This window comes from Anopheles maculipalpis, chromosome 2RL, assembly GCF_943734695.1.
Source record: "Anopheles maculipalpis chromosome 2RL, idAnoMacuDA_375_x, whole genome shotgun sequence".
Lineage (NCBI taxonomy): Eukaryota > Metazoa > Arthropoda > Insecta > Diptera > Culicidae > Anopheles > Anopheles maculipalpis.
The window spans coordinates 48245537-48353265 of NC_064871.1; the positions used below are offsets into that span (position 1 = coordinate 48245537).

Sequence of the window (107729 nt, forward strand, 5' to 3'; positions counted from 1 at the left end):
CCAATGGTTTTCATATTTTATAAGTGAACTGAAAAGTGCGCACCGGGGTACCTTATTGACACCTTTATACAGACGGCGGTAGGGCACTGGCACAGTCGATAATGTGTTTTATATGCGTAAATGCAAAGTGATCAACAGATCAGCACACTGAGTGGCTTACTGCTAAGAGCGATCTCGATTTCATGCCGAATATTTATTATGGGTATCCTCCTCGGTGAATCATCGATACATAAAATGATTGAATCATATTGAAACTTTTACAAAAATATTAACAAATTGGAAGAAACGATTATTTGTCACATTTCTTGGATATCCTGGTTGATTAGTTTCAATTTTTTACAAGAGTTATATGATACTTAAAGACGATACTGGACAATGAAATGCTTTGCTCGCCCATGTGTTCAACCACATTCGCGCAAATGAACCTGCTTAACCTGATCTTCATACACATCATGCAGTGCAGGTGGAACATTTTCTTCCATATTTCTACCATGCTTTAAACCACTTTTTATTAACGCGGTGGAATATGTTTTCTATCAGACAACTTTCTCCCAGGTTGCAAGTGTTTGCGGTAAGTGTTGTATACATTGTTGCTACGGTGGACACTGTTGGGTCATTTTTCAGACCCATCATCTCCATGCCACGGTAATCTATGTTAGGATGATTTAAGATCCAAAGCATAGATATACAATTTTTTTAAAGATTTGAACTTCACACACCATGATCACACATAAGTTAGACAAATTCTGTACAAAATGGATCGACAATATTGTTGGAACAAAATACTACCACACCACACGGTGCTAGTTTACCAGACTTCAATTAGTAACTCCATTAGGAAAAGAGATTGCCCACGCTTTTAAACAGGTTCACAGCAGCTTATTTATTTATTTATTTTTAAGTGTAAAAAAAACTCTGTTAGGTGTATTGGAGCATACTGCTCAAACGATGTTAGAGCATCAAAGAAAAAGAACAGATAATTCTCCACGGGTGGGAATAGAATTTCGAGATAGAACTATTTCTCCAAAACCAGGGAACTTCAAACAATTTGTGAATTTGTTCCACTATATTCTTCTTCTAGGCCTAACGACCGTAAGCTCACGCCGGCTATCAAATGGCTTACTAGACTTGCTGGTATCACGAAATTGGATAGTCAAACCTCCAGAGCTTAAAGACCGGCACTACTATTTCCGGAAAGTAAGGTGATATTCGATGTCAATTTTCGCGCGCCAAAAGAAGGTCCTTGTTTTTATTTTTTCTTTGTCAATATGAATATTTTTGACAGTTCTGCCACGTTTCAACCCACAACATCAACCCGGGTAGGAGTGACTATTTGTTTTCGGAGCTGCGCGAAGTGTTTTTGTCCATATTGACCATGTCCAAGTTTGTGGAACAGCGCGCATGTATCAAATTTTGTTTGCGCAATGAAATAAACGCTGCGGAAACAAATGCGGATGTTACAAAAAGCATTCGATTAAGAATTTATGTCGAAGAAAAATGTGTACGAATGGTACAGTGAAATCAAGAATGGCCGTGAGAAGGTCGAAGACGAGGACTGTCCTGGGGGACCATCCTCTTCGACCGACGACGTAACGTCGAGACCTTTCGGAAAGTGTTGGGATTTCCAAAGCCGTATTTGTGGAAAAACAACAACTGGTATTTGCACCACGATCATGCGCCCTCCCATACGGCCATCATTTTGAGGGAGTTTATCGCAACAACTAGCACTCAGATTGTTCCGTAACCGCCGTATTCGCCAGATTTGGCACCAGCCATCTTCTGGCTGTTCAACAAGCTAAAACGGCCGCTCCGTCGGGGAGACCGTTTTGACACTATCGAGGAGATAGCAGTCCGTAGCGACGGCGGAACTAAAGGACATCCCAACATCCGCGTTTTCCACCAGTTTCGAGGAGTGGGAGAAGGGGTGGACTTTTCCACCAAATGAATTACATCGGAAGGGGATTACTTCGAAGGTGATGAGCTTCATTTGGCCTTATAAAAAAAATATTTAAGAAAAAAAAACGCAGTTACTTTATTTTTCGGTCACAGTAGTATGTCGTCTATACCACCGAGCCCCGCCCCACTATATTCTTTATTTAAAAAATGTAATTCAATTGAAATGTATTAATGTATTAATTGAGAAAATTAGTTAAGCACAGCAATCTTTAAAAAAAACTGGCAACTTTTATATTAAACCTTAAGAGTAGCGGCAACCTACTATACATCTAAATTAATTTTAATTGCCATTTTTCTTCGAACTCCATTTGTGGGAATACATTTCTTGCAAGATTTTGAGATCTTGATAAATAACAAAATTAAAATAAAAAGTTGATGACTTACAAATGTGTTTGTTTGAAATTAACTTTATGTCACAGCATCAAAATCATCAACAACATATTTGCTCAGAAATGTCTCAGAACACACTTGCCGATCCCTGGTCACTTCGAATCTTTGGAATATCAGAGCCAGATTCATTCCATTTGCTTCACAATTTTTGGTGCTCGGTAGCCTCTTTCCGGCCACTATCAATTTACGGACAGCATGGAACTCCTTTCTTGAATCTGCTCCAAATATGGAAACAAGACTACACATTTTCGTTCCCCGACTGACAGTAAGGGAGGCTGTTTGTGTTTATATTTGGAAATTCTATCTCTCCCACGCAAGTTCTCCTCCGCGTGCTACACTGCGCACACGAGCAGAAGTTGACACTACGGGCAAGTGTGTGTGTGTGTAGGCTTGAGGCGTGATCCGATGAAGAAACACTTCAGACACACGGGTTCGGGCACAAGTTACTGAAATTCAAATTAACAACCAAACCGCGATCGGTGCGATCGATGAGAGTGTTTGGTTGGTGCGTCGTCACTTGATTAGTGGGTTTACCGTCTGCCAGCTACCGGGACACCATCCGGGTGTACTGGTGGTGGCGCGTGAAAGCAGTTAAGCACATGCGAAGCTGTTGGAGATCTTTCCCTTTCACTTCACGTCAGAAGGGAATGCCGCATTGGCATTGCGTAACTGGTAGCCAATGCAAAGTTTTGGGGATTTTACCAGTGCCTTTCGAACGTAAGAATACGTTGAGGTTATACAAGCTTGATTTGGAACTCGTTTCATAGAACGCAAATTATTTACTTTGCAGATGTGTGACAAATTTTTATTCCAAATTTGCCACATTTTTTTCTGTCTTCCTCAATGTTTTCCCTTGGGGCGCCTTTCTCGCTCTCTTTCTTTCTCCACAGCGGAAACCATTCATATTGTGGTTATGTATTTATCATCTGCAAAACAGAACAACTATATCTTGGTAGCTAGTTCACGCTATCCAGAAGCTGCGGGGAGGGAATGTCGTAAGATATGGCCGGGCGTATGTGTCGCATATGTCTTCTTCCAGGAGTGTGACAACCGTACGACAACTGGAAATGATCGTATTATGTGAAGTGATCGCTACCAATCATTGCGAGATCAAACATACTTTGGATGACTTGTCGAGTTGAGGTGAGGACTCTATTGCCCACAATTCTGACCCTTGAAGGCGTACGACTTCCGTCTTTTCCATCTAGGGAAAGACAACACTATTCTGTGATCTGGGAATTTCCTTGTGCCGCTGTTAATCCTACATCAGTGTACGTGGATTAGTGAGAAGATTAGTTTGAAGTTTCGAGCGTAGAGGTGATCTGTTTGGCGAAGCAATGGTAAACTAAAACTAGTTACTATTTAAATTTTAGCTTTTGAGACCATTACAGTAATCCAGTACTCTGACTTTGATACATTTCCTGCACCACCACATCTCGACGCGCGCCATTAGGAAGTGCTGGCGTTCATACCAATTTGGAAGAAAATATACCCAAGCAATCAATCTACAAACGATCGTTAGCACAGAGGACCATTTCAGGCCTCAAATCTTACGTGTTTAAAACCTTGATCTCATCTTCGTAACGTAATTTAACATCAGAGCAACTCTAATACGATGCAATATGTCAGACTGCAGAACGAAGGTTTGAAAGATTCGACGTGGAAGGGACTACATTTAGACCACAAAACGGTACTTCCAAAATTCGTCCTCTGTAGTTAGATTTTAAACACATTTATGGTTCTTTACCTAAACGAAAAAAAAATGTAAGAAAAACAGCAAAAACTACTGATCACACATCGATTGTGTTCTAAACGCTCGACGATCATCACATGCCGAATAACGGACACACCGTTAAGAACTATTCAGCCCAGAAGACCAGAGAGTGGAAAAAACAAATGGGAGTGTGTGATTACGCATTGCTCACATTATCTCGTAATAATCGTGCCGCGAATAAAATGGCTGGATGGTATTTTCGATGGTCGATTATTTGTACAGCGCTTACCGGTGTACGCTTGTCCCTCCGCATCAGTAATACGTGCCATTCCTGGAGCTGGAGGAAGTCAAGAGCGCGCAATAGTCTCCCAAATGAAGCAGGGTACACCGGGTTTACCAATGAAAACCGTCAATAATTGCAGGTCACTGTAAAACTGGCTATTTTTATTACTTTCTTAGACCAAGGAAGGATCTAACGAGTGTGTGTCCGCCAGCGCTAGAAGGTACCGCAGAATGGAAGAGGCAAACGTTTCGTTCGGTTTACTCATTTCAGTTTAATGCTGTTGAACTTTTGCCTGGAACCGCTAGGTACGACGACTCACACTACAGTCGCTACCCCTTTTAGGTTTGTTGGTTAGAGTGGGGCAGTTCAGTGTTTTAGCGATCGAAGGTGAAGCTTTTGCGCCGGGTTAGATTTCTATGATCGTGCAGATAATTCTGCTGCTGCATTTCATTTGCCGCATGAAAGCATTTGGCCAAAGAAACGGGAACCTTACGACGCGTTCTAGGGGAGATAATGCGGTAGAAGGCCTTGGGTTTTTAGCGATCCGTATCTTGGTGAGGAGCTTGTGAGTAAGCAGTGTTAGCTTTAGGGAGATTCTTCAACTTCGATAAATTTGATGTACTGTTACAGCGCAGCGATCCCGAGAATGTTTACAGCTTGCGCCGAAGTACGAAACATAAGCTGGAGCTCTGCCACTTCAACTTCAAAAACATAAATCAATTTTTCTCAATTATCTCATCACATTACACAAAAGAAAGCTTTAACAAAACGCACATAATCGACATGAATGTCGAATGGCTGGATATTTAAATTTTCTCCATTATTTTCCACTCCCTCGACAACTTCTACTACAAAATCTCTATTTCTTGTGACGTGCCGTGTCTGACTGGCTGTCATCGCTTTAGTGCTTTGTTCGTCATTGCGGTTCCGTTGCTGCACAGGCACGGAGTTGTTTATGACGCTTGTTTTGCTTCAACCCGTTGTTTGACCGTGAGCCAGCATCACGAAACAAGCCGCATTTGTTTGTCCGCTGTTACGGAACATCAGCGACATCGGCGGTACGAAAACAATACCCTCTCACTGGGAAATTAAGGTGGTACCTGCTGGTGCACCTTCTGCAACTGCATCAACTGCACACCCGAAGACGGGTGAAAAATGTTAATGCACGTGTATATTAATGTATTTCTTGGGAACTTTCTTCATGTGCGAGGCAGTGTACACATTTAAATGAAATGGAATGGAACCACGTCGACGAATGCGTCAACAGTACACAACCGTACGAAGCTGATGTGGTGCGAGGGGTAAATACATCTTTTTTTTTTTTTTTAATTTTTTAAAAACTCATAAAGAAGTTCAAGATGAAGCCTGGCAAGATTTTATGCATTTGTGGAATTACAATGTTTTCCCATCATCATGATTGGTAGTGTGATGATTCAAATCACACTTATTGGGACCGAATTTCGGCTATCTTATTTTCTCCTCCATCAAATCGGGAATTGATGTTGGATGCAAACACTTCCAAAAAGGGATCAAATGCGTCAGCTGAAACAACGCATCAACGCCAGTGCCAACAGCCTGCGAGGCCGTGCTTAATATATATGCGCTGCCTGTTCTATTCCGTTGTCCACCGGAAGTAATGCCTATGGGAGTTCCTGCAGACATTACCCGTACGTTATGCTTGACTTCTCAATAGGAGAGAATGAGTAGCAGAAGTGCAAAAGTGCAATTAAAAAGAAAAAGACAAGAAGGAAGTCTTCAAGCACACCATCATGGCGAAAGAACGTGGAACGATCGTCTCTCAAAAGCAAATATGCAATTGGATTTATTTTCTGTACAATTTGCTATCGCTATTTGCGTTTATTGATTATAGCCAAACGGGTAGACGCACGGGTTAAGACGTTGGGTGGCCTTGATTAATTGGATATTTATACGCGTGGTTGCAGCAAGTTCCATGTGTTTTATTTCTCATTCAAAGAAACAGACATCTCTGCAACAAATATCTTAATTCCATGGACAAAGAATAATGTCGTAGTGTAGTTCTGGTTGTTCGGTGTCGTATTGATAACATAAACGAGGTACAGTGGAAATCATACTTATTAAAATAAATCTAGTATGTGAAAAAATGATTCTCCTTAGTTTCAAGGTTTCTAAGAATCTCTTCTTTATGTTAAAGTATAATTCGTCCCACAATTAAAGCAGTTTGAAATAGTTTTAGATAGTTTTACTTACCCTCAAAAGTGAGTTCAATTTTTTACACAATATTTTCGTTTACGGCTTCAATCCCAATTGCTTTCAATTGGATTTAGTAATCACTGTTCGAATTTTCTCACTATTTCAAAAGTGTACTTCAACATATTTTGCATTAAATAACCCTAAATGAGAAAATAAACAAATTATAGGCACTTATTTGCAGATGACGTTTTAAACGTTACAAAACTTTTGATTGATGCACCGAACCAAGAGTTTCACTTCATAAAAAAAACTTATTTTTCACTGGCTATATGCATTCCCCGCATTTTCATTCGGCTCGATGTTTGTGGCAGCAGGATTCATGTTGAATCGCTTTCCCTGCGGCAATTTCATGCCAACGCGTACTGGGACAGTGTAAGCGAATTCGTCAGATTTTATGTGCCATTGTTTGGTCACCGACAAGATCGCCATTCGGAAGACGATAGCCATCCACCACCCTTGCCGGATGATTAATGCTGCGCCAGTTCTGTCTCCAAGGTGCACCTACCGCCGCCTACTCACATACACATACACATTTAGATGCCGTGAAGTACTTCTGCTCCCGGAGGTTTTACACCGATGGCTGGTCCTTGAAGACACACACCAGTCTCCAGGTTCGAACTTTTCTTTTGTGCCGTTGCTACTGCCGAGTGGGGTCACTGGGCATTTTTGACTATGAGACCCGGACCGATCCACGCTTCCCCGGGATGAAACGGGGTAGGCAAGTATGGCTGACCCTTTAGCCCAGCGTCCCCAAGGGAAGATCGGATTGGAACCGGTTCTGCTTATGTTTTGCTCCACCGTTCAGGCACCATCACCTTCGACATAGACTTCGAAGGCCCTAAAAGAAAAAAAACCTGTCTGCTTCCCCCTCTTTTCGATCGACACACATACACGCACACGTAGCCAGACACAACTTTCAGCACGATCGCGGATGTGGCGCTTGTAATGAAGGAGGCAAATATTTTGTTTTTCGTGATCTTGCTTTGAGTAGTGTGACGAGCTGGTTGTAAGAATTATAAATAAAAACACTTTAATATGCACAACAGACGGGAGTGATACAGTGATAAAAATAATGCACGCGCGATGGCTTATTACTAAATTACGATACAACTGCTAGCGATAACACTACGCTCGCTTCAACTGATCTAGCTTTCTGGGATGGTTCACAGTTGTACAAATAAATGTATTGCCAACATGATCTTGCCCCGAGATCCTATCACTATTTGGATGCAGGATCTTTGCCGACAATGTAGCATTGTAGCGAACACGACAAAACAACACAAAATCCCGACAACACTTTCCCTTTTTTCACCAACAACTCACAAACACGGACCAACAGAAACGTTTCAGAGGAAAGATCACATCGATCATTTTTAGAAAAAATGGAGCTAGTTTTAACACAAAATTCGTTTTACGACCATTGATTTCACCCAGATCGGTAAGGAAACGATTCAATGCGAGGGAAACTATAACTTTACCGTGAAATACAGCGCGGAACACACCGATGGCATGGGATGCAGAAGCAACAGCCAAAACACGACCCGACTCGACTCGCAGACGAAAGAAATTTAAATGAAAAAGAAACTGTGTGGAATGAAAGAGGTTTGGAAGTTGGTTGGAACACAAGAAACAGTGCATAGCACCAACACAAGTATAGCAGTTTGTTACAGGGCTCGTAAGTAGCTGTCCTACTACGAATGGTGAATGTAAATATTAGGCCAATATTTGTTACTTCATTTGCAACTGTTTTTGAATGTCTCAATTTCAAAAGTATTATTTTCCAAAAAAAAAGACTAACATATATTAAATAAATTCGTTAATTATATGGTAAACCAAATCAGCCAATACAAACACGGCAGGCACTGTACACCTCTCCGACAAATGTCAAAATCACACCGTGCTAAACTGACAGCTGCTTTCCGACAGCGCAGTTGTTATTGTTTGGGGTGGATTGTTTACATGAGCACGATAAAACTGTTTCCTCGCGTTAATTTTATAAATTTTCTTGTTTTTCTTGTGTAGTTTAGCGTAACCTTACACTAGATCCAGCGTAGGTTAGTAAAGGTGGAAAGATAACGCCATCGAACGTACAGTCTAAACTTTACAGCGATTTGATAATTCCACTCTTTCCAGGTAGCTTGTAGGCAAAAAAAAAACGAGAAATTGCTTATCAACCGGTGAACACCGTTTTGAAGCACGTTTCGCGTCCCGGACACTGTTTGATTGCGAGTGCTGGTTTTGTCCTCCCTCCCCCCCCCCCCCTCACCCCACTTAACACCACCGTACAAAAAATGGACGTGATATCGAACGAAAAGTATCTTATAGCGCGTGCAAAAGAATCCACCGATCCGTACAAAGCGAAGGCGTGGATAATAGCGGCCAAAACGCTATTCCCAAACGACTTCGGTGTGCAGGTTAGTGTGATAGTGAAACGCTTTATGGGGCTTTTTCCTCGTTTTTTTTACAACTTATTTAATTTCACATTTACAGTTTGAGGCGTACGAAATCGAAAAGAATGCAAACAACTTTGAGGAAGCGGCGAAATGTCTTAGTTACATGTAAGTCACAGGGTTATCTCATCTAATGTGTAATCATGCCGCTAATATCTCACTGTGACTGCATCCTTTTTTATAGTGTAATGACCTTCCATGGGGCTCATCAAACGCCGACCAATTTGCTTAACGAGATATCGCTTATGACGAATGCGTTACGCATCCCCGAAGGATGCACGACACCAGAGCAAGAGTTTTACGTGAAAATGTTCCAATACATCTCGTACGAGGTGCAGCATCAGATACTGCTCCTGACGGCGGCCCACTCTAACAACAATCTGGACCATTGTCGATTGATAATGCTATTGTTGAAACGCTTTCCTCAGGCAATTTCTACGCATGCGGTAATATGAGCGGGGCTCCGGGATTATGGAATCTCCATTGCATAAGCTAATTCGTATTTTCTTATACGCATGTTTCAGCCCCGTTTGCTGGAAACGTTGATACAGAATGTGACCATGCCAAGCTTCAAGGAAATGCTGTTTAACGAAGCAATACCGCTGGTGTACAATCGTGCACCGGAACTGGCTCCCAAGCTCGTGCATCGATTGATGGCGGTCTGTTTCGAGTACTATCTGAATCAAATGCTAAACGATACCGAGGACCGAGCACGCTCGTCCGCCGATTGTTGGAAGAAAATTTTCGAAATATTGGACTTTTGTGGCAAAATTCTCAAATGGGAACCGTTCGTGCTGTACAAGAAAAGTTGGAGTAAGGACGTATACTGCCAAAAAATCATTCACATCTACAATCTAGATCCGTTCCGGTCGACGGAAAGCAAACAGATACTGTTCTGTGCTACTATTGTGTTCGTACTGGCACTGCAAGACTACATCGGGTATTCGAAACTCCGCTCGAAAGACGGTATAACCGAGACCGAGGTAATACTGGTCGAAGCATTGAAAGAAGTGACGCCGGAGGTGAAACGGCGCACCCACGAAGGTGTGCTCGAAATTCCACACATTCTGGTTAATGCTCCGGTTAGTCCGGATGCGCCCAATTGTCTGCTCGCCTGCCAAAGCTGCTGGCAGCTGCTGCACTCGAACGACGTTATGAAAGCCGATTTTGCGCAGCTAATTCTTTGCATACCGCAACTTTCGGGTTGGGTGCAGAAGTTCCTGATCGATTTGTATGTGTGCGCTGGACAGCATGAAGAAACAGCCACACTACTGCAGGCATCGACTGGAACCACGATGACACAACTGGAAAAATCCGTACGCCAGTTTGCGCTCACGCTCGTACAAGGTCCACCAACGGTCCATCTGTTCGAGCAAATGGGAACGATTCTGAAGCATTTGCCGCACGCACCATCTCGTGGGTACTATTTGGAGAACGTTGCGCTTGGTCAAACGGCCAGAGTACTAATGCTAATGCCGTTGACCAAACGCGCGATTCTGCACTATCTTGTGCAAACGCTTATCGTACTGCTTAAACCGAAACTGATCGACATGGAGTGTAGCAGCTCACTGTTGGGGAATCTGTTAGTACTGTCGCAACTTAACTGGCCGCACGAATCAACCACGGTCGAAATCGTTTTCGAAATCATCAAAACTCGCCGTCTGTTTGCGTATCTACACTTTACGAACTATGTCATCCAGGCGGAAATTATCGAAGAATTTATGCATCTGTGGACTCATTCGCCGGACGTGAAGCTGGAGCTGGCGATGCCCCAGCAAAGTCTTGCAACCGGTGCCCGGCGTATTGGAACACGTGGAGCGGACAAGGGTGTAAAGGAAGATTTTAAGCAGATCATTCGACAGCAGGTCGCACGCAGCAATGATGATATCGACGAACTGTTACTACAATTCCTACAGCAGCAACAGGTAACGCTAGTGCAGAATGTGTTTGATAAATGAAATTTTGACGCAATAAACCATGCTCCATTGCAATTTTCCATAATTCAAATTGAACTTTACAAATACTCAATGATTTATAATTATAGCCATACCCGCCCATTGCGTTGGGCGGTGGGGAGAATTTTATTTAATTTATTTACAAAGATTTCTACATCCTATCTCAACGCGCGCAGACAAAGACCCTTCCGGTCAGTAAAGTGGTGATGAAGAACAATTTTGAATGTAACGTTGACTGTCTTTTGGCTGACGTTGTTGATTATATTGGCTTCCGTTTCGTTTCTACGGATGAGTATTATGCAGACAGGCAGCAAGTTAACAATCCTTACGTCTCCGGCTCGAACTGGTAACCCTTAATGTTGAGCGTAATGGAAATGATTTCCTTTGCCGGTTCTCCGTCCAAATCGTTCAGTAGACTGCTATCACGCTTCGTTCTTACCGCACCGGTCAGTGAAGATGAATCAGCATTACGCCCTTCCACCTCAGACACCACCGTACTGACAGCATCCGAGGCAACGTCGGTTGAATCAGCCAGCGCGTTAATGTCATTCAATGTTTCGGGACTAAGATGCCTTGCCGAGCGGACGCCCGATTCTGCAGGGAACGGTGGCAAATAAGTAGCAGGAGGATTAGTGCTGCTTGGTCGGTAAGGTTGCGGGCAGTTGGGATCGGGTGAGCCTGGATAGCAGGCGGACGGTGTGGTTGGAACAAATGGTCTCGGGCAAGCGGGATCTGGTGAACCAGGATAGCACGGCTGCCGGGTCGTTGGAACCGGGCGCGGAGTAGTTTGAGGACAACGTAGATCGGTCGATCCAGGGAAGCATCTAGGTGCAGGTGTTGTGGTTGGTACTGGGCGGGGAGTGGTTTGCGGACAGCGAGGATCAGTTGATCCTGGGTAGCACCGCAGAGGTGGCTGAGTAGTTGGTGTTGGTCGAGGAGTGGTTGGGCATCGAGGATCATTGGATCCAGGGTAGCATCGCGGCGATGGTGTGGTTGTTGGCACTGGACGAGTAGTAGTTTGTGGGCAACGAGGATCGGTTGATCCTGGATAGCAAACAGGAGCTGGTGTAGTCGTAGGCACTGGACGAGGAGTAGTTTGCGGGCAACGAAGATCTGTCGATCCTGGGAAACAACGTAGTGGTGGCTGCGTAGTAGGTCTTGGAGTAGTGGGGCATCGAGGATCATTGGATCCAGGATAGCATCGAGGAGCTGCGGTAGTTGTTGGCACTGGACGAGGAGTAGTTTGTGGGCAACGAAGATCAGTTGATCCCGGATAGCAACGGAGTGGTGGCTGTGTAGTTGTCGTTGGTCGAGGAGTAGTGGGGCATCGAGGATCATTGGATCCCGGATAGCATCGTAGAGGTGCTGTTGTTGTTGGCACCGGACGAGAAGTAGTTTGTGGGCAACGAGGATCGGTTGATCCTGGATAGCAACGGAGTGGTTGCTGAGTAGTTGGTGTTGGTCGAGGAGTGGTTGGACATCGAGGATCATTGGATCCAGGGTAGCATCGCGGCGCTGGTGTGGTTGTTGGCACTGGACGAGTAGTAGTTTGAAGGCAGCGAGGATCGGTTGATCCTGGATAGCAAACAGGAGCTGGTGTAGTCGTAGGAACTGGGCGAGGCGTAGTTTGTGGGCAACGAAGATCTGTCGATCCTGGGTAACAACGTAGTGGTGGCTGCGTAGTAGGTCTTGGAGTAGTGGGGCATCGAGGATCATTGGATCCAGGATAGCATCGAGGAGCTGCGGTAGTTGTTGGCACTGGACGAGGAGTAGTTTGTGGGCAACGAGGATCGGTTGATCCTGGATAGCAACGGAGTGGTGGCTGTGTAGTTGGTGTTGGTCGAGGAGTTGTTGGGCATCGAGGATCATTGGAGCCAGGGTAGCATCGTGGCGCTGGTGTGGTTGTTGGCACTGGACGAGTAGTAGTTTGAGGGCAGCGAGGATCGGTTGATCCTGGATAGCACCGTAGCGGAGGTTGGGTCGTTTGTGGTGGTTTTGGGCAACGAGGATCTGTCGAACCGGGATAGCAAACTGGTGCAGGTGTGATTGTTGGTACTGGTCGGGGAGTGGTTTGCGGACACCGAGGATCGGTCGATCCCGGGAAGCAGCGTAGAGGTGGCTGAGTAGTTGTCGTTGGTCTTGGGGTAGTTGGGCATCGAGGATCATTGGATCCAGGATAGCATCGTGGAGCTGGTGTAGTTGTTGGCACTGGTCGAGGAGTTGTTTGAGGACACCGAGGATCAGTGGATCCTAAAAAACAATCAAAAGATGATTGATGAATACAGTATTTTTCACACATAAATGAAGAAACCTTCTATGCTAACCTGGATAACATGCTGGACGCTGCGTTGTAGTAGGTTTTGGTACTTCCACTGGAGGCAAATATGTTTCCGAATCCTGCTTGTCAGAGCACTGGGGGTCAAGCGAACCTAAAATGCAAATATAAAAATTAATAGTGTTTTTATGTCCATTTCGTCGCCATGAGTCATCCATTTCGTGTACATAGATGGTACTAACCTGGATAACACTTTGAACTAGCACGTGTAGTTGTCTGGGGACAGCGAGGATCGGTCGAGCCAGGATAACAACGTGGAGCTGAAGTAGTCGTAGGTATAGGCCGCGTGGTAGTTTGAGGACACCGAGGATCAGTCGATCCAGGATAACAGACGGGTGCACGAGTCGTTGTAGGGATAGGACGTGGTGTTGTTGTGGAAACAGGACGAGGCGTTGTCTGTGGGCAACGAGAATCTGTCGATCCTGGGTAGCACCGCAGTGGGGGTTGAGTCGTTGGTGGTGGTTTTGGACAACGAGGATCTGTTGAACCCGGATAACAAACTGGTGCTTGTGTGGTTGTTGGTACTGGTGTAGTTTGCGGGCATCGAGGATCGGTTGATCCTGGATAGCAGCGTAGCGGAGGTTGAGTCGTTGTAGTTGGTTTTGGACAACGTGGATCTGTCGAACCTGGATAGCAAACCGGTGCTGTTGTAGTAGTGGGCACTGGGCGGGGTGTAGTTTGTGGGCAACGAGGATCGGTTGATCCTGGATAGCAACGGAGTGGTGGCTGTGTAGTTGCTGTTGGTCGAGGAGTGGTTGGACATCGAGGATCATTGGATCCAGGGTAGCATCGCGGCGCTGATGTGGTTGTTGGTACTGGACGAGGAGTAGTTTGTGGGCAACGAGGATCGGTTGATCCTGGAAAGCAAACAGAAGCTGGTGTAGTCGTAGGCACTGGGCGAGGCGTAGTTTGAGGGCAGCGTGAATCGGTCGATCCTGGGTAACAACGTAGTGGTGCTGGTGTGGTTGTTGCTGTTGGTCGAGGAGTCGTTGGGCATCGAGGATCATTGGATCCAGGGTAGCATCGCGGCGCTGATGTGGTTGTTGGCACTGGACGAGGAGTAGTTTGTGGGCAACGAGGATCGGTTGATCCTGGGTAGCAAACAGGAGCTGGTGTGGTTGTGGGCACAGGGCGAGTTGTTGTTTGTGGACAACGCAGATCAGTTGATCCTGGATAGCACCGTAGAGGAGGTTGGGTCGTTGGTGGTGGTTTTGGGCAACGGGGATCTGTCGAACCTGGATAGCAAACTGGTGCAGGTGTGGTTGTTGGTACTGGTCGGGGAGTGGTTTGCGGACACCGAGGATCGGTCGATCCCGGGAAGCAGCGTAGAGGTGGCTGAGTAGTTGTCGTTGGTTGTGGAGTAGTTGGGCATCGAGGATCATTGGATCCCGGATAGCATCGTGGAGCTGCTGTAGTTGTTGGCACTGGTCGAGGAGTTGTTTGAGGACACCGAGGATCAGTTGATCCGGGGTAACAACGCAACGGCGGTTGAGTGGTAGGTGTCGGACGCACGGTTGTCGGACAACGAGGATCACTTGATCCTGGATAACAGTTAGGTTTATCCACTGGCGGTAAGTATGTAGCAGTTTCTTTCGGCTCTTGTGGGCGAACGAATCCTGGACAACGAGGGTCGGTCGTTCCCGGTGGACAGCGAAGCACAGGCGTTCTACAACGTGGATCGTTCGATCCCGGGAAACAGTTCAAAGCTGTACTGGGCGTTACTGATGGTACAGTGGGTACTACCGGTGATTTCGTAGTAACCTGCTCTCGTGGAATAACCGGCAAGAAGATTGATACTTCTTCACAGCGCGGGTCATTGGATCGTAGCAGGCAGTTTGGTACACTGTCATCTTCTTCTTCGGTAGTGGTAGAGAAGCGTGGCGTTGTCGGCGAAGGAAGTGGCCTTGTTGGGCGTACTGATGGACGGAATGTGGTCGGGCAGCGAGGATCCGTTGAGCCGGGGAAACATCGGAGCGGGGCAGGCGTCGTTTCGGTGGTGGTTGGTGTCGGTCGTGTACCACGAGACCGACAACGTGGATCGCGAGATCCGCGAGAACAGTCTGGACGCTGAGTGACGATCACATCATTACAACGATCATCTGTTGAACCAGGCAGACAAGTAAACTGTGTCGTTGACACCACTGTAGGGGCCCGTGTGTTAGGTGGACGTGTGCGCCGTGGTGGAGCTGTCGCTGGAGTTGTTTCTACCGGACGCGGTGGTCGTGTACCTCTTCTGGGAGGTTGTGTTACCGGGACCGTATATTCCGGTTGAGCTGGTGCCGGCGTTACCGGTGGTCGACGGCCACGTGTTGGAACAGCCGGAGCAAGCGATGTCGTAGGAGTAGGACGCCCGCGCGTCGGCGATGGACGTCTGGTAGATGTCTCGACTGTGCTGATAAGATTCTCCTCCGCGCATACCTGCGGTCCACAGCCTCCGCGACAGATCTCGATGTCACACTTAAGGAACACCTGCATGCGATCGGGGAACTTGAATGCTTTGATGCTGTTGTGCACGACCAATGTAGCGCCTGAGCTGCCCGTCTGTGTCGTCTTTTGCCACAGCCCGAATAGTTTTTTCTTGCGTGAGCAACCATTCTTGTCCGACAGCTGAAGGCGAGCGGTTGTTGATGCATCGTAATCAGGGCTATCAAATGCATAACAATCCTTCACCGACACGTCATATTCGCCTTTTGGATCGCGCAAGTACACCAGCACACTGAGCGCCTCTCCGATTTTGATGATGCTCGGAATGGGCGAAATGCTCGGATAAGTACCACGCTGGATGTCCATCCAACACTCGACACCGCCAGTTGAGGTAGGCACATTAACCACCTCCAGCTGATCAACCACAAACGGCTTGAATATGATCGTGTTCTGTTGCTGCTCACTCTGGCTACAGGAGATACGTCGGGCAGTATCCCAGGCCTCCTGTACTTCCTCGTCCGTCTGTATGACGAGCACATTATCGACCGAGGCGCACACGGCACAGGACGGCTTACTGCCGCACCGGTCGTACGGTACGGTGAAGGTAAACTGCTTTCCACCCTGGTTCGCCTGTACATACCGGCACTTGGGATCATTGTGATAGCCCTGGCTGTAGATAACACCACGGAAATCGTCCTCGAATTGCACTGTGACGAGCATACCGTTACGTTGATCACATTTTACATCGATCGTCTCGATGTGGGTGTGATCGTGGCTGCCGGTTCCATCACCTTGACGAAGCACGTTTCGGTTATTGCCTACCGGTGCGAGTGCATTCTGGCTGTCTCCAAACAGCTGCGCAAAGGTACAGCCGGCCTGAAAATAAAGAAAGAACGGAATGCAAGGGATCAGAATGTATCACACAACTTCAAGGAGACATGTGTAATATTCAAATTCACTCGGCAACAGTCAAAGAGCATTTACATGCGTGACGTTGACACTAGAAAAGGATATATGGCATCGATGGTCACAGCAAAAAAAAAAGGAAAGGATTCCAAAAATTTCGTTCCCTGCACGCTTGTCACTCAGCACCATTCCAGCCTCTGAGACGTACAGACAATTGTTAGAAAATTATGTGGACCGACAGGTTGTGACATGCATACGAATGTCGGTTCGGTCTTTGTTGGCAGTTTTATCGTCCGTAATGGTTATCGAAACCATCCGCAAGGGGTTGAGGGATGCTAGTTTTGGGGGTGGAGGTGTTGAATCGTTTTGGAATGTCAAATTAAATTCACCGCATCGCTCAAACAGGCAAGTGAAGACATTCTCGGAAACAATCAGGTTAGCTGGAATGCCGTCGCGAAATTTGAATACTTGTCAACGGAACTTCAAAGTACATCAGAAGACGGACACGGTCTTACCAGCACTAATAGTCCTTTCGGGGTATTAGTAAGAAACATCACCACGCCCAGCAATTTGCTAGCCCATCCAGATGAAATGATTTCTGCTAATGTGCCGCAACAAAAACATTTCCCGGAAAGAAGACCACCATAGCACAGTGCGTGCATGTTGGCTAGCCCGAAAACAAATCGTACGACCATTTGTTGTGACACAAACAAAGAATCAAATCAGAACCACCAGTTTTCTCCCGCCATCATTTTGTATTGAAATTGAGGTATTACTCGTCTCGCTCCCGGGGAAAGATGGCTCGTTCGTGGTAAGGCCAATTTTTCAAGGGTTCCATTTCGTTCGAACTCGTTTGCGATGTTGTGCATAGTCAAATTGAATCGCACCGCAATGTGGCCCACTTGTTAGGGGGAACAAAAGAATCGACAAAATGGTGGAAAAATGGAACCAAAAGGATTATTTCGCCTTCGAACATTTTCCTTGTAGAAATGCGGATGGACTACTGCTACTACGAACCGGACCGATAATTGGACCGATTGCTGATGTGTGGTTGGACCAACTTCGTTTCCATTTGGGCGAATTCACTGGCTCGTCTCTTGAAGCATCTGTTTGCGTTTTATTCACGCTGTTTACCGTTGCCAGTGATTGAAACAGGCCCGGAACATTCTCTCGACAGTACTGTCGACTAGCATGCGGCGTCACTGTGTGTAGGAAGCAGTAGTATACTATAGTACTTCATGGAAAATCATATACATTTGTAGCCCTCGTTCATCTACGCTGCGTGAAGAACCGAGTTCAATTAGGAGTTGCCTTATTCAATGCGATAGATGATGTATTGGGCATTGCGTTACTTCACGACTCCCCGGCTACAACGTCTGCGGACGTGTCGTAAAGTTTGAAATTACCTTTGGGCCAACACCTGCTACACGGCAAAGAAGGTCTGTTTGTTCGGCTGCAAAAGTTTAGCTATCTCTCTAGCGAACCGGACCATCCGGACCAGCAGAGAACCCTTGGTAAAGTCTAGGTAGTTCATAAAAAAAGCTGCGTGTAGCGGAAAACGGAACACAACGCACGTCGCGATACGGTAGGTTTGCGATGAAACTTCCGCTCCGATAGGTAACCAGAATGAAGTGTTTTCCTGCTTTATGCTGTACAGCTTCTTATCAGTGCCCGAGAATCGCTGGAACTTAGTTATCCGTTGCGAAGCTGGGAAGGGGGAAATAAATTACATTCCTTGCGTGAATTCTACAGTCAACGTTCGTCTTTCTCTAAGGCCCTTTTGTGCATTTTCTCCCTGTACAAGAGGATTGATTTGTTGTGTGATTTTTCCTCTTCTTTTTTTTTTGAGCATTAAAATTGGCCGACTTTTGACGTGCGGAAAAGGTATCCTTTTCGTTGGGGCTTACTTTATTGCTACCCAGTACGGTGTTTCGTTCGACGCCAAATGTTCCAAACCCTTCCTGCGCTTGAAAGCATGTTAGTTCTCCAATGTTTTGATGTTGATGTTGCTGCGTTTGCTCGATGCTTTTGTTGGTGCTTTCTGGTGCTAAGGGCAAGCTGATTGTTGGTAGCAAAGGTCCTCTTAACGCTTCACTGATGTACCGGTATCCGGAATGGCGTGTGTGTGTGTGCGTGTTATTGGCATTATTGGTTCTCGGATGGATCCGAGCACTTTACTGGGTGCGTTTATGTGATGGATGTCACCATGAGATATCGGTGACCATGTATCTTGTTTCAAGAGCGAGCATGATTTATGATTATGAAAGCCAGCATATTGCGACGTGATAGAACAAACAGGCAGCGCACTGGATTGTACAGATATCAGGATCAACTATGAAATTGTTGAAATTGCCGAACATTCTGAACCCGGGTTTATTTTAGCATCATCTGTGAATAATAACCAATAGAAAGGGAAATGCAAATCCATTCAGCCATTTCACAAAAAGGGGTTAAAGATAATAAATCACCAATTCTTTGTATAAAAACAAAACACACTCAATTACAAGGCGCATTTTCCATTGCTTACCCGATTCGTCTAGGAACGTGGTAATTACTTCAAATTAATTCAGAATACGGGCAAAAAATAGTACTTTTATCCTTCCGTTTTCCTAGCAGGTTAAGAGAACGAAAGTATTGCAAGTACGTCCACCGGCAGAACCCGGTTGATCAATAAATTACTTTCCACCTTTCTTCACGGGAAAGGTAATGTAATGGTTTTCTTAAAACTTTTTTGTTGTTGCACTGCTGTTTGGTGTACATTTGTTGCTTTGGCTGTGTAAACGAATCCTTCTGAGTAATTTCGTTCATTGCACAAAGTCAAAGTCAATAAAGGAGGTTTCGGCAGGAGAGTTTCTTTGATTGAGCTTTATGCTATTTTCTTTTTTTTTTTTATTCTAGCGAGAAAATAAAGAAAGTTTTGCAGAAAGAAGGTAGAAATCAAGAGTACACAGCTTAAAAAAGATGGCACTGAATCGTGGCGGGTTCGGGTGCGCTATCCCACCAGTATGCTGCAGTACGGATGATGCTTGGGTTTTGCATCACCGCTGAAATAATAGACAAATAATGGCCACGCTTGACTTCGGTTGGCAAAGGGATGGAAAATTAAATTTCACTTAATTTCCGCTTCCAACCGACCGGTCGACCGGTGTGTAGTAGCAAAAAGAAAATGGTTCTCCACCGAACCATCGTGCGTCCGTATGGTCAAGGAAGTGAGTTGCCTTATTACGAACGACCGGTTGGACGACCCACTTCACTGTTACACGCTGTACAATTTGTTGCACTAAGCATTGCTGCATTGTGGAAAGGAGTTTCTGTTTTGTTGTAATTTCCTTTCGCCCCATCTGCGGAAGGGGAAAAAGTTCTCGCTGTAACTTTGGAGGTTCGGAAAGGGTTCGGAAAGTATCTCCTTTGTTATATCGGTTGGGACAACCAGATTTGGTAATGCTTTTGGTTACGCCTAACCTGGTGTAAGGGTTTAATTTGCGCCGACGTATAAAATGTTTCCCGCGTTACAATCTTTGAAGCATTGTGTTTTTTTGTTGTTGTTGCTGTGAGAATTTTAATAATGACATTGATCTTTGATATGGGATAGAAGGTGATAAATTGGGAATTTTAATTACATCGACAGGTAACAGAGTCTGTATTTATACCGTAATGAATGATTTAAGCGCTAATGAGAAACATCGTGTAGATGATTTTTTACTGGTGCGATTTGGTGCGATTCAGCTTTGCATAAAACTTAGTTTTAGTGCTTTGTGGATAAAGAATCTGGATAAAGAACTTTAAGAGGCCATGAGCTCTTTTGAGATTCTGACCAAACTGATCAGGCTTGTTAGAATGTACAAGATCAACGTCACATGCCAGGTGAAGGTGGATGGAAAACTCTCAGGGTCCTTTGCTGCCACCAAAAGGCCTGCGTCCGGGAGATGGGCACGCCTGTCTCCTATTCAATTAGGCGCTAGAGAGGGCTATCCATGACTCGGAGGTGGAGACTTCGGGAACTATCTTCTACAAGTCAACCCAGATCCTGGCATACGCTGATTATTTAGAAATCATTGGTCTGCGGCTCTCACAGGTAGCAGAGGCCTACCAAAGGATCGAGCAGGCGGCAGAAAACCTCGGGTTGCAGATTACCGAAGCAAAGACCAAATTGATGGTGGCACCATAAGCGGACCTAGCAGGTCCGGAACTACATGAGGGTGATGTATGGATAGGTCGTCCAAAACTCCACCTATCTCGGGTCAAAAGTCAGCAACGAAAACGGCATAGAGACGGAGTTACACGCTAGGATGCTGGAGGCCAGCCGGTCATTGTACAGCCTGAGGAAACATCTCACCTCAAAAAATCGGTTGCGACGGTCGAAGCTGGGACTGCATCGTACCTTTATAGTCCCAGTACTCACATATGCCTCTGAGACATGGACGCTGTCTAAAACAGACGAAAACCTCTTAGTCGCGTTCGGGAGGAAGATGCTCAGAAGGATCGTTAGACCTGTATGTGTGGAAAGACAATGGAGGAGCCGCAGGAACGACGAGCTGTACGAACTGTATGACGACCTCACCGTCGTGCAGCGAATTAGGCTCGCCAGGCTCTGATGGGCAGGCCATGTTATACGCATGGCACCAGGCGACCCAGATCAGAAAGTCCTTTTAGGCCGTCCACACGGACAGAGGAGGTGTGGTAGGCCCAGATTGAGGTGGGAGGATGGCGTGGAATCATCCGCCATCAAGGCCGGGATAACAGATTGACGGACAACAGTGTGGGACCGTGAGCGGTTCCGGATTCTGCCGCGGCATTTCAAGACCGCAAAGCGGTTGTAGCGCCTGATAAGTAAGTAAGTAAGTAAGTAAGTAAGGATAAAGAATTCTTAATTTTTATTGAAAGCTCTAGAGCGTAAGCTTTTATTTCTTTTCAGTAGGCCCCTAACACGTATGAGACGCTTTTCCCCATATGCGGGGCACCGGTAACTAGATCACTTGTACTCAGCAGCTACCGGAGCACTCGGCGACGGCTTACTCTGCCCACCGCTATTGGACAGAGAGGATTAGAGAAATCGCAGTAAACACGCTTCAAAACTCCAAGCGTTTTACGAGCTCTGATAACAAGGGGTTCGATACTGTTTAAGAAGGTGAGACCAGCATCCAGCCAGACACCGAGGACCTTTACGATAGAGACTCGGTTGACAGAGATCTGGTTGATGGTATAGGGCTAAATATTAAGAGAACGGGAGTAAATGAGATAAATTTACATTTAATAGGACTCAGAACAAGCATATAAGAAACGATCAAAGGATGTTTTGATGGATAGAAAGGGGTAGAATCGTTCGTAGAATTAGATCAGATATGCAGACGAGGAACTGGAATTGAGGTTAAGTACGTAGTAAAAGTGTTTTCGGAGGCCGAAGAAAATGGAAATAATTAGATGTGTTCTTACTACCGGGTTAATAGGAAGTCTTTATACTGAGTCAACAAAAAAAAAAAGTTGAAGATGAAGTTGAATAGTAACAAATACCATGACTGATTCATTATTAAGGACACTTAAAAAGCCGCAAGAAAAACTTTATATAGATAAAAATTGCAAAGGATTACCACAATGTTTCTTCATAACGCTTCAATTATTGATTACTCTGACTCTGTTGGCTGTCGATGTAATTAAAATACCCAATTTATCATCTTTGATCATCATCGGATTTATGGTCTTATAATTTACTTCACTTCAATTTATTTGACTGCTCTACAAGGAATAGTCACATAAAGCATTTTGAAAGGTTCCAACAATGTGAAGTATTGTCCATTATTGTAACATAAGCTGATAGTAAACAGGATAGTGTGCATAAAGCATCGTTGCAACTAAGCTTTTTGGTAATATACCACTATTGCATGTCTTTATTATAAAATTATCCCGCAATAAAAAACACGGTGAATATGACATCTATCAGTTGCAGTCTTTGACGAATAAGTTTTATGTCTCAAATCTACATAATCAGTATGATTATCGATTTTTTTACAGGCTCCTCTAACATCTGCAAGATGTTTTATTCAGTTGGTAGTCAGTTGGCTGCCATAAAAGAGGAATGATAAGAAATGGCGCAACTTGCTTCAATCTTAAGGAGAGGTTAAAATACTCATTCTTCTGCACTAAGACTTTGATTGACGATTTATTAACCTTTCTATATTTTCATAACTATCATACTTTTTATGAATCGTTATCATTCTTGATGAACTACCAACAAAATTGTTAAAATATGTTAAAAATTAAATAGCACTTTATGAGGTGTAACATACCATTCAGAACATAAAATACGGATACATCAGAACAGCACAACCTATCAGAAACGGGTGTGAGTAATAACAAGCAAAGCCTCAACCCGTCCATCATCGCCAAAAGTCCACTGGTACTGCGTTTAATTACCACAAACAGTGCGAGTGTGCTTCACACATTTTCAATTAAATTTTAACGTCTCGCTATTTTACGAAACACCCATCCCCAAAAAGGAACTTCCACCACTGTGCCAGTCGTCGAAAACTTTAAACTTTTTCCCAAAAGTTCTGCTACGCGAGTTGCAGCAGCACTGCAATAATGCATGATGAGATCCGGGAAATGTCTGATTCGGGAGGAAACGATTTAATTAAATTGGAACCCACAAACAAACTGTACGCATCCGACGCGGACGTACGATGGAACCAACGAGAGTTTTCGGGCTTTGCAATCGTATGACGCCCGCAAACTTGACGGCAAATTAATTTTGGGTCTCCACATATTACGTACACCGCAATGTGGAATTGAAACCAGCTAATGGTCGCAGAGGATAATCGAGTATATACTTCGGTATTTGACTAGCCTCCAATATCCAGGTTGTTCCCTACAGAAGGTGATAATTTGCTCAAGTTGACTATTTTTAGGCTATAATTTTAATGCACTGCTAACCTCACTGAGCCAACGTCCCGCGATGTACGCACACAGGAAGCATCAATCCGTCGTAGCGTAAAAGTGTGATCCGAAATTTTCACTCTAACTGTCGTGTTTCGTCTCGTGTCAAAGCTATCTGAACATGTCTGACTAAATTTTGCTCTCAGCCAAATAAACGGTTTCCACTGCTACCGTTGTGCGTTGATTTACGATTAATGCGAGATTTGCATACAACCGGCATCACATTTCGCGGCATCGCGGCAAGTAAAAACAACACTGTGCGGCTGGCACTCGGAAGCTGCTGAAGTGCTGCCTGACAAGCGAATTAATGATCCATCTTTCGCGTTTCCTTTTTCTTCGTTTGTACGCAGTGTTTTGGGTTCTGTTTATTCTAGCACACAGGTTATACAGGGCACCATTTGCCATTCGGGATCGTCATGCACTGCACGTGCCGGGAGTAGCTAAGGATGGATTAGAAATTAGTTCATTTTTTTGTTCGGATGCGTGTTTTGTAATGTGGCTCGTTTTATGGTTGCTTAAGCATCGTCTTTGATTAAGGAAAGAACGATGCAGAACAGAATGGAAGAGAAAATATTCTGAATCAATGGCACAACATTCCAAACACGTCATGCATTTACTCATGCATTTGATCTGCATATAAAATTGGATAATAAACAATGATAAATTGGAAGCTTTGCGTTTCCGTATCGAAACCTTGATCAAACATTGTTATCTGTAGTTATGCAAAAAAATAAATAAATATGAATTTTGTAGTTAATTTAAGCAAACATAAACCTGTGGGAGAACCTGAGCACTCTGGTAGTTATAGAATTGTTCAAAAAATAGTAATATTTCTTTCGATTGATCATTTTGCCGATGAAGCATTTGACGGCACTTTTAACATGCTAAGATATTACATTCGGCGCATATTGTTTTCAGAGTTCTATGAATATAAAAAGGCAATTAATTTGATCATTAATATTTTTAGAGCAATCAGTCATAGTTTTTTTTATTCATAAGGACCGTATTGCTATCTGTCAAAAATCATTCAATAGAATTTTCCATACATCTTTACACATTTTGGATGGGCAACGAAACCTGGGGTCGTAGGGTAACGCAGCATGTGGGTTCACTTATTTTATTTACAATTGATTATGACGGTCCAATGCCGTATTGTCATCACTTATTTTATAAATAATTATATCAAACTTTATTAATTTTTTTTATTTTTTTCACTCTTTTGGCCCATTACATGAAATAAGAATGCATGAGATTCCAGTTGATAAGGCAATGTGTTGCCAGATTTGTTTGATTAAACATCTGCTGCCGTTGCCATAAAAGTAGTTCCTTTGCCTTATTAATTGAATTGGGTTGTATCGGAAATAGGTAGTCTACATAAAGTGTTCAATGTTATTGTTATGTAATACTCTTACTTAGAGAAAAATTAAACCAAAGAAGCCATAAAAGACAGATTGAGCTCACTTAAGCCGACGAAAAAGAAGGATTTCAATTGACAAAAAAAAAAAACAGTTGTTTGCTGTGTTAAAGTCTATAAACCTTCGAGATACAGTTATTTAAGTATAAAACTTGACAACCGGAAGCACCGACGATATCTGAATGTTTTCAATAACAGTATTACTTCCGTGCAATTTGTGATGATTGCTTCGTTACCCATGGGTACTGGCATTCGCGTTGCATTTATGTTTACTCGCTTTTTGTGTTGAACAATATTTACTTATGACGAGAAACAGGCAAACAAAACCAACCAACGTTTACCAATGGCGTCATGAAACGCGCCATGATATAAAAAGACAGGCTTTTACTTTTCGTAGACTATAATTCGTTTTCGATCACCGAAGCACTAACCCCTTACTGGGTTCGCATTAATGATCTTACGTTCATTCATTGCTTCAGAGACGGATTATGTTGATAAACGTGTTTGGTAGGATGGTACGATCAACCCTGATCAATTTTGGGGAAACACACGCTAAAATTGGGGTGCGTTCGTAGGGTTAAGTCTATTTTGAGCGGGGATTATGCAAATTGGTCGAGGTTTGCACAGGGACGATGGCATACCACTGTCTAGCCGGCAAAGCTTCATCATCACCAACTCATACAACCGTGAGACGTATCGCTGCTTGATTTGTGAATTTTTACAACGAATTAACAAAAGGCTTTGAGGGTCGCTTGAAGATACCATGTGATGTTTTGGTGGCTCAAGAGATCATGTGAGTCAAGATTTCAAGGCCAAGTGCCTCGTCAGAAGTGGCGGAAATCGCTTGCGAAACGCTTATGAATTAATTATAACTATGCCGGGATGATAAATAAAGTTCTTAAAGAGATGATGTATTTTTAGGAAATAGTCGGAACAAAAATAAACTAAATCGAATGAAAGCATATTAGTTAGCGTATCAAGTGAGGAGGGAAGAAAAAATATTATCTGCTTATTTTTTTAACCAGATTTTACTTTCGATTGTAACCGCGCGAATCAACACCCAAATGCTCCCGTATTAAAATCCCCCACAAAATAAGCTTCATTTCATATTTTCTCACGCCCGTTTTGCATTATGATTGCATCCGATGTCATTAGCGTGGTAAAAACGAACAGGCCAGACCACAACTAATGTGGTCACGCAATGTTGCGATGTTTAGCGATCCCTACAATCGGACCGAATGCTACCAAAAACCGATTTGTCAAATGTGAGCACCTTATTCACCCTTAAATCACACCGTACAATCTCACGTCTGCCCCGGCTTTGATGGGTCAACGCAACCGCGATGATAGTTGGTGGTGATGGATAAAAATCTGTTCACCACATCCATCCCTGCTGCGAGAGATCGGTGAAAAGTGTTCCAGAGGCGTTCGTTCCCGTGCATGCAAAATGGGAAGTGCCAACGAGCACCGCCAGCAGTAGGTCAGCATGCATAGAGTAGCGCGTTACACAACGTTTGACCCCTTGCAACGGATGGGAAACTGCGAACGGTTCAGATCGGCTAAGAGATGTAAATGAAGATTATCTTCACCCGATCAAGACGCGTCATCGTCAAGATGGCTTTGGGCGAGGAGCTTATTCATCGGAACAGCTCGTCTGGATGTAGACGAGGCATAGCATTGCGTACGCAAATCACGGACAGTGGGCGCCAATGTACACATGGAAGAGAGTAGCCTGGTAGTCGTTTTTCGTGTTCTTCACATTGTCTCCAAACTCGTGGTGCACGGGATGTAATTTGGAAAAGCACTGGTTTCGGTTAGACTTATTTGAGGTTTGACATTTGCGAGAAGCATCTGGCAGAAAGTGAGACAACAACCCCTCTCGTGAAGCACTAGAAATAGCGGTGTCTTCTTAGCTGCTGCCGGTTTTTTTTTCTCAATCCTCTACCATATATTGTATCCTGTCATTAGCTAATAGAAAAGGCCATTGTCTGTAGCTTTGATGCCCGCAGGCATTGACCTCCGCAAAAAAAAGATGACTCGTGTAGGTTCTCATCTCAGATAAAGTCACTTGGTTGGTGTAATGCTTCAAGCGGTGCATTCATGGAGCAGCTGCATATGGTTGTGTCCTCCTCGACCTAAGCAGCAGTGCAAAGGTGTCAATTCGCGCGTTTCGTGGCTTACTCGTCCATCAAAAATGTATCTCGACGATGCCATGTACGAAAGTACCATGAAACAGCAAGTTAAATAAAGGCGGATCGTCACCATGCTGATCCTCTTGTCCAGATGCCTTAATCGTCGGGGTGCGTGGTAATATTGGCGTTGAGCGCCGCCGTCGAGTGGAAAGGTCAGAACGATCTCAATGATCATGCTGACAAGTGCCACTTCAAGTACCGATACGGTGGATTCGTGGCAAATGTGAACATGGCATATTTTTTGAGTATATTTGAGATTTTTTTTTTACTGGTACTGCTTCTATGTAACGTTACGTAGTGACGGTTACGTGCAGAATATATACGGCCAAAGCATGGATTTTGTTTGTCTAGATCCGATGGTCAATGTATTAAATATTTGATTATGGCTCTTTAAATGGCATTCGTTTCCTTGTGCATGGGAGCAAATCTCTGGCATGTTGAGCTGTTGTGTTTCGTCGAGTTTAGAAGTTTTATAAGTTGACTACGATGTTGTATGCATTTTTCATCTTGTAAACCTCTTCAAATCACAAGTAAACTTGTATAAAAGTGATAAGCAAAGTATAATTAAGCTTCTGAACGATAAAAAGCTTATTTGAAGCTAGAATCAACGTCATCTTGCCGTAATATAGGTAGTTTTGCTTAATTTAAACTAATGTTTAAGTATTTTGATAACTTTTATACAAATAAAAGTTACTGTAATTCTCCTTGTAAGTAATGCAAATTGTGAATAACCTGTTTGCGGTGAACCATTATGTCATCTTTGCACTTGCGAATGAAAATGCAAGGTTAAGGAAAACATAACTCATACTTCATATGGTCAACTCTGTCAGCCTTGTCGAGCCTTATAAAATGACACCATATGACGTGAAGTTCCGTTTGACATGCAATCAATAATCAATCTTTCCAAACAAACTTCTTGCCGTGACTCTCAAGTACTCGGATCGACTACTCCATCGATCGACTACTTATATTTTTGTAAAATAAATGCTCATCCCAAAAGGCGTAAAGTAACGGCGTAACGTTTTGCGAAACGAGAAGGGCATTTGCTGACAAAAAAAAAAAACAACCTACCCCAATCAATGATTGTCTCTTCGCCCGCAGCACTATTGTGGACGTTTGAGGTAGATTCGAAACGTTCAACAGGTTCCCACCTTAACACCGGCATCATCCGACCAACTAGCTTGATGTTCAAAATACATGGAACACATCGGCATGTTGGGTCATGTTTTAACGACGCACTTTTTTGCGCTTTTGGTGCGTTTTTTTGCTCTCAACAAACTGCAACTATAAGCACGAGTTAGAGATTGTGGCGTTTTTCACAACTTCTCTTTAGTTCTTCGATTGCATTGAACCGACTCAACGAGGATGGCACTTTTGAGCGTTCTTTCTTTCCATCCGCATGATGAATGGGTAGCGTGCACGCGAACACAGGGCACGACATCTTTCCAAAGCCAAAGGTCCAAGAAAGCTGACCTCCACCGGCGAACTGTTGCGCAATTGGCGCTGGCTTCACATAGGAATTTTCTCTTTCCTTTTCTATCATTCCATCAGTACTTTTTTATGGTGAAGATGTTGTAAATTTTCTGCAGTATAAGCTTCAAAAATCATATGCCATTCATCGACAGCTGGAGATGTTCGTGCGTCTTTATTTACTTGCCTCCCCGGAGGTAATTACCCGGGATTAGCTGTGTTGGAGTTTTTCGCCGCAGAGTTGTGATGCTTGTTTTAAAATTAATCGGTACAACCATCCTCGAGGGATACAGTAATTGGCATGTAATACCGCAGACTTTGCGTTTACTGGGATGCCACCCAAAGGATTTTATTGTTCATTAAACAGACGACCAGTAGCTCAGTTCTAAGGTTTAGATGTAAACCCATTGTTAATGACAGCTTTCATAAAAAAAAAAAAAAACATTCGGTTTGGACTCTTTTGGTGGTAATTTTTCTTCAGATTAATATGCAGTAAAAATAGAATACATTTGAGAATAATGAACTAAGTTCGTTTATGCTAAGCGATTTGAAGACAAAGGACCATCTTTCAATTTTTATTCCATAGCATTGAAGGTTAAACATGTTTTAAAAATAGTTTGCCTATCTCTGATCCATTATTTAGTAATCAAATCAGTTTCAAGATTTCATAAAGCTAGTACTAAAGCTACGAAAACATATCTATAATTAGAAAATTAATAACGGATTATCGTGCTGGATGGATTAGTGGCGCGACATGTTATAATTTCGGATTTTTCCGATGTTCCATTCTCTGCTTAAAGCCTGATGTTAACGAGCGATGTCCTAATGATTGTCTGAAGGTAGGTTTAAGTGTCGACCTTGACTGTACTGCCCTTTCACCTTCGCATGTAGCGAGCGCTTAATCTTGTGCTTAATTTAGCTTTGCCGCTGCCAATGTGTGCATATTGTCTGTGCACACATTGATGGATGGGAAAGCGAAACAAATTGAAGCCACCGGAGTCGATCGATACATTTTACCGAACGGTACGGTTGGGGCTTTTTTTTCTTGGTCAATAAATCATCTTCATGTCGATGAACTGTAACGTGCCAGTCGCACGTCGCGGATATATCTGACGCCTTCTCTGACACGTTTGGTGAAGCTTAATATTGCGTAAAGTAGCACATGCAACACCCCAAGCAAACGGGATTGAATACTGTCTGGGTTCGATCAATCAGGATTGAGTGCGTTAAGAGCTGATCGTGGTCTCATCTGGGGCGGTTGGTTTTGTGGAGACCTTTGCAGAAACGCATCCCTTCCCGCATCCTGCCCGACACAGGTGGTTAAGGCTATCGATGAATCAGTGGGACTAAATTTATAGTCCATTGTGTACAGGTCCGTCTAGATCTCTTAGGATCCCGTTGACCATAATACCCAGTGCTCCGTCTGTACCTGTGCGAACCTTGTCACCGAGTTGTTGCCGATGTCTATCGACGGCTTTACTTTGATTGACTTATTGAGATGAATATGGCGCACAGACAGATGTGAAGTGTCTTCAGTGTTTGCTGCAAAAGGTTACGCATTACGTCCACGTTGCGCGAAACGGATCGACGAGCAGTTTGGAAGCTAAACAGCACGCATCATAATTACCGCATTTGGGTAATGGAGCTCCGATTTGTATTTATACCTTCCAAAATGTCGACTTTGGCGGTACGGTTTACTCTCAGAACAAACGAATTGCCGTACATACAGTAAATGTCAATCTGTCGTGGAGTCTGTTTGTGGCGAGATCATCCTCTCGGCAGTGTGTTGTCATCCAAAACACATATCCTCCGTTTCTTGAAGCTTTTTTATTTTTGTATGGTATATTCGTGCCTGTGTGTGTGTGTGTGTCATTTTGATGGTGGGTTGTGAACGATACCTTAAGCGCAAATTACCGTTCTCGATCGGTGTTTTTCGATCATAAAAGCATACTGCAAATGATACTCACGCACGCCCATAATAGCGGCAGAGATTATGGAAGTGATGAAAGGCCTACTAACTGGTAACTGGTAAACAGTGACATTAAATTTGATTCCGTAATTGAATCATGCATGCAAATGAGCGTACTTAGCGTACAAGAATGTGAAGAAGAATAGATTGGATAATGGTTATTTAATCAAACAGAGGGAGAGAAGAAAACTCCAGGCACAGGGAGGCGTTTTGGTTTTTTTTTATGGAACAACATGAAAGGAAGGATGTTTTTTGTTGTTATTTACAGTATTAAAAATAAACTGTGGTACGCACGGCATGACGCGAGAGATGCTTTACATAATGCGCTTTAATATTTTTTATTCGTTTCAGGCAAGCGTCAACGTCGAAACGTGAAGTTCAGCAAACTAATGCAGCCGCGGAGAGCAAAAAACAGGATAATAAAAAAGAAACATTCCTGGATATTACGAGTACATGTACGAATCCTTCCATTTGAAGCGTATTGTAATGCTAATTGCGGGCATATGTTAACCAGACGTATGCTTGGAACACACCTTGGCATCCGTGGTAGGATTAAGGCGAGATTTGTGTATCATTCGTTATTCAGTGTGTATTGTCTAGTGGCGTAATAGCGAGTGACATGAGCTGGGATGATTTTAAGCCTCCAGAAAAATAGTGTTATATAAATTGTCCGATTGAATCTATCTTCCAGCTCAGATTGATTCAGGATTTATAATGGGTAAAAAAATAGTCTTTTTTTTGTAAATGCTGGACTTATCTGCAGTGATTTGATTAACTTAACAATAAATGAGCAAAAGATGCGAGAAAAATTGAATGCATTTAAAAAATAAAAATAAAAAAAGTAACAATATTTTGTATAAGTAAACTTTATCTTCACCAGCAGACAATTGCAATAAGAAAAGTTCACACGTGTCTTGAGACATTAACACATCACAGCCTTTCCAGATGGTTCCGTTATTTTGTCATATTCCTTTCTACCAATAAAAGATAATTCATTATCCTCATTCCATCATTGGATTTTTCTCCAGTTTTCTCCAACTCGATGCTACCGCATTTGCAAAACTGCTTCTCGTATCAAGCCATTACACCATCCTTTCTAGGGCCTGGTATCATCCAATCATTCGATTCTCTCTAACGAAGCAGCGTAATTAATCAAGCCATAACCCATCGTGTCACACTGCCAGACGGGCCCAATGGGAATCGGTTGGCTTTGACCTTTTGGTATTTTCTAAGAATAGCGAAAGAGACGCGTGCGAATTGATTGATGAACCATCTTTTCGGCCGATTGAGCCGTGATTAGGTAGTGTCAAAAATATGGTTTTATTAATAGCTTCTAGGAGACGGAGATGGACAGGAGAACCGGGCCAGGATTTGGTTGACCATTACCGGTGCACCATTATCAAAAAAAAAAGTCCTTGATGGGTCTCTAAGCTTTATGGTACCGTCAAGATGCTTCAAACATTGCTTCGCGTAGCTTTAGTGTGTCATCACTTAGTGCATCATGTCGCTGTTGCGTGAGTATTTGATTATCCCAAACGTCACGCGTCCTCCAACGTTTGCCAACTGCATCACCGGTCGGGCGTTGATTGATTGTAATTTGGCTTACGGGTGATTTGATTTGCATAAAACCAGGCGTAGCTAACTGGGGACGTGCGAAGGACACAACACCATCACGCCGATAAGCTGACGATCGGCGTAATACGTGAGGATGTAGTTCTTTGTGCACCAAAGGGGGGGTTTGTGTGCCATTTGTCTTTAGGTGCGTATGCAATTAGACAACACATTTTAGTGCAGAGCGTTTGCACAAAGACACGTTACGGTAGAAGTGAAATGTTGGAAGAAGATTTGCATAAAGCTAATTACGAGTATATATTCTCGAAGTAATGAAGAATGGTGAGTTATTCTGCATACGATGCAAATGTTTCGCAACGAATCCCGCTTGCTGTACAGTTACTTTGTGAGCTAGTGTTGCTTTCATCTGTGAGTCATACTGTGGAAGTCTAATTGGAAGTGGAAGTGTTACTTAAAATTTTTAAATGATATAATTGTTATAACAAGTTTTCTGCCTCGAACAAGTTTAATTTGTAGCTTTACCTCGAAGAATATAAATTTTTTCTTCAGATGTGGTAAGAGATATCCGACGCTGATATAATGTTTCATCAATGATGACATATCCAATTCCGAACACCGGTCACGGAGTGCTTATCAGGAAATACGTCAACATCGATAATATATTTCAAAATTCGTGCAGGGCAGAGGGAACCGTGCAAGTTGGTCCATCGGTCTTCTTTGTTTTCTAGATTTTGAGGACAAACTTTCTTTCGTCACTCGAGGCGTCGTAACGTCTGCTACGCACCTGGCCATCCCGGTCAGATGCATCCCGAACTCTTAGATAATAGCGATAACAGCCTCTCTTCGCATTCGGTCTCAAGGGCACCGAGGGACACACACACACGTTCATACACGGGTTCCCCCGAACTTTGAACACCTTTTGGGAGCAGTATCTGGGTCCCTTGTTAGATAACAGCGTTCGAGGTTTTGGGAAACAGGGTTGCAAGGAAAACAACATCCATCCAAAACCGATCGTTGTGAAGATATTAATGCAGAGTATGGGATTGGGCTTGGGTTCAATAGATAGATAGTTGAGGACTTATAAAAAATATGCAAAACAAACTCCACCATCCTGTAAGACACGCACATGAGTCAACCTGTTGTGTCAAGGTGCGTAGGATGGAACTGGTGTCTTCTCTTTTTTTGGCCCCGCTGCTGGGTCCGGCACTCTTCGATGTGGAGTTTTTGGGTGCTTTTTTACCTTTTTTTGGGTGGAGTCACACGTGTGCGTGTGCATTAGCATAAAAATGTGCGGCTCGTAAAGCTGTTTCAAGGTGAACCAACCGAAACGATCGGTCTGAAGATGCCATCCACCTCGAATCTATAGACGAGAGGCTGCAGCAGCAGCAGCGGAGGTCTCTAATTCGTCTACCGGTTCGCAGCGATGCCCGGGCTCATTGTTTTTCTCCCTGCCTGCCCTTCTCGCCACCATGTATACTACGCGTATGCTGTTTCTTGTTTTATTGGCACTTTTTGTTCACGGCGTGCCTCGTTGGTGATGGAAAAAGTTTGGCTAGACCCTTAGGCCGGGTACGTGGGGAGTTTGAGCAACGACGGATCCCTCGTGCGGTGTGGTATTTTTAGAGAATTTACAACTGGCTTCCAACTTTAGACCGGTCAGGTCCGGTTGACCTTTTACTGATGGACCTGACGCATCAAGCGGCGTTTCGCGACGACGCTTGGCAGTACGCGCCAGCCTAAAGGCCCTTGCCTTTGCAGCAGGACCGTCCTTGTAATCTTTGGCGACAAATTAAATTCGATGGTTTGGAAAGTATTTTGATTTGTTTTTATTTTACTCGACAGCCAGCAACAGTCAGAAAGATGGTGAGTGATGGTTTCGGAGTAAGTTTGCAAAATGGAGACGAAAAAAAGCTAACTAACTTTTTGTTATGGCATTGCGGTATTTGCGTGGAAGAATTAGCTACCCAATTAGTACCTTTTCAGTCGAATACTTTTTGCCACGGTTTTTGTGTTGTGAAGGTTTGATTGTGATAAATTGCTCTTGTGAATTTTATAATCATGACAATAACATTAGCGAATGATAAACGGGTACTCCACGGGGGTTAAAGAATAGATGTTCGTTTTTTTCTTTATTATAATTTATATGTTTATTTGTTTGACTCGAAATCAATCAAATTCTTATGTGGGTTTTTATCTGTAGTTATTATCGCCATGTGTAATTTGATTTTTGTTTAAGCATGTTTGCTGGTGTCGTAAGTCACGAGGAATCTACATAGAATAATGTAAAATGTAAAACTTTAGTTTAAACAATGAATTCTAATGCTTGTTCAATAAAATATTCTGAAAAGGTTGTTCTGATTTTTTTATATCAATTACGTTCCTTACAACAGATGAGTTTGAGCTTTTTTGTTAAGTCATTTGACATAATTTTATTTTCCTGAAAAATTATGATTTTTCTGCGTATTTTAATTACACATTTGAGAATTTTAACATAAATTTTAGGTGTTTTGTTCTACGTTTCTCACCAAACCTGTGTGGTTAATAGGTGAAGCGATCCTATTAGAAGACAGTGTCAAACAATCGACTTATCGTGTCAATAAGCATAATTTTACGACACTTTGTCGGTGATAACACTACACTACACACCAAAGCTTAATCGATTAACTCACACTGAGTGCTTTATGGTGGATAAATTGAATTACAAACACCTATTTACCTAAAGCTAGCATGCCTTATCATATAAATCAAACGAGAGCTTTACCATTCGCGGTTCACGAGTTCATGCAAAGTGACTCTCGCACAAATCCGCTTTGATCCGTCTTATACTCGTGTATCGCTTCGAAACGCCATCATACTAATGCTACGCACAGTAATCGTTGGCTGGATTGAGGCAGTAAACTTAACGATGGTGGAACACTTCAACAGCGTGAACCAAAATGACAATAAAAAAACCAGTAAATAAAAAAAAAAAACACCAGCAAATCTCTCCAACAATTCAAAGCGAAGAGCAAGCAAACAAAAAATACCAGGAATATCTTGTCCGGCAGAGCCCATGATGCCAAGGGCGTATATAAAAATGAAAAATAAAATCAACCTGCTGCCCCGGTGACCCAATGGTTGATTCACAAGCAGACGATCCATACCACCATGGTTTTGGGTCCAGCATTTTAGGCCCTTCCTGTGTGTTTTTTTTTTATTTCGTTCGGTTTCGAAGACGCATTTCAAAGCTTATGCAATGCGCGATTTTTATTATCATGATTTACGGTGGTATTATTTAGTTGCCTTTGAGTCTTTTTGCTATCGAACGATTGAAGATGTTCCGTTTTTTGTGTTGATGTTGATGTTTCGAATAATGACAGGCTTCGGTCAGCTGGCAAACGGAAGGGATCGAACAAGTAAAGAAGCGAGGCACAAAAGTGACGAGGCAGACGAACATTCGACGGGATATTTTTTAATCATTGCAAGTGTTTCCCGATGCGGAATCGGTGATTTTTATAATCGTTTTAATGTTTCGCGTGCGTCCATAAAATATTGACTCTTACTTTTTAGTACGATTTGCAGTGTTGAATTTTTACTGAGCTCAGTAATATTGATAAAATTTATTAACTAGGTTTCTACCGCGAATTACGTACGCAGACGTAGAGACAAATTTCATCCGCTCCTTTGAATTGGTTTCGGTCTCATCGTAAAAACTACACACCCCTATACACACACATACATTTTGTAGCACCCCTCCTGACCCCGATTGAATGCCCGGCGGGAACACGTATCCTCACACGTATCGCCAACTTGCGGTCGATCGAAAAATAACAATCAATTACATTCACCCATGCAGCATCGGGAGCGGGAGAAGATGCGCCAACCGGCCAAACCGTGATGTGATGCAATCTGCCCGTCAGTACTATGGGGTGTTTCGGTGACTTTCGCCCTGCTTGGGTCGGTCGGTCGTTTCGTATTTACATGCAATCGATTACTTGTGGGGAGGGCCTGGACCGAAGATGCACGCCGGTACGTACAAACAAGTTTATTCGTACGCAGTGCGCAGCCCAATGGTACGTCTGGTCGGAGTGTTAAGTGCAGAAGGAAGATGAGACGAGCTTTCTTCTCTGTAACGAGTGACTTCACCTGAAGCAGCACGGGCACCGTTGATTCGGTAATTCACCAATTATGGTGAAGGTGACAAAACAGGTTGGTGTGGAGGTCATTTTACGAGTGGGCAACCAAGAGGCAGTTAAGAAGGTAAAACATATTTTAAACTCCGCATGGTTTGACTTTTGAGGTACACACATGTTTGTGTCGACATTTTGGTGTTTTGGTAATTCAACTTTGGTAAACATTGACTGTATGCAGGTGTAGAACGAATACACAAGATGCATCAGCGATAGCTTAAAGACGATCGTTGAAGGCTGTTTATTATTACTATTAATGATAGTTCTTTACGTATGGTCTCCATTTGGTGGATGCACAATAGTTTAAGTAATCTTGAATCGTCGTTTGTCGAATAAAATGCAAGGAGCGTAATGAGACGTAATCCAAGGTAGTAGAGTTTTTGGCCTTCAGAAGGCAGGATAGACTATCGAATCCCATTCGAAGCGCTTCGCGTAAAGTAGGACTGACTAGTCAGCTACAAGTAAAATCAAGTCAAATAATGTCATAAATGTCAGAACTTTAGAGGTTGTTGATTGATACTAGCGATTTTAGATCTGGACAATCACTAACGGCATACATATAATTGATTTGAGATTCATGTATCAAAAGATGATGGAAAATCTCAGCTTGATCACCAGATCAGACTGGTAATAAGCTTTAAGAATCGGTTGCTAACAATAATCGTGCAAATGAAATTCCAGGCAATGAGAAGACAGACTATCTGGCCAAAACAGGCGTCTAAAAAGGCGCTTTTTACGACCGACCTATCTTGGCCCAGGAGTTCCTTCGTTTTCCACAGCAACTTTTCCTGTCTCGCTGGCAGAGCATGTGGGAGGCGGAACTCGGGCGTTTCCTTGGCCTCTCTGTAGACCGGGCGTTCATACGAATTATGTCTCGGTTGATGTCGAATCATTTTGTGTTGAATGCTCATCTACAGCTTATTACTCTGGCTCAGACAAAAGTGTGTGGCTGCGGTGACAGATTCCACGATGTGGATCACCTTCTGTGGTCCTGCGTGGAATTTGAAACCGCAAGACCCTCCTTGTTGAGCGCAGTCGAGAATGTCAGCAGACGACCGGGTACAGAAATCAGAGAAATGTTGGCTACCAGGGACCTCCTCTACATGAGGATCATTTACCGATTCGCCAGAGACAACGGTCTTGTCCTATGATTCCGGATTCCCATCATCCCTCTTAACTGACAATCCTTTTCATTTACATGTTGTGTTGTCTTTGTTTTATGTGTTTTTTGTAGTGTCACGGGTGATGCGTTGACGGCTCAACAGTACTCGAGGATGGTTACAACTCTACCGAAAAAACACTAAAAAGGAGGCAGGCGTTGTTCACAGTACAGTGTTCTCTAGTCCAGTCCAGCTTTGACACAACGAGTTTCCCAGCGTTGGCGTTGGGTTCAGGGTGTTTGGCGGGTTCATTCTCAAGTCGCTCTAGCTGTTGCAGGATGGAACTTGTCGATCACTCTTAGATTGGCCGCTAACAAGAGCGAGCTTAGAGTGTCATTGCTGAACTGCACTGGAGAACACTGTACGGAGGCGAATCCATGTTTGTGCTGTTCAAATAACTCTGCTTGTTTTGTTACAGTCCAGACCCGAACATCATAAGCTCACCAAAAATAGCCACAACACACCACAATAGCCAAACTGAAAACACTCAATCATGATCAATAGAACAGCCGCACCAAAACAACCGAATCAACGAAGACATCTATCAACAACAACCAAAATAGACCAGGACATCAAACACCCACTCAACACTCACCTACAATCGAGCATGCCCAGGATGAGGTAAAAACAGGTAGAGAATGCCCTAATAATCTTGTTTATATACAGTCATACCATCATACTCAAAATAAATAAATAAAAATAATCGTGAAAAATAAATCTCCGACGGTGAGTCCGCCGTTGATAGCAAAATACTCCAAGTTGTCATAAACAGCGATCAATAGCTCCAGTCAGGGACCTTTTTGTAATAGTTCTGTACAACTGAGTGAACTTTAAAGATGTGAACATTTTATTAGGATAGTAGTTTAATCAAATTTTACATTTTTCACGACAACCAAGCGCAGTATTTTTGATGCACTTGTTGTTACTAAAGGTAGCATATTACGATTTGTATTGACGTATGCGGACATTGATTGAACAGCCTCGTGAGTGCTCCACACCGACCGTTTACCACTTCTATGATAATGCCACATCAAAGTAGAATCGAAGAAAACGACCCTTTTTTATTGTATTTTTCAATTCAAGGTGTGTGTCTTCAGACTTGATGAAAACCGTTCAACCAAGTGATTTAGACTATCTTGACTACAAAACTGGTTTTGAGGTACGAATTGAGGGGCATATAAAATATAGCTTCCTGTTTGGCATATAAAATGTAGCAGATGATTTGTTTGTCCCCAAAAATCTACCAAAGATTTAGTTAGAATGAAAAATTCAGCAGATTTTATTTTCATATTAATGTGAATGCTCAGAAGTATACCCTATCGGATAAAAAATCGAAGCATAATATCTAATCATTTTTCCTTCGGCATCGTGTACCGGGTGGTAGAAGGAAAGAAATTAGTAAATCGGCCAGCTTAAAAGAGGTCTTAACCGTACCGAAACGAAGCGTACCTTTTAGGGGACAGTCTTTCGATTTTCAAATCCTACCCAAATCGATCGCTGGCAAACGAATTTGCATACCGGAATAGATTTACATAAACGGGAAGCAAAATGACGATGACGGTGATGAAAATTCTGAGCAATGAACAGATGATAAAACATTGTTCACACCTACAAGCCGCGCTTTTGATAACTTTCTAGGATACAAATATGCATGGATTGGGGATTTTAGGTGTGGCCAGTCTTTGAGGTAGGCTTGCTAATAACAGAGGCTAAGGATACTATTTTATCCGATGCTAATGTGTATGATAATGATGTTCCACCATGTCACCCGTACGTTGGGGGAATTTGTCAAACATTGAAGCAATTTTGAAATGTAGTTTTTTTTTAATCCTTAAAATTCCGGAATACAGCTGTTTCAATGGCTTACCTGAAAAAGTAGCAGGATTCTGACCGCTCGGAATCCTAACATTTTGAGCAAGTGAAAAACACTCAATTTCTGGATAGTAGTAGAGATGTGCTGCGAGGTTCTTTGGATCTCTGAAACAAAAATAAATAAAACTAAAATTATTCTAGAGGAAAAAATCAAAAGCAGCATGTTGAGAGTTGAGAGCACATCAAGACGAAAGGCCATTTCACATCTGACTGTACTCATGCAGAAAGGTCATGTCCGGGAATCCAAAGCACCGGCTTATTAATATCGCTACGTTCATGCTAACTTCATTGCGATGATGAATTTCTATCCACCGTTAACACTCGTAGACAGCTGTCGCCCTTTTGAGCGGGAGATGACGAAAAAATAAAAATAAAATAACTGGTCTTAGCGTAACAACGAATCTCTTTGCCGTTCATTAGCGTTCGATCGAGTAGCGCCGTGATGTACGGGCAAGACTCGCCACCAACTCAGCTTAGCTGTCTATTAATTGTTGCCATTATTTGTTTGACATTTAGACCGTGGCTTGCAGCTACACCTTAACGGTCAGATTGCAGTCCTCGAGTCACCACGCTTGAGCGGTAAGGTGGACGGAACACGAAAGAAGATGATCCGGTATCCGTCCACTGTGGCTTGCATGGTTAAGGCATGCAATACCTAGGATGGTACCTTCTAGAGCGGACACTGATTGGATGAGGAATGGAGAGGAGTGGTACGGAGTCGTGAGTTATGCATTTTGATCGGCGTTAAATCGGCGCCTTTTAATCGCGACCTCCTGGCCCGAAGGTGGCCTTACCGTTACGAGGATGGTTAGGACTGGTCTTGGTGACGGTGGTCGAGGTATTTGATGGTTGGTATTAGATTAATTTTCCTCTTTGCCGGTGGCTCATTCCACCACAGTAGGATCTCTCTTTTACTCTAGTCAAGTAGTAGTGAAGTGCATATGCAATTGGGTAAGGAGAGGTCAAGATTGGTAACCTCGATGGATAATCGAATTTTGACTGATCGCTTGAATTCATCGCGATAAATGGTTGAAAGTGTTATTTAAAGATTCTTTGATTAAAGATGTCCAGTACGACTACCAGCAAGACTAAAAGATAAAGTAGAAAAGGATTTTGAATCCTGTTATCAGCGGATGATGTCCTTATAAACACCACAGAAAAAAATGTAAAAGAATAAGATTGTCTATGCATCACAGCTTCGGAATTTCAATCACATTCTTCGATTGTTACTTTGGAAAAGTAGTGTAAATTTTCAAAACAATAACGCCATATTGTCATCTATTTAAACCCTAACATTTTTACACCTTAAACCATTAAATGGTTGCAACTATTTGGCTAACGTTAGCTACATATTACATCACACTTTCTAGTCCCAGGTTCTTGTGTCTCTTATGATTAAGGGTATTTATTAACAAAAAATCTCAAGGAATATGAGGACTCACTATTCAATTACAGTTTTAGAGGTCCTTAGTACAGATCATCATTCCTCCAAGAAAAACAAGAAGAAGAAGAAATATAAAACAGAAGAAGTATAAACAGTATGAAACTGATATTTCATGGTTATAGTTTTCCTCCGCTTCTATGTTAAACACCGATAGCCTAAGTACGATAATATAAATGTCTGATCGGGGAGTTCCATAGTACAATTTTAATTGTGCATTGGAGTAGCTGTTTATACAGACAGAATCTTCTTCTTATTGGCTTAACGACCTCTAAGGTCATGCCAGCCATAGAAATGGCTTTCTAGACTTGTTAATACCACGTAGTTGGATTAGTCAGTCCTCACTACGGGGGGACGGTCCGGATGGGATTTGAACCCCGGTCCTGCCGTTTGAAGACCGGCGTCGCTGTCGCCTACACCACCGGGCCGCCCCCAGAACAGGCAGAATGGTCGGTGTAAATTTTGCGGTGTTTCTAACATTTTTTGTAGTTATCGTCATAATTTTGTTTGAAAACTTTAAATAAACCATCTATTTACGCTTAACATGACATTTGCCATCTGCTTTTTTTTTGCAATATCTGAATTCTTTTCTTTTTTTCATTTCACGTTGACATTCGTTGCCATTTTTAGATTTAAATCTGAAGGTTTATTTTTAGCACGCCGCCACAACAAACACAACGCGCAAAGCCGAAGAGATTCTGCAATGTCCATGAGAACTAATCTTCTCAAGAGGCTCCGATTATGGAGCGTGCATGACCAGCAGGGAGGTATTTTCATCTCTTCTAAAATTTTATTGCAATTTTTTTATCGCAAAAAATATTCTCCTTTTATCCTCCTGTGTTTGTTGGCGGTTGCTTTCATGGATGTGACAAAGCTCATCGATTGACGTATCCACCCGGAAGAAAAGATGAGAGGGTGTGATGTATCGTCGCGGATCATTGATTACTTCTTCTTCGGCCGCGGGTGCTGATGATGTGTCGGGTAGTCAGTGCTACATGGTTCGCTACAAGTTGACGAAGGAAAACTGTGGAATGTTTGAAGCTTCAGCCTTGCGTTCGCTCACTCATGTTCATCGTCTTTTGTGCGGTAGATTATAAAACTGGAAGCATAAGTGCAGTCGTAAAGATATCGTACATAAAATTTGTGCACTGTTGTAAAAAAAGGGAAGCATATGATACGGCGTACAGTGGGTTGATGTTGAAGGGTGCGATGAAAAGCGTGCTTCTAGAAAGCACAAGTATTTCGCCATAGTTGGGAGGAATAAAAGATTTATTGCTATTTTATTGTTCATTAATATAGAGAGATATAATTAGCTTGTTGAGTCTATGCTGCTAGAAACGTATGTCGAAGAGATAACTACCCTAAGCATTGGCGATATTGCACCATTCAATCGTTAAAGCTTCTATTCTACGCTTAATCGAATGGATAAAGCAGAGCCCAACATTGTTGCAACGCAATGTCCTTCAGAACTTGTTCACTGTACACGATGATGACTAATCAAGTCACTCGGAACGACCCCTTGTAGCACCTGCGACACACCACATACTCATCTTAGGACTATCTTAAACTCATCTTTCCACTGCCTACAAGATCAGTACGCATGTTTTAATTGTGATGAACTTTGCCTTTTTACAATACCTTCGTTCGGATAAGCTCGTCCTATGCATGTGAGACACCTTCTTCCATTGTGCTGATGGGCTTGCTTTTTACGTCCACTTGACAACTATCGCCGTCTTTGCTGTGCTCGGTTGCACCTGTGCCGGCTGAGGCTATCGTCAGTCAGCAGTGCACTGTGCAATCCACTGTATTTGAAGTTACACATCAAGACGGTTCTGTACGGTCGCAACGCTCGCGACAGCCAGAGCTGTTCATCTTGACATCGACAGGTTAGTAGGTCCATAGGACTTTCCGATAGATGGTGGGGTTTAAAAGACGACATCCATAAGGCAATGAATAATGTACCATCGTTCGTCCATCTTTAATAGACGACGAGATTCCAAGATTCCAGTTTGAGGCAGTGGACATGAGCCTAGGGTAGATCAGAAATAGAAAGGTAATCACCTCGATACTCTAATACGTATAGAAACTGGTAGCTTTAGTATCGTGCTGAGTAAATTTTTATTTATTTACTTAATCTTTCCTCACTATTTGTGTAGTTAGAGAATTTCGTTGGAGCAGTGTATCTCCCAAAATACATTCTTAACGACGGCATCCTGTTAACTTCTCGTCACGTTGACCTACAACCGTAAACAAGTCAATGAATACGGCGCGTGTGTGGTTGGGCATATTTCTACGGACTAATTCCATCCCACGAATACTTCCCAGAATCCATACCCAGCATCCTTGAGAAATAGGAGCTCTGGTATTCGCTTTCTGCCCTTTCTGAGCTTACATATGGTATGATATTCATTTTCCCATCTACGTTCTTTAGCAATTGAATCTTTGCTAATCCATTTTACCTCTAAAAAGCGTCCACCCAGGCTATGCGTTTTGCCAACGACAATGAGCACCTGTGCCTGGTTCGTCGAATCCCTTAAAAGGTGTACAAACACGCAACACGTTGGAAGGTTGTCCAAATGTGTAGATCATAGCACGGAACGGAACAGAATGGAAAGGTATCATTTCCATCTAAATATTTCATTTCTGTTTCGGGATGGAAGCGAATATTTTTTTCCCGGATGAAAGAATTCGTCCGATTTTGAGCCCGTATCTTCAGAAACACCCGGGTGGAATGTTGAATTCACAGTTTCTGAATGTGCATTATTTACGCTTACTTTCATCCAGCATTGTTGCTTGAAGCGCAAAGATATACGTACGATGGAAAAGGAAAATTCGTGTTCGCGTAGTTCATGCTTATGACTTATACGGGATACATCCATGCTACGGAGCGAAAAGCTCAAAAGTTTCCCTGTTTTCATGTTGGAACTGTTCAACACTGTGACTAAATCTAAAATATGGACAGTATTAAGAGCTTGATTAACCGAAGATATAAGTCCTCGGCAGGCTACTGTGAAAAATATTGGTCTACACTATGCTTGCATGGGAAAAGAATAAGTAAGGAATAGATAAGTCAGCTGCTAGACAATCAAGAAAGCGCCATCTGTTGTATATGACCAAAAAAATAACCGATAACTGTGTTTTCCTATCTATTTTGACATTTGTTTAGCAAACAATTATTCTCAACCAGAAACATTGCTCCACATTATTTGAAGCGTGTAACTCAATGAAGAGCAAACAAAAAATTACATAGAGAAAGCAATTCATCAATCACAGCTTGCTCCACGACACCTAAAGCCACCAGAAAAGGTTCCACCGATGAAAAATGTCACACTCATATGCTGCGGTTTCGTGCGCCATCTTCCCATAAACGAACCGCTTTCCTCCTTCTTCCGGTTACAAGTTTGCTTCTGTCAGTTAGCAGAAAGGATTACGCTCTTTTTCGCGGTATGACTACACAGCAATGTGAAATGAACAGAGTCTAAAGTAGGGAGTTTAAAAAAAAAAAAACAGCTCCAGCAGGCGAGATTCCTTGTCTGGTTTCGTAGCTAAAGTCTAGCGGTTCGCCAAAATGGGTTAAGCAGCCGACCGACTGATGCAGCGCACACATACAATGTGTATATGTTTCTGTGTTGTGCGTTGTTTCGTTAGCGTACTTTTCAAGCTTTTGCGATGGCACTTTGGTGCCGTGTTTTCGTGGTACATTTGAGGTTATTCGTGGAAAGTTTATGTCACACAGGTTGAGGGCTCACTTCGGTTTACGTGAGTTGGTTTTTTTTCTTTGCTTTAATATATTTTTTTTTTTTTTGAAGCTATGTTGTTTTGCCGGTTGGGCTTTTTGTGCTTATAATTTTGAAGCATTTATTCCCGCTAGAGGCATGCGTGTGACTGCGGATGACAGAAAGAATCTCGTCGAGGATAAGGAGCGTGGATGCTTCTCAAAAAATGGAAGTTAAATGGCACATTAATCATAACGTCTAGCAATTACGGAATTTGTATCCACTGCTCCCTTGTTTGTCCTTTGACTTCCCGTGATAGATGAGCTCTGCAACCCACAAAGACATAGGCGAAAGGGATGGTCTATTTGCAGAGATTCACCTGCGAGTGTATTAATCCAGGACCAAAATTTGGAGATTGTTACAACCGTGTGTTGTTGTGTGGAAGGACGAATGGGAATTATTTTCTGCAGCAAAATTCCTTAAACGGTACTCCCGACCCATCTCAATCTTCACTTGCTTGAATGGAGGCGCAAAAAAATCCATCCTCCAGGTGGCACATTTTCTACACTGCTTCCCAATCGCAGGCTGGATGAGATTGTGCCCAATTTATGGTTCGTATTAAAGTGAGCGAAAAACTGTCAGCACGGTACCGTGCTTTACGACCGCTGAGCACTGAGAAAATGCGACCATGTAATGTGTTGAAGGAGAAAAGGGATCTATTATGCAAGCGAACTGGCAAGGCAAGTAGACGGATTTCTTCGCGTAATTCACATCAACACCGTTCCTTTGCTTTCCTCCCTAGAGGAGGGAAGCGATCGTGCGTAAGACGCTCAATTAATTATGTTTTTACACCTTGTTGGTGGGTAATGTGCCCAATCTCACCCGCACCAAGTACACTGTTTCTGTGATGCTGAGGAAGCTTTTTTCCTCAGCGCCTCGAATACGGATTCGATTCGTTTTGGGAGTACCGGGTTTGTGACCTATGACAGGTGGGTTATTATTAGCACAGCAGAAACAGCACGTGCCCTCGATTGTACTCTTCGACTAGTATCGTTCCGCAGATATCAGCCACTAACACAAGGGTACGAAATATATCGTTTCCGTGTGGGTAATCGTTTGCTACTTATACGTGCTCGTGGACCATGACGACGGCCACGTTCTCAGTACAGAACGATGAAAAGTGAATCCTGTCGTTCGTCTTTTCGCAGGTTGATCGTGCATACGTATACTGATGATGGAGAAGCACTGCTATATTTGTGTGTGCGTGCGCGTGTATGGGGTGTGAATTTAATCTTCTTACCTATCATTAAGCTTAGTTGACTTTGAATTATGTTTTCCACCGTGAATGTATTAGTGAAGGACGCTTATTTTGAGGTTGGTTTTTCCGAAACCACGTACGTAGTTCATCAACGCGTCACATAATTAATATATTCAAATGGTGATATTATTCAGACGTTTTATTTGAAAATGACTTTTGGTTGAGTCTTAGACGGAGTGGTGATGAGGGATTTTGATGCGATACACGCAGGATACACGCTCGCTGCTGGTGTGTGATTTATATTTGGGTAATTTAGAGTCATAAGAAACGCGAAAGCTGATAACCTTTGACGGATGAGTTGGATATAAATGAGGAATATGATCTTTAATATTGGAGGTGTGAGAAAAAGAAGGAAGCGGTACTTATTCATTTTAAGTACATGAGAAAATATGTGTGATGAAACAAACAAAACAACAGAGGAGAAAATAATAACATAAGGGTAAACATTGTTACAAATAAACACTTTTTAAAAAAGAAAGAAACAAAAGTAGACAAAAATTGAAGAAAATCCAATTAAAGTGAATGTAAGTGCTAAAACATGAAATCCTTGTAAAAAATCGGAGGTACAAAAAAATTAGATAATAGATTATGTTAAAATGAAACTCGAAAACATATTTCCCAACACACGCAATAACGCTTTGCGTCACCTGCCAGGTCCAAATCGATGGTCAATTTCGATGGCAAATGGTTTCATTGAGCTACATTCTCTGATTAACGAGGCAGTGCGAAAAAACTTTCAAGTAACAGAGAGACTATTTTCCGAAAGAGAAGAAAGAGGATCCAAGGTTTGTTCAGGGTTACACATGGAATAGGATGAAAAAATCAAACTTGAATTAAATTAACTTTGAATAATTTCCAAAACAGCTTTTCGGACGAATCCAAAGGAGTTCTCATTACTTATCGTTGAAGAGAAGAGCAAATAGACCAGCTTGTTGTGTTAAAATACGCAAAAGGATAGCAGCGCGTTTAAGTTTGAGGGAAAGTTTGCTCAAATGTGGCGAAATTGAGCTAAAGTTTAATTAAAATTACTTTTCTTTTCGAACACTATCAACCTGGATTGGAAATTTGGAAAATTTGAAACGGACCATTAGAAGATGACTTTTGGAGTGTACGTTCTTTGCCTTGCTACCTTCTTCGAGTTTTGCAAGTTCACCGTTTTTTCGAGTAATTAATTACAATTTTGTGTACTGAACTAGCAAGATTGCCTAAACTGGACAATCTAAGAAAGTATTTTCAACAGAGTTGATGCATTGAGTTTGATCAATTACTTCAACGAAACCTCTTCCACAATATATTTCCCATTGATTTGAAACCATTACAGGGCGAAGACGTTGTACATGTTTTCTTCACGGCCACAATAATGGATTGACCGCGAATGACACGCCCGATAGCCGATGCTCGGTTGTGTAACGTTTTGTAATGTTCCACTGTTTGGACAACGTTTGGCGCTGAGCGAACGCCGGTTTTGTACCATTTCTCGTTGCAGCATCCGATCACGGGAGGTTTGCTTACTGGTTGACCTATTTTTGAGGGGGTGAGGACACCATCGTCCCGCTCTTTAGTTCAGGTGGCATCAATGATTGGTGCGAATACGGAACGCGGAATCATAAAAGCAAACACGAAGAGGCTCCATTACGATTTTTGGGCGTTTGAAAGCCGTGTATGGTAGGTCACGTTCGTGTAAAATTGACTTTTCAAGCGGGAATCTATGGATCAATGGAACGGAGTGCTTCGTGTGCGAGTATTCGAAGGGGGTATCATTTGCGGGTGGTGCTACATCAACTTTGATAATGGAATATGTACTTTGATGCAGTATTTGAAGTAGGGTGATAATTTGGTGTTCAAGACTGCATTGCAGACAGGAATAATGGGACTATTTTTACTTTAAATTATTAGCATTAGGACGTTTTCAGTGCCCAGAAATCAAAACGTACGCTTCATATCAGTTGTAGCGAGACAGAAACACGACAGAAATATCTATTGAGGCTAGCACAAGCTCTGATATTCATAAGCATAAAATATAGAATCCAAAACTGCAATATTTTCTGAAAATTGAAAAGCTTACACGGCTGCACTGAATAAATTTCGGTTTCAAGCTTTCAAATGCGCAAATATGCTTAATCGATTGCTGGTGCCATGATGATTGATTGTGAGTGTGAATTATGACAGGCACGCTTCACTTCCTTTCCCTTTCAAACGAGTCAACCCCGTCAGAAGATAGAAGAAAAACACGGACCAATGCAAACGGAAGACAGAATCAATACCAACGCTTCAATAACGAAACCATGGTTCGTCAGACGTCTAGCGCCAGGTTCTGGATGGTGCACATCTCTCTCTCTGGACGATGGCCAGCAGTACGACCCCGTCCAATGTTTATCCGCCAGCTGGGTGTTATGTTTACACGCTTCACCTCGAAGTCCGCTTATGCTTTTTGCATCATCGTCGTTGGAGAATCAACGGCCCCAAAACCGCGTGTCGTCTGACAGCGTCCGTTCGCGTTTAGTTAATAGCAGTTTCGCTTGAATTGCCTCGATGACGGTTTATCGCACCAAACCCCGGTTTCTGGCCCGTCGCTCTTGCAAACGGCAATTACTACTACCCGCCGCAAATGAAGATGGCCGAATGAGCCGAAGGGACTAACGGGGTAGTGTAGGGTCGCTGAATCGCAATCTGGTCGCTAATGGTGGGAATGTGCCGCATTCGGCAGCAGGGCAGAGTCTTCCCTGCCCGTGCACACGGAAGACATTACGGGATGGTAAAACAAACTATCGACTCACTGGACAGTATACATACGCCTTTAGACTGTGTGTATGTGTTGACGGTGCTGCTGTCATGCTTCCAACGCCGGCTGGGGATATTTAGTTTTTCAATCGTTTGTCGTTTTATCGGTGTTACATAAATCGGAAGAAGGCGAGGGTTCGAGGGAAATGGACAAGGTTTGAGAGTGCAATTATTGCTAAACGATTCTGGTGGTGCTTCTGGCTTGGTGCGGGTGAGCGGATTATCGGATCTGGCTTTTGGGCAGGTTCGATTAGTCTCGCTACCGTTACATGGACGATAAACGAAGGCTTTCAGATGTTATGTGACAACAGACCACTGAAGATGGATTGTTTTGACAGTTGTTTTGATGTTTTGGTAGAATTTAACCACAGTTTTTGAAGAATGCCTACTTAATTCCTAGAATCTTGATGCTAAACTGGCTGATAATAAATATTAATAATAATAATTCAATAGTCCTGGCAATAAAGCCAGTACTTAATGTTTCTCCGAAGATTATTCATTCATTATACAATTTCTTCCCAGGAATCGTTCTTGATCAATTTACTATAGAAATTATAGCCTGAAGGTAATGGAAGCACTTTTCAAGAAGCAAAGCATTTCACTATTCATTCTTTCTGTAAGAAAGAATTTTTTTTTTGGTTTCAAGTACAAGATTGTGATTTAGTTTTATAAAGTTATTTACTGTTTTTGTCATTTTCTGACTGTTGTTGGCTGACTTTGCCTTAAAACTATTACATCGATGTCAAAAAGTCCTTTGCATTTTTAAATGTTTAAAGAACAGTACTCGTAATTATAAATGAGGCATTTCTATCAATTCTGTGTATCATTTCGCCTTGTCAAAGTATTAGAGTGATTGGAAATAATAGAATAACTTTCAATGTCACTCTTCAATCACCAGATTTAGCTCTTCAATTGGATTGAAAGCTTCTATAACATGAAGTTAAGCCTCCAAATTTGAAAACCAATGTAAATTTTGTCGTAATTTTTCTTATTTTTTCTGTTTCAATAAGGAAAGAGAATGCGATTAAACATGAGGATGTAAGCGAACTCTGCATCCCTTATTTGGTAAAATTACTAACAAATTAATTTTTTCACGTAGATCGTTAAATTAACTCTTGAATTTATGCTTTGCGTCTCGATACATAATTTCAGATTCAGAGATGATTTTCAGATTAAATTACCCCACATAATCAAATGACTTCAAGGTAGTTTCGTAAGTTATCACCCTTAAAATGGATTTTACTGCAACAAAAAACTAAAATCCAAGCGAATAAATAAAACCGAAGCAAATAAAATCAACATGCATTACTTCTAACCGAAAACCTATCTGATTCGACCGGCTACCAAAAAAAAAAAAGTCTCATCATTCTGCCACTTCACTATGTCTTACAGGAAGGTTCGGTACGTGATGTAATTTAAGCGTTGGCTACTAAAACTAAATCTGCACAACGTTCCTTTTTTTCCTTCCATTCCTTTGGCCGACATTTGATCATCATCATGTTCGTATGCTGAGGCATGCTGTGGACCAAAATCAAATCAAATCATTCAAAGGCATAGTCTTTGCTGCTGGCTACGGGATGAGCAGCGCATACAAGCGGCGGTAGAATAGAGCGATGAGCGAGAGTTTTCAGCGTTGGGAAAATAAAAGATCCACATCATTAAGGATACTTAAGGATACTGCAGCAGCTAAGGACGCCCCATTACTAGCCGAAGGGGCAGCCAAATGCCCGCATGCGGTAAAGTGGTACAGTGTTTGTGAAGGTTAAGGGCGTGGGGAGCTAATGAAAATGTGAAGCTGTGCAAATTTTCGTCCAAGGTCGCTACAGTGTAAACTTTGCCGATTGCAAAGGTGCAAGCTTATTTTGGGCTATTTGTTTGTTGGTAAGGATAGATACATTTGGAACGATCCGTCAGCAAGGCACGTCCATTACGGTAAGCTGTTTTGTAATTCGCTGCTTCTGGTTGCTAGCACGAAAGAATATTCGCGTTTGTTGCAATTCTTTTAACGTTTTTACTTAAATCCTGAAGGTACGAGCTACACAGACTTGGAAAAACGTCTGAAGCTTAAAGTAAAGGAAATTTCCACGGGAGGTGTTAACATGTTTCAGTAATTTAACAACAAGTTGTACAAAGCTACAGTTAGTTCCATTTTGATAATAAACAGATGTTTGGAACATAAAACACATTTTTCATCTCCTGTTTTGAAAATAACATGCACAAGCACCATGAACACAGATAATGAAGATAATATCTAACACGAGCACACTAGATAACCACTTGGGAAGAAAGTGTGAGTGAGCCTTTACTAAAGACAACAATTTATTTGGATTATTTCACTTCAAATCAGCCCATTGGTAACGTAAAGCTCATTTCTTATCGTCCGAGATGGTACAGCTTTGCGGAACATTACGCTAGGATTATCCACCAACCAAGGAAGCTTGATTTGCAAGCAGGATGTAAATTGCAAGACTTTACACGCAAATGGTGCGTTTGTTTAGCAAAAGACATTCTCTTAAAGCAGTATTTGTCAGCTTTGTTCACCGATTTAAGGAGTACCATCTGCTTACAACTTCACTTTATACTCTTCGTCGCTTATCGTCGATACGCAATCTTCAGATCGAATGCGTTTGTTTTTGTTAGCGCTCATTCCTTCGTTTCAACATTGAATTGTGAGCACGAAAGCGAGCTTTTCTCGGTGCAACTTATGAAAGAAAAAGGAGATTAGTTTCGATTCTAAATGGTTAAAGATGGAAGATTGACTCCAGGTTTATTAGCATTATTTGAAGTATAAGGCAGCCCAACGAACTGAAACAAATGTGTCTGGGGTTTTCGATTTTAAACGTGTTACCTAAATTAAGAGGAAGCTTTCGATAAGTGTTTCCTGTGTCTCTCATCTGTTTGAAAATTTTTTAAAATTTTTTTGGAGTTGGTTTGGAATGGTTTTAATGGTAATTCGTTGTGTATGAATTTATTGAACTGATTTAATGAAAAAGGAGCTGCGTGAAGAAAAAAACTTCACTCATAAAACGTAAGACGTCTCCAAACACCATTTGATATTTAAAAATCCAAGCTTTGGATTATTATTCAAGCGGACGAATAATCCTTCATTTAAACTTACCTGCTTTGTATTATAACTTTTACCCTAAATTAGGCTTTCACTCGAACCACAATTTACAGTCAACACTTAGGCACGTACGCACATATAAATCTGTATTAGAGGCCGTTTATATCAAACACAAAATTTCACTATTCATGTCACAAAATCACTATGAAGTCATGCACTGCTTAAGCACTACTTTTTGCTGCAACTGATTCACATTATATCCACCACAGTCCGTTCATGAATCCTTCCACTTTACCCGGACACTTTGGGTTATCCCTCACAAAGTGGTCCCACGTCGTTCCACACGAACAGCTTCAATTGTGACGACCGACTAAGCATGCGCGTCCGTCCGGACATAGCTTAAATAGCTTACCGCGTGATCGGTCTACACTACTGGGGCTGGTGGTGGAAGCTGAATGAAGATGATGATAGTTGCTGTCACATCAGTCGCTGACACAGGGTAGCCGCCCTGTGACATTCACCTGGGATGTGATTTTGTTGCTTTCGAGGGAAGGGACCGACTGTGGGATTAACCGGGTTCCGCTGGGGAAGGGGATATATTGATGCTCATCTTTTAAGCATCTTCATGTTCTTGTCTGTGAGATGCGCGCACGTGTATGATCACTCTCGCTCTGTGCACTGAAGTTAGTCACTCTCGCTGCGGTACCAGTTTCACTTTCGTTCATATCACTCTCGCTCACGAAAGCACATCACGAAACTTTCCGTTAGCTGGAGGCGTAGCTTTTTATTGTAGGTATTGTTATGAGCGTAATTTTAGAGAATTATTGAAAAAATCAGTTTTCTTTGCTTTATTTCCCAAAAATTGATTATGTTTTATAGTAAATGGCAACGTTTATACTTATTTAATTATTTGATTGTAGAAAAATCAAGCGATATTGATCAGCTGCTGGAGCCCCTAAAACGGCACACGGTTGAGCGCTGTAATCTGCCAATCGATCATTCTTAAAGCAAATTTTATTATTCGCCATTATTGATTACTTTGTTTGTAGTTTATTTACTAATCACCAACATCTTAACTATCTTTCGTAGCAATTCGGCCAACCGTTCTATTTGAATAACAAAATAATATCCATCGTAACTTTGATCTTGTTGCAAATTTTTAGAACTGTTGCTAAGGGAAAAAATACATCTTTAAAATAATGACGTTAACGAGTGAGTTAAGGTAAAATAGTGTGAAGAGAAGATCCAAATTTAATTTTAAACTAATAGACTAAATCCACGACTACTAGCGTGCCTCGTGCAATTTAGTTTTTTATCTAAATAGCAAAAACATTCCTTTTGTGAGTCATTTTCTTAGATGAAGCAAAAACTTCTCAAGAACTTCTAAAGAACTTTATCTGTATTTTACAAATTTTAGAAGCCTAGGCTAGCATAGGTTAGAACAACAAAAACAAAAAAATTCAAAATACTTTCAATTTTATTATGTCCACCATAGAAACGCTGTGCATTTATTCGTTTCACTCACAAGCACGTGCTTCAGCTTCGTGCTTTTGGCGCGCTTCGTTCGGATCACTCACGCCGTCAGTCACTCACTGACGGTTACTGCAAGCACTCAGCTGGTTCGCTCTCGCACAAAGCCAACGGCAAATGCATGGTTGTGCATGCCGGTTTGTCCGCAGTCCTGTCTCGTAACACTATTACTAACCTACAAATTTGAATTGCCAGCCAGTAGCCGGTTTGAGGCTAGCTGTGATGATGGGAGTAGGTGAAACCGTACCAATTGTTACCGGTCAGCCCACGGGTGGATATGGGTGTGGTGCATCGATATGCATCGCATATCCAGGGACCAAGTTCAGATGCAATCAAAAGCAGTCCAAAGGAAACTGAACCCATCCAGTATGTATGTGTATGTATGCTAAGAGGGGAAAAAATACTGTCGACATCCATATGCAGATTACATCCAAAGCTGGACAATGTGTTGCAATATGACGCTTTTATTGACACATCAATCGATCGATCGGTAAAGGGATTTGTGTGAGGCGTAGCAGGAAAACAATAGGAAATCTTTTCCTCCTATGTCTATCAGATTGATATAGGGAAGTCGCATGCTACCAAGAAGATGAGTTGCATGACACACATTGTACGTGCTTTTTGTATGGTGATGATGATCCTATCTCATTCCCCTGCATAGGTTCGAAATGTTTATCTTAACGATAATATTTTTTTCTAAAACCATTGTTCTATACTTGCTTTTCTAATTTTGTTTTTTATTTCTACGATATGAAAACTGCCGAAAAAAGCAACATTAAAAGCACATTTTTCTTTGAATTCCAACCAAACGCTATTCCTACTTAAGTGTTGAGAAAAACTTACACAGCTTGTGCAACATCTTCACAACATTGTGTCTCTGCATCTGTGTTGCGAAATGCGCAATTTCCAGAGTGTTCCGAATTTTGCTCACATTATGATGTCGCATTTTCATCATCATCATTTCCGTTTTGGTCGTGTCAGCTTCGTTCCTACTTGTTCTAAGCATATAATGATGGAGCCCGTGCAGAACGTACTTGGTGCGTTTTGATGCAATGCTGAGAATACTTGCACCTGACGCTAAAATGGACAACTTTGGTCGGATTTTTTCCAGTTTGTGAACTCCACTTCGTTCAAGTCGTACTTCACCGTATCGAAGATGTTTGTCAAGAAGCAGATCTGTGTAGGACAATTTGTAAAACTACAAATCTTAAGAACCACCACCCAAACTCCTTGGTTCTCCGGAGCATACATCTTAGCAAGGACGCTTGCAGTGTAGTAAAATTCTTTCAAGCGACAAGTCGAGTGTCTGGTGGAGTTTTTTTTCCCTTAAAGGCCAAACTTCCCACAGGTCGCGTGGATTCGGAAATCCTCCAGAGAACTATGTTGTATCGTTGAAGTACAAACATAACAAATGTTAACCTTTGCTTTGGGTGGATTCTCCTGTTCGTACCGTACCGGGAGGTCTGAAAATGTAAGCGATAACATGTCGCTAGCGTCCAGGGGTTGAACAGGAAATAAATGCTTACTAAGTGCTGCTTGAAGCTGGACGGCATGAAGTGATTGTGGTAGCGAGTCTCACGAGATGTTCGCATCGGAAACATGAGCTTTTCGTTGTGTTCCCTCGGTAATGGGAGTGAGATACGGTGTGGCGTGGAAACTGATTGATTATCCGGTTATTGATGTGAAGGTTTGTGGAGAAACTTTAACCAATGGTACGTGTGCCTTGTGCCAAGTGAGTGTCTAGCAAAATTTATAGATGGCATTTTTTTCATACAGGAGTAGAAAAATCATGTAGTAAAGGTCCCTAGTAAAATTATGCAAAATGAAAATATCTATAAAACGATCAAATTTTTTACACGGTAATCAATATTTCATAGATTTTCATCTTGTGTTTGCCACCTGTTCACACCAGCAAATGTGTTTTAAAGCACTATTACCATAATCGCTGATAAGTGTGATGAGTGATTTGTGATGTGGGTATGGGAGAGTTAATATTTACTTAGCCTCTTAAGCTAATTGACTGTCAACGGATTACCGGTATTTAATGTCCGTCGGATGAATCTAACTGGGGGCAGCAATATATTCCAGCACAAGGACACAATTACACCATGTTCTACGATGAATGGCGAGAAATATGGATTGGAGAACATAAAATCGATCATTTAATCGGTGTTAACCGTCGGTGGAAGGACAAGAGATGCAACAATGTTTTAACAGTGTATTCTCAGTGTTGATTCATCCTTGTTTTGTTTTCTTTTTCAAGTTCAGAATATTCATGGCGGAGTCTTCAAAATAATTGGTACACGGAATCCTACAAAACAGGATTTCATACCACCAGAATGCTTTTGTTTCATACATCATGCAGAGAGTATGTGAAGCTATGAGAAGCTTTGATCTCTACGCCAGCGACAGAACAACCGCTGACAGGAGCCATACAATCATTTTGGCACAAAAACCGAAGCAAAAACTTTATAAAATAACTGGGACGAAGATGATATGGTGAGGAAGAAAAACAAAAATGTGCGAATGTTTGATCACCTTGGCAGTGATGAATTGAATTCAATTGTACTCGAAATTCAACTGACCGCTGTTAGTTCGTCCGCCTTAAAATACATTTTTAGGACACCTACTCAGCAGGAGCCAGGTATTATTGAATGCGATATGACTCTCTGGGTGTTAAGATACCTGTGGTGAGATGGAATCCAGGAGCCTTCAAAAATACTCCTGATGTTACAAGCAAGTTTCAACAGGGTGTTTTACAGTAATTGGGATATTTGTTTTTTAGTATTGTAATGTAACTATCCGTCCTTAGGATTAAACCTTGCCATCTTGTCTCTAAACAATTCTAGATTAATCTTAGCAGGATAAAGGTGCTTGACGTTCAATGAGAGGAGGCGGTTAGAGGTCAACGAGGAAAGGAAATCGAAGAAATGATAAAGGCTGTTGCAACGTCCCAGACAGTCAAGAAATAGGTCATTGCGATCACATATTGTGGAACGTGTTCTAACTGTCATTATAGAGCCTTTTGCTATTCTAAATCTCTATTTTTCTATCTCTTTATTCGTATCCGGACCGTCTCCCCGTAGTGAGGACTGGACTGACTATCTAACAACGTGGTATCGGAGAGTCTAGTAAGCCATTCGTTGGCTGGCGTGACCTATAGAAGGTCGTGAAGCCAAGAAGAAGAAGAATTTCTTGATTGAAAAGCTCTCCTTACTATAATTTATTGATTCATTTATGCATGTATGTATTTGTAATTTTTTATTTATTATTTATGAAAAACCTTAGTCGCTTCGACCTTAAATAACGAAACTAACAAAAGACAGCCGAAAACTAAAAGCTTAAACGAATTCAAAAACATTTATTAAATGGTTTGATCTATCTGAAACAGGAAAGATGCAGATCATGTTCAATGACAGAGGATCACGAGGGTGGAAGGGATGCTAAGGTCCCGTGACGTGAGGGTTAGGTAACAATCCCCCCCCCCCCTCCCTTGTTACCGTCCTTTGTTCAATATCGTCAAATTTTTATAGGTATAGGACATTAATATAATTAGCTTCAACATGGAGGTGCATGTTGGTAACTTGAATTTTCGTTTCTTTTTCACTGCCTTGGTCTTGTAATATGAAAATGCTAGAGTATGACTTTGTAACGCTCATCCACCGACGACCACGAGCATCCAATAATGCAATTATTGTATACATATCAGTCATAAAAAGTTTTTTTGCTTTCTATTTCATAGGAAAAAGTTATAAGAGAGTTTTCATCACGTTTTCCCTACCTTCTTTCTTGCACAACTTTTTTTCCTTTTTGTACAACTTGAACTTTTGTTTTATAAAGCTCATTCTTCTCTATTAATACAAAGGTTTAAAAAAATTATTTTAAATCAAAAAAACTTGTAATTTTCTGCAGCTTCCAAGCTTATAATTAAATTCGGTAAGATTATGAGCAAGCCCCTGCTTGATATACTTATGTTAAATAATACCTGTAGAAAATAAAAGTCAATCCCAAATTGCTCTCATTAAGTAATATTAATTGTTTTCGAAATTCTCTCTGGGTATACGGGCTCTTACCTAAACCTGCCACTTAAAGTTACATACTAGAGATAAACAGATACAAGATGTCATTTTCCTCGCTGTTATGCTAGCTTATTCATTCAATTTAACTTATTCTGACAACACATAAACATACACAAACATTTATGTGACGGCTCATCTTGTTTTCGATAACTACGCCCCGATTGAAAGTTAGACTGTAATTGTAAGTTTTAATTATGATTGAACGATTAATGAATTAACTCATGTGAGCATCCATCGTGAGCTAGAAAACAATTGCAATAGATTTTCCTCGCCCTCATTCGCCCGAGATGCGATTAATTCAGTTACCGGGGCACGTTAGAGGGATTGACCTTGCAACCAGAGTGCAACCACACTGATTCACACCATCAACGTAATGGTTTGTGTTGACTAAGGAAAACTGAAACTTGTAAACAACGTTACCACAACTCGCCACTAACGACCATTTGCCATCTCATGCAGGACACGCTCGTAATTCAATTATTTAACCGCAGCGAATGTGATTGCATTCGATAAGGGAAACATTTGCGCGCATACACCAAGAATTCCCGACCGCAAGCTCACGGAGCAAGCACTGCCATATTACCAGAACCACCATGATGCTTGTCACGAAAGGATTCGCGCTGCACCGGAAAGTGTGCCAGCGCTTTCAATCGAAGATGGTTGACGACGACCGGGATACCTTTCTGCGTGGCGTAAGACCTTGTAAGTCTGTTTCTGATCGCAGGTTTAAAACATGAGAAAATATTTTTTAACGATAAACGCATTGATTTGTTCTATTGCCTATTTTTCTTTACAGTCATCATACTCGGACAACTGTTTGGTATTTTCCCCATTTACGGTATCACAACAAACGATCCGACCCGGTTCCGGCTAAAGTGGTTTTCGCTGCGCGTCATCCTCAATCTTATCATCGTGGTAACTGCCATGCTGCAGGCGTACCTTGAGTACGGTCGGCTCAAGATGATCGGCACTAACGCGAAGAACGTTAGTGGATTGATTTTCTTTCTGGACGCTTGTCTGATTAATGTGCTGTTCCTCAATTTGGCCACCAAATGGCGTACGGTGGCGGCCAAATGGGACGAGGTGGATGAAACGTTTAACCGTGCTCCTTACCAGTTGGTGGGCTGGAGTTTGCGGAAGCGATTGTGCGTTGCTTCGTTTTCGTTGGTTTTCCTTGCCGCTGGTAAGAGCTTTCGACCGGTGATTTATCGATCCCCTTTTTACCAATAACGCTTCCCTCTTTCACGATTTTTCGTCAGTGGAGCATTGCCTATCGATAGCTAACGGTGCACATAATCAGTTTTACGAAGTACAGTACTGCAATTGGACGGTTTCGAACTACTTCCGGCATTATGCATTGCGTAGATTTGCGAATGTTTACATCAACTTCCCGTATAATCATCTGAGTGCGGCGTTCTTTACAGTAATAGGCGCCTGTAAGGTATGCAATCCGGATGTGTTGTACTAATAGCGTTTTGTCGCTTTTACAGTACGTGTCTTCCGCACTGACCATTTACTGGAATTATCAGGACATCTTTATTATTTTGATAAGCATCGGTTTGGCGACACGATTCCAGCAGATCAACAACCATCTAAAGATACTGTCCGACGGCGTCTTGATACCGGGAGAAGACTTTTGGATACGAGTTCGTACGAACTATGTGTCGGTGTGTGAGCTGCTGGATGATGTCGATCGCGTTATCTCGTGGACGATGCTGATCTCTTGCGCTACCAATCTGTACTACATTTGTCTCCAGATTTTGCACGTTTCCAAGTGAGTGTGAGGAGGACCTCTGGTGCCTAATGTAGGTGATTTGATGACTTGTGATCCCTGTTTTAGGAAGCTGGCTAACACGGTCGAGGATGCTTACTATTGGTTTTCGTTGGTATTTTTGATCGTACGCACCGTGATCGTGTTTTTGTCCGCGGCACACATACATGACTGTGCAAAGAAGCCGCTGGATATCATTATGAAAATTCCCAACGTTGGGTGGTGTGTTGAGGTAAGAAAATGTCTAACTGTTTGTTGGAAAGCAAATTACATTCTAAGGTGTTTTTGAACACTTCACATTTTTTCTAAGCTTGAACGTTTCTCGACACAATTGAAAAGCGAAAAGGTGGCTCTCTCGGGAATGGGATTTTTCAGTCTCACGCGTCAACTGCTGTTTTCGGTAAGTCACTGTGTGTCGGGATTTGTTGGAAAACTGGAAATTGGGAATGTTTTTCTTGCAGATGGCTGGAACAATTGTGACGTACGAGTTAGTGATGCTAAAGTTTGACGAAGAATCCGAAAGTAAGGGCAACATTCCGCTGTGTACCAAGTTTTCGTTTGAAAAGTTTTGAATTAATCCAATAAAATCTTACAAAACTAGCGTTAAACGTGTTTGAAAACCGCATTGATTGATTTGCTGCGCACCGTGTTCATTAGCGTCTATTGGAAGATGTGCTCGTATCAAACTTGTTTGGTTTCTGTTTCGTACCTACGCGCGATACCAGGTATGACCGGTTTCGGCAAAGACGTTCTCAAACAGTGAAGATATGATTTTTTCGCTTCTATTGGGACATACACATGAGGACACAAAAAAACGCAAACTTGCAGCAACTAGTTGCGACAAGCAAAATAGCCCACTGATACGAGTTTTTGTCGAAGTAAAGTTTTTAACTTCATTCTAACCGAACGCATCACGGGTACGACGCTCTGCTGGTGGAGTGGTACAGCAATGGAGATTCTTGAGCAACGAACCGGACCGCTTTTATACGTCGGATAACTTTTTCCTCAAAGGTGATTCAACGCCCCATGATGAGCCGACCGGTGAGCACGTACTTTGATTCGTACTTCACTCGTTAATAAATCTGCATGAAGCGCTCCCTCATTGAGGTTGGTGAGTCGGATTTCGGAGTGGCAAAGTTCAATCACTAGTGTTATTTCACGCGGATTCGAATTTGATTCCACCCGTACTCGATGACATTTGTACTGTGCAATCGATGTCGTAGACCTTGGGTTGCCGTCAAACGGTGCGGACACTTGGGTGGCGAGCGATGATTGCATTTAATGATAGACTCTGATAGTTTGCGATGGAGATGAAAAAAAAAATATTGTGATGCAGTACAGAAAAAGTTATGAATGATTTAAATCGAAAGATGCTTCAAATTTTCTGGTACTTAACGTATGTTTTATCCCTCATACGTATGTATGTTGTCGTATTTGCAAACAATTTATATCTTGTAACAATATATCCTTGACAATACGGCACTGGACCGTCATAAAAAAAGAAACAATATATCCCGGGCACTCACACGGAAGGTGTAGATATGGTATTCAATCCGAAGCATTCTCTCAAGTTTGACTACTCATATTTTTATCTACTTCTTCATATTTTTTCTGTTGCACTGCAAACTTCATCCGTTTTTTTTATTCGCGATTTCTGGTTTATATGATATAAGCGTCAATACTGAGTCAGAGTTAAATATTAAAGTTAATCAGAAGATTCAAACAACAGCTACCAGTGCAAGGAAGAGATGTAGCAAATAATCAATTTGCCTGTGAAAAAGTTCACAGGTTTTCTTGTCAGGTTGGTAGGATAGTCACTTTACAGCTACTGATACAGCGTCCATCTTATAATATAAGAAGTCACGAATTCTAATAGCTAATGATATGTAGGAAATTGTCAGGATGCAAAGGCAACACAAAAAGGTCCCATCTGCTGCATATTTTCGACAATCTTCTAATGAGTGTTATTTTTGAACTCCCGATTGCTATAGTCAACCGAGGCGCTGCTGCCTGGAGGACCATTTTTGTGCAGAAGCCTTGTTGTGTCATCTCCTCTTACTTTAAATCGTGATGTTCTGACGATAAAGTACTGGAAGTAGTATAAGTCAGTTGTACAGGTGAACAAAAGTATGTGTTCGTCAATAAATCTGAGGATTATGAAAATCCTTGAATAGAACCACATCATCTGGAGCCCCTTGCTACAGATTTCGTCGGAAGCTACCAAGCTGGATTTGTTGGAGGCAAATCGACAACAAACCAAATCTTCACTCTACGGCAGATCCTCCAAAAATGTCGGGAGCACCAGATCCCTACGCAGCACTTGTTCAATGACTTCAAGCCGATCTACGATACCATAGATCGGAGCTGGTACGGCTGCTAAAGGCCACTATGGACGGGGTGCAGTGCAAGGTGAGAGTTTCGAGCATACTGTCGGAATCGTTCGAATCTCACCGGGGTTTGAGGCAAGGAGACGGACTCTCCTGTTTGTTGTTCAACATCGCTCTTTAGGGTGTCATGCGAAGCGCGGGCTTCGACATCCGGGGCACGATTTTCACCCGATCTCTCCAATTCCTTGGAGGCCTGTGGCGGTGTGCGAGGCGTACACCCGACTGAAACGCGAGGCCAATAGAATTGGATTGAACGACGAAGACAAAATACCTGCTTGCCGGAGGCTCTGCCGGCGGGTGCCGGCGGCTGAAGACTAAGGACTATCTTTGGGGCCCGTGTTGTGGATGCCGGACTCATGCCCCACCAAGAAGGTGCTCGTCAGCGACCCGTTCGGCACGAGGCGTAGAGGAGCACAGCGAGCTCGTTGGCTGGATCAGAGTGGAGTCTAATCTGTCGGAGATCGGATACAGCCGTGGCTGGAGGGCTGCAGCCTTAGACCGAGTTTCCTGGAAACTAATTGGAGACATGGGCATGTCGACACGACTTGTTCAATCCTGAATAGGCCAAGAAGAAGAAGAAGAAGAAGAAGAACTTTTCAAATTGGACGACGTAGAGTTATTTAGCCAACAAAGTTAATTACTTAACATGATAAGAAATATAAAGAAAACCAAACTGGAAGCACAGTACGATGGAATATTGAATAAGAATTTGCAGTAAAATTGGAAAATGTAACGAAACGCATAGTTCTGAATTGTTAATTGAATTTAGTATTGAAATTACTAAAACTTTTATATAATTTTTAATCCGCTTTCCGCAATATAGTGGTACTCTACTACTATATTTTATTCAATTTTAATACGTGCTGTGCATGTCAAACGATCTATTACACAAGGTGTCTCGATTTACTTCACCACGTACACCAATAAATTCATATCGCTTCACATCATTTGCATGATGGTGAGTAAACAAATCGCAACGGATTAATTTGTATTATTGTGACTCAACTAGCTGAACTAGCCAAAACAATCTTATACACTCCGTACCCCGTATCGTGCACACTTTATGGCGTGCCGTAATACGATTAGATTATTAGGTCCTTGGCGGTACTTCAATTTTCATAACAACCTACGGTGGTCACTTTGACACCAAGTCCTTGAAAGCGTGTCGCGTCAAAAAACTGCCCAGCAGCGTGACAACCCCCTAAACGGAAGCTGATCCAGCCGAGCGTGATTTATCATTCGATCGAGTCGGCTGTACCGGTGAGCAGCTCCTGATGGCGTTCGGTGCACGATGATTGAAGTTGGTTTCGGGTTTCGTAAGCCACCGAGGCCGGTTCGCAATATCAGCAAGCAGCAGCAGAATCGTTCTAGGTGGCAGTGGTTGCGAAAGCGTGGAAATGTAACATTCGTTAGGCCCGCAGAAGAAATCGATGATCGGAAGGAACGCTTCTATCTGGCCATTGCATCTGGTATGCGTTGGTGCTCGGAGGTGTTTTATTTAACAATAAAAAATGTTTACTACATTTTCTCTTCACTAAACACGAACAGTTCTTCGCTGGGCTCGGATAATCGGCGTATTTCCGCTGTCCAACATTACGGCTCCCGATCCGGATGGGTTTCGGTTTAACTATTTTTCACCATTCATCGTTCTGAGCGTTCTGGCCATTGTTGGAGGTTTGTTCATCATGATCGCCGCCCTGATACGGCTTAGCCGCGTAGGCATAAATGCGATGAATATTGCTGAACCAATCTTTTTTGCGACGTGTACACTGCTGAATCTTCTATTCATTCGCCTAGCGAAAGTTTGGCGCAGTTTTATGCTCTTTTGGTCCCATCGGGAGGAAATGTTCTTTGCCCGTCCGTACGGTGCGATAAATCTGCGACGAAAGTTAATCCGTATGGCGTTTTGCATAATTGTTTCCGCTTTCGGTAGGCAAATAAAGTGTGTGTTTATGGAGAGTGTGGTGCAGTTAATCAATTTGTAAATGGTTTTCTATTTTCAGTGGAACATGTAATGTACGTTATCAACCAGGCATACAACGTGTATCACGAAAGTTTAGCCTGCCGATATAATGTGACCCACCCATTGAAACTGTACGGTTCTTTGACCTTCCGATCGGTGTATCTTTCCGTTCCGTACCATCATTTCACAACGGCATTTTTACTGGTAAGCAGCCGCTTGAAAACCAATCATAATCCACTAAGCTTGTGCGAATGCTCGCATTCCGAATTGCATACTTTTGGGCGTTTAGTGATAACGGTTAGGTTAAGTTACACTAGCCGAGTTTATAATTATTTATCCTGCTTAATTTAAAATTCTTCGCCTCCAGTATACAACAATTTCGCTAACATTCGTCTGGACGTTTACCGACCTCTTTCTCATGCTGATTGCCTCCGGTATATCGTGCCGGTTCGAGCAACTTAACAAGCGTATCAATGCTAATCTGCAAAACAGCACCGAAGCTTTTTGGGGTGAAATGAGAACACATTTCGTCGGTCTGATGGAGTTGGTTGAGCAAACGAACAGGATCATTGGCCCGATAGTGATCGTTTCCTGTGCCAACGATATGTACTTTCTATGTCTGCAGACGCTCAACACGATAGAGTACGTAAAGGTGGTTGACAATCCTGCACAAACGATAATAAATCATTTAATTGCAGACATAAACCGTTCCCCATCAATGAGTGGTACTTTCGATATTCGTTTACTTTTCTGATATTGCGGACCTCTGTGAAGCTGTGGTATACGGCCGCCGTAGACGAAAAGTCCACACGAACCAACAAGCTCGTGCAAAAGGTGCGCAGTGAGAATTACAATGATGAGGTGGAAATCTTGCGCATCTGTTCCGGAGCCGGTGTCTCCATCTCTGGTATGGGATTCTTTAATATCTCACGCAAAATATTTCTTACCGTAAGTATGTTAAGTATACCGTTGTTATGCTTCCTTGCGTAAGTATGGGAGATGTTTTTTTTTAATTGAAGATCGAGTTGGTGTTTTTTTTATATCAAATATCTTAACGACATCCTCAGATGGCTGGATCTATTCTAACATACGAGTTGGTGTTGATACGATTCCATCGTTCTTCGCAAGGAGCAGGACAGGAGCGGCCCTGTGCCTACATTGACTGATGATGGTGAGCTTAGTTGGCGCTGCTCTCCATCTTTGGTTCGAACAGAAATTCCTCAGTAGAACATTCTCGTACAATGCCCTGGTTGGCAGTACTTTGAGCAAAATGCAACATCACCAGCTCATACGTAATAACCGCTCCAAGCATCTGTTGGTATAAGAATCATAGATTGAAAATGAATATCTAATAAAGCTTTTTTATACATAAATTGTTCTGTAATGTTTACTGTTAACATAGTTCTCTTGGTGAGCTGGAACAATCCCATCGCGCTGACTGCTATTGAAGTTTTACGTATAAAAGTGTAAAACCTTTCCAACTGTGGAAGATTTGGGTTTAGAAATGATTTGAGAAAATGTTTGTATTAGCGCATATTTGACGGACATGACGGAGACAATTTTGTGTTCCTAAAAATATATGCAATTCGCACAAGCTATTGCTCACCTCTTCACACCATCCTTTCGTTGGGATGCGACGGCAGAGTTTGAGTGGCTTCAAGGCAACTTCATGTACAGCTGAACAGTGATGCAAAGTTAAAAACGTACGAAGTATAACGAAGCATAGTGAGTAATAGGTAAACACAGACATGATAATAAATTTTTCCGTTCTAAGGAAGAGAAGAAAGAAATTGAATTTACAAAAAAAAAAAGTTTAGTTGTGCCAACATTAAACTTACCCTACTAAATGAAACAGTTGATAGCAGATGAGGTAAAGATTAGTGCCACAAGAAACTACTAACAGTGGAGAACATATGCTCATGACGTGTTCCAACAGCTCACATACTACCACGTAGTCTGAGTGAATTTCGCTCCAAAACTTTTCTCTTGCGATTACCTGTACGTTGCTGTAGAATTGAATTCTAGCATTTATACGATTGAAGTAATCACCGATAGAATCGGTGATCATTATTAGCAATACATCCTGCACAGTCCAGGCCATCGTGAGTGCTGTGTTAGCGTACTGAATCGGAAAGAAAATGGTGGCTTAACACTCTGCAGTTACAAATGAAAAGACGCAATGTTACTTCTAAAAAGATAAACGATGGGAAGCTGTAGGGTACTCGTCGGAATAAGAACCCATAAGTACGCAACGCGTAGTACTCGGGAAGATTGCTGTACTCCCAGTTACACACGCGTCCTTCGTCAACTTTCGCGTACACAGTTTTCCCGATCGACAGCATATGCTCCACTGAGGTAACAAGTATAAAGAACAAAACATCATCGTCTTCACGCTTGGCACACTAGCTTGATTTATTTCTTCCCTTACCAAATCCCATGCTCAATAGAAGCAACGCTATGGCACGGATGCGGCGAGTGGATCGTGTATCCTGCTGACGGGCATTGTACTGCATCACTTCCATTGCTTCCACTTGGTCCCATTTAGCTACCATCGAAGGCCAATGGTGCGCTACACGCAACAAAAGCAGCATAATAATGATCACATCTGCGTAAAAGAGTGGTCCGATAATGTTGTCCGCATTGACACCGATAACTTGCAACCGATCGTACTCTACGACGCACAGGAACAGTCCAACCACCATCAGCACCAAACAGAGAACTGTTTGGAAGGAGCACCAACGAAGCTGCCACCGGGATGGTTTACGGTACAGGACACCGTAGAGCGGAAGTTGTCCAAATAGCATAAATATGACCAGTATCGGTCGGATGGTGCTGTAAAAACTCATCGCACTTTTGGCCGTTTCGGTTGCTGTCGTTGTACTGTTGAGCTGAGGACACGGTGGACATATGACACTGTTTTGTGTGCTGAAACACCAACACCGCTCGAGGGTAATTAATTGCACCCGATTTACCGTTGAGCGAATGCTGGTTCATTTCCAGCAAGCAGCATTAACGTGAGATAGGACAGATTGTGCCAAGGCAGCGTAGAGCCAGTGATTTATTGTGAAATGATGCATTATGCTAATGTTTGATTTTAGAATAGATTCAGTGTTCTCGTCAGCCATTTTTGTTGCCTAATGATAGCCGTTTTAAAAACAAAGTTAGCCGTGTCTGACTGTTTTTTTCAAAAATTGTCTTTGAATATTTTTTTCTCGTATTGCATAGTTTTGGGCGCTACAGTGTACTTCTCCTTCTAGGCTTAACGAACTTATAGGTCACGCCGGCCATCAATATGGCTTTCTAGACTGCCGATACCTCGTAGTTGCGCAGTCAGTCCTCACTACGGGGGAGAAGGTCCGGATAGGATATGAACCCGGGTCCCGCCGTTTCAAGACCGGCGCCGATGTCGCCTACACCACTGGGCCGCCCCGGTACAGTGTACTAAAATCTCCAAATTGCTAACTCTCCAAAAAAGTATGCCGTATCGGTTGAGTTACCAAACGTTTAAACTTAAAGAATAAGCAAAGTTATCTCATTGCTACAGTTCGATAAATAGTATATTCAGTAGCTGCATTTCAAGGCAAAAGATAACACCGGTTAGCGCCATGGACAAGCATAATCAATGCTGTAATCATCGTTCAATGGCAAAGTAAAGCATATCGCCTTATCGGGCCTATCGCAACAAATGTACGGCGAGAAACATTGCGGCCAATGTTGAATCGTCCGTTATCTATGACCAAACATGGTGTGTGAAGCTTTATCGTCCGCCGGTAAAAAGCGGCATGCATTTGAAATCAAGCTCTCGGCCAACCCGTAGTGCGTTCAGTCTTTCGCGACGAGTTCGAAGTTTAGACGCTGTGACCGGGAAGGATAGTGGTTCTTGGATTATTTTAAGCTGCGAAAATGCCTGCTCCGACGTTATACTACTTCCCGATGAGCCCGCCAGCACGTTCGGTGTTGCTTTTGATTAAGGAACTTGAACTGCCCGTTAATGTAAGTGTGCCTGTGTGAACGTTAAATGTGATCGATAAGTTGAGGCTCCATTCTGTTTCCAGCTGAAAGAGGTTAACCCGATGGCCGGTGAAACACGCACCGAAGAGTTCATGCGCATGAACCCGCAACATACCATTCCGACGCTGGATGATAACGGATTCTATCTGGCCGAATCACGTGCCATTCTATCATATCTGATCGACGCATACCGTCCCGGGCATACGCTCTATCCAAACATCCCCAAGGAAAAGGCACTTATCAATCGGGTGCTGCATCACGATCTCGGGTCGTTCTATCCGAAGTTTTTCGGCACCATTGGAGCATTGTTCTCCGGCACGGTTACAGAAATTTCGGAAGAGATGAAAACTAACGCCCACAAGGCGTTGGCCGATTTGGAAAACTACCTGATCCGTAATGATTACTTTGCGGGGGAAAATCCCACTATCGCCGACCTGTCACTGCTACCAACGATCGCCTCAGCTGTGGTATGAAGGGTGGCTAAATTATGTTAGTCATCTTATTTGTGTGAAACATTAATCTATCTTTACATGCCTTCTTTCTTGCAGCACTGTGGTTTGGATTTGACAAAATTCAAACGATTAAATGCTTGGTACGAAAGTTGTCAGGAGTTGAAAGGCTACCATGAAGATCAGGAAGCTGCCCGACAGGTTGGCGAGTATCTTCGCTCCAAATTTCCGGCCGGTTTGGAACCTTTGAATTAGTGCAGTTACTGACGATGAAAACCGGGTTTAATACCAAGGCGCTGCAAAATGTTCAAGATAATGAAACAGTATCGGCTAGCTCGATGACGTCTTGTGCGGTGATGAAAGGAAAGATAAGACGCGGATGTTGTTAAAGATTTGCCAGACCACATGTGTGTTACTGGCGTGATTGGTGTTAATAAAGGTGTGTTTTACAGTAGTTGTGAGATGTTGTGCAGTCACCTATCATAACCGTTTGACGACGACTATCTTCAGACTTGAAGATTAAACCGTCCACTTCTATAAGTAGACCTCTGTAGTTAAAATTAGTAGGTGTATAAAGATTTCAAGCTGAATCGATTGACCGAGATAACTTTAATGAAATGACTCTCCAATTTTTGATCCGATGAATAAACTACTCAACTAAGTTCTAAGAAAGTCTAGAGATAACTCTAACTTATTGAAATATTTCGATACATTTATTCATACGTTTTTAATATCTTAACTAGGATCTTGTGGTGCTTGTATTATGATGAAACTGTTGTTTTTTTATTTAGAGTTTAAAGTTACTTTTAAATGAACAGCTATCATAATTAGTTCTTATAATCTTGATAAGTTCTTATAATCTTGAAGATGTAGGTGACAACGCGCCGGTCTTCAAAAGGCAGGACCGAGGTTCAAGTCCCATCCTTTCTCCCGTAGTGACGACTGACTACCCATTTACGTGGCATTAGCAAGTCTAGTAAGCCATTCGATGGCCGGCGTGACTTTAGAGGTCGGTTAAGCCAAGAAGAAAAGAAGTATCTTGAAAACTTAATAACTAATATTGTATATAAATACTAAGAATGAAACACTTGTAACAATTTTCAAGGCGTAAAGAAAAAAGAAAATTATCAATATTGCTAAAACAGCTAAAAACTGCATACATACAAACAAATCTTGGAGAGTCCAGGGAAACTACGACAAACGCTGCACGCTAGTTGACTTCTAGACACTAAAACGGCGGACTTTTGACGCGCAGAGACTATTGGTAGCTCACCATAGGATCGACTCGCCGGAACTGATCACAAGACTCAACTTATACGCACCATGCTAAAATGTTATTTGACATAGACAAAGGCCGTACATGTTTTGGTTCCTCTGAACAGATCCTCGTTATGTGCCGTGATTTTAATTCCTGTTTGTGATCGTTTCGTAGGAGACGGAGGAGACGCATTTGTGCTGTACGTCTCCTACTTTTTTATTTCATAAAGGGCGCCTCCCTTCTAACATGTAAAAAAATTAATAAAGGGTGGTAACTGGCAGTCCATTGAATTTCAATAAACAAATACAAACACAATTGAAGCAACTCTAGATAACAGTGTAGCTAGAATTATTTCCTCAGTTAAAATCTCTAGGTTGGCCAGGGTGTTATAAAACTACTTAATTTCTATTTCCCATCCTCAAGTACGATGAAATCTCCGAATTGTTAGACGGATCTGCTATGTTTAACTTTTTACTTGAAACTGATTTTATGGTAGCACCTGTTTCCAGAAAAAGTTTACGAAACAACGCAACAGTTATCAATAAAGGTAGAAAGATAGATCTAGATCTTTCTCCAATTCAGGACATTTTGTATCTTCACGTATATTTATACCACATTTGTTAAGAGCTAAAGGTAAGTCCGTTATTCTGTGTGCGTGGAGAAAGTCACGGAAAAGTGTAAATCAATGCACTGGAACAGAAAACTCTGGAAAAAATGACTCCGAAAAAATGACTGACACGTGAAATATGTTTAGATCCTCCTTCTCCTTCTTTGGCTATACAATCTCCAGAGATATCGGCGCTTGAGCTCCGTAACTTGCTGCTTATCCGTAGCTACATAGCTCGTCCTAGACACGTGAAGACGAAAAAGCATACCGTGCAGAATCTAGTTTGGTGAAAATCTAATTAAAAAGACAGTCCACGACTTCTAGGTCCACATAACTTTCATATGGGATTTGAGCTCCGGTCGTGGCGTGCGAAGACCGGTGCCGCTGTCACCTAAACCACCGAGGCGCGATTACTGAAAACTATCGCTCAATAATCTCTGAATAAAGAATTCTAAGAGAAAAATGTAAGTTGTCAAGTGATACAAAGATTTTCTGTACGTCATTATCAGACAAAATTCAATGGCATATTGGCAACGGGGCAATAAATTAAGGTAGTGTCAGGTCCATTATATGTCACAGCTTCATCAACAGTCACGCATTTTCGTTATTAAGCCTTCAGCCTCCTTCAGGTGATCGTCGGTCAATAGCGAAAGGTCGTGAGAACGCAGGTGTCATTTCCCAGTTACATTTCTAGCTCGTATTTACATTCTTTGCCATTTCAGTACTAGTGTCAGTAGTAGTATCATTAGTAGTAGTAGTAGTAGTAGTTGCAGATGTAGAAAGCGGATCATTAAAAACTACCGAAAGGACTTGAGCACCAAAATGAACATCGATATCCATCAGAAGCATCGAAGCAAAAATTGGCGTGGAAATTGGAAAAGTTTTAGTCGGCAATATTCCCACGCCTCGGTTGGAACATTTCATCATGCCGTTGCACCGGGTAAATAGCAATGGTGTTATGCCAAAGAAGAAGTAGCAAAAAACTCCATTATAACGTGCATGTTTGGTTGATTTTTAAGTGCTGCTGTTAGGTCAGTGCTTCACGTTGCTCCCGGTGGTCAATATATTCAGTGCCAACTTTCGCACGGCGCGTTTCAAGCTAAGAAGCTTCCGCTGTATTTACTCGCTGCTGTATCTAGCGTTGACCGGCGTTTACTGTGTTCTCTCCATCCGGTGGTACATTAGAAAAGGATTGAACATTTCCTACTTTGGTGTGTAGCGATGCGACCGGACGCGATTGAGGTGGTAGTTTTCTCTATCCGTTGTTTTTTTTTGCTTTTCCACAGCTAACTGTATTTACATGGTGGTGGTGTATCTATCGGCCTGGCTGTTCTTTTTTATTGCGATCCAATGGCACTCGATACTGGATGCATTTGCTAGCTGTGAGCGTTCATTTTTACGCGACCACTATCGCCTGCAGACCAGGGGCACATTCAACCTGGTTTGGAAGATACGGTTTGCGGGGTTTGCCATATTTGCCCTGGCTCTGGTGGAGGATTGGTTGAATTACTACTCGGCGTATCAGAGTAACATCGTGCAGATAACTACCTGTAACCGGACCAATGTGACTGTGTGGCACAACTTCTATTTACGAGAGCATCCGCACGTGTTCCATATACTTCCCTTCAATGGCTTTACAATAGCGGTTACGGAGGTAAGTAGCTCAGGTAAGCGAAAAGCTAAAACGTAATCCTAACACTAGTGATGATAATTCCATTCCATGGTAGTGGATTAATCGCTGCATGCGATATACTTGGACGTATCTGGATATCTTCATCATATCCTTCTGCTATGGTGCCCAGTTTCGGTACGAGCAAATCTTTAGGCGTCTCGTAGCAGTCCAGGGAATAGCTTGTCCGATCAATTTTTGGCACGAGCTTCGCATGGATTATGTAGCCGTTTCGGAGTTGGTGCACGAGTTGGACTCTCGGTTTGGTCATTTAATTTTGCTGGCCTGTGCTAATGATATGTATTTTATCGCAACACAGCTCTTTAACGGGTTCCAGTAAGTAAGATGGCAGTGCTGTTTGATGTTTCGCTACTATAAAAATTGCACCTCTTGCTGCAGACGTCGACGAGCCATTGCGAACTATGTGTACTTTTGGTACTCGCTGTTGCTACTCATGTTCCGCACGATAATCATGCTGTATGTAGGATCGGGTGTGTACGTTGCATCCACTAGCCCTTTACATTTGCTGAGGAACGTTCCTTCCAAACATTGGGGAATCGATGTGAGTATACGAAGGGTGTAAAATGATATAGATGTAAAACCTATTCCAAAATTGTTCCTCCCGCCAGTTACAACGCCTTACGGATGAAGTAGCGTCCGGGGAAAATGTGCTATCCGGTAAACAGTTTTTCTTTCTCAAACGTCAGCTGATCCTTGCGGTGCGTTGCGTGCTGTAGTTAATCGTCATTTGGTGCCTGGCGCACTCTTAACACGAAGATCATTAAACGATGTTTTTGATTTCAGATGGCCGGAACGTTGGTGACATACGAGTTGGTGTTACTTGACCAGGTGAAAAAAATACCCGACTCGTCGACGGACTGTTCGTACTTTTGAACACATACACATACACAACACATAACTATCGCGTGATTCTGATTTACGAATCTTGTAAACAGCACCTGCAAGCATTCGCACGTTTACTTTCGATCGATTTATTAATCGTTTGACCCAACCTGGAAAAGCATAAAACGAGGGCTTGAATGCTTGATTGCTCAGCGAAATAGCTCATTTGACCGCAACCTTCACAGCCAGTATCGGGACGGAATCGATTCAATTGGACATTCGGAACAGGAACAGAACAAGTAACCAGAAAGTGCGTACGCAGGATGATACATGGTGGTAATTAGGGCTTGTGGATGCAAATCGACCATGGAGGCTCCAGAGATTGATGACTTCCATCGTGCGGTGCGGCCATTTCTGCTGATTTCGCAACTCTTTTCGCTGTTTCCCCTTGGGGGACTGTTTGGCCCAACGCTGCAAGACATTCGATTTCGTTGGTACGGACCGGGAACTATTTACAGTATTTACTTCTTCTTTTCGGCTCTCGTCACACTGACAGCGCACATTTATTATAGTGTTTATGTTGACACATCTTTCGGAACATCGGAAATTAGTAAGTAAAGTTATCGGACGGAAAGGGTTCATGATGGAATTGTTCTAATCTCCCTACTACATCAATTCTCTTATCCTCGATTGTCGTTACAAGGTAATATTATATACTACGTGCTGAACCTGTTCGGTGCAGTCGTGTTCCTGGCAATAGCTGCCCGCTGGAGAACGATCATGGAGAAGTGGCGCAGCCTAGAGGAACCCTTCTTACATCCACCGTACGCTGAAAGAAGATTTTGGAGTTTGAAGCGACTTATCGCGGTCATTGGCAGTACGATGTTTGTTCTCGCATTTTGTAAGGATTTTTATTTACTGAATGATATCCAGACTTATTTAACCCTTTTTTTCCTCATAGTCGAAGATTTACTGCACGTTGCTTCGGTTTACTATACGAATCTTCAGTTCTATAAACACTGCGATAATAGTACACCATTCTGGACGCTTTTCTACGAACGTGAACATCCCAAGTTCTTCCACTACCTGCCGTACAGTTTGCCGGCGGTACTGCTGCTGGAACTGACTCACAAGATATTCCTATACGTATGGACTTTTATGGATCTGTTTATAATATTCGTTGCACTTGGGCTGACCCGTCGGTACGACCAATTTTATCGTCATGCAGTCCGTTACAAGGGTCGTCATGTGACGGGTACGGTTTGGAAGCAGTTGCGGTTGGACTATGGAAAAATCTGTCGTCTGGTGTTGTACATGGAGGGTATAATGGCTCCTATCATCGTTATCACGACTGCTTCCGATTTATATTTCATTTTCTATCAGATGTTCAACTCATTTCAGTAAGTTTGCTGCAGTGCTATCGAGAAAGCGATCCAATACGTCTATATTGTTTGTTGATTACAGACTTTCTGTCTCACTCCTGTCCGAGATGTACTTTAAATTTTCACTAGCCTTTCTTATATTTCGTACACTCGCTATGCTGATGTTCGCTTCTAATATACATGTGGCATCGTTGAGACCACTCGATATTTTACGATCAACACCGATGAGTTGCTGGACAATAGATGTATGTAAATGGATAAATGATGGAACAGTTTTCGGACACTTGCTTGCTACACGTCTACTTGCAGGTGCAACGCTTTACGCAAGAACTTTTGACGAGTAGAAACTGTCTTTCGGGATATGGGTTTTTCTTCCTAAATCGTGGCGTTATACTTGCGGTTTGTATTTGATGTCAGAGGTTGCGTTGCACAAGAGAAACATTTAGCTAACTATTATCGTTTGAATTGCAACAGATGGCGGGAACGTTAATCACGTACGAGCTAGTCATGCTGAAGGAAGTCAATCCACCGACTGAAAAGGGTGATTTTTGTAAGGATGGATAACGCTTTTACTGAGCAAATACAGTTTGTTTGTGTGCATTTACCATCTGTAATTCCGTTTGGGAAAAATTTGCGCTAATAAATTTGCTAACAAGTATGCAGTTGCTTTTACTTCTAATACTGAAATAGATTCAGAAGATCGTAGATTGATGAGTAGAGGTTTATAACAAGTGAAATGGTGAAATAAGTGATTTTACGTTAGAATCAAGTAAAATGGGTTAGAAAAATAAATATATGAAAATATGTACTTCAAGAAATTATTTTACTAGTCTTATTCTAATTTTCAAATTTTGATGTACACCATTTAGTATCTGTTGTATCATGACAACATCGGTAAATAAAAAAGGCGACAAACCAAACGCGTTTAACTATTGCGGCATCACATCACTTTACGCCAACGCAAAAATTTTCGAGCTGGTCATGTACGAGCCACTTCTTACTGCTGCCTTAAACTACCTCAGCACCGCTCAGCACGGGTTTGTGCCCAAACGTTCGACTTCTACCAATCTGGTTGAGTTTATCAGTACCTGCCACAGGACTAACGATGCTGGCCTTAAAATCGTATCAACGACGTATCAACGAAGAATACTCCAGAATACTCTCAGTACGTTCCAGTCCTGGTGATATGCGTCGATAAGTGCGATTGCCGTTAAGATGCCGTACTGCTCCTTAGTTCGGTTTGTGGTGGAATACGCATCCGTGGTGTAGTGGCCCATAACGGCACGCTCGTTGACTCGCCTAGAATCCATCCAGCGTAAATTTAAACGTTTTGCCCTGCGTTGCTGGAGGTAGACTACAAAGGACGTTGCGCGTTACTTTGGCTGGAGTCGCTGAAACAGCGGAATTGTAACGCGCAGAGACTTTTTGTCACAGGTCTTCTTGACAATCGTATCGACTCGCCGGCACTGCTCTCTGCAATCAACATTTCCGTCCCGGTTAGATCACTCCGTGCTAGGTCACTTCTTGACTTAAGGGAATGTCAACTTGTTTTGGCGCCTCTGATCCGTTTCTCGTCATGTGCCGCGAATTCAACGCCGTGCGTGATCGTTTTGAACCAGACCTGTCGCGCTTTGCTTTCCTAATTGTATACGTACAGTGCGACCAATTACTCGTTCAATGTAAAACTGTAAATATTAACTATTAACTTTAATGTAAAACGTAAAAAAGTCGCTTGAAGGGGGCCACATATGGTCCGTTGAATTCAACAAAATAAAGTGACAAATAACAAAAATCACGGCCCATAACATGAGGACGTAATTACCTTCTCACAAAAGTTGGACCTACTGACAAAAAGGCGTAGAGACGTCATACTTATATACAATAATAAGTTGAATCTTCTCCCAAAATCCTATAATAAATAGTGACTGTGACTGACACAAAATGTAAGGCACAGTGAGTTAGTTAACATTGGATGAACAGTGCCAGTTGCAACGTACATGGTGGTCATAAAATTTACGGGTCATAGCATTTAAAGCTGAATAAGTCTAGCATTTTAGAGGCGGCAACGGCACCGGTCTTTACATGGCAGGACTGAGGTTCAAATTCTATTGGGAATCCCAGAATTCCAGAAAAAAATTGTTTGTAATTAAATGTTAGCTCCATGGGAATTGTTGGAAACAATGGAATGCTTCCTAATAATCAATTGTAAAAGCTTTTGAGTTTATAACTGCTATATTTTCTAACTTGTGAGGAAAGACGAGACCCAATAAAGGATAGATTTCAGTTTATCTTTAGTTTTGCTCGGTTCTTCGAGTGTCGTCCAGCCTTATTAACACACCTGAGGCTTTATCACATGGTGCCTTTGTAGTTGTAAATATCCTCGATTCGATAAGGGTTCCCCAGTTCGAACCCGCTACGAGTGTAATCAAGTCAAAGAAGCCTGAAATGGCGAGCTCCTAAGACGAGGTTCGTCGACGTTGTAGAGCCAATAAAGAATCAGAATAAGAATGTGTAAAATGGCACATAAATTGAACTTTATTTTCTATTTACTTTAGATTTGCATTACTCATCATTATGCTAACATGTGTCTAAATCCTGTCAACTAGCTAGAACGGTTCAAGCGCATTTGATCAAAATAAATAATTTACGACGATGAGTGTCACACTTTTCCTGGCCAAGCCAGTCAGTTAGTTTATTTAAATTCCGCTACTCTAAAGCATTCTTCGTCAGTGCATGTTTTCGCAAATATCATGGTGGTACAAAAAGTACATCCAGCTCTGGACCGTTCTACGGAACGAAGACTATCGACGCAAATGTTGTCGAAAACTTTGCCAATTCTTGACAGTTAGTTGAGTACAGTAAGATGAAATACTTGTGACACTAAAGATTCACGTGAGTCACGTTTCTACAGTGCGTAATGATTAAATCTTGGTTCTAGGAGACTTTTACCGTCCAAATCGTACACGTTTTATTACCGGTGGCGATTACTTCTGTCGCTCTGTAAGACCAATATTAATTGTGGCTCAAATTTTCGGCCTATTCCCCGTCGGCGGTGTGTGGAGTGGACGCTGCTGGAGTCTTCAATGGCGATTATTTTCACTGCGAACTTTGTACACGTTCTGCGTACAGCTGGGAGCATTCATAATGGCCAGTTTTTCATTCGGTACTTTCTGGCACAGTGGTGTGGAGTTTGCGAAAATAAGTGCGTCCTATGAAGTACACCAAAAGGATGCTGAATTTTGACGTTGAACTTAGTGTTTTCTTGTTGTTTTCAGTGTCGTGGTGGTTTTTTACTCTTAACTTGCTGATAACGCTCAACTTTAGTGTGTTGGCGCGCAACTGGCCTCAGCTTATGTCTCGTTGGATGCAGTTGGAGCAATTATTACCTGATCAGCCGAGACTAAGCGCTTCTTATAGAAGAAGTGCTCACCAGATCGTGCTTATTATGGTATTGTTGCTGGCCAGTGCACTGATTGAGCATGTCCTTTCGAAACCGGCTGGACTTCATCGTGCCTACCGATGTCCGATACCGAACCTGCTGGAGGCTCACTACAAACAAGCGTTCCCAGAAATGTTCTCTTTCGTTCCGTACAATCCTTACATTGGATTTTTAGCACAAACCATCACATCCCTACTTACTGTGTACTGGAACTATGTGGATTTGTTTTTGATATGCGTATCTATAGGGCTACGTACAAATCTAGCCCACGTGAACGAAGTACTCCGAAGTTCGGAAAAGATGTACCATCGGAGCAGTTTTTGGAAGGAGCAGTTTATACACTACCGTCAAGTATTAGGCTTAATACGCGACGTTAATAGCCATGTAGGAGCTTTTATCGTAATCTCCTACTCCAGTAATCTATTCTTCATCTGCGTCCAGTTAGTGAATGTTTTTCAGTAAGTTGGTGAACATTTCGCTCAAGTGTGTCCTCTGTACAGTTTCAAATGACAGTTTCATCTTTCGTTAGACAAAATTCATCACTCATCGTTACAACATACTTCTGGTACTCGCTGGCTCATCTGATTGGCCGCATTGTGGCCGTTTCATTGTATGGTTCGGCCATCCATGACGAATACTGTCGGACACGTTCCTTTTTCTACAACCTGCCGGATGGGTTCAACTGCTCTGAGGAGGTGGGTGATTTTGCATTTAATTCCCAATCCCAACAAATTATCATTACATGCTCTTAGAAGTTTTTTTGAAACCTTATACGCGTTTGGAAAAGGAAAGAGAATTCTAACACTAGGCCAAATTTATTTTTGTTGCAGGTACAACGGTTCCATCGGCAGGTCGAGCATGACTCGGTAGCATTAACCGGCTACGAGTTTTTCCATTTGACGCGAAAACTTATTCTGAAGGCATGTTCACACCAACCGAAGTGTTTTTGCCCGTTCTATTCCAATCGGTTACATTTTTCTAGATTTCGTTCCGTTTTTTTTTTTTCTTGCCACTTCCAGATCGCAGCCACCGTCGTAACGTACGAGTTGGTTTTGACGCAGGTTAACGAAGCGGAAGCCAAAAATGGTGACGATAATCCGTGCACGTGAGTAGCCTACGAAAGTGTGTCCAGTCACGGTGCAGTAAGGATTCCTTGAGGATGGTTCCGTGCGTATGGTTAAACTCGAGACTTGGAGCTTGACCCGCTGAGATGCTGGTCAACACTGAGCTAGTTGGCGCAGTTGATCACTTCGGGAATGTGTCGGGAGCAAAAAAAGAAGCATCAAAGATGTAGTTACAAGTGATGTGACAAAAATAAATAAAACTCTTCACATAGATCGGTTGTATGTTTTTGTGTGTGTGTGAAATGTGATGGCTTGGGTCATGTGTGCTGGAAAATACAAGTGAGATAATACGTGCTGACATTGGGACTAACAGAAATTCAATCGTTTTTCAGAAGTCTACTTAAGCACCAGCTTATGAATCTATTTATTTTTGGATACCACGTCTTGACGAATGTTGGAAGAGAGGAAAAAGTTGGTTAGTCCCAGCAGCGAGATTGATTGTATCATGTGAGTTTACTTTTCTACAGTAATATGAAACAGTGATTACTTCTTCATCTTCTTCACAATTAGCTCTACAATCTCGGGAGACCTGGGTCTGCTAATACTGGCTTCCCTATACTTGGTTGTATCCCTAGGCAGGACTTTTTATCCTTTTACAACTAAGCGAAGATGGAATCTCTTTTTTGCACTAACAAAGCTTTAAACGAATCTTCTTAGATTTAACATTCAAGATGGGAAACTGATACGTATATTTGGATGTTATCAAAACATGATGTATGTTATGTTAAGCAGCAATAATTTTCAAACTAATAGCAAAAAGTTTTGTCAGTATTTCGTAGTCACGAAAGGGATAACGTCAAATGTTTTGATTAATGGAACGTTGTTTATGGAGTAGATCAGTACATGTGATACAGGATTGTACACTGCCCGATCCGTAGGGTAATAATTATCGTATTATTTATGGAAATTAGCTTCAGCTTTAAAGTGTCACACGCTCAAAAGCTTGCCATGCCTGACCATTAGTAATTTGAACGTGCTTTACGCTACAAGTACAAAATGGCTCTGAAACTGCTGGAAAACAAGCTTCTACTACGACGAAATAATATAATAAGGTAGCTACTGGTACTACTGCAGGTTGTTTATAAGTTATTACTAACCCAACTCTTTTTCCCTTCTTTCAAGCCTTCAAATCGATGAGCTGGTGTGTGAGAAGCGAAAAAAGATAGGTTTTCCGGTGGGAGAAAATCATGACACAAAACCACTGATACAACCAACCTGGCACACCGTACTGAAAAGATGGTGCACTACCTGGATCCGCTGGCCAAAGGCACCAAGGCGAGCTGGGCGTGAAGATTGGATGTACAACGGCACCTTTCACGAAGCGGTGCGCGGTGTATTGATGTTGGCACAGCTCTTCTCAATCATGCCAGTGCGCGGTATCCTAGCGAAGGATCCTCGAAAGCTACGTTTCTCGTACACGAGTGGTCGTGCGTTCTATACGTACTTTTGTACCGTCGGTATCGGCTTCCTCGCCGCCATGTCGATGTACTTCTTCGCCAGCATGCGTTATCACTTTCAGAAGATGGTAACGGCCTTCTTTTACTGTTACAATCTGTACGCGATGTATCGGTTCGGTAGGCTAGCCCAAAAATGGCCAGCGTTGATGATAAAGTGGACCCGCGTTGATGACTCATTGCCGCCGCAAAAGGACCTGTTTGAGCGTGCCGTTCTGGCGTACCGGATAAAGCTGTGCTCAATCATCGTGATGACACTGTCACTCTCCGAACATTTGCTGTCGATCGTGTCAGCCGTCCACTACTCGAACAATTGCCCCGCAGTACACGATCCGTACGAAGCGTTCTTCAAATCGAACTTTGCGTTCGTGTATTATTACTTTTCCTACTCGACGTTGCGTGGTTTTTTGACAAAGTTCTTCAACGTGATATGTAATTTTATCTGGAGCTATGTGGATCTGTTTGTGATCGTTATTAGCATGGGTTTGTCGCATTCGTTTCGCCGCATTAACGAGTTTCTGTTTCTGCACAAACGCGAGGTAGGTAGTGAGAAACTAGTCTACCTTATGGGCACTGAGAGTTTTGATGCAATTTTTGTTTGAATACAGAAAAAGACGGAACAGTTTTGGGGCGAACAGCGGCAAAAGTACCGAAACGTGTGCGATCTTGTAACGACCGTGGACGACCACATCTCCGCCATCACAATGCTGTCCATCTCAAACAATCTATTTTTTATCTGTGTCCAAATTCTCAACAGCATGAAGTAAGGGCTGCTGAAGTCGAAGCCGACCTAAACCGAATCCATAATTATCGCACAACTTACTATCGTTCCAGCTCGCGACCCACCTTGGTACATACGGTGTACTTCTGGTTTAATTTGATTATCCTGATCGGACGCACGCTAGCAGTCGCCATGTTTGCGGCGGAAGTGAACGATGAGTCGAAGCGGCCGATCGAAGTCCTGCGAACGATACCACGCGATGGTTGGTGTTTGGAAGCGAAACGGTTTGCCGAGGAAGTGACGACCGATACAGTCGCCCTGACGGGGCTCAAGTTTTTCAGCATGACCCGCAAACTGGTGCTAAATGTGACCGGGGCTATCATTACGTACGAGCTGGTGCTGATACAGTTCCACAAGGACGAAGTTTCGGATGTGGATTTGTGTAAGCTTAAGCGTATGGACACGTTGTAAAGGGTTCGCACCAGATTGGATGTTCAGCGCCTGTTGTGGGTTTGGTTGCTTTATTCGTTGGATTCGTCGTTTGGTGTCGTAGTTTGTTTAGATGTCGTTCTGTACCCATTCAATGTTGAGTGTGAGTGTGACGTACCAGCTAATAACTTATGTCTAATGTTGTTTTATTTTTGTATTTCATTTTTTTTTGCAGGTTTGATCGATCCGTATGACGAAAAGTATTACTAACGTGTAAGAATATTGGTGACGAACGCCAGTGAATAACGAGTTGAAAAGAAGTTATCAACATTTTAAAGTAGTAGTCACAAAGAAGTTCTAAATATTGTGTCTCCATGTTGAAATGTTTTCGACAATATCCCATTTTTCTTGTTCTTCACTCGACTAAAAACTTGTACATGAAAGTGGATCACCGAAACACCTTTCAAAAATCAATCACTCAACACATATCCTTCCTGGAAGTGCCCTATCAAATCAACGTGCTAGAGCCGGGACGTCTAGCATCAAACCCGTTTCCGTATTATCATAAACCCGCTACGGGCAAAAAGGGCTGCAAATGTAATCGATTGTAAACGCTTCAATCGAGCATGTCAGGCTTCATTAATAAACAATCGTCAGAATCAATATTTTATACCGTCTACGCTGTCTCGCCTCGGTTTTTCTTCGCTCGGATGCAAATGCGTGCAAAAAAAAAAAAAAAAAATGAAGCAGAACTGATTATCTGAATTGTTAAGGAAAAATTCACAGCCGAAGGATGTCCATTCGTTTATGCATTTTTACCGATAACTTTATGCTAAGTTGATTCAGTTACTGAAGAAAGACACGGCTTTTAGTTCACTGACCGAAACCGATGAAAAGGAGTTGGCCAGACTTTGTACCACGAACTTTACGAACACATCACTGAGCAGCTGAGAGAATGAAATCGGAAAATTTAATTAAATGGAAATGAGCAACGGAGGGAAAGCATTTGCATTCTAGTTTAAATCAGGCATCAATTTCGTTGAAATAACTCGTCCCATCGTTCGGTTGGGAAAGATGACAGCGGTTGAAAATGAATTATTGCTGGTTTTCGGGCTAAAGCATATCTTCGTCGATCGATAATTCGCGATCCTAAATCCGGGGTAATTTGATAATAATTGACCCGATGGTTTACACGTTCAGTTTCGGAAAACGAAACCTTGGTCTGATGACGTACGCTACGGGATCGTGTTTATGAAGGGGAGCAGTTTGTTTATTTGTCCCATGCGGAATACGATCGAGTTCTGGTGAGATTAATAGTTAAAGTTTCACAAGAAAGATTCATCTGTGAGGTATTTTTTGCATATAGTGGTAAAGGTATCAGTTGAAAAAATACCATGTAATCTGTAACCTGTCTTAGTATTTGTAAATTTACTCATTCAGCTGTGTGACCTACACAGCGTGCTAGTTATCAGTTTAGCCCTCAGTGTTGAACTGCGGTCGTAAGAGAATGTATTGCTGGCTATCCCGATGCCAGTGGCTTTGTTTGGTTGCATTGGTTCTGTTTCATGTAACAACACACGGAGGACGTCGTAAGTAGCACTTCATCGAAAGGTGCCTCTACTCATAATGTTCAAAAATATCACCTCTTCTAGATTCATTTAGACAGCTATGCATCACCGAAGGACAACAACGTGGACGCTGTGTACCGGTAAGGCAGTGCGACATTGTACTGACAATGCTCCGCCAAGAGGTCCATACAAATGAAGACATCCAATATCTGTACGGTACGGAATGTGGTCGAACAGCGGACGGGAAAGCCCTCGTCTGTTGTCCCCAAAGCTCGCTTCTCCCAGTGGGTAATGTAGGAGGGCCTGATAAGGGGATTAACACAACTGTTCGAGTGAATGCCGAGGATAGACGGCCAGCTGAAACTGAACCTTCCAGAACATCTGCTACTGTGTGTGGTTTGCAATCGGAAGTGAAGCTGACTAATCATACTATTGGACATCATCCTTGGACCGGACTTCTCCATTATGGCAATAAAGGTATGATTTTTAACACATAAAAGATAAGCCTTTGGATAAAAATTAGATCCCTTTTCCATTCACACAATCGCAGCACATGACAGCAATTTCAACTGCAGTGGTACACTTATCGCAGCCCAGTACGTACTAACAGCAGCTAGTTGTGTGGATGATGTTGCAGCGTGGAAAAGGCAAGTTCTTTCTATTGCGGACACAATTTCACGAACTGACATATTCTCTGTCACTACATTCTCAGCTTAACAGTGCGCCTTGGTGAATGGGATTTGGAGTCCTCGGTCGACTGCATTCTGTCACCAGACACTGACGATCTTGTATGTGCTGAACCGTCGTACGATGTGCCAGTAGCACAAGTCATCCTCCACGAATCTTACACAGGAAGGCGAAATGATATTGCTTTGCTGAAACTTTCTCAACCTGTACAGTTTAACGATTGGGTCTTCCCGATCTGTCTACCAGAGTCACCGGTGCTTAATGAAACGACCATTTATAGCGCTTCTGGCTGGAACCAAAATGTGTGCGGTAGGTTAGCGTTGTTAGATAGTTGGCAAATATTTGTTTATTGATGGTGCTTCTTCTGTATGTTTGTCAAAATCATTAGAGACTTTGGGCAGCCGGTACAAGCTGCTCACCGATTACTTTCCACTAAATCAGACGGCCTGTCAATGGTACGTGCCGGCGGTAGCGGGAACCTCGTACAACTTTGTATGTGCCGTTTCTAGTGAGCAAACGATTGGGGATGCTGGTGGTAGTTTGACGGGGATACGTGCAACCGTACTCGATCCGAGACGACAGGTTCATGAGGTCGTTGGTGTGCTTAGCTCACTATCGAGTTGTGCGAACTTTGAAGGTGTGTCGGTTTACACCAGAGTCGGACAGTACGTGGATTGGATCGAGAGTAAACTTGAACCGTTGTCAGTGTAATTGGAGGTATGTTTGTGTAGTTAGCATTATTTTTTAGCGTAAATACGCAGAAGTGTAATTCGTCACTGTTCATGTTTAATCGGAACCGCATTCCTATGGTTCCAGATTACTAACGATCCATTCAATGTACTGATTAACTCTTGTGTACACACCTGGCACTCCCTCGAGCCCGCATCGTTTCCCGAAACTGACCACGCCGCCCAGATACAGCACCCCTTCTCCATTGCGTTGACCAACGTACATTAGCGGTCCACCGGAATCACCACGGCAAGAATCCATGTTTACTTTACCGCCAGCACACACCTGGGTCTGATCGATGTTAGCTTCCGGGTACTGCTGCCGACAAGCTTGCACCGGAACGCCCGATACTCCAACGAACAGCTTATAGCGACTTTGTTGTGCTAAAAGAATACACACGATGTGATTATCGACAAGGTAAATAGAATTGTTTCAGTGTATTGCATCGTACCTTCTTCCGTTTGACCCCAACCGGCCACGACGAACCGTTTACCATCGTAGGAAATTGATCGTTCTGCGGGCATGAGCGGCAAACAGATCGGTTGTACGAAATCGTTAAACTGTGCAATGCTGGCCAGTCGCAACAGCGCAATATCATTCTTTACTGAAGTCCTTGTGACGGTGTAGCTGGGATGCACGATCACTTTCTCGATCGCTATATCCTGGACAGGATCGGCACACAATCGTTCGCCATACGACGTACTGCAGTCGGTTTCCGATTCAAGATCCCACTCACCTAACCGAACGGCAGTACTGGAAAAAAGATTCCAACAGAGTAGCAAAGTTAGTAATTGTAGAGGGAGGAAAGATCACCGTAGCAACTAACAGAGTCCAGGATGATTTAACGCTATTAATGCAATGGGCTGCCGTCACTACGTAGCGCTCGTTGATGAGTGTTCCACCACAGTGGAACTTCAAATCCCCATCTGAAATGGTAGAAGAAAAGCACACGGTACAGGCACGGTACTTCCGTCATTACTTTTCTCACTTACTTTTACGACGATGTTGTATCAGAACGATCCATGGATATTCATCGATTTGTGCCCGTTCGCCGCCAATGATACGATCCGTATATTGGACGCCACATTCCGCGGGTAGAAGCTGTAATCGATCCTCGTACGACCATCTGCTGCCGGCGGTGGTTGGTCCGTTGGCTGGCGAAAGCGGTTGCGTTTGCTGGAATGTAGTTGCCGGCAGTCGCGTTTGCACGAACGGTGCGTTTGTGGTGGCTGGTGGTTGCGTTTGTACAGCTGGTTGGCCATTGGTCAAAGCGGTATATTCTGGAGCCTCACAACACACTAGTACTTTATTCTCGAGGATTCCGCACCGACTTGCTTCGAGGAAACGTACAACGTTTGATGTCAGCAGTGGTTGGTTTAGCAGCGCCTTGATCCGCGGACACTGGTTCACGGTTACGCAGATTCCACCTCTCTGGTCTGGCGTTCGACATTGGTTTTGATCTGGTTGAGTGCAAAGCGATGGAATCGAAACAGTTAGCAGCGATTACGCTGGATGTCCGGCGGTGTATTCCGCTGCATGTCAGCTGCTTGGGATTCCCTGCGACACGACAGTGCAAATCCAAAACACAAACCGACACACACACTTACACTGAGCAACGCTGGATTGTAACATGCACACGATGACGAAGCCAATTATCAACACCGCTACCTGTGCAGAGCCACGTTCCGAAGCCATCTCGTTCGCCGGGTCTATACGATGCTGTGCTATCTGTCCGGTGCGTTTCCACACCTGTTCACCGCACGGGACAGGTAAATTGTCGGTGCGTACGGTTCGACTGTGCAACTGAGACTAACCTTCGGCGATCGCGAACATAAACAGGTGGATGTTTCTTTTCTGGGCGCTGGGGTGATGAACCGATACGTTTAGATGTGTTTAGGGAACTCCTTTAGGTGGTGGAAACAAGTTTTATTTTATTTTTTCCGTGGGCACTGGACTACATAGTTTAAGACAACTAAGCCATTTGGCAATATAGAGGAGTTGTGTTTCATTATCAAAACTGCTAAAAAACTTTCATTTCATGAAAGAAGGCCTGGCCATATTGCTCTGCTAATAGCGTTTAAGTCGTGGGATAGGATTGTTTCATTTTTGAATATTTTTCGTATGAACGAAAATCTATGAGATCACGGATGATTTGGAAACGTTTGTCGATAATTTATTTGCATCATCACTTTAGCCAGAAACTTTGGAAACTTTCCTGCAAGATTTTATTGTTGAGTTTACATGCGTGTGACTCTAAGTAATTGGTTCTTTCCTAACTTTATTCGTCAACCCATTTTTAAGCCGTTCTTGATTAAAACATGTGATAGCTGGACTTTTCTCAACTTTAAACTTATAGCCTATCCTATAGAAAGCCGTTTCATGGCTGGCTTTTTTCAAGGAAAGCAGCAGTTGGGAATTTTAGTTTTTGTATGTTAGACCAGTAAGCCTTAAAAATAGATACAACGCTTTGGCACAAACCTGATATCTTTATTATATACACAGCTCAGAAGAAAACTGTAGAACATAAATTAATGTCTTTAGAAATTATAATCAAATAAAGAGAAACAAAAACAATCTCGCTGTACAGGACTTCTTCTGTAGCCGTAGAAAACCTGTTGAATTTATAAATAAATTAGCATATACTCTTTCGTCCATTTTGATGTTCTTTCTAAAAATAAAACATATAAAGCACCACCGGTTCGATGTATCGCCAGGGATATATTTCCTTTTCCCGGTAAGGTAACAATGCTAACACGTTGTTCATGTTCCGCTACACCATCGTCTCCAACACCCAGTCCATGTACTCGCTCATACGCGTGTAGACCCCGGGTACACCATCCGTACCGCACTGCTCCAGGCCGAAGCTAACTACACCGATCAGGTACCAGTACCTACTCGACGATCGTCCATTGCCGTACCGCATCAACGGACCACCAGAATCACCACGGCACGAATCCTTACCCTTTTCGCCCCCGGCACATATTTGGGTGGGAATAATTTCCAACTGTATCGAGCTGAACGCATCGGCACACGCTTCGTTCTCGACCACGGGCACACTCAGGTGCAGCTTTTTCGTGCTCGAAGTAGTGTTTTCCGTCTGGCCCCAGCCGGCAACGCTCGCGTATTTGCCGGTCAGATTGGCTTCACGATCGGCGGGCGTGACTGGGAGACAGATCGGTCGAATAAAGTCGGTAAATTCAATCGATTCGGAAAGCTGCAGCAGTGCGATATCGTTGTAGTCGGCCCCGTTCTGTTTGTAGTACTCGGGATGGACTACGTATGCGCTTATAAGTATGTCACGTACTGGATCAGCACAATCATCTAGTACACAGTCAATTTCTGTGGTTGTGTCAAACTCGCCAAGACGGACTTGATATCTGTAAAATAGGAAAGGTTGAGTGCTGTTGCTCATTGGTTTCTGCTTCTGAAGTTGTACACTTACACGATCCAGCTAGACGGAACACCTTCAATGCAGTGAGCTGCGGTAAGCGCGTATTGGCTGTGGATGAGGACACCTCCGCAGTGGAATCCGTACCGATTGTTACCTATAATTATCGAAAAAGATACCCGCATGTGTTAGTGTCAAATCAGTAACAACATACAATCCATCCATCTTACCTTTGTAGTACTGAATTCGCGTTAGCCAAGGATAGGCATCTAAGGAAGTTACCTCACCACCGACGATACGGTCCGATTGCATTTTTCCACACTCACCCGGTGGTGGCAGCTCGACCGGGGCGTCAAATCTTCCTGTTAGTTTGCGTACCAATGGACAGCACACTAGCACCGAACGGCCCTGCTGGCCACAGTTTGAATTGCGGACAAAGGTTCGGTCTTCCGGTGTCATTTTGTCCCTCAACAGCAATAGCTTCCGAATCGATAGGCATGATCGTATCAGCACACACGTGCCCGCATTACCGTCCGGTGTTTGACATTCATCTTGTAGGTTCACTGCAAACCATCAACAACAGCAAATGATGAATATTAATGTATTCTAATTCCAGTTTTAAACATTTTTGGGACGCCTCACTTACATGCTTCAGATGATCCGAGCACGATGCCGACGCACACCAGCACCAGCACAAACCTCCCAGTGTGGGGATACATTTCGCGGTGAAACGCACAATCCCGCCGACAGCTGGACAAGGACAATCCCGCCGACAAGCTGCGAGGCTAAGCGATGAAAACAAATACCAAAAATCCTGCAGCGTAGATCTCCCAATGGCAGCACCGCACTGATATTCTGTCTGTCTACCACAGACTCTAGTGTGTTTCGTAAGCCCGCTGGCACGGTTATGTTCGGGTTTCGTTGCAAGCGCAGTGCCGAAAGCTGTCCAACCGGTCTAGCACATCGGTGGTCCAAACGTACGTGCGGTGGGGCAGGCCCCGAGAAAATCCGAGGGATTCTCCTGATACCGATGTGCTGCAGCATCTTCTGATCAGTGTGGTGGCCAACAACGACAGGAGAAGAGATGCTAAGCGAGCAAGAATGAGAGTGAGATAGAGAGGAACCGAGTTTTTGATCACCATCTCGCGAAACGAATGCTGGAACCAATACTATTTTAGAATGATGCGTAGACTATCAGTAGTGAGGTAGAGGTCATTATCGGGGTTGAAGTATAGTGATACGATTTGGAATAGGACCCAGCTTGCATAAATGTACATCATTCCAACACTACGAAAAACCCGTTTTGGCCACGACAATGCTTTTGTTGTGTTGTGTTGTGATGTTTTACGAAATAGTTAAAGTGGCAAACAACGGATCGTATGTTATGCAGAGCTTATGAAGGTTAACCAGCAGCCTTGCGATTAGATTACCGGAAGTAATCCGACTACTGGTGGGCCTGCAGTGCATCGTTTGCACAGAAACCGGTATTGAAAAAAAAAATACAATTAGAAGCTCCTTGAAACGAAATTAAATGATAGATAGCTGTAAGATGCGGTGGTTCGCATCGAACTGTTCGGCGCAAGCCAGCACTGAAGCCACCGGTGCAGAACTTAGTGGTTGTATGACTTACAAATAAAGTGACTTGGTCAAGGGAGAATCAGAAATTCAAAAAGAATTACCAACCTTTCTACAGCAAGCAGAATTGGATTTGTAATGTTTCTGAAAAAGGACAAGATTAGCATCGATTAGCAAGAAGATAGTTCCAACAAAGGTGAGGTAAATCAGTTACATGGGAAAGTTTGAGAATCTGCAAAAAAACCCATCTCATTCCCCACAGCAAGACGAAACAAAACACACACACAACTCAGCAGGAGTGCGAGCTCGTAACAAACGTATCGGTTCGCTCAACTGTAGCCGGTTTCATCGCGCATTTTAGTAATCAACCGGTGTGGTGTTTGTGTTGGGAATTCCCCGATCATACGGACAACAAATTGATCCAGAGGCAAAAAGTGGGCACGCGTCCAGCAGCGTGGAATGCCCGAGAGAGTAGTGCATGCCTCCCAGAGCTTACGGGAAGGGCAGAGATGGAGAGCCAAATTTCAACAGGAATGGGGATAACCGTTCGCAGTTGTAAACTGTCACGGTCATCGTGGTCGTCGTGCAAGATCTGGATCCCGGCAGAACAAGTTTACGCATACGAGCCCTCCCTCCAGAGACGTCTAAACCATATGCTGATGAGTCCACGCACCGCTCCCCCATGAACCTCCATCGAGGCTTCAAGTTGCTGCAAAACAAAACCTGTTCTGAGCGGGATGAAGATGATCGCTAGTGACAAGAAGCTCGGAGGTTGGACGCGGACCATTTCAAGTGTGGGGAAGGTTCACTCGGCAAAGGGAAGGTTATCGCCGATTGAAGGTTTTTTGGCCACGATGGTTGTCTTGGTGGTAGCGAACGGTGCACGGTGGTGGAAGCTGAGATGATTACGCTGCAAAGCACACTGTGAAACCGAGAATACAGATCGTTGTGGTCGTGCGGTGGCTGTGATTGAATATACCTTAGAAAATAGACCGATGGTTCTGGCAGATACAGTCCTCCGCCAACGCTGAGGAGCAACGGTTGTGCATCAAGATAGACAGCAGTGCAGAAGGAAATTATTGTTCCAGGGAATTGGATCCCACTGTGTCTATACGTGTGAGAACAGATCAAGAGTTCAATCATCAATACTAGAGTAAATATGACCGGCAAACGAATGATGGGTTTGCTGATCGTTGCCCTCTTCGCAGTGGCAGGGCAAAGTGTTAAGGCGTTAGGTAAGATTACATTAATTTTTTTTTTGTCATCGAATGATAAGTTAATTAATGTTTTCACCGATCTAGAACTCGGTCAAGACTGTGTGAATCCTGTGGGCGAGCCTGGTAAATGTGTCCTATTTAGAGAGTGTCAACCCCTGATCACCATCTACAACAAACCGATCAATACACCGGACGATACGCAATTTCTGACGGAAAGTCGTTGTGGAGTTTACGAGCGCAAAACATTGGTGAGTTTTACCAGGAAAGATAAAAAACAGTTGTAGTGTTTGTTTTTAGCACCTATCGCTTCAGCAACTTTTTACTATATTTGATTTACCAATTGGATACCGGACCGGTTCAGTGTGGTGGCACAAGACAAAACAAAAAAATAATAAATTATCAAGCTCAGGAAATGATACCATAAACCAGTTCTAGGAGAATATATTAAGAAACTATTGAGTTAACTCCGAGTCTTTTGTTTAAATGCTTAAAAACAGGTATGTTGTGCAGGGGTGAAGGACACTGGAAAAACTTCACTGCCAGAACCGCCGAACTGCGGTATCCAGTTGTCGGATCGCGTGATTGGTGGACAGCCAACAAAAATCGACGAGTTCCCGTGGACGGCGTTGATCGAGTACCAGAAACCGGATGGACGGTTCGGTTTCCACTGTGGAGGTTCTATCATCAATGAGCGTTACATCGTTACCGCTGCCCACTGCATCAATTCGATTCCTCGAGGCTGGAAGGTGTAAGTGTGAACAGATCGCGTACCCACGATGCGTCCATGCATACTAACGCTAATGCTCTCTATCTACAGACATCGTGTACGTTTGGGCGAATGGGATCTGAACTCTTCCAACGACTGTGAGGACGACTTCTGCTCCAGCGCTCCGATCAATCTGGACATCGAGAAGATCATTGTACACACCGGGTACGATACACGGGATAAGAGCCACCACAACGATATTGCACTGATTCGCTTCACCAGGGCAATTCACTATTCCGAAACGGTTCGGCCCATTTGTTTGCCTCTGTCTGCCTCCATTCGTAACCGTAAGCACTCGGGACTCTCGAGCTATGCTGCCGGCTGGGGTAAAACGGAGACTGCCTCTGCTAGCACGAAGAAGCTAAAGGTGGAACTGAATGTTGTCGACCTGAAGGACTGTGCGCCGGTGTATCAGCGCAGTGGCATTTCCCTGGATTCGACGCAAATGTGTGCCGGTGGAGCACGGTTGAAGGACACATGCAGCGGTGATTCCGGTGGCCCACTAATGCGACAGTTCACCGGTTCGTGGTACCTGATCGGTGTGGTTAGCTTTGGACCACAGAAGTGTGGCACGGCCGGCGTACCGGGTGTGTACACTAATACGGCAGAGTATGTCGATTGGATACGGGACAATGTGTACTAGAAAGCCAAACGACCGATTGCTTTACACGCAACAAAGTGACATGTAATATGTGTGTGTAAGTGACTAATCTAAATCGTAGAAATAAAATATTCGGATGAAATAAACCTGATGTTCGCATTTCCTTGAAATACTTTCTAAACTTCTCATGAAGAGTTGAATACGGTTGAACTGTTCTGGTTGGTAACGATTTTAACACAATGTTTAAAAAAAACATGGCTTTTTTTACAACGATAAGTCTTTGATCATCAATTGAAACTTATATCACATTTAAACTTAATCAAATAAAATTACTCTCGACATGATGATAACATAGGTTCGATTTAAGATGTAAATCAATAAAATAACGATCAAAAGATATTTGTCATTTGCCAATCGAAAGCAACAAAACATAAAATAAACAAGTATGGTTTGGTTGATCGCCCCTATCGGAAAACCCTAGCAAAAATACACACTGTCAGAGGTCAAACGAATTCAAAACTGGTCCTCTAGAAACTGGTTGTTGTATACATAGCACTATGCGTAATCGCGGACATGGTGTTGAGGTAAGGAAGCTGTCGACAGTTGCTGATGTTAATGCTTTTTTTCGTTTACAATAGTCTTCGTCCATCGGTTGAACGCATCGGTGGTCAGCATCAAATCGTCGCACAATCATGTTTGGCCGTGCAGCGTTTCTTGTATGGTGGACAGTGTCAAGTGTTGCAGCACTCGGTATGAATTGGTTCTGAGTTAGTAAACATCATTTATATTTGGTTTATCTTTGCTCGTTTCGATTTGTACCAGAATTGGGTCAAAAATGTCTTACTCCTGTTGGAGAACCGGGCGAGTGTATCCCGTTCCGGGAGTGTCAACCGCTGATCGATATCTACAATAAGCCGGTGCCAACGCCGGATGATACCAGGTTCCTCACAGAGAGCCGTTGTGGAATGTTGGAGCGGAAAACGTTGGTGAGTGAGCCGAGATGGTGTTATAAGGTGAGCAAAGCGTTTGACAGCTTCAATCTTCTTGTGTGGTAACATCTGTAGGTTTGCTGTACGGTGTCGAGTAAGAAAAGTTCACTGCCAGAATCTCCACACTGTGGCTTGCAAGTGGCCGATCGTGTTATTGGTGGTCAACCAACGGAGATTGATGAATTTCCGTGGACAGCATTGATCGAATTTGAAAAGCCGGACGGAAGCTTCGGCTTTCACTGTGGAGGATCACTTATCAATGAGCGCTATATTGTCACTGCTGCACACTGCATCAAGTCGATCCCTCGTGGCTGGAAGGTGTAAGTATTCGGGTTGAAGAGTTTGACCCAGTGAAGTTTGCTTTCATTGTGAAATTCTTATCAATTCTTGGTAGCCATCGTGTGCGGCTTGGTGAGTGGGATTTGACTACCGCTAACGACTGTCAGAATGACTTCTGCTCGCATGCACCGATCGATCTGGACGTAGAGCAGATTGTCGTCCACAACAACTATGATCCGAAGGACCAGAGCAATGCCAACGATATCGCGCTGATTCGTTTCACCCGACAGGTGCGCTACTCCCAAACAGTACGCCCGATCTGTCTACCGTGGAGCGCATCGTTGCGCAGCCGCGATCACGTTGGACAGCCCAGTTGGGCAGCCGGTTGGGGTAAAACGGAAACAGCTACGGCGAGTGAGAAAAAGCTAAAGGTTGCGATGAACGTTACAAGCTTGCAAGATTGTGCTCCTGCTTATCGGCGGGGTGGAATTTTGCTAAAAGCAACCCACATGTGTGCCGGTGGTGTACGTGGTAAGGATACGTGTAGCGGGGACTCAGGAGGTCCACTGATGCGACAGATTACTGGTGCGTGGTATCTGATCGGTGTGGTTAGCTTTGGACCCCAAAAGTGTGGCACTGCTGGTATACCAGGCGTGTACACGAACGTGGCAGATTTTGTCGATTGGATACAGGACAATATATACTAGGAAAGGAGACGTGATTCGTATTTCTATGCAAACGTATGGGTGTCCTCGTACGTTTAAGTGTGAAAAGAGAAATTGAAGAAATAAAGGTTTTTTTATTATTACAAGCAAGTTGAAAAATTCTCTAGTTTGTTTAGCATTTGTGACAGGATAATGTTTATCAGTCTTGCTTTTTTATCTTATTTTTGTGCTTTATTTCTTGTATGTTTGCTGTAACAATTTGTTAAGACTTCTTCTTCTTCTTATTCTTGACTGAACAACCTTCTAAAATCACAACGGCTTTCGAATGACTAACTAGACTTTCCGATGCCACGTAGTTGTATAGTCAGTTCTCACTACGGGAGGGGACGGCCCGGATGGGATTTGAATCCCGATCCTGCTGTTTAAAGACCGGCGCCGTTGTCGCCTAAAATACCGGGCCACCCCATCTTCAGCCAATTAAGTTAATAGTAAATTCTAGTTTAATCCTCTAACTGAATCTGGATTGGATTATTATTAAGATTAAGATCCTCAAAAACAGGCCGACTGAAGATTCCAGATGAGAATCTTCCACACAGGAACTTTTCAGACATCGAGGCCTTATCGAGGATAGGAAGACTCTTGATGCAGAAAGTCGGTTTGACGATAGAGACGACTACGACGGATGTCTTCATACCTCAGGAAAAAGGTCATCCGAATCACTTCCCGATTGTGAAGAATGACTAACCAAATATTCGGGTTTTACGATGGTTTTTGCTTACATATTTATTTTTTCATCGAAATATGTTTCCAAAAGAGGTTTTCCTTTTTATTAATGCATTTTCAACAATGTTTATGTTTCTTGTTTTTGCTAATTTCTACAGTCTAGTGATAGGCACTCGGAATCGGAACTATCTTGTCTCGATGTCAATTCCCATGGAACCGATATCGAAATCAATTTCGGAACCTATCCCGAAAAAAATTTAGGAAGCCTATTTCGTTTCAGACCTGATTCCGTTTTCAATTCCTGATGATATTTTAACTCAAATTCCGGAACCGTTTCCATCGCCGACCTATTTTGTTCTAGTGTATTAACCAATGTGGATATAGCACAAACTAGCTTTAGTGCCGAAGCTTTGGCAATATTGAATGAGAGAGGGGTGGGTTCGAGTGTGCTACGAACATTTTTACTAAATACATCGGTGTGGTGGAGAAGAAGAAATTACTCGGACGGTCGCCATGTGGTGGAGAAGAAGAATTTCGTACTTATAATAGCGACGAGAACGAAACAACGTGATTGCTTACTGCGCGGACCAATATCTTTCTTTCATCTGACTGTCCAGGCAGTCTGAAGATTCTAGATGAGAATCTTCATCGAGGCCTTACCTTTGGTAGGGGGACTCTCGATGCTCATCGGCGGAGCAAGTCGGCCAGGCGACTTCGGATGTTCAGAAGGAATATCCCTTATAGGCATGTTGGAGGTTTGAGGGCTTACCTTGGGTAGGGGGACACTCAAACCTCTACACAGAATTTAACGCAAGGTTTAGCTTGTTGCACCTCCTCTCTAGGGTGCTCTCTCTCTCTCTCTCTATCTCTCTCTCTCTCTCTCTATCTATCTCTATCTGCCTCCGAAGGCTTCCTAGACCGCTTTATTTATACCCAATTCTTACAATAGTTTTTGCTCGTTTTTTGTAACCAAAAATTGTTCCTTTATTGGTTTTTCTTTTTGCTATTGCATTTTGTACAAAAATATTTACGTAAGCACAAAATGTGTCGCGTTGCGATCGATTACTTCACTTGCAAAAAATGTGTCACTACTATTAAACTGATTGATCGGAGCGGTGCGATCGATTGTTGAGTCTGCCTAAAATGAGCCGGATATCATTCGTCGTTTGATCTATGTGCTTGCTATGGTTCGATATGCATGAAGTTACTTGTTTTGTGTTTTGTTATTTTGTGTTGCTGGCTACTGTCAGGACTCGCTGGTTGTTTTGTACTGATATCATATTGCATTGCGTCACTCGCTAGCCGGGTGCGTTGGTCAGTGTTTGAATGTTTTTTTTTTTTAATTCATAAAGGACGGCCAGGCCGTATTGCTTACGATAACTTAAAAATAAGATACTCCTTTCATCTTTGCTGGGAGACATTTCCTTCTCCGAGCTGTGAAAGGGCACCATATCCCGGGTGTGCTCGGTTGTTCCGTTGCGCATGTTCCGTCATCCAAAGCCAAAGTCGTGTTCATAGCGAGGGTCTTATCGTGTGAGGGCACCTTATTCCGGGGTGTGTGTGGGTGTTTCCATGCTCGTAGTCCTGATGGTAGCGGGGGTCTTGATCGTTTTCCATTTCGAAGGTTCCATGATTGTGTCCGATCATGAAATCTCGTTCGTGTCTTTCTTCTTCCCGTCACTTGTTTGTCCATCCATAGCAAAGGCCGAATCAACTTTTCCATATGGTACCCAACCCTTCACGCATCGTACTCATTCATACATTCATTCATTCATTCATCCATTAATCCATCATCATTCATACAAGCGAGGTACAACATGTATAAGACAGACAAACAGTGGGAATAGAGGGGGAAGTGGATCATACTAATAATCCGTTAGCACGGCAGAAGAGAAAGATTACTCTCAGGTAGACCTCGTTGCAGTCTCCCAGCAGGTCCCGAATTGGAGTATTTGGCAACTTTCCAATGACCCGGACTGCGTCTAACAAGGCGGGTCGAGCAGCCTTGTATTCCACACAAGACCATAGAAGATGATCTATGTCGTGGTATCCGAGGCCGCAGCCACATACTTTGGAGTCGACCTGTCCTATACGCTGGAGATGCGCGCCCAAAGCGAAATGATTAGACCTAAGCCTAGACATCATTCGAATGAACGCACGATCACCTGAGATGCCGTAGAACCAAGACTTCAAGGACACTTGGAGAGTGATCGAATATAGAAACCTCCCGAGCTCATCGGTGTCCCACAAACTCTGCCACCGAGCCATGCAGAGAGACTGTGGGGCACGCATGTACTCGTGAGGTAAGATAAGCCTGTCGAAAAAGGACCCTTCCGAAGCACCCTTTTTGGCCAATTGGTCTGCCTTTTCATTGCCGAAGATACCGCAACGTGCAGTCAGCCAAACAAGAGATATCCGGAATGATTTCTCAAACAATGAGCTTAAGACCTTTAATATTTCTTTTACGAAGTAGTCCTGGCTCTTAATAGCCTTTACAGATTTTAATGCTTCGACAGCGCTTAAACTGTCGGAGAATATAAAATATTCGTCTGGAGAACAAGCACTTATTATCAACAAGGCGTAAAAGATTGTGGCGAGCTCCGCTACATATATCGAGCATGGCTGGCGTAGTTGGAAATATGCCTCGGATAAAATGTTATATATGCCAAAACCGATGCCCTGCTCTGATGAGGATCCGTCAGTATAAAAATGGTTGCTGTTACAATGGCCATACTTTTCCACAAAAATGCTGGGAATTGCTGTCCTGCGAAGACTATCGGGGATAGACTTGGTTTGCTCTCTCAACGAGGTGTCTACTCTAAACCGGGAACTGTAGGATCCTGGTAAGCTGGCACGATTTAAATTAGCTTGAGTGCTAGGGTGTACCTGTAAGGAAGTAAAATCATGAAAGGCTTTCATGATTTTACATTTAGAACCTATCTCATGCAGTGTTCGAATGTTCTCGATTATCAATGGGTTTGATACTGTAGAGCGTACGAGAAGGCGAAGCGTGAGTAGCTCAAGACGGAGCGGAAGCGGCATCACTCCACACATCACTTCACATCACTTCGAGCGACATCGTGTGGGTTGATTTCATACAACCCAATGCGATTCTAAGACAACGGTACTGGATACGTTCAAAACGGATCAGGTTATATAGCTTAAGGATATCTAATGGGTGTGCACCCCACCAGAATCCTGTAATTGTTCTGAGAAAGTTGATTCTTCTGGTGCATTTTTTAACGAGATAGTCAATATGTGCCCTCCACACATTCTTGCTATCGAACCAAACGCCTAGGTATCGAAAAGATCTGGCAATGGATATCTTTTTGGTATACATATGTATATCAAAGTGGGGGTTTATCAAGTTATTGCGTCTATTATTCTCTGTGTCGTAAAAAAAACGAGAAAATGAGCATTTCTGTTTTCTCGGGAGAAAACTCGATACCTAGGTTTCTGGCCCACACTTCAAGGTTGTCCAGTGTGGTTTGCAAAGGTCTTTGCAGATCTGCGATGTTGTTGCTGGCGACTGATACAACACCAGTGTTTGAATGTTCATGTTGGTCACAATAGGTGAATGTACATTTCTTACGTTCTTGGCTAATGCAGGTTATTTGTTGAATTGGTTAATTTCTGCTCACCCTGTAATGCTACGTAACGCTCGTTATATGCGAGATACTGTATATTCTGGTGAGCATGTTTAGCAGATATGCTACACCGGCACGAAAACTGAAATTGCATTATATACACAGATAAACGATAGAAATCCTGTCAAATTGCTTTATTTCAAAAATGTTTAGAAATGGGTTGGAAAAACTTAATATTGGAAGGACAGAACCGTTATCGATTCCGAAATTAGTTTTCAAAATCGATCCCAGAAATTACGGAGTGCTGCGAATTCCGACCTAAACATATCGCCCCAATATATTGTCGATTGTTTTGGATTGCGCTTTCACAAAAAAGGTAGCTATTAATTTATTGATCATTCGCGGCGCGATCGATTGCTTCGTCTCTGCCCTGGAACACCGCAACTCCAAAGACTCCCACATCCAGCTCCTAGACTCCATACCTGCATCCCCGACAATCGTTTTCTGTTGGATTCCGGGTCATTCCGAAATCAACGGAAACGAGAAAGCCGACCAACTTGCCAACGACGGTCGGCTCCGTCCTGACGAACCACACAACACCCTTTCACGCCGAGATGCCATCCGCTTCACCAACACCACCATCTCCCAACACTGGAACTCCACATGGCACAACGTAGACCTCAGCAACAAACTCCGTCCTATCAAGAACAACACCTCTTCATGGGAAGATACCGAATCCAGCCACTTCCAACGAGTCCTTTCCCGCCTTCGTATAGGTCACCGTTTGCCATGGATACACGAAACACCGAGCCACCCATCAACTAGAAACTGATTTAACGACAATCCTATCACCCGACAAACTCCAGCAGAACCGCCTCATTAGATTTTTACGCATCAGTCATTTATACAAAGAAATTTAAGAAATAGTTCAAACTTATACGATACCATGTGCCATAATAGTTTCCATAGTTTAATAGTTTTCCATAATACTTAAGCCACATATGCCATAGTTTTGTATTAGATTAAACCATCCTTTTTTTATACAGGAGAGAGGCGAATGTAGTCTCTAAGACTCAAAACCTCTATAAATAAACGAAAAAAAAAATTTGCTTCGTCTGCCTAAAATATGCCAGATGTCATTTTGCACGTTTTGTCCTATGTAATTTTTTTGGGAGCTGATCCGAAGGTACTCCTTTTGGTTATTTATATATCATATATTATCATTAGCGGTTTAACCTATTGGCGGAGTTTACGGGCGTCAGCAACCTCGAAGGTTAGGGGAGCTTTTTCAGTCAGCGAACCCCGTTAGTCTTAGAATAATTATACGGAAACAGCATTCGTTATTATAACTAGAAAAAGCGACAGGCTCGCGCTAGGTTTGTATGTGTCAGCTGTGGTAAATTAAATCCAATCTAATAACGACGCATCACAAGAAGAATATTTTAAACACACTCTCTAGATTTCTATGAATTGAAAGTTATCAATAATCCAACATTGCTATAGACAAAATGGCTCTTCTCACAACAGTTAGAAGTGCCTGTTCACTTTAGTAAGAAATCACATTTTGTCAATAGAAACTAATCAGTCGCGTTGAACATTCTCAGTATATTGCTTCTTATCGGAACTGAGAATACTATATAAACAATCTTAACGTGCAAACTGACTCATTGCTCAACTGTCTTCTCGCATCGGTGTAACGCATCAGAACTGCTCAACAGCTTCGTAAAATCATAACAATATGATTTCTAGTGGTTCTAACTTATCCATACCGTATCTTCCATTAGTTTTCCTTTTATCGTGGGCTGTGCAAAGTGTAGTAGTACATGGTAAGAATTTCTTCCTTGTATTTGAGATTTATGTACAGTTGGCAGTCAGTTAATATTGGGTTAAAATTTACTAGAGCTGGGAGAAAGTTGTATTAATCCTGATGGACACCCGGGAAGATGTGTCTACATTCCAGATTGCACATCGATCATGGACTTAATTTATCAAGGTCTGACATATTGGGATTATTTGTTTGTGAGCCAAAGCCGGTGTGATGGATACAAATATCAAAAGCAGATGGTGAGTTGTCATTTAGTCAACTTTAACAGCAATATTGTAGGTTTATTCAGTTTTTTTTTTTTTTTTGTTCAACAAATCCTCAGGTATGCTGTGCGGACCCCAATGGTTTGCTACCAGAACCACCGAACTGTGGCAAACAATGGTCACACTATGTATCCGGTAATCAGACAACATCAATAGCTGAGCATCCGTGGACGGCTTTGTTGAAGATTAGCTTTCTGAGCATAGCTGCACATTTTCATTGCGGCGGTGCGCTCATCAACAAGCGTTATGTTCTAACGACTGCCCACTGTATAACTTCAATTGAATCAGGTTGGGGCCTGTAAGTATTATTTTCGAATTTAAGTTTCACAGATGGCGGACAAACCTTACACACCCATAAATACCTTTCTTCAACAGCCGTAGTGTGCGCCTTGGTGAGTGGGATATGAACTCTAAGGTTGATTGTGAAGATGGCCTCTGCAATAACACACCAATCGATGTGGAGATAGAAAAGATTATTATACACAAAGATTATTCAGCTGAAGATAAAAATCGGCAGAACGATATAGCGCTGATACGCCTTGATCGTGATGTAAAATATTCCAGTTCCATTCGTCCGATTTGTCTTCCGCTGAGTTCTTCGGATAATCCACACGAAGATACGTCTATGTATTCTACCGGTTGGCATGAAGATGGAGTTTTGAAAAAGTTAAAGACGGAACTGAGCATTGTTGATGCAAAGAACTGCACACAGATCCATCAACGTGATGGTATCTCCCTGCAATCGACACAGGTTTGCACCCGTGCAGTACGGCAGAATGATACGTGTAGCGGAAATTCTGGTGGTCCATTGATGCAACAGCAGAATGGCTTTTGGTATTTGCACGGTGTGGCCAGCTTTTTTAATTGTGGAGAAAATGGTGTACCGGACGTTTACACGAATGTGACACAGTACATCGATTGGATCCGGAATAACATTAGATAATAACATTAGCTACTTCGTCGGTCTCAATAAATAAATGCGTGGTACATCCCTTGTAACATTTTAAACTTCGTCATAGTTTTTGTAATGTCATTTGCTTCATATCATTTAGATTTAATATTCTTCAATGCACTAATAAAACAATAATACACTTTTTTTCCTATATTCCAGCAGCATTGTAAAATCAATAAATATAATCTTTTCGTGTAAATTTGCTTCATTTGTTATTTTCATCCGAGAAACTTGACTCTATTTGACAGTTTTTATTTTGATTTTGACCTCGATGTTACCTTTGCCTTTCGGTTTGTAATTTGGGGATAACTTAATTTTAATAAACTTTTACAAGTATTTGTGCCCTACTCACCACGCTTGACATAGAAAATTGGAGTGCGTGGGTCTGATCTACTCACCTTTTTATTACTTCACAAAGCGAATTGTACAATCATATGCTTCTTCTTGGCTTAACGACCTTCAGGTCACGCCTGCCATCCAATGGTTTACGAGACTCTCCGATACCACGTAGTTGGTTAGTCCGGCCTCACTACGTGAGGACGGTCCGGGATGGGATTAAAATCCCGGTCCTACCGCGTGAAAACCGGCGCCGTTGTCGCATTTCGGCCGGGTCGCCGATAACTATAAAGAGGGAAATAAATAGTTTTGGACGAATTCAGTGTACATCGTGTCCGCAAGTCTAGTAAATTATTTACTAGAACTAGCAGGTCATTAAGCCAAGAGGAAGAAGATCTTAAACCCAATACTTGTCGCAACGTCTTCATACCCCCAGACATACCTCATATAGAATATTAACATCGAGATGAAAGACGTTGAGTTAAACGGAAGATCTACTGTATACCATATAACTTGTTTTTATTGAAAAAAGAATACAAACACAAGCATAACCAAAAGGTACAACTCAGGAACTTGAGAATGTTATTCAGAAAGCATTTCAACAAGGTTAGTATATTTTATAATTGATGATAAAACACTCGAGATTCCTATGAATCGTTAGCATTTAAGAATCGTTAACATTCGTCGGTCGAGGGTGACATTTTGATTAAATTGATTTTCACGGGAAAGGAATGTACTATAAAATTAACCTTTGCGGATGGGATTTGAACCTCCTGCCTTTTGAAGACCGGCAACGAAGTCGCCAAATCACTGGATCGCCTTTTCATTCATTCTATGTTCTACAATTCGAAAGGTGGGCTGTGCGTACACTGGAGCTTCGCTGCCAAAACCCTCGACCTGCGGCGTTCATGCATCACATAGCCGGACAAAAAACGCTGCGTATCGACTATTTGAAAAGAACCAATTGCTTTTACGCATTTTTTTATAAACAAGCGTTATGTCCTCCGAATGCTAATTGTGTAACTTCTTATGTGTTCAAGATGGCAACTGAAAATATTATTATTGAGTCTTAGTTTCACTGTTTGGTCTCTGTAAAAAAAAACTGAGAAAAACATTGGTGAGTGGGATCAAGAATCTGAAAACTTTTGTGCAACGATCGTTTTACACAATACATCCACACAGTACAATTCAAACCTCTGTTCTCAAGAAAGTTGTTGAACTTGTGGGATTCCAGAGCTACGGTTTGACTCACCTAATTCAGACTTCAGACGCTATATCCCGTTGAAGAGATACGAGCAAACCTTCGTGTTGCATGAGTACAAGCGAGCTCTATAGGAGAAAGGCCCTTGGCTTTGTCTAGTAGGGCGTGATTAGTTTTTGAGGGTGTTGCAGTAGTTCTAGTCTAGAGATATAGTCGTGGGATATGTTGTCTAAGGTTGTCTTATAAACCCAAGGTAAATCAAATCAACTGGCAGATCCATGCTACTCGCTTAATCAAGTACAAAATAACCTAACTTATATAAATAACGTTCTGACGGAGTAAGTGCCTGTCCTATCCTGTCATTAATCCAAACTATCGCGTTTCTGTAACTCTGAGTACCAAACAACACTTGATCAGGCGACGTTTGTATTTGGCCAGCTCAGGGGAATGATACTTTGTATGATTCCTATCGATCTTAGGCTATTGTTATAGATCCAAGGCTATATTTGAGCCGTATGTATCAATTAATTATCAATTATAGTTTACGAAAAACAGTGCACGAAACATCAAAACATATGGAGTACATTTTAAGGAATGTCCTGAGATGAGATTGCTTGGTACTCGTACAGGAACTTAGTACTGTAAATTCTTGGAATATTGGATCTTATGAGTAAGCTTACTGCAATTAAAACTAGCTGTTATAATTTATATTAACAACGGTTGTCTAAAGCGTGAAAGAGGGTATCGAAATCACGATATGATTCTAAGTGATGTGAATTTAATCTCATGGAGACTTCCATTGATTTATCTTCTATCCTATCCAGTAGATAGTAGAGTAACCCTCGATGTGCATTTCGTCGTCGTTTCTGAGTGTGTGTTGGATTTCAACTCACCAAATATTTGAAATTTTCTAGAGCTAGGGGAAACTTGTTCAGTGTAAAGTTATTCTTGTGAGTAAATAAAGTTAAATAGTTTTTCTCGTAATTTGGCTCATACAAAGCAGTTTCTATTGGTCTGTTTGTCTTTATGCAAATGCGTACAATTCAAACGCATCAATAAATTTTTGTTTTTTTTTGTATGCTTATCACTTAATTCAATATGAATGATATTTAAGCGGAATAATAATATTCAAGCAAAGCGCTGTCTTACTGTTAATTTTGTCTTAATTTTGTCTTTTGACTTAATTTTGTTCATAAGCAAAAAATATTTAATTTGATCAATTAAGTCCATACCCCTCATGAGTCGCTCATGCTCTAAAATAAACAAATAAGGTTTTATTGAAAATCGTGTAAATAATTTCGGAAATTCTCGTAGCCCATGTTTATGTGTACTAGTAGAAGTAGTGCCGAGAGCAGTGCAGTGATAATCGTAAATCATATAAGAGCATTAATGATGTGAATTTGACGCAGTACGTTTTGTGCAAGCTAGTTTGAAACGTCTCTTGTCGTGTCGAACAGATCGTAAAGCAATCCAATAGCAGCGATGATTTGTTTGAAGCCGTACCATGTTTTTGTGGCAATTGCGATATCTGTGGAAATAGCAGCACTGTCTCTTGATAATTCGGGTAAGCATGTAATAACGTCACAATGATCATCGCTGGAGTAATGTCAACTATTTCTTCAAAATAATCGATAGAAAGAGAAACCATAGGTGAATTCTGTGTGAATCCTGCAGGCGAACCGGGCAAGTGCGTTCCCACTCGACACTGTGACGTGCTACTGCACGTCATCGGACAAGCTGAAGTATCTACTCAGGATAGGTTATTTTTGGCGAAAAGCCGTTGTGGTACATACGAAAGAAGGCCTTTGGTAGGTTGAGATTCGAAGGAAAGTAAGAGAATCAAGTAGATATCGTAGTAACATCGATTGCTATGCAGGTATGTTGTGCAGGTCCGCCACCAGATGCGCGTCTCGATTTACCATCTCCTCCAGACTGTGGGGCGCAAAACTCAATGCGTCTTTATGGAGGACAGCTAACGCAGCTCGACGACTTTCCCTGGACTGCATTGATTGAGTACGCTAAACCAGACGGCAGTTACGGCTATCACTGTGGAGGAACTCTTATCAATCAAGGTCACATCGTAACTGCTGCCCATTGCGTTAGCTCCCTTCCCGATGGGTGGATAATGTTAGTATACAAACATCAAGCTCTTTCATTAGGTGATTAGTTGATCCTGACTGTGATTCGTTCTTGTTTCCCATTGTTTTCATTTCAGCCATGGGGTACGGCTCGGCGAGTGGGATCTTTCGACAAAACTGGACTGTGAGCACGAATACTGTAACGAACCTGTGGTTGATATGAAGATCGCCAAGATCATCGTACATGAAGGGTATAACGCGCGGAACGCTAGCCACAGTAATGATATCGCGTTAATTCGCTTGGAAGCAAAAGTGAATTTTACCGCCACAATCCGGCCGATTTGTCTTCCACTAGCAGCATCCATTAGAAGTGAGAACATGACGAAACGTTTTAGTACCGTAGCGGGATGGGGTATAACTCCAACAATAAGCGGCGTGTCGAAAAAGCTAAAGGTAGACCTTGACCTGAAGGGGGTTCAGAAATGCGCTCCGAAACTGGAACAATCAGCTCGGCTCTGTGCTATAGGTGAACGCACAAACAGGGATATCTGTAGTGCTGATGCTGGAGGAGGTTTGGTTCAGCGATTCTACGGCTTCTTCTACCTTATTGGGGTTGTTGGAATGGGACCGGAAAAGTGCGGTTCGGTAGACAATCCCGGTGTATACACGAGTGTGACTGAATATGTGGACTGGATAAAAGACAACATTAAATAGATATAAATATCTAATATTTGAATAAAACTATGACCAATCAGCTGGCAAGTTCTGTTCTCTGTATTTGATTTCAGTACCCTTGTGGCATTTAAAAAAAAGTTCATCAACAGAAGATTCCAGTTTTACGTTCGGAGCAACTATATCATATGTCATCTACGCTTGGTGTCGTAGTACTCGTTATCGCGTTGTTGCAATGTTCTGTTCTTCCAGTTAGGCTTCACAGCAGACTACCGGTATGAGTGCTTGTGTTGACCCCTTTGGGGGCGCGTGCCTCGAAGCTGACATGTCTCTGCTGCGTATGAAAGAAAACAAAAAATGTAATATGGAAATAACACAACGCATTATGATCTTCAAAACCACCCACAAGGTGGAACTCGACAGGGAATACCCGGTTTCGAAGCGCTTTAATTTAAGACTTTCTATACACGCGTTGCACGCGCCATCCGCATGCGAGAGCAATAATGGTGTTGGTGCTGCCAAACGGGTTCGTAAACTAGCTGCTTCTTGCATCCGCCCGTCAGAATTCCAGCAGTTGATGTTAACCAGCCAGAAGAGACAGTTGTGCCTGGACGCATCATCTTGCGAATTGTGATTATATCATAATAGAATATAAACGAAATTATGATGAAAATCAAGATATATCGGTGTTTGCTGTTGCTGGGAGCATTACATACACAATATCTTGCTGTGGCATTGGGTGAGCGTGTTGGAAATTTTTATACACCCGAATATTTACTAATCAAAGCTTTTTTTTTCTTTTTCAGAGCTAGGTCAAAGCTGTGTTAATCCTGCAGGTCAGCAAGGCAAATGCATCTTGTTTCGCGAATGTCCGCCACTTTTGGCCTTATACAACAAGTATTTTACAACGCCGGACGATACGAGATTCCTTGCGAACAGTCGCTGCGGAGAGCTGGATCGCCGAACATTGGTGAGTTGTACGAGCAAGTGAGATAGTCTGCAACCCAAGGTGAATGAATGTCTGCTCATACCAGGTTTGTTGTGCGGAAGGAGCTCTCACTGGCCCACAGACCATCAACAATGCACTTCCGACATCGCCACAGTGCGGCATTCAGTTGTCGGACCGTGTCGTTGGTGGTCAGTCTACGGAGTTGGAAGAGTTCCCGTGGATGGCGCTTATTCAGTATCGGAAACCGGGGGGTTTGTATAACTATCACTGTGGAGGAGCGCTAATCAACGCTCGATACATTCTGACGGCAGCTCACTGCGTTCAATCACTTCCTCGTGGTTGGGAACTGTAAGTAGGGGCGTTAGGTTATGGTCCGATTGGGTTATCCTAACAATTAACCATTTTCTACCCTCGCGACAGCAACCAAATACGGCTCGGCGAATGGGATCTTAGCTCGGCGAACGATTGTTCGAATGGTATCTGTTCGGCACAGCCGATAGATCTGAAAGCAGAGCGGACTATTGTCCACACCGGTTACAACGCGCAAGACACAAGCCACGCGAACGATATTGCACTGATACGTCTCACACGAGATGTATCGACATCCCGAACGATACGACCCATCTGTCTACCAGTGGCGGAACCGCTACGTAGCCGAAGCTTTGTCGGGCTGTCCAGCTTCGCTGCCGGCTGGGGCAGAACGGAAACTAGTGCTGCTAGTGAGAAGAAGCTCAAGGTTGAACTGAATGTGCGTGATCTTGGCGACTGTTCGCAGGTTTATAGAGGCTTAGGAATAGTTCTGCAAGGTAAGCAAATGTGTGCCGGTGGAGAACGAGGCAAGGATTCCTGCACCGGTGATTCTGGTGGACCACTGATGACAAGACTCGGCGGTGCCTGGTATGTGATTGGTGTCGTTAGCTTTGGATTGAGTAAGTGTGGGACTGCCGGTTATCCAGGTGTTTACACCAACGTGTCAAAGTACATGGATTGGATTGAAAGTAATGTGCAGTAGTGGTGCAGGTTTATGAGACGGAACAAGTGATTCAGGGGTAAATCCATAAAATGTTTGTTTAGGTTTGAGGTTGTGGTGGAAGCTATTGCTAATATCAATACTGATTGTACCAGGTTTTTCTGATGGTAAGGTTATCAATTTTCAGTCAGTTTTGTAATTTCGCGAAGTTCGTAATTTAAATATTGCGAAAGATGAGGAGCGTAAAAAAGGTGTTTAATAAAAAAATCGAAAAACTTTAGCTATTATTAGATTTATTTGTATCCTTGAGAAACGATATGGCTGTATATGTTTATGCAACTTAAAAACAAACATATGCAAATATTTTCCCGTGGCGATTGAGTAAGAGCTACACATTTCTGTTATTTTTCTCCTTCTTATATGTGGTCTAGAGAGGTTAGATGTTAATGGATTGCCATTTCTGGTTTTCTTGTCTTTATGGTTTTGTGACAAGAAGATGATTTGGTCGCGATTCGATACCCAATACTATATTGTGAAGTTTAGTTGTATATGGAAAAATATATTTGTTTATATTTTTTATTATTTTGTAGCTTAGCATTCACAAATAGCTTATTTAACAAAGGATTTTTCGTTGTTTAAACATTTGATTTGATTGTTTTATTTCTTTTATGTATAATTTATTATTACGGTTCAATACCGCGTTGTTACTTGATTGTTATTTTTATTTAAAAAGAGACGGCCTGGCCGTTTTGATTCTGATTGTATTTGATTCTGATTGTAATATAGTAAAAGACAAATGTGTCTTTTACTTTTTTGTTTTAAGCGATCATTATTCTTACTGTGCAATAATGTATTGTTTCATTTTGTTATATTTTTTACT

General features: G+C 42.6%; 14 protein-coding genes and 1 long non-coding RNA gene across 15 annotated transcripts; 11 read left to right on the forward strand and 4 right to left on the reverse strand.

Annotated features, from left to right (window-relative positions):
- Nucleotides 1–8866: 8866 nt before the first annotated feature.
- Nucleotides 8867–10996, forward strand: LOC126557411 (integrator complex subunit 10). The gene is made up of 4 exons (XM_050213180.1): nucleotides 8867–8989; nucleotides 9066–9133; nucleotides 9210–9471; nucleotides 9550–10996. Exons 1-4 carry the CDS (start codon nucleotides 8867–8869, stop codon nucleotides 10981–10983), a joined length of 1887 nt encoding a protein of 628 aa, XP_050069137.1. The 3' UTR covers nucleotides 10984–10996.
- An 838-nt stretch (nucleotides 10997–11834) lies between these two features.
- On the forward strand, nucleotides 11835–12943 carry LOC126559894 (uncharacterized). The gene is made up of 3 exons (XR_007607048.1): nucleotides 11835–11904; nucleotides 12664–12819; nucleotides 12907–12943. It is a non-coding gene; the product is annotated as an uncharacterized LOC126559894 (long non-coding RNA).
- A 123-nt stretch (nucleotides 12944–13066) lies between these two features.
- On the reverse strand, nucleotides 13067–17199 carry LOC126567207 (proteoglycan 4-like; the record flags this gene model as incomplete). The annotated part of the gene is made up of 4 exons (XM_050223437.1): nucleotides 17161–17199; nucleotides 14551–16615; nucleotides 13804–14172; nucleotides 13067–13230 (listed from the first exon to the last, which is right to left on the reverse strand). Coding segments are annotated over exons 1-4 (2637 nt in total), but the record flags the coding sequence as incomplete, so codon positions are not given.
- A 40716-nt stretch (nucleotides 17200–57915) lies between these two features.
- On the forward strand, nucleotides 57916–59601 carry LOC126558209 (gustatory receptor for sugar taste 64a-like). The gene is made up of 6 exons (XM_050214177.1): nucleotides 57916–58024; nucleotides 58119–58505; nucleotides 58582–58745; nucleotides 58813–59096; nucleotides 59163–59325; nucleotides 59404–59601. The coding sequence occupies exons 1-6, from the start codon at nucleotides 57916–57918 to the stop codon at nucleotides 59599–59601; spliced, it is 1305 nt and encodes a 434-aa protein (XP_050070134.1).
- A 3893-nt stretch (nucleotides 59602–63494) lies between these two features.
- LOC126567208 (gustatory receptor for sugar taste 64a-like) lies at nucleotides 63495–64609 on the forward strand. The gene is made up of 4 exons (XM_050223438.1): nucleotides 63495–63647; nucleotides 63811–64085; nucleotides 64142–64391; nucleotides 64511–64609. Exons 1-4 carry the CDS (start codon nucleotides 63495–63497, stop codon nucleotides 64607–64609), a joined length of 777 nt encoding a protein of 258 aa, XP_050079395.1.
- Nucleotides 64610–64620: 11 nt separating this feature from the next.
- Nucleotides 64621–66289, reverse strand: LOC126558291 (gustatory receptor for sugar taste 64a-like). Its single transcript, XM_050214283.1, has 6 exons — nucleotides 65872–66289; nucleotides 65630–65793; nucleotides 65282–65565; nucleotides 65050–65212; nucleotides 64835–64924; nucleotides 64621–64755 (listed from the first exon to the last, which is right to left on the reverse strand). The coding sequence occupies exons 1-6, from the start codon at nucleotides 66287–66289 to the stop codon at nucleotides 64621–64623; spliced, it is 1254 nt and encodes a 417-aa protein (XP_050070240.1).
- A 1057-nt stretch (nucleotides 66290–67346) lies between these two features.
- Nucleotides 67347–68158, forward strand: LOC126559047 (glutathione S-transferase 1-1-like). Its single transcript, XM_050215150.1, has 3 exons — nucleotides 67347–67436; nucleotides 67499–67918; nucleotides 68003–68158. Exons 1-3 carry the CDS (start codon nucleotides 67347–67349, stop codon nucleotides 68156–68158), a joined length of 666 nt encoding a protein of 221 aa, XP_050071107.1.
- A 2432-nt stretch (nucleotides 68159–70590) lies between these two features.
- On the forward strand, nucleotides 70591–72331 carry LOC126567209 (gustatory receptor for sugar taste 64b-like). The gene is made up of 7 exons (XM_050223439.1): nucleotides 70591–70708; nucleotides 70788–70979; nucleotides 71055–71422; nucleotides 71496–71773; nucleotides 71837–71999; nucleotides 72067–72156; nucleotides 72242–72331. The coding sequence occupies exons 1-7, from the start codon at nucleotides 70591–70593 to the stop codon at nucleotides 72329–72331; spliced, it is 1299 nt and encodes a 432-aa protein (XP_050079396.1).
- A 315-nt stretch (nucleotides 72332–72646) lies between these two features.
- Nucleotides 72647–74226, forward strand: LOC126567210 (gustatory receptor for sugar taste 64b-like). The gene is made up of 6 exons (XM_050223440.1): nucleotides 72647–72890; nucleotides 72984–73181; nucleotides 73242–73680; nucleotides 73745–73907; nucleotides 73972–74061; nucleotides 74137–74226. The coding sequence occupies exons 1-6, from the start codon at nucleotides 72647–72649 to the stop codon at nucleotides 74224–74226; spliced, it is 1224 nt and encodes a 407-aa protein (XP_050079397.1).
- A 2881-nt stretch (nucleotides 74227–77107) lies between these two features.
- On the forward strand, nucleotides 77108–80874 carry LOC126567211 (gustatory receptor for sugar taste 64e-like). The gene is made up of 7 exons (XM_050223441.1): nucleotides 77108–77559; nucleotides 77631–77796; nucleotides 77932–78021; nucleotides 78121–78206; nucleotides 79348–80218; nucleotides 80288–80442; nucleotides 80514–80874. Exons 1-7 carry the CDS (start codon nucleotides 77108–77110, stop codon nucleotides 80869–80871), a joined length of 2178 nt encoding a protein of 725 aa, XP_050079398.1. The 3' UTR covers nucleotides 80872–80874.
- Nucleotides 80875–83888: 3014 nt separating this feature from the next.
- LOC126558183 (serine protease easter-like) lies at nucleotides 83889–85515 on the reverse strand. The gene is made up of 5 exons (XM_050214149.1): nucleotides 85421–85515; nucleotides 84806–85273; nucleotides 84640–84739; nucleotides 84265–84566; nucleotides 83889–84196 (listed from the first exon to the last, which is right to left on the reverse strand). The coding sequence occupies exons 1-5, from the start codon at nucleotides 85506–85508 to the stop codon at nucleotides 83889–83891; spliced, it is 1266 nt and encodes a 421-aa protein (XP_050070106.1). The 5' UTR covers nucleotides 85509–85515.
- Nucleotides 85516–86578: 1063 nt separating this feature from the next.
- Nucleotides 86579–87935, reverse strand: LOC126558831 (CLIP domain-containing serine protease B4-like). The gene is made up of 4 exons (XM_050214905.1): nucleotides 87848–87935; nucleotides 87432–87764; nucleotides 87256–87358; nucleotides 86579–87190 (listed from the first exon to the last, which is right to left on the reverse strand). The coding sequence occupies exons 1-4, from the start codon at nucleotides 87918–87920 to the stop codon at nucleotides 86584–86586; spliced, it is 1116 nt and encodes a 371-aa protein (XP_050070862.1). The 5' UTR covers nucleotides 87921–87935; the 3' UTR covers nucleotides 86579–86583.
- Nucleotides 87936–89927: 1992 nt separating this feature from the next.
- LOC126558400 (CLIP domain-containing serine protease B4-like) lies at nucleotides 89928–91509 on the forward strand. Its single transcript, XM_050214411.1, has 4 exons — nucleotides 89928–90011; nucleotides 90078–90241; nucleotides 90491–90741; nucleotides 90811–91509. Exons 1-4 carry the CDS (start codon nucleotides 89936–89938, stop codon nucleotides 91400–91402), a joined length of 1083 nt encoding a protein of 360 aa, XP_050070368.1. The 5' UTR covers nucleotides 89928–89935; the 3' UTR covers nucleotides 91403–91509.
- Nucleotides 91510–92052: 543 nt separating this feature from the next.
- LOC126567212 (CLIP domain-containing serine protease B4-like) lies at nucleotides 92053–93340 on the forward strand. Its single transcript, XM_050223444.1, has 4 exons — nucleotides 92053–92110; nucleotides 92183–92346; nucleotides 92425–92669; nucleotides 92744–93340. Exons 1-4 carry the CDS (start codon nucleotides 92053–92055, stop codon nucleotides 93333–93335), a joined length of 1059 nt encoding a protein of 352 aa, XP_050079401.1. The 3' UTR covers nucleotides 93336–93340.
- Nucleotides 93341–99577: 6237 nt separating this feature from the next.
- On the forward strand, nucleotides 99578–106891 carry LOC126567213 (uncharacterized). Its single transcript, XM_050223445.1, has 8 exons — nucleotides 99578–99667; nucleotides 99751–99989; nucleotides 100067–100629; nucleotides 104112–104307; nucleotides 104396–104535; nucleotides 105737–105900; nucleotides 105965–106227; nucleotides 106300–106891. Exons 1-8 carry the CDS (start codon nucleotides 99578–99580, stop codon nucleotides 106889–106891), a joined length of 2247 nt encoding a protein of 748 aa, XP_050079402.1.
- Nucleotides 106892–107729: the final 838 nt, after the last annotated feature.

Coding starts and splice junctions, on each gene's coding strand:
- LOC126558183 (XM_050214149.1), bottom strand. CDS start 85,508: ATGGCTTCGGAACGTGGCTCTGCACAGGTAGCGGTGTTGATAATTGGC. Junction 85,274..85,420: donor ACAATCCAGCGTTGCTCAGT/GTAAGTGTGTGT, acceptor GCACTCAACCAG/ATCAAAACCAATGTCGAACG. Junction 84,197..84,264: donor TTGGGGTCAAACGGAAGAAG/GTACGATGCAAT, acceptor GTATTCTTTTAG/CACAACAAAGTCGCTATAAG.
- LOC126567211 (XM_050223441.1), top strand. CDS start 77,108: ATGGTATTGTTGCTGGCCAGTGCACTGATTGAGCATGTCCTTTCGAAA. Junction 77,560..77,630: donor CAGTTAGTGAATGTTTTTCA/GTAAGTTGGTGA, acceptor ATCTTTCGTTAG/ACAAAATTCATCACTCATCG. Junction 77,797..77,931: donor GGTTCAACTGCTCTGAGGAG/GTGGGTGATTTT, acceptor TTTTTGTTGCAG/GTACAACGGTTCCATCGGCA.
- LOC126558831 (XM_050214905.1), bottom strand. CDS start 87,920: ATGTATCCCCACACTGGGAGGTTTGTGCTGGTGCTGGTGTGCGTCGGC. Junction 87,359..87,431: donor GCGAATTCAGTACTACAAAG/GTAAGATGGATG, acceptor CGATAATTATAG/GTAACAATCGGTACGGATTC. Junction 87,191..87,255: donor GTTCCGTCTAGCTGGATCGT/GTAAGTGTACAA, acceptor CCTATTTTACAG/ATATCAAGTCCGTCTTGGCG.
- LOC126567210 (XM_050223440.1), top strand. CDS start 72,647: ATGGAGGCTCCAGAGATTGATGACTTCCATCGTGCGGTGCGGCCATTT. Junction 72,891..72,983: donor TTTCGGAACATCGGAAATTA/GTAAGTAAAGTT, acceptor TGTCGTTACAAG/GTAATATTATATACTACGTG. Junction 73,681..73,744: donor CAGATGTTCAACTCATTTCA/GTAAGTTTGCTG, acceptor TGTTGATTACAG/ACTTTCTGTCTCACTCCTGT.
- LOC126558209 (XM_050214177.1), top strand. CDS start 57,916: ATGATGCTTGTCACGAAAGGATTCGCGCTGCACCGGAAAGTGTGCCAG. Junction 58,025..58,118: donor TCTGCGTGGCGTAAGACCTT/GTAAGTCTGTTT, acceptor TTTTCTTTACAG/TCATCATACTCGGACAACTG. Junction 58,746..58,812: donor TGAGTGCGGCGTTCTTTACA/GTAATAGGCGCC, acceptor TCGCTTTTACAG/TACGTGTCTTCCGCACTGAC.
- LOC126567212 (XM_050223444.1), top strand. CDS start 92,053: ATGTTTGGCCGTGCAGCGTTTCTTGTATGGTGGACAGTGTCAAGTGTT. Junction 92,111..92,182: donor GTCAAGTGTTGCAGCACTCG/GTATGAATTGGT, acceptor GATTTGTACCAG/AATTGGGTCAAAAATGTCTT. Junction 92,347..92,424: donor TGTTGGAGCGGAAAACGTTG/GTGAGTGAGCCG, acceptor TAACATCTGTAG/GTTTGCTGTACGGTGTCGAG.
- LOC126567213 (XM_050223445.1), top strand. CDS start 99,578: ATGGACTTAATTTATCAAGGTCTGACATATTGGGATTATTTGTTTGTG. Junction 104,536..105,736: donor CGCGCGGAACGCTAGCCACA/GTAATGATATCG, acceptor TTTCTTTTTCAG/AGCTAGGTCAAAGCTGTGTT. Junction 106,228..106,299: donor CTTCCTCGTGGTTGGGAACT/GTAAGTAGGGGC, acceptor CCCTCGCGACAG/CAACCAAATACGGCTCGGCG.
- LOC126559047 (XM_050215150.1), top strand. CDS start 67,347: ATGCCTGCTCCGACGTTATACTACTTCCCGATGAGCCCGCCAGCACGT. Junction 67,437..67,498: donor AACTTGAACTGCCCGTTAAT/GTAAGTGTGCCT, acceptor TTCTGTTTCCAG/CTGAAAGAGGTTAACCCGAT. Junction 67,919..68,002: donor TACCAACGATCGCCTCAGCT/GTGGTATGAAGG, acceptor TCTTTCTTGCAG/CACTGTGGTTTGGATTTGAC.
- LOC126567209 (XM_050223439.1), top strand. CDS start 70,591: ATGAACATCGATATCCATCAGAAGCATCGAAGCAAAAATTGGCGTGGA. Junction 70,980..71,054: donor ATTGAACATTTCCTACTTTG/GTGTGTAGCGAT, acceptor GCTTTTCCACAG/CTAACTGTATTTACATGGTG. Junction 71,774..71,836: donor CAGCTCTTTAACGGGTTCCA/GTAAGTAAGATG, acceptor CTCTTGCTGCAG/ACGTCGACGAGCCATTGCGA.
- LOC126557411 (XM_050213180.1), top strand. CDS start 8,867: ATGGACGTGATATCGAACGAAAAGTATCTTATAGCGCGTGCAAAAGAA. Junction 8,990..9,065: donor CAAACGACTTCGGTGTGCAG/GTTAGTGTGATA, acceptor TCACATTTACAG/TTTGAGGCGTACGAAATCGA. Junction 9,472..9,549: donor AGGCAATTTCTACGCATGCG/GTAATATGAGCG, acceptor CGCATGTTTCAG/CCCCGTTTGCTGGAAACGTT.
- LOC126558400 (XM_050214411.1), top strand. CDS start 89,936: ATGACCGGCAAACGAATGATGGGTTTGCTGATCGTTGCCCTCTTCGCA. Junction 90,012..90,077: donor GCAAAGTGTTAAGGCGTTAG/GTAAGATTACAT, acceptor TCACCGATCTAG/AACTCGGTCAAGACTGTGTG. Junction 90,242..90,490: donor TTTACGAGCGCAAAACATTG/GTGAGTTTTACC, acceptor GCTTAAAAACAG/GTATGTTGTGCAGGGGTGAA.
- LOC126558291 (XM_050214283.1), bottom strand. CDS start 66,289: ATGAGTTTTTACAGCACCATCCGACCGATACTGGTCATATTTATGCTA. Junction 65,566..65,629: donor CATCGTTTATCTTTTTAGAA/GTAACATTGCGT, acceptor TTTCCGATTCAG/TACGCTAACACAGCACTCAC. Junction 64,756..64,834: donor CCAAGAGAACTATGTTAACA/GTAAACATTACA, acceptor TTATACCAACAG/ATGCTTGGAGCGGTTATTAC.
- LOC126567208 (XM_050223438.1), top strand. CDS start 63,495: ATGTACGTTATCAACCAGGCATACAACGTGTATCACGAAAGTTTAGCC. Junction 63,648..63,810: donor TCACAACGGCATTTTTACTG/GTAAGCAGCCGC, acceptor CTTCGCCTCCAG/TATACAACAATTTCGCTAAC. Junction 64,392..64,510: donor CACGCAAAATATTTCTTACC/GTAAGTATGTTA, acceptor CGACATCCTCAG/ATGGCTGGATCTATTCTAAC.